Source organism: Panicum virgatum, chromosome 5K (genome assembly GCF_016808335.1).
Source record: "Panicum virgatum strain AP13 chromosome 5K, P.virgatum_v5, whole genome shotgun sequence".
NCBI classification, from domain to species: Eukaryota; Viridiplantae; Streptophyta; class Magnoliopsida; order Poales; family Poaceae; genus Panicum; species Panicum virgatum.
In genome coordinates, this window is record NC_053140.1 from 16,576,631 (window position 1) to 16,716,809 (window position 140,179).

At 46.2% G+C, this 140,179-nt stretch overlaps 10 protein-coding genes and 1 non-coding gene across 20 annotated transcripts; 5 read left to right on the forward strand and 6 right to left on the reverse strand.

Annotated features, from left to right (window-relative positions):
* Positions 1-4,960: 4,960 nt before the first annotated feature.
* Positions 4,961-7,861, reverse strand: LOC120706672 (pentatricopeptide repeat-containing protein At4g01990, mitochondrial-like). The gene is made up of 2 exons (XM_039991363.1): positions 7,538-7,861; positions 4,961-6,547 (listed from the first exon to the last, which is right to left on the reverse strand). The coding sequence occupies exons 1-2, from the start codon at positions 7,844-7,846 to the stop codon at positions 5,306-5,308; spliced, it is 1,551 nt and encodes a 516-aa protein (XP_039847297.1). The 5' UTR covers positions 7,847-7,861; the 3' UTR covers positions 4,961-5,305.
* A 12,692-nt stretch (positions 7,862-20,553) lies between these two features.
* On the forward strand, positions 20,554-28,174 carry LOC120706673 (homeobox protein knotted-1-like 1). Of its 2 annotated transcripts, none has more exons than XM_039991364.1 (5): positions 20,554-20,988; positions 21,081-21,224; positions 21,382-21,532; positions 27,316-27,566; positions 27,649-28,174. In XM_039991364.1, the coding sequence occupies exons 1-5, from the start codon at positions 20,806-20,808 to the stop codon at positions 27,835-27,837; spliced, it is 918 nt and encodes a 305-aa protein (XP_039847298.1). In that variant the 5' UTR covers positions 20,554-20,805; the 3' UTR covers positions 27,838-28,174. The 2 variants fall into 2 exon arrangements, with proteins under 2 accessions (XP_039847298.1, XP_039847299.1); XM_039991365.1 differs by having other exon boundaries at positions 20,555-20,988; positions 21,120-21,224.
* A 7,964-nt stretch (positions 28,175-36,138) lies between these two features.
* Positions 36,139-47,547, forward strand: LOC120706674. 2 transcript variants are annotated; one of them, XM_039991366.1, is made up of 8 exons: positions 36,139-36,271; positions 36,374-36,445; positions 37,009-37,158; positions 37,261-37,334; positions 37,420-37,538; positions 45,947-46,030; positions 46,601-46,709; positions 46,800-47,547. In XM_039991366.1, the coding sequence occupies exons 2-7, from the start codon at positions 36,439-36,441 to the stop codon at positions 46,707-46,709; spliced, it is 543 nt and encodes a 180-aa protein (XP_039847300.1). In that variant the 5' UTR covers positions 36,139-36,271; positions 36,374-36,438; the 3' UTR covers positions 46,800-47,547. The 2 variants fall into 2 exon arrangements, with proteins under 2 accessions (XP_039847300.1, XP_039847301.1); XM_039991367.1 differs by having other exon boundaries at positions 46,816-47,547.
* Positions 47,548-48,318: 771 nt separating this feature from the next.
* Positions 48,319-62,575, forward strand: LOC120706675 (protein FAM91A1-like). Of its 5 annotated transcripts, none has more exons than XR_005688396.1 (11): positions 48,319-48,831; positions 50,294-50,411; positions 50,722-50,818; positions 51,155-51,261; positions 57,416-57,538; positions 57,748-57,901; positions 58,647-58,707; positions 58,840-59,204; positions 59,530-61,042; positions 61,136-61,548; positions 62,091-62,552. XR_005688396.1 is itself a non-coding variant. In XM_039991368.1 (10 exons), exons 1-10 carry the CDS (start codon positions 48,710-48,712, stop codon positions 61,380-61,382), a joined length of 2,907 nt encoding a protein of 968 aa, XP_039847302.1. In that variant the 5' UTR covers positions 48,319-48,709; the 3' UTR covers positions 61,383-61,756. The 5 variants fall into 5 exon arrangements, 1 of the variants encoding a protein (XP_039847302.1); XR_005688395.1 differs by having other exon boundaries at positions 48,320-48,831; positions 61,136-61,552; positions 62,091-62,575; XM_039991368.1 differs by lacking the exon at positions 62,091-62,552 and having other exon boundaries at positions 61,136-61,756.
* Positions 62,576-63,200: 625 nt separating this feature from the next.
* LOC120710568 (outer envelope pore protein 16-2, chloroplastic-like) lies at positions 63,201-64,581 on the reverse strand. Its single transcript, XM_039996216.1, has 5 exons — positions 64,309-64,581; positions 64,078-64,178; positions 63,913-63,946; positions 63,721-63,788; positions 63,201-63,581 (listed from the first exon to the last, which is right to left on the reverse strand). The coding sequence occupies exons 1-5, from the start codon at positions 64,442-64,444 to the stop codon at positions 63,435-63,437; spliced, it is 486 nt and encodes a 161-aa protein (XP_039852150.1). The 5' UTR covers positions 64,445-64,581; the 3' UTR covers positions 63,201-63,434.
* Positions 64,582-73,758: 9,177 nt separating this feature from the next.
* On the reverse strand, positions 73,759-77,085 carry LOC120706677. Of its 2 annotated transcripts, XM_039991369.1 has the most exons (7): positions 76,830-77,085; positions 76,604-76,675; positions 76,073-76,140; positions 74,863-75,016; positions 74,670-74,753; positions 74,423-74,530; positions 73,759-74,311 (listed from the first exon to the last, which is right to left on the reverse strand). In XM_039991369.1, the coding sequence occupies exons 1-7, from the start codon at positions 76,962-76,964 to the stop codon at positions 74,234-74,236; spliced, it is 699 nt and encodes a 232-aa protein (XP_039847303.1). In that variant the 5' UTR covers positions 76,965-77,085; the 3' UTR covers positions 73,759-74,233. The 2 variants fall into 2 exon arrangements, with proteins under 2 accessions (XP_039847303.1, XP_039847304.1); XM_039991370.1 differs by lacking the exon at positions 76,604-76,675 and having other exon boundaries at positions 76,830-77,079.
* An 18,116-nt stretch (positions 77,086-95,201) lies between these two features.
* Positions 95,202-96,408, forward strand: LOC120706678 (universal stress protein PHOS34-like). The gene is made up of 3 exons (XM_039991371.1): positions 95,202-95,602; positions 95,700-95,925; positions 96,063-96,408. Exons 1-3 carry the CDS (start codon positions 95,416-95,418, stop codon positions 96,142-96,144), a joined length of 495 nt encoding a protein of 164 aa, XP_039847305.1. The 5' UTR covers positions 95,202-95,415; the 3' UTR covers positions 96,145-96,408.
* Positions 96,409-108,195: 11,787 nt separating this feature from the next.
* LOC120706680 (serine hydroxymethyltransferase 4) lies at positions 108,196-111,721 on the forward strand. Its single transcript, XM_039991372.1, has 4 exons — positions 108,196-108,950; positions 109,838-110,228; positions 110,311-110,412; positions 111,190-111,721. Exons 1-4 carry the CDS (start codon positions 108,273-108,275, stop codon positions 111,432-111,434), a joined length of 1,416 nt encoding a protein of 471 aa, XP_039847306.1. The 5' UTR covers positions 108,196-108,272; the 3' UTR covers positions 111,435-111,721.
* Positions 111,722-114,782: 3,061 nt separating this feature from the next.
* On the reverse strand, positions 114,783-118,198 carry LOC120706681 (60S ribosomal protein L29-1-like). 3 transcript variants are annotated; one of them, XM_039991373.1, is made up of 3 exons: positions 118,071-118,198; positions 117,830-117,948; positions 114,783-115,101 (listed from the first exon to the last, which is right to left on the reverse strand). In XM_039991373.1, the coding sequence occupies exons 2-3, from the start codon at positions 117,929-117,931 to the stop codon at positions 115,021-115,023; spliced, it is 183 nt and encodes a 60-aa protein (XP_039847307.1). In that variant the 5' UTR covers positions 117,932-117,948; positions 118,071-118,198; the 3' UTR covers positions 114,783-115,020. The 3 variants fall into 3 exon arrangements, with proteins under 3 accessions (XP_039847307.1, XP_039847309.1, XP_039847308.1); XM_039991375.1 differs by having other exon boundaries at positions 117,830-117,963; positions 118,071-118,194; XM_039991374.1 differs by having other exon boundaries at positions 117,830-117,944; positions 118,071-118,187.
* LOC120710925 lies at positions 115,779-115,878 on the reverse strand. Its single transcript, XR_005690093.1, has one exon. It is a non-coding gene; the product is annotated as a small nucleolar RNA snoR128 (small nucleolar RNA).
* Positions 118,199-120,143: 1,945 nt separating the features above from the next.
* Positions 120,144-129,812, reverse strand: LOC120709746 (cation-chloride cotransporter 2-like). The gene is made up of 14 exons (XM_039995404.1): positions 129,618-129,812; positions 129,025-129,146; positions 127,503-127,652; positions 127,240-127,318; positions 127,049-127,140; positions 126,496-126,612; positions 126,034-126,159; positions 125,335-125,396; positions 123,772-123,987; positions 123,579-123,693; positions 123,263-123,457; positions 121,870-122,270; positions 121,320-121,481; positions 120,144-121,237 (listed from the first exon to the last, which is right to left on the reverse strand). The coding sequence occupies exons 1-14, from the start codon at positions 129,810-129,812 to the stop codon at positions 120,144-120,146; spliced, it is 3,126 nt and encodes a 1,041-aa protein (XP_039851338.1).
* Between the last annotated feature and the right edge of the window lie 10,367 nt (positions 129,813-140,179).

A 140,179-nucleotide genomic window follows, 5' to 3' on the forward strand; every position in this document is an offset into this window, starting at 1 on the left:
CACATTCATGCATCTATTCCTAACAATTGAGCCAATCGCCCTCCAGTTCCTCCCCTTCTTCCTCTTCCCCTTCCTCCTCCAGCATCTTAGGTTTCAGTTTTCTTTTCACTTGGATTTCTTCCTCTTTCCCTCCCTTCAGCAGTTTCTGTTCCAATTTGATTTTCACTTCGATTTCTCCTTCGTCTTTCCCTCCCTCTCTATTTTTCTGTTGCACTTGCACTTTATACAAACATAGAAAGAGGTTCAGTTAACATTTTGACAACATAAAGTAGGAATAAAATAGAAATATCTAGAAATCCACTGCTCACACTGAGGTTTGTGAAGATGATCCATTTTGTGAAGCCAACTATCCTTAGATGTCATAGGATTGAAAGTACCTGCATATGCCTTTCTAAACTTATCAACAGAGAAGTAGTCATCAACAAAATCATCCATCTTTGCATGCTTACTAAGCCTAGCAATAAAAGCTAGAGCATGAGTGCAGGGCTTTCCAATCACTTGTCGAGCCCTACAAGTATATGTCCTTTGTTCCGAACTCACTGTATGTCTGAATCTGTTCACTGTTACTTCTGCTATTCCATCCCCACATATCAACACCTCATGGTTCTTAATAGTCTTGGTTTTAGCATTCAGAGCATTGGTGACAGCTGGGATGATGTTTCCTGACATTTTCCTACCAATTTTGGCCCTCAAAACTATTTTCTTGATGTTCATCTGTCTTATCTTGTCATGCATCTCAACAATATGAAAATCCTTAGTTTTTGACATCTAACTATTGAAACTTTCAGAAAGGTTGTTGTTGATGTAATCTACCTTGCAATCTTCAGAGAATTTGCTTGGATGATTCTCATCTAACCACTCAAGTGCACTAGGATCTTCTCCTCTATCTTGCCCATGAAGTAGTTGAACTTATCAATTGTGAAGCTCTTGGCAGCACACCACATATTCTTACCATAAAACTCACTACCAAACCCATTCTTCTTCATATTCTTCCACAAGTGTCTCATACATTCTCTATGCTCAACTCCAGTGTATACATCATGTACAGCTACCTCTATACCTTTATCCACATCTGTACTAATGACAAGAGTAGGAGGAGTACCAATAGCCTTCTTCAAGTTATTAACAAACCAAGTCCAGGTTTCTGTAGACTCAGTTTCGATCATACCATAAGTCAATGGAAATAGCCAATTGTGACCATCCAGCACTCTGTCAGACAGCTATTTGTTTGAGGCCATTGTTTCACCACAATTGTTGAAAGAACCACAAGTATACTTTGATCCACTTATCTTAACCTACAACAAATGACAGGAAAATGTTCAAATTACTTGCTGAAAATGACAAAAAAATATTCTAATTACTTGCTGAAAATGAGAGAAAATATGCTAATTACTTGCTGAAAATGAGAGAAAAGGTGCTAATTGCTTGCTGAAAATGACAGAAAAATGGTGCTAATTACTTGCTAATTACCTTGCAACCAATGTATTTCATACTAGTTGATGCAAAAAAAAAAACGTCCACTTGCAGCCTGGTTGGCTATCTTGCATTTAGCTCTAAATCTGCTCTTGTACTTTTCATAATCTCAAAGGGATGATTATCCAAGATTGCATGATGGGTAACTGCAGATTTGCACTGATCCACATCTGGGAACACCATATTTACATCGATAATTGGATCAAAAACATCATATGAAAAGGGGAAAGAGTCATATTCATCATCATTGTCAACAACTTCACCATTAGGATCAAACTCGGGGTGAGGGCAATCATCATTAGAGACAGACGATGAAGCCAAATCACTATCATAGCTGCTATCACTTGATGCTACAAGTGAATTAGTGTCAGAATACATGCCCTTACACTTGGTGCCTCTCTTTTTCTTACTTGTGGATGTGACTCTCTTATTGGTGCAGCTCTCATTTTGATAGGTGGCTCAGTGGCTCGGTGGCTCTTTCATTGGTGGTAGTGGATGCTTTATTTCTTACAGATGGGTGACACCTACGTTTCGTTGGCGAACACTGCAATGGGCCCTCAAAATCATTGATCTGAGCATTAATCTCAACTACTCCCTTATCTAGATTAAGTTGAACCCACTCAAACAACTACTCATCAGACTTTATCTCTATAGTATATTCAGACTCACGCGACAAAGTAATGTGCTGTTTGGAATCCCATAAATAGTGTTTAGCTATGAAATCAACCAACTGCAGCAAGCTATAGTTATGGACATTAATCCTTTGAGTAGGCAAAGTTTTACCCTTCACATATGTTTTTGGTCCCCCGTCAGGCAAACTGAAGAATGATCGAACCCTAACAACAAGATTCAAACTTATCTAATTTAGCCTACAAATTAGAGCAATTGAAAGCAAGTTAGTGCAAGCATCTAAATCCCGAGATTAATTAGTCCCACATTTGTCCAATAGACAGTGAGAAATCGAAATTCGTACCTGAGCACCACCTCCACACTTGACTCCGGATCCATGGCGAGCAGCACCCCGCCAGTTGAGCCGCGTCGCGCGTGGCTCCCGCGGCCCTCGCCTGCAGCCGCCTGGCGATGCCCGCTTCGCTGCGCGTATCTCCCGCAGCCCCCGCGCGCCTCGCCCAGGTGAGCCCGCTTCGTCCCGCCTAGCAACGCCCCCCTGCGCGCGCCACTGGCCCCACTGTAAGCATCTAGGCCCTCAAGGTATGTTTCGGTGATTAATGACAACCATTTATGTGACTAATGAGTTTGTGCAGCTTAATAGATCATTATCGCTCATTTGGTCATATATCAAAAGAGGCCCCTAAATTTCGTTATTCAAAAAGGCGATCTCGGTATTCAACTCAATTATATGTCAAGACTAAGGATCTTTCTAGTCCTAAGTGTCATAAGGAGGAGAATGACACTTAGGTTAGTATAGTTTTTATAGTTTTGTAGTGATCGCACTATTAAGAGGGGTTAAGGCCAAGTAACTTGAGCATGGACATGGTCAATCAAAAATGGATGCACACTATGGTCACTCAGGTTCCTAGAAGTTCAAATAAGTGATTTTCAACTTATATCTCAAGAATATTTGGATTTCATTCAAGACTCAAATCAGAAAAGGCAAAATCAGAAAAAGTCTTTAACACCGGTTTAACCGACGCTTTCCCTTTTCTATACGTCGGTTAAACGAAGTCAGCAGAGTATGGACAAGTCAACACACCGGTTAAACCGCCGTGTTTGAATTTAACGTCGGTGCATTAGTCCAAAATTATTTTTTCCAGGGTGATTCAAGTTCTATACACCGGTTAAACCGACGCTGTTTGAAATGAGACGTCGGTGCAATTGACCAGTGAGATGGTTTTTCCAGGGATTTCTGAAGTTGTACTCACCGGTTAAACTGACGATGGTTGTGAGTTAACGTCGGTGCAGTTGTCCAGAGACTTGGTTTTTCAGTTGATCAGTGGACAACTACACTCACCGGTTAAACCGATGATACGTCGGTTAATCTGCCCAAGTTGTAACGGCTAGTTTTCAGAATGGGCAGTTTACATTCATCGGTTAAACCGACGCTGACTATTGGAGGTACGTCGGATTAACCGGCGCTACGCAGTTTTCTGACAGCTTTTCTCCAACGGCTCTATTCGTGTGAGCTGCCTATATATACCCCTCCAATGGGTCTTTTTGCACTCTCTTAACACCTGGACACATTCATACACTCATACATTGTTGAGAGCCACCTTGAGCTTCATCTTTCACATACTTGTTCATTCAATCAATCAAGAAGCAAGATTAAGGACTTGAGTAGAGAGAAGCTTGTGTGCATCCGTTCTTACTCAAGTGAAGGCCTTAGCTTGTTACTCTTGGTGATTGGCAGCACCTAGGCGATCTTGGTGATTGAAGGTGTTTCTTCCGGAGCTTGTCAACGATTGTGGGAGCCCGAAGAAGTTTGTACGTGGCTTGAGCTCCACCACGCCGGGATGGTGAACGGAGACTCTTAGTGAGCGCCCTCGTCTCGGTGACTTGGGAGGTGACAAGACTCTTAGTGAGTGTCACAACGTGGATTAGGGGTGTGTGCCAACACATCGACACCACGGGAAAAAATCCGGTAGTCTCTTGCCCACTCTTTACTTTCAAGCACTTACTTTCATGCAATTATTCATGTGTTTGACCTTAGAGATCATAGCTTAGCTCTACCTTGCTTAGTTTCGTATCTAGTTGTTTCTTTGTAAGCTTGTGTAGTTTGTTTAGCTAGCCGGTTGGTGAATTGAGCCTTACTAGTTTTGCATAAGTTAAGGTTGCTTTGCCTTGTTTTAGAAATTTGAAAAAGGCCCAATTCACCCCCCTCTTGGTCCATCGATCCTTACACCCGCCGCTGGCCCTTTCACTTGCGCCGCTCGTCCCTGCCCGCGCCCCGCCGCTCGCCTGAGCCTGATTTGGGTTAGGGTTCACCCCGAGCCCCGCGAGTCTGGATAGAAACTGCACGGTTGGGGATAAGGGGTTGATAAGGGGTATTTTCATCTTTTCACTATATTACGAAGGTTTTTTTTTAAAAAAAATTCTTAGATTCTCGATGCAGCTGATGGAGTGAATACAGAGGTAAACAGAGGCTTCATAATTGAACAGCAGGGGGAATGCAAAGTCAAAAAAATGAGGATAAAATCACAATTGGGATTCAAAATAGGAGTAAAAATGCAATACCCCAATTTTTTTTTGAAAAAAGGATTCTTATTGGAATGTAATCATAGTTTGTCTAATAGTTTATTACCTTATGAACTAAAATGTTTGAGCTAGGTTGCTGTGTGGTGGTGGCGGTTTGGAGTGAATTTTCCTCATGAAAATGGATTAGTGTGGGTATAATCTGGTTCCCCGCCCATTTGCAAGGCTAAGCACGAATGGCTGGCCTATTCACAGAGACCTATCCACACCACACTTCTCGCGAGCATGCACATATCATTGTCAGGACATCAACCTGATGGCACACTGCCCACAAGACATGGAAAGGGAAACGGCTCTGTAGTAGGATTCTCTCTCCAGTACATCGAGTCTGTAACAGCAGTTTAAATTCAGAAAAAAAAGTAAGAAAAAAGGTATCGCAAAAAAGCCTAGCTAGACAAGACCTCACGTTGCACTTGGAACAATCTCGTTGCTCCCTAGTGCTTCTTGCAAGAGCAGCAAAAGCTGGAACACCACCAGGCCAGCCATGAGCTAGCCCTTTACATGAACAGCCAAAGAACACCCAAACTGTTGGATCTACTATCACATTTGCTTTATGATGCTAATGGAAGAGGTTATTTATGATTCAGTCACTACAATAAATTAGAGGTCAAGATAAATATGCATCTCATCGTCCCTTGTCGTCCATCCTCTTCAGTAACTTCCCGATGTCGTAGCAGATCTCGATCTTATCATCTTTGATCTGTTGACGGAGAGAACGGCTTTTCTTACCGGCAGCCAAGTAAGTGCGCAGGAGGGACTCGTACGCTTTCCCGTCAATGCACCCTAGCATTCTCAGGCAGTTGCAGAACCTCTCAGCACCGTCTGCGTTCTTGTGTTCTTCGAAATACTTCTGGAACTTGAGGATCTTATCCTGATCGAGCTTCCCTGCTTTGTTGGGGAGTTTGATCATATTCTCCACCCAGTTCAGTGCCAAGTTCATGTCCCCCTTACCCATGTAGTGATCAAGAAATAGCTCGCATGTTTTGGAGTCCAACTCTGCGCCTTTTTCCTTGGCCTTCTCCCACAGTGCCTCTGCTTCTTCAGTCAAGTCAAGCTTCAGATGCCCACGAATCATCATATTTGTCAGCCTCACATCATAGATTTCATAATTGGATTCCCAATCCACATAAATCTGCTTCATGCGGTCAATATCATTAAGCTTATAAACAGCATGAAGCATGCCGAAGTAGCTTGTGTTGGTCACCTTTGAGAACTTGGCCTTTATCAAATCCCATACCCTATTGACCTCGCTCAAATTACCTAATGAAGCGTAAAGGCTCATAAGGAAATCAAAAGGTTGCCTGCCATCATCAGCACCAACAAGCTCCTCGAGTTTCTTCAGGGCAGACTCTGCTTTTTCAACCAGGCCAGCATTTACATAGATAGAAGCGAGTGTGCTATATGCAGACCATCCAAGAGCCACATCCTTTTCTGCAATTTCTTTTAGAAGTTCTTCAATAGCATCTATCTTGTTTGATTGTGCATAGCTGGTCATCAGAATGCAGCATGTGATGTTACTCGGTTTAACATTCTTCACCTTCATTTCCTCAAAGAGACTATCGACCTTCCCATGCCGGCCTAACTTCATGTAAAGGGACATCAGATTACAGAAGACTAGCTCACTGGAACAGATGCCAAGCTCATCCATCTTGTTGTAGAGATCTGTTGCTTTCTCTTCCTTTTTTGCTGAGCAATAACAATTGAGAAGTGCACCATAAGTTCGATGGTTCTTGGCTGGATCAGGGAGATCAGCAAAATAAGCCTCAGCTGCCTCAATGCCACGCACTTTATAGATAAGATCTAGACGTATTGCATGGTTAGTGTGTGACATGGTCATGCCCCTTGCATTGACCATCCAGTCCATCAGCTGCATGAAAATGACACCACATTATAATTTAAGTACAACCAACATAAGTAGACCATCAACAGCAGATGTACAAAGAACTCTGAATCAAGACTTGTTGATAACTTAAGAAATATTAATATTTTGCGACTCACGATTGCAACTGAGGGTATAGTTGAGCTGACATTGATTTGGATAGCAAACACACTGATTATCCTCCTACCGTGCTTGTGTCATTCCAATTAAGTGCATTTTACAAAATAGCGAGAAGAAATACAGGGTAAAATGGGTGGCACTGCTTTGATGTGCCGTGAGCAAGTGGCACACTAGGAATCCAATCAGGAGGATATTAACCAACTGCAGTGAAATACATTATTATTTTCTTATTTGTTAAAATTTGTTATAAAGTTCAATTACTATATCCAACATTAGTAAAAATATGTGTGGTATCAAATGAATATAAACCACCACCATTCACAAGGAAAGCTTGTGAGCCCAAATAGAGAATAAAAGCACATCCTAAAGCTGCAAGTTGAAACTAAGAAGCAAAATGAAAGCAGCACAATGACACCAGCGCAGCATACCCAAAGAACATGAACATGATTTGCGTACGAATGAAGAAATGTAGCACATGAAAAACTAAAGTAAAACGTTTTTAATTGAATAGCCTAAATAAACCAAAGTACCAGTCCAACAAGAGTATCAACGCCTACTGAAAATAAGTGGACTCGGCAACATTGCTATTCAAAGTGAAACAGCATACAACTAAATTAGGCATGGACACTACCAAGGGCCGAACAGAGCATCCTGAGCAGGCCCAGCTCAAACTGTACTAGGGTTCTACCATCACCATCATTGATCTGTGCCATGACCAGAGAGGAAATGGTCCGCTACTAAATGCAAATCTTCGCAAGCTAAAATAATCAGTAAATCCAGGAAAGCACCGGACGATTCATCTCCATGTCGGGTGCAAGCATCAATCGAATGGGCGGTCGACCCACCGGTTGTATGTACCTCGAGGGCGTGGGCGTGGCGCTTGTACTTGCGGAGCTCCTTGACGTGCTTGACGAGATCTTCGACCCGCACCGCGCCACCCTCCCGCACCCACTTGTTGAGCACCCACGACACGCTCCCCCCCTCCCCGGAACGGCCCAGCGCCGACAGACGGCGGTAGAGCGCCAGCGAGGCCCCCTTCTTCCCCGCCTTCGCGGCGGCGGCGGCGGCGGGCGTAGCAACAGCCTCCGCCGCCGGTTCGGTAGCCGTGGAGAGGAGGCGGCGGAGGAGGAGCAGGCGGACGCCGGCGGAGTGGGCCGGCGGCGCCATGGGTTTAGAGTTTTTTTTTTCTTTTTAGAACTCGGGGTTTAGGGTTTGAGAGAAGCAGAGGAGAAATGAGGCGGAACACGTAGCATTTTTCTCGCCCGCGCGGCGCTCATGGGCAGCAACCGGCCCAACTGGCGTGGTAGTCAGTCAGGCGGCACAAAGGGCCCATAAGACGGCCTTGTCGAGGCGGAACCAGCCAATCATGGCCCAATATGGTTTGTTCTCTGCTCTTTCCTTTTTCCCTTTGGGAGTGACTACTACACACATAAAATTGGAGTGAATTTTCGTTGTTGTCTCACTCGATTTTTCAAACGATACAAACATACCGCTCAGCAGTTTCCCGGTGATGAAAATTTGAGTGGATAGGAGAATAAAGTCAATTGATGCCTAACCCAATATAAAACATAAAAAGAGTGAAAATCAAACCTCAATCAACACGCTGAAAATTGGACGCCACAAACAAGCTGAAACAACACAGAGAAAGATGATGAGGAAGGCTCATGTATGGAACCCGCGCACTCCTCACGCAAAAAAGAAAAATTAAAAACTGCTTTAGTACTGGTTAAAGAAATTGAAATTGAAATTAATAGTACTGGTTAAATTTTAAAATAAATTAAAAAAAATATGAGCATCCATTGTTATCATACTCAATATGAATAAAGATGTTTGTTTTCCAGTCGACTGTTTCTTAAGTACACATAATTTACTGAGATCATGATCATGTTGTGTCTTGTTACTTGTACGATAAAGCTGTTCGTGCTAGATCTTGTCATGTTCATAATTTATTTATTTTAAAATTCAATCATACAATTGCCTAATTATTCAACACTTGCATTGTCACATTAATAAAATTGAAATTTATAGTACTGACTAAATTCCGAAATAAATCAAAAAAAATGAGCATCCACTGTTATTATACTCGATATGAATAAAGATGGTCATTTCATTTACTTTTCTTAAGACTACTAGTATTTTATTGGTTCACGTGTATGGTGTGCCACGAGCAAATACTATGGCCCTGTTTGGATGGAGGGGTAAATGGGGTAAAAGAGGTAAAAGGAGATACATTTTATTTTCAACATCCAAACATGAGGATAAAAGGAGTTGAGGTAAATGTTTTACCCCTCAAATTTCCTTTACCCCTCTTTGAGTGTCAAATAGAGGTAAAACTTGCCTAGATCCAACTAAAAGTAAGATAATTATTGCCTAGCTCTCTCTCATGGCTATCCTATCAAGTCTAGTTACCTACTGAACATTAAATGTTATTCTCAACCACAATTACTCCTAATCCAGACACCTTTATGGGCTAAAACTATTAGGAATAAATGGTAGGAGTAAAACATTTTCCTTGAGATAAATTTATCTCAAATCATCCAAACAGGGCCTATAACACTCAGTAGTCAGTAGAACGAAGGATGGAGTAGTACACCAGTACTGTCAGAATAATGAGGAGCAGAAAACAACAAACCTACGCCGTACAATCTGTCTTGCTCGGGTGTCGCCCTCTGGATCGTTGGCGCGCGCAACCGCCTTTGCGTGATGCCATCGCCGCCCACTTGGCCAACTTGCCAATTTTTAATCTCTCTCTTCCAAACCCCCGCTCGTGCCTTTCGGATGCTCATCGACAAGTATTATATTCCCCCCTTTCTACTTCAGGCTAGAAAGATCTGGAGCGATTGCGCCAGGGCTCCCACTAATGATTGCGTCTGCTGGGCTAAACCACGCCGCGCTCACTTCGTCACTGATCACCCTCTTTTGGCGCCATGAACAGACCTCGCCCCCCCCCCCCCCCCACACACACACACTAACAATTTGGATTTTGAGGCAGATATCTCAACGGCCGGTGGCGGAAACGAATATTCCAAAGACACGTACATCCTGACCTGATTCTAGGTCGTGTTTAGTTCACGATAAAATTTGAGTTTTGATATTATAGCACATTTCGTTGTTATTTGACAATTAATGTCAAATTATAGATTAATTAGACTTAAAAATTCATCTCATATGAAACAGTTATAATATGTAATTAGTTATTTTTTAACTATATTTAATACTCTATGTATGTGTACAAATATTTGATATGACAAGTACTGTAGAATTTTTTTTAGAACTAAACATGACCTAAACTCTGCTATGAAAGCTCAAGTAGCCGAGAGTCAGTTTGACTTGCAGCATAGAGCAGCTATGCTGCTATGGCTATGTCCCCCATTATTAGTTCCTTATTAAGAAGCATAGCCGCAACTGCTAAGTAGTTATATAACCTTTGCCATATATGAATATAGTGATACGGCTTTTGCAATGCTAAGTTAATGTGTAGTTAGGCTCTGTTTGGATCGTCCCCAACTAAAGGTTAATTCTTTTATAGCTAGCTAAAGATAAAGATTTAGCTAATTAGTCAATAGCTAGGTCTGTTTGGATCCACCGACTAATTGTCTAAAGGTTCGCGTGAATAGACCATGCATATTACCCCCTGTATTTTTGAGCCAGGACTTCTACAGTTCTCTGCTGCGGGTAATAAGAACTTTTGACCGTTTAGCTGGGATTAGCTGGGTTTAACCAGCTAATGGAATTATACTCACTCTGTTCTGCCAGCCGCTTCTCCAGCCAGCCAATAGTAATTTTCTCTCACATCAAACCAGCACCAGCCACCAGCCGCAGCCAGCAGAACAGAGTGACTGCTTCAATTAGCTGGGGATCTTTAGTTGCCTAATTAGCTATCCTGTTTGGACCTACAACTGCTAAATTTAGCTAGCTAAGAGCAATTCCAGTAGGACTGTTAAATTTGGGTGAGCAAATGCCCATTTAGAAGCCCACTTCTAAATTTTACTCACTCAAATATGGGTCTCCACTCCAACAGGATGAGTAAACTGAGCTTCCATTTTTCCAATTGATAACTGGGCCCGACCAGGAATTGGAGGGGTGGGGGGAGAAATTTGGAAGGCCACAATTGACAGCCCAAATAGAGGGCCACCAAATTTTGAGGGGGGAGGGGGAGAAATTTGGAAGGCCTACTAAAATGACAGCTCATTTGCTTCCCCTGCTGGAGATTGATTTTTGATGTCCACCGACTAAATCTTCATATGGAAGCTCATTTGCTCTTTCTACTGGAGTTGCTCTGATAATTAGCTATAGGATCCAAATAGAGCCAAGCCTTATTGCCGTTAGGAAAAAAAATAGAGCATTCTTGCTCTCTATATGTGGAGTAAGTAGGAAACAAAAGTTGTAATCAACTACTGTGTCCGTTGTATAACGTGAAGCATCCAACCTCGAGCTTCTCTCGGGACTTTGAGATGACAGTCGGCACGCAGGCTCTGGGAAACAGGTTATGAGTAGTACTCTAGTACTTAATCTGCTCTGCTTTATAGGAAGCGGAGACGGCCTCAGGCCTCAGCTGGTCACCAAGTTCCGGAAGCGCGTCTGCTTCTGCTCTCGATCACCTTTGCTGCCGTCAAAGGGAGACAAGTGCAAAGCTACATAGCAGTCTTTTTGGTAGGGCTCCAGCAGGAGACCCGCCAAATGGGGTGCTCCTTTAGCAGCTCCATCAGCACCAATTTGAGAGAATTGAAGCTCTTTTTGGGTGCTTCGGTGGAGCCGGCGGAGCCACAAAACGTGGCTCAATTAGCTCCGGCTCCGGCCTTTGGAGGAGCCCTTTCAAATGGGGCTACAACACCAAATTAAGAGAACTGAAACTCTTTTTGGGTGTTTCGGTGGAGCTGGGCGGAGCCACAAAACACGGCTCCACTAGCTCCAGCTCCGGTCTTTGGAGGAGCCCTCCAAACGGGGCTATAGTCTAGTATAGTATATGCTAGTAGCATTTATTTTTTCTTAATTTCAGTTTATGGGGACTGAGCTAACACGCTAATTGAAATTTTGGCATACGCGGAGCTAACACGTACACATCTTGACCAACTGTTGCTCTGTGCTCATCAGTTGCTCACTTTCGCTGTTTCGTTCCCTCACTTCTCTGCTTGTGGTTGTGGAAGAGGCAGCGCACTAGCAGTGGTCCTGGATGGCCCGCCTGCATCGCCTTCTGCAAAATATATACTCTTCCGAGGAAGCAGAGGCTGCTGAAGAAGAGGCGGCTTCGTCGTCCGAGGAAGCGGTTTGTGGTCCAGTTCCAGCTCCAGCCGCTGCCGATTGCATTTGCAACGGTAGCGCTGACACCGGCCGTTGTGGTCCTCCACCTCTCGGCCGAAGCCGGGACCCCAGCCCCAGCACCTACTGTTCTGAATCTTCAGCTACGTGCAGAACTCTGCTCCAAACAGCCTCGCGTTTGCGACTATATATGCGTGGTGCGAACGTGTGCACACACTCGCGTGGCGGCGTCCACATCCTGCAGTGCAGTGGCCTCAGGTTCTAACCTGAGCATAGATGCATGTGGGCATGCAGTTTTCTAATCCCGTTTGGATGAACCCATCTAACTGGTTTGGGCCAGCTAATTAGATACACTTAGGTGCGGAGCCAGGATCAAGCGTGGACCTAGGTTGAGGCCATAAGCAAAAACACAAAAGTGCTAAAACTAGAGCTTACTCCATCAACTTTTAAGTAAACCATTCCTTTGTTTGGCCAAGGACTCGGGTTGAGCACGCCCAGCTCGGGCCTGGCACCACCCCTGGATACACTGCATATATATTTGTTTATCTTATTTTATTATGATATGCTGGATAATTTGTGCTCAAATTTGACACCTGTTATAACTTAGATTTGGTCCGTGCTCCACTAGTGAGGCCATTAGAAGAACTTTAGCTGCATATTAGTTGATTCTATTTGGATCCATCTTATTATTTACTCCCTCCATATTGTAAAGGAAGTAGTTTCGGATATCGACATGGTCTCCAAAAACAACTTTGACCATCAACTTTTTACTTAAAAAAATAATAAAATGTAGTCAACATATACTTTTAAAAAACTACATTTCAAGATTAATTTACTTATATCGCTTTTATATTTTCAAACTCAACCCAAAAGAATTTATTTATAGTCAAACTTTAAAATATCTAACTTAAGACAAACTCAAAATGACTTTTTTACATGACGGAGGGAGTACTTGATAGATCCAAATAGATCTTAGTTGGTGCAAATGACATGACAAAGAAACATAAACCCTGCCCTGCTATTTTAAAAAATATGGCAACTCCTTTTTCAACACCTGTATTTGGACTGACGATGGCACGCTCTTCGGCTTATTCCAGCTTATTCTCACGGAATACTATTGAATCAGCTGAAATCAGCCCGCTTTTGCACCAGCCGAATAGATTAAACCAACGGAAACGGATCCGATAGACACTGCACAGTAACAGTCTAATCTTTGCCCAACCAAAATGAAGAAGATGAGTAAGTAACTGTCTAATCTTTGCCTAACCTAAATGAAGAAGATGGGGACTTGGCGAGCGACGTAAACGCTATCTACCATTCTACCTTGTTGACTAACCCAAACAGAAATAGGTTTTATTTTTACTCGCTACGGTACTCTGGAGTGGGATGAGAATTGAGAAACATGAGAAAAGCAGGAAGAGGGCAGACATGCTGGCTCTAATCTTCTCCGTACCAAAGCAAAGATACCAAAGCTGCAAGTGGATGGAAGAGAAGAGAAGAGGCTCGGAGAAAAATCAGAGGCGCCGCCTGCGGACGGCAACCACGCAATTTCCGGTCGGGTTAAAAGGCGGAGCTGTCCTTATTCCAAAAAGAAAAAATAAAATAAAATGCGGAGCTGTAGCAGGCCAAGCAGCCAACAGGCGGCGGCCATGTGGCCGTCACGTCGGCCTCACTGGCGACGGGACGGCTGTAAACGCGGGCGCCCACCTGCCTGCCTTGCTGGCCCCACCAACCTCCTTCCTTCATCCTTCCTTCCTACCGCGCATGACCCCACCCATCATTCAGGCGGGCGTGCTCCCACGTGCGAGCGGAGCCCCACGGGGCCCCCGGCCGGCGCGGTCTGGTCGGCCGCTCGACAAGGGTCGCACTGTTCGCCGTCGCCCCCATTTGGGAAAGCACGGCACGGGCCTGTACCGTGTGGCCGACTGGCCGTGCGCGTCTAAGGCCTCGTCTAATTCCTCGAACGGCCGCGTGCGGCGAGTCGCGCACGGCAGGAATAACCATGCATGTGATCCCGTAAGGCTACGTTGATACGACGTGTTGGGAGTAGCCTGATTATTGGCGTAAGCATGCATGCACCGATCGATCGGCTTGCCCACCACTACTGTCATGTGTGCGTCTGGTGCGCGGCCCTGTGGGTTTGGGTGCGCACGTACTACAGTACAGCAGTAGCCTACAACCTAGCTACCATTGGCAATCTGATCAGGCTCGTTCTATGCGTCCGGAGAAGCTCGAGTAAATACCTCAAGCCCCCGATTCATCTCAACTTTTACCACAAGTTGCCACCTCTTTGGCTGCACAAAAAGGAAATTAGTCGATGGTACGGTAAGAGTAAGATTAATAATTTAGCTGGTTGCTGGCTGTGTAAGAATCTTTGCGGCCTATCTCTCAACTCACTTATACAGTATAGTTAGTTCTTCACAATTGATACACGGTCTACTTCTCTCTCACAAAGTTTTTTAATTCTTGTGTCGAAGCCAACTATAAGCTGACAACTCGCTTATCCTCTTTCTCCCCCACCTCAACATCCAGCCTGCTATAATACTTACTACTTATCTAAAATCTACAATAGTCTTATTTTTTTATCCATCCAAGGCAACTAACCATTATGGTTAGCTAGACGGAATTAGCTAGGTTGGACCTGCTAGCTTGAAGGTTGGATCTAAAAAATAAGTCACTTTAAGGTTCAACTTTTGTCCAAAAAATAAGTCATCTTGCCGTAATTAGGAAGTGCATGTGCATGCAAGAATCAATTAGTGTCAAATATGGACAATAAATAGAGACAAATATGATTATTTTATCTTCTTGTTAATTTGTTTTAAAATTCCTAGGATGACCATTTTTTTGGAACGGAGGGAGTACCTATCAATTAGCAAGCCCTATATGTTACACGAAAAGTTAAACAAATAAGTTATTGAGCTCACATATAATCTCATTTCACATCCTAATAATTTAATCTTGCCAGCTAAAAGGTAATAAGGAGAACTTTCATGTTGCACTTCCTAGATTTTTTCTATAAAAAAAATTAAAAAGTGATGTTAGTTCAAACTCATTATTAGCTTTTACAGCAAAGAAGTAGTAACAAAAATCTTATAGGATCATCATATCACTTGTTTTTCAATTATTTGTAGAAGGAATAGATCCAATCGTACAGGAAGACATTTAGGATGGATTAATACACCAGCACAAATAAGTTTTGTTAATGACTTTTATTGAGGACAAGGTAAAACGTCAATCTGCTGCTAACGTTAAGGATGTTCCGTGCTCCCTCTAAATGCAAATATAAATCAGCTACAATATAATGCAATTATAGTCTTCAATTTGGTATTTTAATGTGAAAGGCTGTACTGATGAATCTAGTATTATCATTCCTTTTTTATTTTAATCTAATTATATATTCATGCTGATGAATAGGTTTAAAAGTTTGACCTGAACGTGTCTTAAAACATCTTATTTGCATGAAGAACATTATCTTTTATATATGTTTAAGACACGTACAGAAAAGGTCAAAACTGCAACTCAAACTACAAGACCCTACCTCTCTCAAAATTGATCCAAAAACTTGAGGACTAGAATTGAAGGTACACAAGACGTGGTTGGAAAACCCATTTTGTCTCATTCTTGCAAAAGTACTTCATTTCTAATCTGAAATGAAGATAAGAATTAGAATGATGAATTTCATTTGGGGCTCCCCCCCCTCGCTCCCCAGGGCGGCTCGAGGGCGACTTCCCCTGTCCACCGCAGGACCCTGGCGGCGGCGGCCAACGGCGGTGCCGAAGCCGGCCTCCGTGTCGCGGCCTCTCCCTCCCCTTCCCTCCTCTCTCCCATCCCGCTCTTCTCCCAACCCTAGGTCGTCGTCTTCCTCTGGTATCCGGCTGGCATCCGGTCACCGTTCGTCGAATCCACCTCCCCATGCCACGGATATGAGTCTCCCTGGCCGGGGGAGGGGGGAGGGGGAATTGTTGTCGGGGGCGGCGCTCGCCGGCCGGTGGTGGGCTCGCCGGGGCCGCGGCTGGGGCTGCGCTGCCCCTGCTACCTGTCTCCTGCATGCCCGCTGCCGGGCGGGCTGGCCGTCGGGTCCGTGTCTGCTGCTCCGCCTCCGGCTTGGGGCATCGCCCCGTGCCTCCCGACATCCTCGGTGCCCGCCGGCCGCCTTGGCCCTTCGACGCGGATGGGTGCTAGGGGCTCGGATCCGCCGCCTTGTGGTTCGGATCTGGGCTTCCCCAGCCTCGGGCCTCCCCCCGCTGGTGTGGGCCCCTCCCCGCCGGCTGCTGGTGCTCGTGGCGGCTGGGCTGCCTCCCGTTCGTGCCCTGTCTTCGGGTACTGGGGGCTGGCCTCTGCTCCGCCACGGCTTGGCGTCGTTCGCCCGTTCTCCGGATGGGGTCGGCGTCCCGCTGCCGATGCCCTCGTCGCCGGGGTGGGTCGCGGGTTTGGCCCCACTGTAGCTCTGGCTGCTTCCTCCGTCGGCTCCTCATCGGGAGCTGCCGGATCTGTGTGGGGTTGCCGCGTCGTGGCACCTTGGCTGGTGTTGCGGTGCTCTGGGGATGGGGCCGTGGCGAAAGCCATTGCTCGCTTGCGGGCCGATGATGGCGACGCTTTAGGGCGCCATTTTCCTTTTTGGAGGCATCATTTGCGTGCCCCTTTCCCTCCGTGCTTCCCAGGTGAAAATCTGGACCTTGTAGGTCGGACGTCGATGGCGCATGTGGTGTCATTTCCTTGCTGAAGGTGTTGTCTTGGAAGCTACTAGGGTTGGTTCAATTTGTGAGCCTACTTCGCTTTGTTGTTGCACACCGCCACCTTTGTTGCCTAGATTGTGGCGGATGCTTTGCCGCCCTATTGTGTCATTGCTGCCGATGTTGGTTCTGGGCGAATGCTTTGTCGTCCCATTATGGTCTGGGCGGATGCTTTGCCGCCGTGGTTCTTCATCTGGCGGATACTTTGCCGCCGTTCTCCTTCTGGCGGATGCTTTGCCGCCGTGGTCGTGTTGCTTATTGGATGGTTTTCTTTAGGCTTCTTTGGCGGCATTGTATCTCTTTCGCAGGTCCAGTTGTTTGGTTGGCGTTAGGTTGGCCTTGGTTTGGCTTGTAGGGTTGGAGGTGTTCACTCCGTCTTGTTCCCGCTGGTGGTGTCTGTTGTGGTCGTTAGGTGTTTGATTATGTTTCTTCAGTTTTTTCTCAGTTTTTAGTTCTTTGTGATCTTGTGTTGGTCAAGCTCTGTTTGGCCGCATTAAGAATTGTCTGTAAACTGCTTTCTTTTTAATAAAATACGTGCTTAGGCACGGTCGCGAAAAAAATTAAAATAATATATTTTTATAAAAAATAAATAGAGATGAAGTACATGAAGTTGAACGCTCCACCCAATTCAACTAAAGAGCATTTTCTTAAAGAAACTTTCCAAGTGAAATAGAAGCTATCATAGCTTCATTCACTTCTGCTGGCTGCTGCTGCTGCAACAACCATCAAACAACATCTACAGTAGCTGTTTCTTGCTAATCAGGAGAAGCAAACCCGCCGATTGTCATATTTGAATTTGAATTTTGCTTACCAGGACCACACTTAAGAATTTTTCATTTTATTAGAATGTAAATATAGAGTTACATGTAGCATCGGAAGGATCCAGATGAAGGGAAAATTAAGGCTGCGTTTGGGGGCGCTACCACCACTTCGCTCTGCGCGAGACACGACGGAGCGTTGTTCAAATGGGAAAAACCGCACAAGCTTCTTCCTTGAATCCGTCTGAATTGCTTCAACCAATTATACATCAAACAGGAAGCAAAGAAAATCCTATTCCCCACTGATTCCCTTCTCCTTCCACCTGGCGCCTCGTCACCTTCGCCCGCAGTACCGTTGCTTGTTACCTCCACCTGCAGTACTGCCGCTTGTCCCTCGGCAGGACCCCGTGCATAGGCTCCCTGCACGCCCGACGGCCGCTTGTCCTCAACCACACACTCGCGATACCTCATCTCTCTCCGTCGTCATTAGTGCTGCTCGGGTGGACGATTCGAAGTGCTCGAGGTCGATCCGCGGCTGGTACAGCTCGATTCGCGGCGGTGGAGGTGAAAGTGATCTAGGCTTGAGTTTTGGTGGTTAATGACAAAATATATATGTATTTAATTATGTATTCAAGCATGTGTTCAGGTTATGATTATAAACAGGTGAATCAAGTAATGATAGATGACCCATCAAAAAAAGAAATGAAAAAAACGGTGTTCAAGCATACTCAAAAAATTAGATTTTATATTTAAAATTTGAGTATAGGAATGCCGTACTATTAAGAGAGATTTGATTTAAGAGTTTTGATTTGAAACTAGTGCTAATAGAACCTAGACGAAGCTCAGTGAGCCATGAAAACAACTCCAAGACATTACCTATGTAAAAAAAAACTGTCAAACCCGGATTCTCCGGGTGAGAGGCAGAGTCTCCGGATGCTCCTGGCCCGGAGTTTCCGGGCTTATACCCGGAGTCTCCGAGTAACCCTGTCCCAACGGCTATATTCTATGTGAAGGGGTATTTATACCCCTCCACACCCCTTCAGCCCCTCTCTCTTGCCACTTTGACGAGCTGAACTCAACCCTAAGCCAAGAAAAGCTCTCTCACTCCCCTTTCTTCATTCTTGAGTGATTCCTTTGAGGGATTTGAGTGAGAGCGAAGCAAGAGCAAAGGTTCGTGCTAGTGAGCCTCATTCCCACCTCTTGAGCACTTGGTTTTGGTCAAGCCCGCGGATTCAAGTTTGTTACTCTTGGAGCCTTGTGCTCATAGACGGCTAGGTGTGCTTGTGATTGCTCGGCCTCGATTGTGAGCAGTACAAGAAGTTTGTAAGCTTCATTCCTCTCCGAGAAATCCATAGTACGTGACTTTGGGCTTGAAGGTGATTTCGCCCTTGGGAGAGGAGTATAGGGGTTCTTGAGCACCGTCTCTTGAATCCTTCCTCAATGGAGACGTAGCATCTTCGGGTGTGAACTTCGGGAAACAAATTATTATCTCTCTTGTGTTGTTTTACTTGATTTCGTCACTATTTGCTTGTGAGACCTTCTTCCTAGGCTTTGAGCTCGATCTACTCGTATACAAGTTTCTAGTGTAAACCAACCTTTGGAACTTCATCTCTAGGAACATCTGGTACTTGTATTTTTACTCGATCTACTTTTCTTGCATAGATTCTTGCAGTTTACTTACCGCAATTTCATACCAGGGGTCTCTGGAAAAGAGCTCCGGATACTTCGGATCCAAAACCCGGTGTTTCCGAGCTTATACCCGGAGTTTTCGGACTGCGTCTGTAATTAACAGCCTTTTAAGTGTTTTTAAGTTGCAGATTGCCTATTCATCTCCCCTCTAGGCATCTCAAAAGTCCAGAGGTCGCTTTGCGGTGCCGGATGTCGATTCGCTGGATGTAACTCGAATCGTAGTGCTGCACGGGCGTTGGCGTTCTGGTATCATCATCACCTGGAGCTGGAGCGTGTGGAGTGTCACTAAATGAGTTTTTCTTAGAGTTGGAGCGTCGTGAGTGAGAGCAAGTAGAAGTGAGAAGTCGAGCAAAGCGAATTGAGTTGGGAGCGCTGCCAAACACAGCCTAAGTTTGGATGGCAACTTCACAGTCTTTCTTTCTCCTTACATACTACTCCTTTTGTCCCAAATAAAAGTTATTCTTTGAATTCTAGAACAAAATTAATAAAAATTAAAATAACCAAGTTTGTTCTTTTTTATTTGACACTAATGGATTTTGCATGCACATAAACTTTATAAATATGGTAAGATGATTTGTTTTTGATAAACTTTTAATGCTAGAGTGATTTGTCTTTTTTGGACGTAGGTAGTATGCTATTCTTGAACAAAAGGAAGCATGGTGAGCTCCTTTCTCAATTATTCTTCCAAAATAATATATCTATGTCTATCCAGATACGGGATAAAACAAGTTTGCAATATCTTAACAAAAAAATGATTAAACAACCGTTAATGATTGGTGGGTTGTAAAGAAACGCCTGCTGTGTGTGTGTGCGTGGTGGGGGGATCCCATGGGAGGAAATCATATTTAACTGGAGAGGTGATCACCTCCATCCTCCTTAAGGGCATCCTCCAAATCCCAGCGCACACACAGGGGTCCAACCATACAAATTAACAAATCAATAAGACGAGAACAACCTTCCCAATCTGTCTCCAAGAAAAATACAGTCAAATACCCCACCCCTCCCAAGTCCCAACCTTCCCTTTTTAATTTCCACATAAAGGCTCTGTTTAGATCACACCCCATAAGTCCTGTAAACGCAAAAAAATATCACATCAAATGTTTCGACACATGCATAGAGTAATAAATAAAGTCTATTTACAAAACTTTTTGCATGAATGTGCTGTAAATCGCGAGGCGAATCTAATGAGCCTACTTAATCCATGATTTGCAACAATAGTGTTACAGTAACCATTCGCTAATTATTAATTAATCATAGATTAATTAGCATCATTAGATTCGTCTTGCGATTTACAACCCATATGTGCAAAAAAATTTATAAATAAACTTCATTTAGTACTTCAAATTAACCAAATTCGAACAAAAAAATTTTGCCCGTGGAACTAAACACGTCCAGAATACTCCACTGCACCCTCCCTTTCCCTCTCCTCGCTCTACTGCCTCCCCTGCTGCAGATATCACAAGCTTTTCCTGCTGCACCTGCAGCTTCTCCATCTGCAGTGCGAGCAGCTGCTAAATTCCCCATAAGCGCCTGCCCTCCTGCCCCCAGCACAGCACGAGGATCGATCATTCACTCACTACAGTGGCGTACTAGATTTCCACTTGTGCGCACACAGCGGCAGCAGGAGGCGTGCATAGTGGTGATGCACAGGTGAGCTGCTGCGGGCGGCCGCCGCTAGGCTAGCTCCATGGAGGATCTGTACAGCATCCACCCGGGGATCTCGCGGGCCGGCGGCGCGGCGAGCGAGGTGTCCGTCGCCGGCGCCGGCGGTGCGGCGGCGCCGTCGGATCTGACGGAGCTCATGAAGGCGCAGATCGCCAGCCACCCGCGCTACCCCTCCCTCCTCTCCGCCTACATCGAGTGCCGCAAGGTGCGTGCGCGTCTGCTGCGTGCAGAGAGATCGATCTTGCGGGGGGGCTCGCTAGCTGTGCATGCCAAGAATTGATCGATGATGCTTTTCAGCCCGCGTCGTCTACGTGCGCGCGGTTTCTTGATTTCCAGGTGGGAGCGCCTCCGCAGGTGGCGTCGCTGCTGGAGGAGGTCAGCCGGGAGAGGCGCGGCGGCGCCGGCGAGATCGGCGTCGATCCCGAGCTCGACGAGTTCATGGTCTGCTCCTGCGCAAGCCTCGTGTATATGTCTGTCGAACTAGAGGGAGAATTAGCCGAGTAATTGCTGCGGCGAGCGCCGGGATTAATAATTTGCCGCGCGATTTGCTCCTAATCGCCTGTTATTACATGTGCGCGCGCTTGGGATTTGTTTCCAGGACTCGTACTGCCGGGTGCTGGTGCGGTACAAGGAGGAGCTGTCGCGGCCGTTCGACGAGGCCGCGTCGTTCCTGAGCAGCATCCAGGCGCAGCTCAGCAACCTCTGCAGCGGCGGCAGCTCGCCGGCGGCGACGACCGCCACGCACTCCGGTAAGGAAACGCACGCGTCCATCCACATACGGCCTAGCTAAAAAGAATTCACGCGCACGCATCCATACACATCCATGGTGTTGGTGGCACAAGTTACAATTGCAAACGCACATGGTAGTATGGTACTAGTATTCCAGAGGTTACACCGCGTTGCACGCTGGTTTTGTGAGTGAGCGTGCGTTTTGTTGCCGTGTGTGTGTCAAATTAAAAGAAAAGATGCAGGACTCTGAAAGCGTTCATGTGCATGCGTGTGCGTGTGTTCTTGCTGAAGGGTCAAATCGTGTCCATGCAAACGGGTGCAGGGTGTCAGAGCTGGAGTAAAGCATTGGGAGGGTGCTTGTGTAGGGTTTTGTCCAAGGTTGGAGCCTTCCTCCTCTCTTTCTCTCTATCTAGCCACCTTATCTCTCTACCGTACGTCCTCTCTCTCTAGGCTTTAGTAGCTATAGGCTCTGATGGAACTTGAGAGAAGCGTGGGATGTGTTTAGTTTTAAAATTTTTCTTTCCAAACTTCACTATTCATCTATCATATCAAATATTTTTGGCTCATGTATGGAGCATTAAATATGTGTAAATAAAAAAACTAATTACATAGTTTTAATATACACGATGATACGAATTTTTTGAGCCTAGTTAGATCATGGTAGGACAACAATTACCACAAACAAATGAAAAGTGCTACAATATACTACAATGTTCGATGTGACTTTTTTTACCACCACATCTAAACACAGCCGTGGTGGGGAGTGACCGAGTGAGCTTGCTTGGATAGACTGGCCTTGCTGTTCGGTTGATTTAAAAGCCGGCTGATTTCGGCTGATTTAATAGTACCATGTAAGAAGAAATAAGTCAAAACAAGTCGAAGTAAGCCGGGAAAAAAGAAGCGAACAGGGCCTGGCTTGCAGCTTGTTGCTGTGCTCGCTGGATCTGGAATTCTGGATGACGGTGGATGCTGGTTTTAACCATTGGACGGAGAGGAGTACGTACTGCACTGAAGTGGAGAAATTTTTTGATAGAAAAAAGGTTTATATTAGAGGCTAGTTTTTTGGGAGGAAAAAAGGTTTATATTAGAGGCTAGTAGAGCTAGCTCGTGCTTAGGAGATCTCTTGCCGGATTCGGTGGTTGTACTTTGACAAGACATATCATATCATCACGGTAGTGGTAATTTCTGGTGGTGCGGGTTCTTTTTTACATAATTATGATTCTATATGGCTTGCATTTTATAATATTATTACAGTGTCCGTATTCCCCCCTCTTTTTGGACCCCGGGGAAGGGAGAAATGGAGGCCTTTAATAGCTAGGTTTGGTTTTTGTGCCCATACAATTTGCAGTATACGACAGTGAAAGGATGTTGGTGTTACCCTTCGAACAAGTATTATTATAATATGATATTCGATGCGTTCGGCAGGCTGGAGCTGGAGGCTGTAGCTGGAATGGTGTGAGAGAAAAATACTGTTGGGCTGGCTGCAGCTGGAGCTGGTGGATGGAGTGGTGTGAGAGGAAAATACTGTTGGGCTGGAGTTGGAGCTGGTTGCCGAACGGAGTGATTATAACAAGCTGTAAGCATGCTAAACGCTAGGTCGAGGAGAGAGGAGAAGCAGGCTATAAGATTACAGCCGGTTTTGATAGAAAAACAAAAAAACTTTATGAGAGAGATAAATAGGTCATGTATTAATGGTAAAGAGTTAACTATTGTACGAGTGGGGTGGGCTGAGAGGTAGGCTGCAAAGATTCTTAAGGCCAGCAGCCGGCTATATTATTAACCTTGCTATTTTATGACTAGGACACTTGTTATATATGGAGATCCACTATTTTATGGAGATAACCATGAGTTTTCCTTTCCACAATAAAAGCGTGAGTTTTCCTACCTTAATTTCCAAACCGGCCATTTGGAACCTAAATAAAACACCGATGAAATTAATCCAACTTGAAACCTTACTGGACATGTTCCTGATGATGTATGGCCGGGACACAATAGATGCTAATAAAAAACAGTATTATTTACCAGGATTAGAAGAAAACCAATAATGCAGGTGTATTACATTATATAGTAAAATTATTCTTCCCAAAAAAAGTGAAAACGTACATTGGACTAATAAGATTTTAACAAAGGTCCTGTCTAATCCTTGCTCAGATCGTCATAAGAGCTGCAGGTGATATAATAAATGAAATGTTAGTTATTATGTGCATGCTAGTCTATTGGTTGCAATAGTTTGGGTATCCCAATATTTTTTACTAGGAAACAAGCAATGCTATGTTTTGACTTGACAAGACCTTGTGGTCGCACTAACTGATGCAGCATTGACGTTTTGATCCAATTTTCTGCAGGTTGTAAGGCTTATCTTCTGGTATATTGATTTTTTTCATAATGATATACGTACACGTACTTGGCTGTCACCCATATGAAACCTCACTTTTGAGCATGCATTTGTTTGTTTGATTGTCATTAGAATCCAAATATGACACTTCTTGCTTGGGCTGATCCTGCAACTTACTAATGTGTTTTTTCCAACATGATTATTCTCAATAGTGATGAAACTATACAATATGGTTTGGGGTTTGTGAAACACTAATCACATATTTATATTAGTTATTGATGCAGCAAAGAATCAATCCAAAAGAATGTCTTAGTTTGTTTGAAACAATCTTGGATCAAACGAATTAGTGCACAAAGCATGTTATCAATCCAATATTGTCAAAAAAGTGCACATAAGAAGAATCTATTATCCATATATACTTATAATTAAGCTCGTATAGTAACTGGTTTTGTTTTATGTACATTCTAAGGTTAGGAAGAAAATGTTCTTTTAATGTTAGAAAGATATAATACTGATGCACTGTGAATCTAGTTGTCCGTCACATCGAATATTTGGACACATGCATGGAGCATTAAATATAGTTGAAAAAATAACTAATTACAAAGTCTAACTGATTAGCACAAGACGAATCTTTTAAGCTTAATTAGTCCATAATTGGACATTAATTGGCAAATAACAATGAAAGTGCTACAGTGTCAAAACCAAAAAACATTCACTAACTAAACAACGCCTTACATTCAAAGTTCATGTTGGGTGTAGAAATAAAATAGATGCAGGTGTAAATTTTATCACTCCAGAAAACTCATTTTCTTTGTGAATTTTCAGTTATATTAAGTACATGTGAGCAACCAAACCCTTGCCTGTCTGTGACTTCATCATGCGTGTTCATGCATCCTCGTCTGGTTGACATGTTTATGGAATTTGATGCTGGGTGAAAATGCAAATACATCTGAACTTATTTGTTTAAAAATTTAAGAAATATAAAGTTCCTTGGTAAACAATTAGAGATCCTTACGAACGTAAGACTTGTGGAGAGAATTTTGTAGGATCTGGAGAAATTTTGGAGGAAATAAAATTGTTAGAGTATAATAGTCAAGGGTAGTATAGTCTTTTCCTCTATTCTAGGGTTTGGGGTGTCCCATGTACTTATATATTGCCCTTTTGGGCCTCTATCAATACATCGATACATTTCAGTCTCCATCCATTCGTGACATGTTACGATATAGAAGAGGAAGGAGAGAGTGAACTGACAGTGTATTGGAGAGAGGCCCTTTGGGCTACATATACATGAGACACCCCAAACCCTAGAATAGAGGAAAAGACTATCTACCCTTGACTATTATACTCTAACAAAAACATTGGTTTTATAGGATCTCTCTTTTTGTGCACTTATCTAACCTATAGGATTTCAGAATGCAGGAAAGTTTCCAGTGAAGCTTCTGGATACAACAAATGAAAGGAATTCGTAGGAGGGGGAGGAAAGTTTTATGAGGTTTAATTAGCCTGGATTTAGATTTCCTCAACTATTCGTATGGATCCATGCATCTCATCATAGAAATCCATATAGTAATAAGGTGCAATCCTTTGTTCTAAAGGGTGCTAAACTATTGACCTTTTTGTAGGAAAACAGAAATTGGCTATAGTTCTCAACAATATAGATAGCTACCCTAATCAATGTAGGCACCGCAAGAAGACAGGGATGATGTACGGCAGGTTTACCCCTACAATTTTTTATAGGGATCGGAAGAAAGGCTTGCAATAAGATGATTAATACATTAAAAGGTGAAGGTAGATGTATTCTAAATGGAAAGCTTATCCTGGGTTCTTGGCTCCTACAAAATTGTGGAAAATATGGGCAGAAGTTTGTGCCATATGAACTCAGATAGTGGTTGCTAGGTGTGTGGATAGTAAATAGGCTATCTTGGACTGTACCCCTGGAAAATCAAATTTGAAAAATGCAAGCAGCCTATGCATTATTGGTCATGTCACTATAATAATAATAACTTCTGTTAGTGACAAAAAAGGTAGGACCGTACATAGGGGCCATTCCTCTTTTCTTGAAAAATTAAGTCAATGATTGTTTTTAAGTAATATATGTATTCTAGTTGAGTGTGATGCAAGGAAAATAAACAATTGCACAGTTCAAAATGTACTTTTTGGGTGACACAGACAGGGCAAAAACCTTTATTTTTTTTGTGCTCGACAAGATATGGTTGTTGCACTATCAAATTTGTAAGATTACACTTAATTCTCCGAAATAAATAACCTGTTCTTATAACTTAGGAAAAGAAGGTCTTCTCACATTTTTTCTGTTAAACCAAACTTAAGTCTGAGATATTGGGAACTTCATGGGTGGATAATTGGTTGTCCCAAACCAGTAATAGCGTGTGCCAGTTTGAGATTAGGTTGACAAACAATGTATTTCGTGATCCCTACCATAACATGCGTACAACTATAGTTTCTTCCACAAATTCCCATTTCAGGCATATCCAGACTCTAGTAACTTTTGAAGACAGTAGGAATATTCTATAATCATTTGGATTGGCTCTTACTAAAGCAAGATATTTGTCAAAAAACTGCTTTGCTATCCAGTTTAGCAGCGACTTTGATGAAAACATGTTTCTGTGATCTGTGTTGAAGGTACGTACAATCGCAATTATTTTCAACTTTACAATTTAACAAGGCTTCTGTTCTGTGGTTCTATAGTGGTGCCATATGAAGACTGAACACCAAATAAGGCCCTGTTTAGTTCGCAAAAAAATTCCTACAGTATCCGTCACATCGAATCTTCGGACACAAGCATAGAGCATTAAATGCAGTTGAAAAAAAACTAATTACACAATATAACTGTTTCATACGAGATGAATCTTTTAAGTCTAATTAGTCAATGATTAGATATTAATTGTCAAATAACAACGAAATGTATTACAGTACCAAAACCCAAACTTTTTCGCAAACTAAACACAGCCTAATATTGTTCTGGTTTTATGGGGTAAAAGTACAACACTTTATGATGAAGCACCTGGAAGATGACTTAATATTGATATTGGTTTAGAAAGAAAATCATTTCTGAAAGTACTCATTGTTGATCAGTGCAATAACATGTCATCAAGGGCCATGCTGGTTTCTTCTTTGGTCTCCAAGTGTGTTTTGGAGACGAGGAAACTACATTGACTCATGCTAAGCGCTGCAGATCTAGCACAACCGATGGGTATAAATGCACATTCATGTTTCCATGTAACGACTATGTGAAAACGGACCAATATTTTTCCACTGTGACTTGCAAGATAATGAAATGCATGACCAAAGGATTTATATATTGTGAAATGTACTGCATGATTCTCATTAACTTGTGTTTGTTTCATTCTTTTTACTCAGCATGTTTGCAAAACATACTTTCAGGTGACATGTGGATGCCTAGATGCCTTGTAATTAATTTTTTTTTCTGACTTCATCCTTCCATTCCAGATAACATGATGGGGTCCTCGGAGGATGAGCAATGCTCAGGGGACACGGATGTGCCAGACATAGGGCAAGAACACAGCTCCCGCTTAGCTGACCATGAGCTCAAGGACATGCTGCTCAAGAAGTACAGTGGATGCCTCAGTCGTCTTCGGTCAGAGTTCCTGAAGAAGCGGAAGAAAGGGAAGCTACCAAAAGATGCAAGGACGGTGTTGCTGGAGTGGTGGAACACGCACTACCGCTGGCCTTATCCTACGGTAGAGGCCGAATATTTTCCCTCTTCAACCAAAACCTGATGCACTATAGCTGTTGCCTTGCCTGATGTTGTGCTGCTGACAGGAAGAAGATAAGGTGAGGCTCGCAGCGATGACTGGCCTCGACCCTAAGCAGATCAACAATTGGTTCATCAACCAGAGGAAGAGGCATTGGAAGCCGTCGGAGGACATGCGATTCGCGCTCATGGAGGGCGTTGCTGGGGGATCTTCTGGGACAACACTCTACTTCGACACTGGCACAATCGGACCCTGAACCGGCCTCCACTTCTTGGGCAGAAAACTGGCCAGCTCAATCAGTAGCCTGACCTGGATTGTGAAGATCATCAATCTGCCGGGTCAAAATTGACAATAAATATCTGCCATCCTGAAATTGTCAAATTAGCCCACTGCCTCATTATTTTGCAAGATCATGTGTATATGGTGTCGTCGTAATGAAACAAAATGTATGTACGAGCAAATTTGGAAGAACTGCAAACGCATTTTATTAGTAGTTTCGTGTATCGGCTGTAATACTGGCTATCCAATTTAATTGTTAGATAGGCTGAAGGGCTTATAAAGGTAATTAAAGTTACTTGTGCTGTTCCGTTGTTCTTTTTTTCTCGAATACTGTTCCGTTGTTCTGTTTGTCTATATTTGGTACTTATTTCATTTGCAGCATTCGCATGTTTAGCAATTACTGTATAAGTTAAATGGTTCAAAGAAATTGTGGTCAGTATCAAATCCAACCATGAAAAGTAGGAAAATCCATGAACCAGTCCATGATGTCATATTTATGTTGGAAGCACCTTAATGTTAGGGCATTTAATCTGCTAAGTAATGCTGACTTTGCAGAAAAAAAAGAATATATAATTTTGATCTGGTGCTAAAAACAGTAGAAAGCAGCAATCTTCAACGCATGCGTGCCCATCAACTCCCATGGTGGATAATGCAACTGGCATTTCAGAGAGGCAGATTCGGTGAGCTTCCGCTGGATGGAGTAGCCGAAAGTAGACAGATGCAGGGTCAAGCCGGGTTCAGACCGTCTTAAAAAAACTCATTCATTTCTGGTTTAGTTAGCATCCACGTCCGAGCCATGTTCAGACCGGCTCGGACTTCTCATTATTTTCTAGTTGAAAAATACTGAAAATATGCCATCGGTCCGACCCGAAATTTTCTCAATCTTTGCTTCATTTGCTCAAGTCCGGTCATATAAGGGCCAAGCCTAAATGTTCAGGTCTACTGCCGAAATAACTGTTTTGATGATTGAACCACTGTTAAAGCTGTTTTTTTAGATTACACAGTACAATTCAAACATTCATGACGCACGCATAATCACACCCCTATGAACACATGTACGCAAACCCTACCCCTATGAGCATCTCGACGGAAACGTCGCCTACTATGCACAATGCTGTTAAATCTCAGAATACTCACACCCATGGGGAGTTGAACTCAAGACCTCAGGTACTACCGAAACTCTTGTAACCACTAGGCTACATGCCCATTCGCCTTTTTTAGGGGGACTGTTAAAAGCTGTTCTGCATTGTATTGTAGACCTCAGGCACTACCGAGACTCTTGTAACCACTAGGCTACATGCCAATTCGTCTTTTTTAGGGGGACTGTTAAAAGCTGTTCTGCATTGTATTGTATTGGTCCGTTCATTTCGGCCCAACTATTTGGGCTTTTGGGCTGACTGGTCTCGTCGTTAGAAATTGGATACCTCTAGGAGCCCACCATAAACCTTCGCCGCCGGCCTCGTCTCGCCCTCGCCGTCGGCCGTTTTTTCTTTTTTATATTTTTTAAAAATTAAAATTTCAAAAATATATGTCCGTTTTCAAATATTTCAAAAATATACCCCGGCCGCCCTCCCATAGGGCGACAGGCCCAATGTGTAATTTTTTTTTTCAAATTTGCAACGAAGTCCCTGGAGAGAAAAAAAAAAGGCGGGGGACCTGTCGCCCCCCCAACGGGCGACAGGGGCCTGTCGCCCTCCCCTCGGGCGACAGGCCCCTGTCGCCCATTGGGGGGGCGACACGCCCCCCTTTTTTTCTCGGACTTTTATTTTTGCAGGGACCTATTTTGAGCTATTCGAGCGTGTATTCGTCATCATCGTCGGCAAGATCTCGGCCGCTAAATCCTACCGCACGTTACTTGTCCTTCATTAAATCACGGAAAAAAATCGCAAGAACTTCCCTTATTTCACGAGCATTATGGAACCCACAAACATAATAAGTTCACATAAATAATATCTATAAAAACAAATGACAAGTAACCTACCACAATCATAAACATCGGATACAAATAAGCGGTCCACAGCTATCTCATTACAAATAAACAACATATACATCTAACCACCCCTAGGGCGTCGGACCCTCTTAGCCCTCTGCTGGGCACGGACATGTCCCTCGGAGTAGGTGAGAACATCCGGAGACCTCACCTGTCGCTCAGGACGCGCAAGGGGCTGCGGTGTCTGCTGCTGAGAGATCCCAAGTGGTGCTCCTCCTAGCTGTGAATACCCCAAGACATCGGGGTCACCTTGCGCGGCAGGCTCTTCTGGACTCAAGCTGTCGAAGTCGTCTAAGGTGAATGTCTCGTTATCTGGTCGAAAGGAGGAAGAAGAAGGTCCGGCGCCCGCATCGGGGTAGAATCCTACGCAAAAAATATGGATGTTAGCGTACGCTCGTATATTTCGTAATGACATGTAGAAACCGAAATACGAAACATAAATTAACCTGTGCACGCCGGTATCTGTGGCCCCGGTACCATCCCTGGATACGGTCCGCCAACTGGTGTTGTCCCTCTAAACATTCCAGTATGGCCGAACGCAGTAGCTGGATCGTATCCTGTATGTGATATTAGTAAATATGTAGGAACACTTGATGTAATTTTAAAGAGATATGTACGTTACCTGTACTTGGGAAGAACTGCGACGTCGGCCCGTGTATGGTCGACGGACACGGGAACGACGACGACGCCTGAGACGACCCGTGGCTGTCTTCGTACTGCACACGGCTTCCGAAGTTGTGCGTTACCTGACGCAACTGATCACGCTGCCTCGACCATGCCTCTATCTGCTCAAACTGGGTCATTGGGGATCCGGCACGTACCCTCGTCAGGTAAGTCGAGCAGTCCGTCTCCATCATGTTGCAAAGGCGAAACTGCATCAATTCAGTAAAGTTACAAACACATGAATTATCTTATGAATATGATTATATATATATATGCAAATATGATCAAGAGACTCACCGCGCCAGCTAGTGCCTCCACGTGGTGCCGGGCATAGCCATCCTGAGGCCTCGCCTGGTGTGGCTGCGGGTGAGTGTCAACAAAAACCAGACGAGCCCGAGTCCGGGGTAAGTACCAGGTGAGGTAAGCCCTAAAGGAGCTATCTGTGTGTGGTCCTGTTGGATGGACCAAGTGCTCGTCTGCCTGTTCCCATTGGTCCACCCACGGCTGGATCTTGGTGAGCCAATCATCAGAGCACGGCAAGCCACTCCTTGACAACCTACAAAGTGGACCACGAAGAATCGTTAGAATCGACACGAATATATGAACCAAGTTCATTCATAATTACCTGTGGTCCTGGCGACTGACACGCTCCAGCGCGATGGGCACCGGAAACTCCTGGCGCTGCCCAAACTGTCTCTTGACTCTCCAGGGGCAATATGCCTCAACCGCGATGTCATAAACCAGGACGGCGGAAGTAAGCCACAGGCTCGCATTCGCGGAGCAGTGCGAAGACAGGCCTGCTGGTGCACGGGTAGCCACAGCCTCTGGGCTGTAAGGCTCCCAGACAACGTCCTCGGGCGTCAGCATGTCGAGCTCCGAAACAAATTCAGGATATGCGCGTTTAACCCGCGCATGTGCCCAGGACCTCTGCATTCCGAATAAGTAAAATTAAAAGTGCGCTAATACATCATGTAACAATGAATAACAAAATTAGGTTTGTTGCGAACATACCTGACGCCAGATCCAGATAGTTCCCATAGTGGGCCTCTCGTCCTCCTCGTCGCCGTACATGCCCCCGTGGTAAGGCTCGTGGCTGACCAAGGGGCGACCAACGGCTAGCCTCTCGTACGACCAAAGCTGTAGCAGTAGTGGGCACCCTGACAGGATAGCGTTCCCATGTGTCTTCATACACCCATCGCAGAGTCCACGGTAAGTGGCTGCAAGTACCGCCTCACCCCAGCTGTAGGGCGGTACGTCCTCGTCCCCATCCGCAATCTCCCGTGCATACGGAAGGAGAATCCTATCGACCGAGTTGCCATGAGTGTTGTTGAATATGATGTAACCAAACAACCAAAGTAGGTACGCCTCCAGCGATCTGGTCACACTGTACTCGTCGGCATCCGCAGCCAAAAGGGCAGGCTGCATAAACAATTAAGATAAATAGTTTCAACTATCAATGGAACATGTGAATTGTAACAATTAAATTTATATTTGGAATGAATACGTACTGTAAACTGTAGGAACCAGGTCTTCGAAGGACCTGCTGCTCGCGGGTGCGGGTTGATCAGACCTGCTTCATCCACGCGGTCAACCAGGGCAAAACGGGCCTCCAGCTCATCCTTCCATGAGGCCGCCACCACACGCGGACCTACAGCCTCCCCGACGATAGGGAGGCCGAGGAGGTAGGCCACGTCCTGCAGCGTAGGAGTCATCTCCCCACACGGGAGGTGGAACGTGTGTGTCTCCGGCCTCCATCTGTCAACGAGCGCCGTCAGGAGGGATCGGTCGAGCTGAATAGGCCCAACCTCGACAAGACGGCTCAGAGTCAGTAGGCCGGCCTCACGTAACCTGGAAAAAAACAAAAAATGTCGAAACAAAGGAATACCGGCGAATACATAAGTCATAAACAATAATATTTCATTACATACCGGTCACACCAATCGTTGTGTATAGAGATCGCCTCGCCGGGTGGACGAGGACGTAGCACCTCTAGGGCTCGGTGCTCAACAGCTGCAAAGTAAGACCTGTGGCTCGAGTCGATCACTGGGTCTAGCAAGGAGTCCATCTCCATACCTGCATTCAAAAATATATGAGAACACATAGCTAAATATATATTTCATACAAACTAGACACATAAATACAATAATACTTCATTACATACCTGCCATATTTCATTACTACATATTACAAATAATGAAATACAATTGTGGATCATGACACCGAATGCCTTCCACGAGCAATTCTCGCCGATGCTCGTCTGAACGTAGGAGGTGCTCCATCTCTGGGATTTCCGGAAGGACCGACGTCAGCAGCATCGTGAAGTGCATTCTGAGGACACTTCTTGTAGTTGTGACTCAATGATCCACATTGGCTGCAACGTTTTTGTGCCTTGCTTGCTTCCGACTCGTCCATACCATTCCGAATACGACGTGTCTGACGGCGGCCTTTGCCTTTCTTAGTGGCTGGATCAGGAATAAACATCTTATTCTCATTATCCTGAGTGAAAGGCCCCACAATTCCAATCCCGTATACCTCATGTCCCCATGTGGATACAGCTGCTTCCTTGCTGAAGTACGGTGAAACAAATAGTCCTGGCTGTAACGCAGACTCTGCACATGCCGCAATGAGATGGGAGCATGGCATATGCAATAACTTAGGCTTCATGCAGGAGCAGAATGCTTTGCCATCAACTGTAATCAAACTCTCCTGTACCACTCTATCTCTACGGATACCACGACCACTTCTATCCTTACATAGAACCTCAAATCTATGCTCCATTGTACCTGTGGATATGACGCGGTGCAGTTTTGCCTTTTCAATCTTCTCTTGCATATATTGTGTCACTCTTTTGCAAAACTGAATTTGGGGGTTGCTGATGTTTATGCTTGCAGCCGTGTAACGCTCTCTGAAATACTTCATGCACCCATACATGATGAACTCAACAATTCCCACAAGTGGAAAGGCACGACAAGAACGCATAACCATATTGAAACACTCTGCATGGTTCGTTGTCTGAATACCATACCGTATTCCGTTGGTATCATAAAGGAATGACCATTTCTCCTTAGGTGCACCTCGAATCCAGTGTGAAAATGGCTTCTCAATTGAATCCCTAGCCTCTGCAGCCTGACTCGTGGCTCCTCCTGATGCCCTTACCGTCACTAGCTCTGTAGTCAACTAATCAAGCATCTGCCATAATGCATTGAATTTTCTCTGTTGATTTTGGGTGCACAACCTCTTAAACAGGTTCTTAAGATCCTTGTTCTTGAAGTGTTCATAGAAGTTTGCACCCATATGCCTAATGCACCACCTGTTTTGGACATCAGGCTATAATGGAGGCGTTGTCGCAGTTCCACATTGCAATTTCAGTATTGATTGCAGGATACCTGCATGCCTATCACTAATAAGGCACACATCTGGACGTGCAGCAACAACATGATTCTTCACTCGTTCAAGGAACCAATACCAACTGTCTATGTTCTCATTCTCAACAAATGCAAATGCGAGCGGAACAATTTGGTTGTTACAATCTACACCGATTGCGGTGAGTATCTGACCTTTATACCTTCCAGTCAAAATGTGCCATCAATGCAGATCACCGGAAGACAAAACTGAAATGCTCTAACAGAAGCACCTATGCAAAAGAAGGCTCGTTGCATAATTCTTTGTCCCCTAGTCACGGCTGGTAAAAGATATGTGTCATAAAAGCTTCCAGGATTTCTAGTAGCAACCTGGGATAACATACGAGGTAGGTTATCATATGATGCCTCGTATGTGCCGAACCGCATCTCGAACACCTTTTGTTTAGCCCGCCATGCCTTCAAATAACTGATGGTGTACTGGTAAGTCTGCTCAATGTGTCGAATAATCATTTTTGGCTCATAATTTAGGTTGTCCATAATAAACCCATACATTTGCTTTGCAACAAAGTCGCATGATATATTGCGATGCGAGGGAATAACTTCTGACAGCAAACAAGTGTGCTCTGTGACAATGGAACATTTCCAGTTTGACTTCCATTTTCCCTTGAATGCATGTACTCGCCATGGACATCCAGCATTCACACACTTCACCTCATATTCTTTACTGCCAGACTTCACGACTCTGAATTCTCGTTTCAATGAGATTGCCCATAGTCTCACAGCATCTTTTACGGCTTCAATGTTTGGATATGTTGCACCTTACACTACCTCATTCCCTCTGTACTCACACTCCTGATTTCGTACATCTTCTGCGATATGACTGCCAAAACCATGCTCTTTCCAGTCTTTTGGCAATGAGTACTGCTCGTCATCAGATGAGTCCTCATATTCTTCCATCTCTATTGCGGTTTGGTCTTCTGCCTCCATCTCGTCTACAATGCTATGTATCCTCTCTCCCTCATCAGCAAGGCCCTGTGGTCCCATGTTTTGGTTCTCTGTCTCTTCTGACTCATCTTGCTCAACATAATTGGTCTCTCTTCTAATACTCGGAGTTCCTTGATCTGCACAATGTTGGATTTCATTTTGTGTCTTATCCCGGATTTGAACAAGAATGGCCAGAGGCCACCCACGCTCTAGAGCTGCTTGCATGTACTTCTGCCAGTCATCAGTGCTGTGTATCATCATTAATTCCCATAATTCACTTTCTACCTCCCAATTAACAAGAGACTGGACAGTGATCACATGTGTCAACGGATCAACATGGAACCCACGCTGCAGCCACTTACATATGGAACCAAAACTCCTTTCCAGAGGTTTATCTATGCCGCTAGATGTGCGCTTAAAGGCAGAAAGATCTACTCCATTTGACCCATACATAACATTGTATTCACCATAAAATACTTGAAACTGCATTTTGCTCGACATATCTGTATATCACATAATACTTATCGAGTTATACTCTTTACTTCACTACCTTATTTAATAATCCGTAAAAACTAAGTATGGAATTCAACTATAACGTATAAGTATTCATAACTACGTGATGACTCTCGAATTCTATACTGCATATGCCAAATTCTATTCTAAATCATAATTAATTTATAAACATGTCTCTAATAGCACTGCAATTGTAATAATAAATGCGTAGAACTAATTTTCTAAACTAATTTACTACTACGTAACTACAAACTAAAGTATCATTGAACTCCTACTTAAATGGATCTACTATAGCACTAATTAAATTAAATTACTCATATTTAAATACGCAGTACTTAAATATAACAATATTTAAACTAAATGTGCTAACCTGCAGATCACAAGTGCTGAATCCGGCAGGGCTTCGCCGCTTTCCTTCTCCTCACTCCTCTTTTTTTTTTCTGGATTTTTGGTGGAATTTTCGGGCTCAAATGAGGAGGGAAGGGGAGGGCTGGGGCTTTTATAAGGGGGAGACCCCGGTCGCCCGGGGGGGGGGGCGACAGGCCCCCCGGTCGCCCGCCGGGGGGGGGGGGGGCGACAGGCCCCTTGCCGCGACTGTGGGCCGGGCCCAGCGGCGGTCGCCCGTGGGCCGGGCGACAGGCCCCTGTCGCCCCCCAACGGGCGACAGGGCTTGTTTTTTTTTTCTCCAAGGACTTCATTGCAAATTTGAAAAAAAAAATTACACATTGGGCCTGTCGCCCTATGGGAGGGCGACCGGGGTATATTTTTGAAATTTTTGAAAACGGACATATATTTTTGAAATTTTAATTTTTTTTAAATATAAAAAAGAAAAAAGTTCTCGCCGTCGGCCATCCCCGATCCCTTCCACAAAGCCGGCGGCGGCGCGTTCGCCGAAGCTGGTACCTCCGCGTGCTCCCTCCCTCGCTTCTCCCTCCTTGACTATCCTAGGATTGTAGCGAGCCTAATTTTTCTATATTACCATTTCAATTGATTGGCTGCAGGGTTGGCCGGCGTTAACTGAGTCAGGCTGCTTGTTCGCTGGTGAGCCCGAGCTTAATCGGCCACCATGGATGGTAAGCCGTAAGCGCACTTTGTCTCTTTCATTTCCCCAACCCTCCTGGTTACATGCGCTGTGATTTGTCAGTATTGGGGTTGGGGAGTCGGTTGTGTTTCACATAAAATGGATTTTCGGTCGATTTGGAGTAAGATTATCTTAAATGCTCAGCAAGCTAGGGCGTCGAACCCTTGTGCTAACATGGCCACCAGCCAAGTTAGATTTGGGTCAGAAATTACAGCTCTAGCATATAATCTGGAATTATGGTTGCACTTGCACAGTGGTGAAGTTTCATTACAGGAGTACGGAAGGTGAACGATTTGCAGCATTGCTGCAGCAAATTGAACAAAATAGCTTTCCTATTTACAAATGGATTGAGGCGTACATGGTTAAATGCTGCCCTTTTCGCTGATTATGCAATAAGTAGATCAATGCTATCAAAAGAAGCAGGGAAACAATTGGAATAATCATACTACCACGCAGCTTTGCTGAATTGTATCACAGTTCACAGCTTTCAATTGTGTGCCCTGAGTATTGCTTCTGCTTCATGTTTCAATTTCTCATGACTATTTTTTCAAACAGTCCAAAAGCAAGAAACAATGGAGGAGACCATCCTTGTTGGCGATGATCTCATGCGAGGGCTACCATCACCTGTCATACCGAAAGAGATTGCATCACATGTCCTTGAAGGCGTTGAGCTTTGTGATGGTATACTAAGGAATCTTTTCTTATGTGAGTAATTGCTTTTTTCTTACATTGATATCATGCTTCTCTTATTCCTTGTGCATTTATGTGGAAAAATGTTCTGAGAAAAACATCATTTCTGTTTTCCAGGCCTACAAATAAATGATATTGAGCCATTCTGCCAAGATGAAATTGTGCTATACCGACAATGCGCTGAGAAAAGGGTTAGTTATATTAAAACCATTTGCCTGCTCTCTGATTTTTTTTGGTGTTTATTCAACCATATAGCATTGTATCTTATTATAACAGGACAAGGAAATAAGAGAACAGATGCAAGCTAGTGAATATAAACTGGGTTTTTCAATGCCTCTGGAAGAAGCAATGGAGAGAGCTACCCAACTCCAATCAGAAGTCACGCTGCTAGAAAGGTAGTGTAGTTACTGATGATTTTGCCTGTTATACTACCACATCATTATCATGGCACGAGTCCTGTCTCCTAGATGAACATTCAGGTTTTTTCTTGCTCATAAGAGATTTAGGAGCTGTAGTAGAGTGATCCACTTAACAACAAATGTCTTTATGCTGAATGCTTTATTCCAATGTTATTTCCAATTTGAACTAGTAAACCAGACAGGGAGCAGGAGAAAAGTGGCAGGAGCATGGGAGCGTAGTCTCTGACTTCATCCCTTGATCCGTTAATCCATTTGATGATTACACAGAAGACAGCTCTTTGCTTTATCATGCTTTGATGGTTATCATGCCTATTAGACTTAACTGGCATTGTGATATTATTAGCAAGGTTTATGTAGGAAATGAGCCCTGCATGAGTAAAAGCTTATACAACTCCACTGGGGGTGAATTGGGTAGTTTGTGGAGAGATAGAGATAGTAACCATGCTGAGAATGCAGACAAAAAGTAATATTCAGTAACTCTCCAATGTAGTAGGAGGCTAGTGTGCTTTTCCCACCCTAAACATTCAAGCTCTTAATGAGTAATAATGGATCATAACACAATGCATGTTAGTTTTATTCTGCCAAATTCATAGTTGCTTATTTTCTTATACTTCATACTTTCAGACCAAATTGCTACCCTACCTCATTGAGCTTGGTGGCTGATGCCAACAGAATCATTAAAAAAACTAATATAAAATGTCGTGGGATTTCTAGGATACCCACAGCCGGGTGGCGGAACGCACCCGTCTATTCCCAGAGAGGGAGTGCTCAGGAAGGTACTTGGTGATTGGGCTGATCTAGCTCTGAGATAAGCACACAAGAACACACGATCTAGAGTGGTTCGGGCCGCCGGAGCGTAATACCCTACGTCCACTGGGATAAGTTTTGATATCTGTTGAATCTATTCTCTGCCGGGCCTTGGCTCTTACCCAGCCTGAGTTTCCTTCTAGCGGGCGCCCCCTTTTATAGACCAAGGGGGCGGATACATAAGACGTTGGGGCCCCGACAAGTGGGCCCAACGTGACTGCGTAGCATACTACGCAGAGTATTTAGATGGGTACAGTGGTTACGAATCTTTCCTCCGATACGCTCGCACGCCCTGCTAGCACTACAGTGGTCTTCTCTTGTCCCGTCACCAAGGTGTCCGTTGGGAGAGCGTAGCTTGCGGCGTAGCCTGTGGAGGCTATTATGTAGGCCTCATAATGGGTGAAGCCGAGCCGTCGTATCCATCTGTTATGGCAGACTTGGCAGGCGCGGCGTGGGCGGCGACAGCAGCTCCACTATCTTGGTAATACGCGATCAATAGTCCCCTGGTCAAAGTATCGCCTCGGCTTCTGCTACATCAATGCGGACGTTCCCCTATCGTAATGAATGCAGTGGTGGGTGAGGCTTAGTATGGAGACCAAGCAGCCCTGTACATGTGTCCGTGCTTGTAGACACGTGTCGGCTCCGGACCACCCCGAGGCATGGCGTCGACTTCTTCCCTTAGCGAGGGGTCCGGTTACCATACTGGGGGTCCGGGACCCCATGAGGGGTCCGGGACTTCCGCGGGGTCCGGACCCTTCGGGAGGTCCGGAGCCCCGGCTGTTCGGGCTGCCCGCCTCTTCCGGGACACGCGTCGTTCCTGGATCTTTCCCAGTCGTGAGGCAGGTCCGGAACCGTTGCCGAGAGATCAGGACTCCGGACCACAGGGGTCCGGCTGTTTGGTCGTAGTCATGGATAACTACAAGGCCCTTGCCTAGATACAGCAAGAAGGGGTACCCCAGTCCTGGGGTACCGACAGTGGCCCCCGGGCCCACCTCGGGAGAGGTACGAACCCGCGGGTGGGGCCACTATCGTGGTGTGTTTCTACGCAACTTGATTACGTTGGTGTGCTCATACAAAGAGCGGGTGCTCCGGACCCCTGAGGCCGGTACACCGGTTGCCAGGTTCAGGCTCTAGAGTGCTCTCCACAGGGCGACGAAGGTGTAGGCTTAGGGTACGGAACCAAGCTAAGCGGCTACACTGACCTCGGATCGCTCAGGGAGCAAGCACCACTTCCCGGACCTGGCTCTAGGCGACCGTGGCGAGCGGTCTCCGCCGGAGTGGACTTGAGGCGACCGTGGCGAGCGGTCTCCGCCGGAGCGGGCCACCGGAGTGGACTTGAGGCGACCGTGGCGAGCGGTCTCCGCCGGAGCGGGCCACCGGAGTGGACTTGAGGCGACCGTGGCGAGCGGTCTCCGCCGGAGCGGGCCACCGGAGTGGACTTGAGTCGTTGCTGACGATCCGATGAAATATACCACCGGATCTGAGTAGTAAGGTGCGAGAAACCAAGCCTTATACTAGAAGGGAGCTCGGGACCTTTAAAGACAGCAGTTCTCGGATACTACAGTACTTGTAACAGGGTAGTGAAGTACGTAAACTTAGGGTACATTACCAGGCTAAGCTACGCGGAGCTTCTCTACCCCAGGATACGGGTACTACTTCTCCGGACCAGGTCCTTAGGGGTCCGAGCTGCCTTCCAGCTTGAAGGGGTGTCCCCACCTGGCCACAAGCCAGCAACTTATCTTGAATTGTTAGCAATAATAGGAAGATTCTGTTTCAGTGGAAAGAATAGCTAAACCAAGGCGAATAAATGTAATTAATGGTGGTGCCTAGATAAAACTGAGAAAGAAAATCTCCTTTATTATTGTGGTTGTCACGGTATACATCAGAGGTCGGGATTACGAGGTCGGACCTCTACCGCTCCGGACCGTAGCTTGCCTGTTTGTGCGATAGGGCCAGAGGTCGGGTTTACAAGGTCGGACCTTGATCGCTCTGGACTCACACATAGGCGCCACGCTATTACAAAGGAGGAATTTTCTTTCCCTTAGGAGCAACCTACGGCTGCATGCTATACAACGTGTTCTTCTCCGGTTGGAAGTGGCACGGCCACTCCTAAATTCTTCATAGTCGTCGGAGGCGAAGGCGTTCTAGATGTGCCTGAACTGCATCATCCAGCATCACCTCGGGAGCCCAGGGGGCCACTCCTTGCCTAAGAGCTGTCATATGCTTAGGTAGCATGAGACAAATTCTTTGGCTTTGAATGGGAGAGGCCCCGTGCCGCCGCCGTCGTCTGCCGATGGAAGCCAGACGCCCTTGCGCAGCAGAAGGACCGGTGCGAAGCGCGGTGAGGTGCGGTCGTTCGCCGGCTTGTCCTTGGTGCTAGCGCCAGGGGCCCCCGCGCCTGGCGGCGGGGCCTTGTCTGCAGCAGCACCAAGCTACGCTGAGGCGGATCTCCGGTGCTGGCGACGGCAGGACGACACGGCCAACTTCCTTCGGGATGGCCGTCGGCTCTAGGCTCTATGTTGAGAGAAAGCCTTGAGCCGACGTCATGCCGCCGAAGAGGAAGCATGGCCGTTGCTTGAGAGAAAACCTTGAGCCGACACTGGGATGGCGCGGGGCGGCACGCAACAGGCGTCGCCCCCGCGCACCACCGTGCCGGCTCTGAGGCGTTGCAGTGGCGACGCACAGCAGGCGCCGCTGCCGTGCACCGTCGCACCGAGGGCGCTGGTGCCACAACGTAGTAACATGCGGCGTAGGTGCCACCATGCCTCTCTTCATCTTCTTGTTCGTCGTTGCAAAGGATGAACAGGGCCCCAGAAGCCTGAAGATCCAGCCAGCGCCTGATCCTCCTCACGGACGGCGCCAAATGTCGTGGGATTTCTAGGATACCCACGGCCGGGTGGCGGGACGCACCCGCCTATTCCCAGAGAGGGAGTGCTCAGGAAGGTACTTGGCGATTGGGCTGATCTAGCTCTGAGATAAGCACACAAGAACACACGATCTAGAGTGGTTCGGGCCGCCGGAGCGTAATACCCTACGTCCACTGGGAGAAGTTTTGATATCTGTTGAATCTATCCTCTGCCGGGCCTTGGCTCTTACCCAGCCTGAGTTTCCTTCTAGCGGGCGCCCCCTTTTATAGACCAAGGGGGCGGATACATAAGACGTTGGGGCCCCGACAAGTGGGCCCAACGTGACTGCGCAGCATACTACGCAGAGTATTTAGATGGGTACAGTGGTTACGAATCTTTCCTCCGATACGCTCGCACGCCCTGCTAGCACTACAGTGGTCTTCTCTTGTCCCGTCACCAAGGTGTCCGTTGGGGGAGCGTAGCTTGCAGCGTAGCCTGTGGAGGCTATTATGTAGGCGTCATAATGGGTGAAGCCGAGCCGTCGTATCCATCTGTTATGGCAGACTTGGCAGGCGCGGCGTGGGCGGCGCCAGCAGCTCCACTATCTTGGTAATACGCGATCAATAGTGTCCCCTGGTCAAAGTATCGCCTCGGCTTCTGCTACATCAATGCGGACGTTCCCCTGTCGTAATGAATGCAGTGGTGGGTGAGGCTTAGTATGGAGACCAAGCGGCCCTGTACATGTGTCCGTGCTTTTAGACACGTGTCGGCTCCGGACCACCCCGAGGCATGGCGTCGACTTCTTCCCTTAGCGAGGGGTCCGGTTACCATACTGGGGGTCCGGGACCCCATGAGGGGTCCGGGACTTCCGCGGGGTCCGGACCCTTCGGGAGGTCCGGAGCCCCGGCTGTTCGGGCTGCCCGCCTCTTCCGGGACACGCGTCGTTCCTGGATCTTTCCCAGTCGTGAGGCAGGTCCGGAACCGTTGCCGAGAGATCAGGACTCCGGACCACAGGGGTCCGGCTGTTTGGTCGTAGTCATGGATAACTACAAGGCCCTTGCCTAGATACAGCAAGAAGGGGTACCCCAGTCCTGGGGTACCGACAGTGGCCCCCGGGCCCACCTCGGGAGAGGTACGAACCCGCGGGTGGGGCCACTATCGTGGTGTGTTTCTACGCAACTTGATTACGTTGGTGTGCTCATACAAAGAGCGGGTGCTCCGGACCCCTGAGGCCGGTACACCGGTTGCCAGGTTCAGGCTCTAGAGTGCTCTCCACAGGGCGACGAAGGTGTAGGCTTAGGGTACGGAACCAAGCTAAGCGGCTACACTGACCTCGGATCGCTCAGGGAGCAAGCACCACTTCCCGGACCTGGCTCTAGGCGACCGTGGCGAGCGGTCTCCGCCGGAGTGGACTTGAGGCGACCGTGGCGAGCGGTCTCCGCCGGAGCGGGCCACCGGAGTGGACTTGAGGCGACCGTGGCGAGCGGTCTCCGCCGGAGCGGGCCACCGGAGTGGACTTGAGGCGACCGTGGCGAGCGGTCTCCGCCGGAGCGGGCCACCGGAGTGGACTTGAGTCGTTGCTGACGATCCGATGAAATATACCACCGGATCTGAGTAGTAAGGTGCGAGAAACCAAGCCTTATACTAGAAGGGAGCTCGGGACCTTTAAAGACAGCAGTTCTCGGATACTACAGTACTTGTAACAGGGTAGTGAAGTACGTAAACTTAGGGTACATTACCAGGCTAAGCTACGCGGAGCTTCTCTACCCCAGGATACGGGTACTACTTCTCCGGACCAGGTCCTTAGGGGTCCGAGCTGCCTTCCAGCTTGAAGGGGTGTCCCCACCTGGCCACAAGCCAGCAACTTATCTTGAATTGTTAGCAATAATAGGAAGATTCTGTTTCAGTGGAAAGAATAGCTAAACCAAGGCGAATAAATGTAATTAATGGTGGTGCCTAGATAAAACTGAGAAAGAAAATCTCCTTTATTATTGTGGTTGTCACGGTATACATCAGAGGTCGGGATTACGAGGTCGGACCTCTACCGCTCCGGACCGTAGCTTGCCTGTTTGTGCGATAGGGCCAGAGGTCGGGTTTACAAGGTCGGACCTTGATCGCTCTGGACTCACACATAGGCGCCACGCTATTACAAAGGAGGAATTTTCTTTCCCTTAGGAGCAACCTACGGCTGCATGCTATACAACGTGTTCTTCTCCGGTTGGAAGTGGCACGGCCACTCCTAAATTCTTCATAGTCGTCGGAGGCGAAGGCGTTCTAGATGTGCCTGAACTGCATCATCCAGCATCACCTCGGGAGCCCAGGGGGCCACTCCTTGCCTAAGAGCTGTCATATGCTTAGGTAGCATGAGACAAATTCTTTGGCTTTGAATGGGAGAGGCCCCGTGCCGCCGCCGTCGTCTGCCGATGGAAGCCAGACGCCCTTGCGCAGCAGAAGGACCGGTGCGAAGCGCGGTGAGGTGCGGTCGTTCGCCGGCTTGTCCTTGGTGCTAGCGCCAGGGGCCCCCGCGCCTGGCGGCGGGGCCTTGTCTGCAGCAGCACCAAGCTACGCTGAGGCGGATCTCCGGTGCTGGCGACGGCAGGACGACACGGCCAACTTCCTCCGGGATGGCCGTCGGCTCTAGGCTCTATGTTGAGAGAAAGCCTTGAGCCGACGTCATGCCGCCGAAGAGGAAGCATGGCCGTTGCTTGAGAGAAAACCTTGAGCCGACACTGGGATGGCGCGGGGCGGCACGCAACAGGCGTCGCCCCCGCGCACCACCGTGCCGGCTCTGAGGCGTTGCAGTGGCGACGCACAGCAGGCGCCGCTGCCGTGCACCGTCGCACCGAGGGCGCTGGTGCCACAACGTAGTAACATGCGGCGTAGGTGCCACCATGCCTCTCTTCATCTTCTTGTTCGTCGTTGCAAAGGATGAACAGGGCCCCAGAAGCCTGAAGATCCAGCCAGCGCCTGATCCTCCTCACGGACGGCGCCAAATGTCGTGGGATTTCTAGGATACCCACGGCCGGGTGGCGGGACGCACCCGCCTATTCCCAGAGAGGGAGTGCTCAGGAAGGTACTTGGCGATTGGGCTGATCTAGCTCTGAGATAAGCACACAAGAACACACGATCTAGAGTGGTTCGGGCCGCCGGAGCGTAATACCCTACGTCCACTGGGAGAAGTTTTGATATCTGTTGAATCTATCCTCTGCCGGGCCTTGGCTCTTACCCAGCCTGAGTTTCCTTCTAGCGGGCGCCCCCTTTTATAGACCAAGGGGGCGGATACATAAGACGTTGGGGCCCCGACAAGTGGGCCCAACGTGACTGCGCAGCATACTACGCAGAGTATTTAGATGGGTACAGTGGTTACGAATCTTTCCTCCGATACGCTCGCACGCCCTGCTAGCACTACAGTGGTCTTCTCTTGTCCCGTCACCAAGGTGTCCGTTGGGGGAGCGTAGCTTGCAGCGTAGCCTGTGGAGGCTATTATGTAGGCGTCATAATGGGTGAAGCCGAGCCGTCGTATCCATCTGTTATGGCAGACTTGGCAGGCGCGGCGTGGGCGGCGCCAGCAGCTCCACTATCTTGGTAATACGCGATCAATAGTGTCCCCTGGTCAAAGTATCGCCTCGGCTTCTGCTACATCAATGCGGACGTTCCCCTGTCGTAATGAATGCAGTGGTGGGTGAGGCTTAGTATGGAGACCAAGCGGCCCTGTACATGTGTCCGTGCTTTTAGACACGTGTCGGCTCCGGACCACCCCGAGGCATGGCGTCGACTTCTTCCCTTAGCGAGGGGTCCGGTTACCATACTGGGGGTCCGGGACCCCATGAGGGGTCCGGGACTTCCGCGGGGTCCGGACCCCTCGGGAGGTCCGGAGCCCCGGCTGTTCGGGCTGCCCGCCTCTTCCGGGACACGCGTCGTTCCTGGATCTTTCCCAGTCGTGAGGCAGGTCCGGAACCGTTGCCGAGAGATCAGGACTCCGGACCACAGGGGTCCGGTTGTTTGGTCGTAGTCATGGATAACTATAAGGCCCTTGCCTAGATACAGCAAGAAGGGGTACCCCAGTCCTGGGGTACCGACATAAAAGATTCTGTTTCAGTACACTGAAGTACTTTTAGATTGATTAGGTGCACAGTTCCTGCTTGGTGTACAATAGGAGGGAGCTTTTTTGACCTTCATATGCACACCACTTATTCATTCGGATTTGTTTTTATTCTGGTGTTTCACAGGCTTATGAGTAAGACCTGACCTTCCAAAAGAGTCACCAGTTAAACTACCTGCTGATGATGTTTTAGTGCAGTACCTGCCATTTCATTTTTATAAGTCATATTTTGCTAAGCACAGGAATTAGGAAGTCACTAACAAAAAGAATGTAGATTGACATGGCCAGGGTATCCTTGTTTTTAAATCTCTTGGGCCTAAGAGAGAACAGTTTAGTGTGGATGTTACTCATGAATGCTGAGAGGTCAAAGTAAAGCTCTAAACAAAAGAGGGCAAAAGAGAGAAAAAGTTACTAAATCTGCATTTGAATCTGGTATTTTAAAATAACATTAGGAAACTTACAGGTATTACATTTAAAAATAGAGGCCTTGTGTTGGTAAGATACATTTTTAATTTACTGTTAGTTACAGTAGAGTAAACAGCAGGAATCATGAATCGTAGTGAATTTCCTATTAATTCATTCACAAATCTTTAAATTCTGCTTGTGTGGGGTCTTATACTTCTCTGCAGGCGCATGATTCTTGCAAGTGGACTTGAGGGTATGGAAGGATTTCGGCAGAGATGGAGCTTGCACGGACAGCTTGAAGATACAAGGTAGTTATTTTGATTTGTGCTCATTTTGGCCTTTATAATGGAAAATTTTGCCTTGTAAAAATAAACCATGAGAATGTAGTGGACTTCAAAAATTCAGATTCATGGAATGGTAATAACTCAAAGTCGTCAGCTTCTTAATTTATAAGCAAATAATGGGTCTAAGTTACCAAATCACTTATCTGAAAAAGATCTTATCAAATTATTCTGTTGGGTCTGGTTAGCCTCTTAGTTAAGTAGTATGAGCAGAATTGCTCTGTGATCATTTAACAGGAAAACTTAATTGAGCATATTTGTAGCAAGACACGATTGAGCAGCTTGCCTTGTGTTTTACCTTCAACCTCCTTAATCAATACTTATTATTTCAGTTCCACTGTAATTTTTGTCATCGTGCCATTTTCTCTGGTGCAGCATACTCTAGAGTGTAGACTACTGTGGTTATTTAAAGCAGGTTACTGAACTTGTGTTACTGAAGTGCTTCAGTGCTTGCTTCAAATGAAATTTTCCATTGTTTATTTCTTAGACATGACCAGCTTGTGTTTTCTGTTCTACTTTACAATCTCGTCCTTGCAGGAAAAGACTTGAGGCACTGAACCATGGCATTGGAAAAAGAGTGAATCAACGTTCTATGGGGGAAGGGACAAAATCAGCTCCAGCTGGGAGGAAGTGGTTCTTTTGGTAGGTTAGTATCGTGTTCCCCAACGTATTGAAACTATATTAATTGCAGCATCACTCACTTATTAATTTCTGCAATACTGTATCCCCAAACCAGCCATTGTATTTGCTAGTGAGAGGCTCTACCTCTACTTCGATGCTGCTGTCTCTTGTGGAAACGAGGGAAACGAGAGCTGATCGAGGACTTCAATTTCAACTACCTGCTGTATCAAGGAAGGCTGGAAGGGGATCGATATTGTCTTGAGCTCTCTAAATAGAGCATGCACGGAAATGACCAACTGCACGTACAAGCTGAAACTGACGTGTGGACATTTTATATCGCACCCCGCGCGATCGGATCGGATCAGAGCAGCTCCAGCATTTTGTTTCCTAATCCAGTTCAATTGCACGTGATATATCATTTGCAGCACTAACAATTTTACAGTACCGGCGGCTGCTGCAGCGAGCTCCAGGAGCAAATGCAGCGGTTTTTGTGGCTTGCAGCCGAGCTGCGCTGCTGGCTGTGCAGCTTCAGCTGCAGCCAGTGAAAAAAATTACAAGCGAACAATGCTCATGTGTAGATGCTCAAAAGCACAAGTAAACCTAGCTATTCATACTAATAGGGATTGTAATTCAACCCATGGGTGCAGTGCATATGCCACACCTGACGATTGTGGTGTAAAATTCAACTAGCTGGTGAAGGCACAGCTGGTAAATTTCACCCGTGGAGCGACGCGCGATATGTCGGGTTTTGCTTCACCTATAAAAAGAATCCGTCCACCACTTTCGCCATCAAAATACCTGTGGTACATGGTCATGTATCTGAAGCCCATGTGTAATGTGTTGTCCTCTCGACTTTCCTTTTTTGGTACCTTTTCTCCTTCACAAATTTTAAATTTTGAACACTTACCAAGAACTTTTTGTAGTAACTTTTTTATTGGACTATTCATGACTACTTCATGCGACTTTTAATAAGTTTAAAAAGCATACAAAAACCTTTATAGGATAAGTTTTTAGGAGTTTCTTAGATTTTTTTTGACGAAATCATCTCAAATAATTTGGGCGTGGAAGCGTCAATAACATTCTCATCCCTTAATTTGATAGCGGCACTATCAAATCCTTGGGTGTGGAAGACATCCCACAAAATTCAAAAAATTCGACAATATGAATTCTAAAAAAAAAAGTGAACTTTGATAAATTTGTGATATTGCACCGCAAAAGGATTGACAAGCCTCTCGCTCAGCATGTCATGGTGTCCTAAAGAGTCTACATTGAAACTTGTGCCATAAAAGATTGCATGGCAAGCAACCTCAGGGCCATACAGATGAAGTTAGCGCCATGCCTCAAAACGATAAGCTCGGCGAAGAGGATAAGAGCAACGAAGATCTCAGCACTTTTCACAATAGTATGTAAGGAGGATATGCTTCACACAACGAAGGCATCAGAAGGAGAAGCCAGAGCCTCCAAAAGTGAAGTTCCTGTGAGAGTTTCTGAAACCAATAAAATTCCTAATACCATTCCTCTAATATAGCTGCCAAATTTGTTCCGGGCATCGATTCATGGGGGCCGCAGGGCGTGCTGATCGCTAACCGGCTCGTGCTCGGCAAGCCGTGCGACTCGTGCACGACGACTGCACGGCCCGCGGAGGCTACCCGAGCCGTCATCGCGGAAATCGGACTGACCGCGGTGCCGCTCCCACTTTCGAAGTCTTTGTCTGCTGCGGCTTGCCGGACTCGAAGGAGGGGGACCAGGCCGCCACTTCCCATCCGGGCTCCCGCCGCGCTCCCGTTTCTCTCCAGCCCCCAGCGACGCGCCACCGCCGTGGGGCACGGGCCGCGCCGCCGCTCTTGTCTCGATCCGGGGACAGCAACGTCCTCCGCGCTCCCGAACCTCGCCTCGCCTGCCCCTCCTCCCCGCGAGATCGCGATCTGATCCCGCCGCAGCGCAGCGGTAGCAGCAGCAGCAGCCAGATCCGCCCGCCCCACCCAACCACCAGTCCCGCGGGCGGGAGGGTAGACGAGGTGTAGGATGTCGTCCGCCGCGGTGGAGGAGCAGATGGTGGTGAAGGCGATCCGGGAGGAGTGCCCCTGGGAGTCGCTCCCCAAGCGCCTTCAGGCCACGCTCCAGACCAAGGAGGAGTGGCACCGCAGGTAACCACTGTTCCGCGTCTACTCTCTGCTACTGATTGCCTCTGCTGCTGCAACCAGTTACGCTTAGTTGTGAGCTCTGTGGGTTGCCGTAGTTAGTAGACGCCAGCGCTGTTTGAAGTAGCTGTTTCGGTGCCGCTTGAGCAGCAACTGGGGGTTTGGGTTTGCTCAACTGCCTTGCGCGTGTTTAGATCTCGTCCTCAGCTAGCTACATTGACGTGCAAGGCCTCCGAGCCGTAGATGCTGGCCTCAATTCTGCTAGGGACGGTTGCAGGGTTCATCTAGCATGGCAGGTAGGCGAATCATGACTTGTATAGTTACATCGTGGCTGTTTGAATCAGGTCATGTTGGGAGTAGTTGAAATTTGAACCATGGCTCTTCACAGCGCATTGACTGATTTCTAGTAAAACTGTAGAAATCTTGAGTCCTGGCAATGACATGATGTTTCATTCTCGAAGAAGAGCACAATTCGGTCAATTATTCAACCTTCGTTCTTACTGTTTTGTTACATTACATGCAGAGTTTTCTGGCCTTCTGGCTACTAGAAATGCTTTTACTGCTTGGATCATTTGCATTGCAGCACCACATTTCTTAACATTGCTTGACAGTTTATGTTCCCTCATGGCCTCATGGTAAAAAAGTAACCAAATATGCAAACATGCAATTTGTTTTTTGTGAGGAACATCTGTGTGACTTTACCATGAAGTCAAAGCTCTATATGAAATGAGTAAACAATGTTTAATTCATACTGTAGTCAATGTTTAATTCATACTGTAGTCTGTACATGTGCCATTATGTTGCTGGTAATATACTTCCACGTGAAACGATACAAGTTAGGATTTCCTATCGGCACAGGAAAGCATAGACTTCTGTGGCAAGTTCAATAAGGGCCACATAAAGTTACATGATGCCAGATTGGAGAATCGTGTTAATGTGCCTACTTCCTCCATCCATTTTTATAATGCGTATTTTGATTTGAAAAAGTCAAACTTCATAAGTTTTGACAAACAATAGTCAAATTGTATGCATGTTTGGTGCGCAAAAGTTGTACCTACAGATCTGTATATCATTTGATATAACGTTGATTTTGTATCATCGATAATATTTTGTAAGAATGTTAAAGGGGATCTTGCAAACACACCACGGGTTCAAACCCTAGTTTTCTATTTTGTCATTGGATGTCTCAGTGACAGGTGGGGCTGGGACCCACCTGTACAATGGCAAAGTGGGGTCTGACCCAGTGGTGTGTTTGTAATTTTTCCAATACGTAAGGTCGAAATTATTTTAGAAGACTTCTATGTACCGAAATATGAGCTGAATAATGGGCGGTAGTAGTACCCTGAAGGACTTCATGGATAGCCCTTCTCATGTACTTAAGTTGTCTGCATTGCGCGCCCTAGTTCCTGTCATTAATATAGTGTGAAGCTGTAGGCATAACATCCGGTTCTGCTTATTTTGGTGTCAGGATTGTGGATTTTTGTATCCGAAAACGCTTGCAGTGGAATACCTGCTTTGCCCGTAGAGTATGCAGAGAAGGGGAATACTATGAAGAAATGATGCGCTACCTCCGGAGAAATCTTGCAGTATGGTCCTCAATGTCCCCTTTCTGTGTAATCAATAGGCTGGCAAATGCGAGATAGCTTGGTTTTCTCAGGTTGGGGGTTATTTCAATTTTCTGTTGATAACATCTGCCAGCATTGGTAAATTTTTAATGCACACTGTTTGGTATACTGGATCTACCCAGTTAACGTCTCTATTATTATTTTTGGTTAAGGTTCATGTAGTTCCCTATGCAATGGGTTGAAATATGTGTATAGTAACTCTTTTTTCGTATGTTTGAACTGTTTACCTGAAAGCTTTCAAGATTTCAACATCATGCACATTGGTTTGCAGCTATACCCGTACCACCTTGCAGACTATATATGCCGGGTATCGAGGATCTCACCATTCAGATATTATTGCGACATCCTTTTTGAAGCAATGAAGAATGGTAACCCCTTTCTTAAAAGATTTTTTTTGTAAATTTATGTCCCTTCAGCATCCTGTAGCCTATAAATTGCTCAAATTCCCTATCATTTTTTCTGGTGGTAAAATCACATATATAATCAGAGTACAACTCAATGGTGGTATCCTGCTGTTAAAATTTAATACTGCAATTTTAGGCAGTGCCTGCCCTAGACTGCTCGCCCATGTTGGTAAACTGTGTTATATTCTTTTTTTTTTTGGTAGAACAGTGTAACCTGCGGATGTGTGACTGTAAAACTGAAGCACTGTTCCACTTTTCTTAATACATGCTTATATTCTGACACGCTTGATTTTATGGCAGAACAACCATATGATAGTATTCCAAACTTCACTGCTGCTGATGCACTAAGGCTTACGGGTGTTGGGAGAAATGAGTTTATTGATATCATGAACAAATGCAGATCAAAGGTATTCCTGGACATGATCTTTGGTTCTTACACTGTCAGATGATGGATAAGCTTTTGTGCTGGATGGATAAGGCATAGGGTCCTTGCAAGGACTAGAGCATCTATTCCTTTAGCATATTTTCAATTTGCTAGGACAGTTAGTTTGCTAGGACAGCATCTAGCTTTAGTTCTTTTGACTAGCATCTTAGACTAGCACTCAGCATCTTTTGCTTGATTGCTGCCTCGCTGCAGCAATCTTTGGCTGCCTGCCCTGGCTGCCTATAAGTATGTATCCCCAGCCCCTTGGGTTGGTATGGCTGTGTGTTTGTGAATGAGAAAAAACCCCAGAAAATTGCCCCATTCTCCACTGTTACCCTCTCAGCTCAATGAGAGTAAAAATTGAGCTTCTAACAATACTTTCTTGTAGGTTGGATATCTCTTGCTCCTCCCCTTCCCAAGCGCTTGTAGTAGCCCAGCCACCACCAGCAGTAGCTAGCATAGCAGCAACAGTTAGCGCAGCAGCACCTGCTGCACCCTCTGTTCCTCCTTCCTCACCCGAGTAGACGAGCAGCAGCTCGTCTGAGGTTGCGTCTTCACCATGCAGCAGCCCCTTGGAGGCGCGCCATGTCCGACGTACCGTCTCAACGCTCGGTCGCCTCGAGCGCACGGCGTCAGCGAGACGCCAAGCTCGCCGCGGCAGAGGAGCGCAGGTGAGCGACGGCACAAGCTGCTGCAGCAGCGGCGAGGGCGGCCAGGCTGGCTGCACAGAGGCGGTGGAAGATGCGGCGCGTGCGGCGGAGGTCGAGGTTGAGACCCTGCGTGGCAGCCTCAGCGGCTCCATCGCCGGCGACACCACCGCCGACAGGGACCTTGAGGAGTTGGCGAGGGAGAGGGCGCGGGAGCGGACCGCGCGGTGGGCAGCAGCCCACCCCCACGGCGGCGGCCCGGAGGTCGACGCGCCCGGCGGCGGTAGCCTGGACGCTGGCGCGCAGGGCAACGGCGGCGCGCAGGCCGGCGGCCATGCCCCTGGCGGCGGTGCGCAGGGCGGCGGTCGTGCCGCCAGGAGCGGCGGCGCTCCTGGCTGGGGCGCTCGCGGCGGCGCCCCCGGCTACCACGGCCTCCAGGCGGTGGTCAGGGACGTCGGTTCAAGCGGTGGGTGGCCCACCCTCACCAAGACCAACTACGTCGAGTGGGCCGCGGTCATGGAGGTGAAGCTCCAGGTGCGGTATATGTGGGAGGCAGTCCGGTACGGCGACATCGACTATGATGAGGATCGACGGGCGCTGGATGCTCTCATCGCAGCAGCCCCGCCCGAGATGCAGTTCACGCTTTCCAAGAAGCGAATTGCCAAGGAGGCCTGGGACTCCATCGCTGCGGCACGCATCGGCAGCGACCGAGCCCGCAAGACCACTCTGCAGGCACTTCGCAAGGAGTGGGAGCACCTGGCCTTCAAGCCAGGTGAGGATGTTGATGACTTCGCCCTCCGTCTCAACACTGCTGCAGAAGATGGTGCAGTTCGGCGACGACACCTATGACGAGGAGAGAGCTGTCGAGAAGCTCTTCCGCTGCGTCCCCGAGAGGTACAGACAGACCGCTCGCTCGATCGAGTCTCTGCTGGACCTCTCCACCATGACGATCGAGGAGGCGATAGGTCGCCTCAAGGTCGTCGACAGCGACGAGCCACAGCCTCCATCGGGAGGCATCTCCATCGGTGGGAAGCTCCACCTCACTCAGGAGTAGTGGGAGGCCCGGCGCGGTGACAGGAAGAGGGGGGAGCCCTCTTCCTCGACTGGTGGCCGCAAGCGCGGCAAACCGCGAAAGGGGCGCGGAGGTGCCCAAGCCGGGGCACGAGGGCGCACCGAGGGTGGCGCCCGCCGAGATGCTCAGGTCGGCGCCGCCGATAGGCCCAAGGCGGCACGAGACGACGCCTGCCACAACTGTGGCAGACCCGGCCACTGGGCCAGGGACTGCTCGCAGCGGAGGCGTGGGGGCCAAGCCCACGTCGCGGAGGCCCAGCCGGATGACGAGCTGGCTCTGTTCCTACTCCACGGGGACACGGAGCTGCATCCGGCGGCACCGCCTGCCACCGCTCTACTCCACCTCGACGAGCCGCGCGCCCGAGTCCTCCTCGGCAACGGCTCCGACGACGACAGGGTCGACGGTTGGTACCTCGACTCCGGCGCCACGCACCATATGACCGGGCGGCGGGAGTTCTTCTCCGACCTGGACGCCGACGTAGGTGGCTCCGTCAGGTTCGGGGACTCCTCCGCCGTGGAGATCAAGGGCGTGGGCTCCGTGATCTTCACCGCCAAGTCCGGAGAGCACCGGATGCTCACCGGAGTCTACTACATCCCGGCGCTGCGGAACTCCATCATCAGCCTTGGGCAGCTCGATGAGAGCGGCTCCCGCATGGTGATCGACAGCGGGGTCCTCCGCATCTGGGACCACCGTCGCCAGCTTCTCGCCAGGGTGGTTCGAGGGAAGAACCGCCTCTATATCCTCCACGTCGGGGTGGCCCAGCCTCTTTGTCTTGTAGCTCGCAGGGACGACGAGGCATGGTAGTGGCACGAGCGCTTTGGGCACCTCCACTTTGAGGCCCTGAAGCGGCTCAGTGCCAAGGAGATGGTGCGAGGCCTCCCGAGCCTCGACCACGTGGAGCAGCTCTGCGACGTCTGCGTGCTGACAAAGCAGTGGCGGCACTCTTACCCCCAGCAGGCGAGCTTTCGAGCCAGGGAGCGGCTCGAGCTCGTACACGGGGACTTGTGTGGCCCAGTGACACCGATCACACCAGGAGGATGGCGCTACTTCCTGCTGCTCGTCGATGATCTCTCCCGCTACATGTGGGTGATGATCCTTGGCAGCAAGGGAGAGGCTGCAGACGCCATCAGGCGTGCTCAGGCTGCTGCGGAGGCGGAGAGCGGCCGCAAGTTGCGCGTGCTGCGCACCGACAATGGCGGCGAGTTCACGGCGGTTGAGTTCGCGGCGTACTGCGCGGATGAGGGCATCCAGCGCCACTACTCTGCACCGTACAACCCGCAGCAGAACAGCGTCGTCGAGCGGCGCAACCAGACGGTTGTGGGGATGGCTCGGGCCCTCCTCAAGCGGAGGGGGGGTGCTGGCTTTGTACTGGGGAGAGGCGGTGGTGACGGGTGTCTACATCCTCAACCGCTCGCCCACCAAGGCGCTCGACGGCATGACGCCGTATGAGGCTTGGCACGGGCGCAAGCCGGCTGTCTCCCACCTGAGGGTCTTCGGCTGCCTCTCGTTCGCCAAGGAGCTTGGCCACATCGGCAAGCTCGACGACAGGAGCACTCCGGGAGTGTTCATCGGCTACGCGGAGGGCTCGAAGGCCCTACCGCATCCTCGACCCGGAGACACAGCGTGTGCGCACGGCGCGCGACGTTGTGTTCGACGAAGGGCGAGGATGGGCGTGGAACAAGGCGGTGGACGACGGCTCGGCTCCGACGTACGACGACTTCACCGTCGAGTACGTCCACTTTGAGGGAGCTGGGGGAGTAGGCAGCTCCTTTTCGCCGAGCGTGCCTAACCCAGTCCCCGAGCCTCCACCGACTCCGGCGCCCGCTACACCGGCAGCACCACGCTCTCCAGCCGCGATTCCGGCTGCGACGAGTTCCTCGCCTGCACCACCACAGCCGGCAACGCCGCGCACTCCAGTACCTACAGCCACTCCTCCGGGCACGTCTACTCCGACACCTGCTCATGCTGAGCACAGCCTGGTGGAGTTCGCTACTCCGCTCTCTCACGACGAGGAGCGCGTCGACGTGTACCACGATGGCGAGCCGTTGCGGTACCGTACGATGGAGGACCTTCTCGGCGATCAGCCGGTGCCGGGACTGGTGCCTCACGACCTGGAGGCGCAGTTGCACCTCGCGTGCGACGACGGCGAGCCTCGGTCTTTCGCAGAGGCCGAGGGACACGTGGCATGGCGTGCCGCGATGCAGTCGGAGATGGACGCGGTTGAGAAGAACCGCACTTGGGAGCTTGCTGACCTCCCTCGTGGTCACCACGCGATCACCCTTAAGTGGGTGTTCAAGCTGAAGAGGGATGAAGCCGGCACCGTCCTCAAGCACAAGGCTCACCTGGTAGCACGAGGTTTCGTGCAGCAGGACGGGGTCGACTTCGACGATGCCTTCGCCCCCGTGGCACGGATGGAGTCCGTGCGACTTCTCCTTGCGCTGGCTGCCCAGGAGGGCTGGCGCGTCCATCACATGGACGTCAAGTCGGCGTTCCTCAACGGCGACTTGAGGGAGGAGGTCTACGTGCACCAGCCGTCGGGGTTTGCGATCCCCGGCAAGGAGGGCAAGGTGCTACGCCTCCGCAAGGCCCTCTATGGCTTGCGGCAGGCTCCGAGGGCGTGGAACGCCAAACTGGACTCCACGCTCAAGGGGATGGGCTTCGAGCAAAGTCCGCACGAGGCGGCCATCTACCGGCGGGGCAATGGCAGAAATGCCCTGCTGGTGGATGTCTACGTCGACGACTTGGTGATCACCGGCGTCAAGGATGCGGAGGTGGCGGCGTTCAAGGAAGAGATGAAGGCCACCTTCTAGATGAGCGACTTGGGGCCTCTCTCCTTCTACTTGGGGATCGAGGTGCACCAAGATGACTCCGGGATCACGCTTTGACAAACCGCCTATGCCAAGCGCGTCGTTGAGCTAGCTGGGCTCACCGACTGCAACCCAGCTCTCACTCCGATGGAGGAGAGGCTGAAGCTGAGCCGTGACAGCACGGCGGAGGTGGACGCCACCCAGTGCCGGCGCCTTGTGGGGAGCCTTCGCTACCTCACCCACACACGGCCGGACTTGGCGTTCTCCGTCGGCTACGTTAGTCGGTTCATGCAGCGACCGACGACGGAGCACCAGCTGGCCGTGAAGAGGATCATCCGCTACGTTGCGGGGACTCTCGATCACGGTCTCCTCTACCCGAGGTGCCCTGCGGCGGCACACTTCGTTGGGTACAGCGACAGCGACCACGCCGGCGACATCGACACCAGCAAGAGCACGAGCGGGATCCTCTTCTTCCTCGGCAAGTGCCTCGTCAGCTGGCAGTCGGTCAAGCAGCAGGTGGTGGTTCTGTCCAGCTGCGAGGCTGAGTACATAGCGGCCTCCACCACCTCGACTCAGGCGCTCTAGCTCGCTCGACTGCTTGGTGATCTCCTCGGCAGAGACACTGAAGCGGTGGAGCTCAGGGTGGACATCAAGTCCGCTCTGGCCCTGGCAAAGAACCCTGTTTTCCATGAACGGAGCAAGCACATCCGGGTGAGGTACCACTTCATCCGAGGCTGCTTGGAGGACGGGAGCATCAAGGCAAGCTACATCAACACCAAGGACCAGCTTGCGGACCAGCTCACCAAGCCTCTTGGGAGGATCAAGTTCCTTGAGCTCTGCTCCAGGACCGGGATGGTCCAATCTTCCCACAAGACGACGCACAAGACTTAGGGGGAGAATGATGGATAAGCCTTTGTGCTGGATGGATAAGGCATAGGGTCCTTGCAAGGACCAGAGCATCTATTCCTTTAGCATATTTTCAGTTTGCTAGGACAGTCAGTTTGCTAGGACAGCATCTAGCTTTAGTTCTTTTGACTAGCATCTTAGACTAGCACTCAACATCTTTTGCTTGACTGCTGCCTCGCTGCAGCAATCTTTGGCTGCCTATAAGTATGTATCCCCAGCCCCTTGGGTTGGTATGGCTGTGTGTTTGTGAATGAGAAAAAACCCCAGAAAATTGCCCCATTCTCCACTGTCATCCTCTCGGCTCAATGAGTAAAAATTGAGCTTCTAACATCAGATGCTCATGCAATCTTGTTAACATACATATGTTTCAAATAGTTGATCATGTGAATTAAAAATAATTTATTTCATACTAAAATGTGCTGCAGATAGATGACACATCATTTTCAAATCTCAAATGAATTGATAACAACAGAAGTTTTCACAAAAAAGAATACTAGAGTATGCTAAACAATTGCGTGGGGCATGAGTCTATTTGATGTGAAAAGTGATGAATAATAATTAATAAATGTATGGGCATGCTATACATGTTCTTGGGAAACATTTTTGTGTGTGATTTTTCGAGTTCTATTTGATATTTAGATAGTATATTTCAGCAAGATTGTCCATCTTACAGATACAGATAATTTTCTGTATTGAATTCCTCAGAAATTAATGTGGAAGCTGAACAAATCAATTGCAAAAGAAATGCTGCCTACACAGCCTGTTGACTTCCCAGTCGAGCCTTGGTGGGGGGTTTGTCTTGTTAACTTTACACTGGAAGAGTTTAAGGTCAGGTTCGCTATATCTCTTGTTATTGCTACGCATCAATGCAATGTTGATACAAAATGTGATGAAATTTACTTGTAACGTGAAAGCTACAATATACAATGCCTGACTTTCTTTTTCACTATGTAAAGCTATTATCTTTTTGTGAAGTCTTCAATGATCTTTCCTTATGAAGTCTTTTGATAAGAGTTGATGTTATTGGTTTTCTGTAGAAACTTTCAGAAGAAGAGACGGCAACAATAGACAAAATATGTAAAGAGGAGGCCAATTCATATGTTCTTTTTGATCCGAAGGTTATTGATGGCCTTTATAAAAGAGGGCTAGTGTACTTTGATGTCCCTGTTTTCCCAGATGACCGTTTCAAAGGTATTAGTGGAGTATTTTTTAGGATATAATTAGTCAAGCAGAATTAACCTGATTGACTGGCATCGTTGCTTATGATGTTTTGTGTCTGTTCTATACTTCTATGCCCTCTTGATTTCATGCGATGTGGGGCGCCAAGGAATGATGTAGACATCCATTTCTTCTATCAATTTTGTCATAGCCCAAATTACATCTTTCAATTTCCCTTTGATGCCAGAACAAAATTGTTTTTATTGCATAAATTGATAAATACATGTCATACTGAATGTTTATACTTTATACCCTTTTGACACTTCAGCATTCATCATTTATGACGCATCATCAGTAGATAAACATCCTTTGGATTATCTGTTTTGTCGTATGATCTTGTTTGTAATTATGCAAAAATATAATATAAAGATTGGATAAGAACATCAGAGCCTTCTATGTGCATTTGCAGATTCATATTTGATAGATCAATATTGCATATAAATGTGCTAAATAAAGAGGTTTCCTGAAGAATATAATGGTATTCTATTTCCATTGCATGCGTAGCTCAATATCTTTTTATTTTCTGTAATGATGTTGTTTTATTCGAACAACATACAAAATCCCCTGATCTTGAGCTTCCTTCATCAGAATAAATGGTAAAATGCGCATTGAAGTTATGTTAGACTGCTATGTGTCATTCAGATTTGTGTTTATAGATCTTATATTAAGTTTAGCAATATAGTATCTGAAAGAGTTTACAATGTTACTATTTGTTCAGTTTCCAGGCTTGAAAATTTTGTTTCTAACAAGGATCAATCATATGAAGACCCAATTGAAGAGTAAGTGCTTTCATTTTTCTGTATAATGGCCTTCCATTTGCTATTCATATCTAATTTAAATGACAGTCTAATTTTCTTTCACCTGTAACTTTCCATAGCCAACATAGCAATGACTAGAATTTTTTGTTGCAGGCTGTTGTATGCTGTATTTGTTGTATCAAGTGCTAATGCTACTGTTGCTGAACTGGCTGCAACCTTACAAGCTGACCTTCATCAGTTGCAGGCAGCTGCATCATTTGCTTGTCGATTGGGGTGGGCTGTAAAACTAGTGGAGGCAGATTCTGTTCTTAATGATGAAGGTGCGCCTGCATTTCCTGGTATTATTCTTAGTGATGACGAAGAAGGTTCAAATACAAGTATCAACTCAGAAAAGTCTGGTCAACAGCTTACTAGCATGGATTCTGATGGGCCCAGGAAAATATATGGAACTGCTCATGTGGGCTTTGTTGTTGATGCGAATGTTACTTCATACTTGATGATGGGCTCACTGTCCCCAGGTTAGATAGTCTTCAACTCGTATTCCTAATGCAGAGTACTAGGATTTTAAGCTGAAATCTCTTGGAAATCATCCAGCACCCATATCCAAATAACGTTCACCATTGATTTTGCGATTCAAATTTGACTATCTATTTTTTGAGAGATATGCATATAAATGATTATTTTTTCTCGAACAGCATATAAATGATTATAAATGCACAACATTTGTGGCACTTTTCGTTGCAAGTTTCACTATCCTATTTTTCATTTTACCTTAATATTTTGAAAAATACTGTTTGTGAACTACTGTAGTGACTAGTGAGTACCTTCACCAACATTCTGCAGGTTTAAAATCTCATGCTGTCACACTCTATGAGGCTGGAAAACTAGGTGATTCTTGCATTGCAGAACTTTGTAGTGATCTTGCTAGTTTAGAGGGAAAGAAGTTTGAAGGTGTCTTAGAGGAGTTTGCAAATCATGCATTCAGTCTGCGATACTTCTTGGAGTGTCTACAATCTGGTGGAGTTTCTTCAAATGAAATTAGCAATGATGCTGGTGAAGCAAACACTCCAAGAAGCTCTTTGCATGACATTGAAAATGCTACTAGCCAATTGGCCAAAGTAAACATGAAGGGTGTTGCTGATGATAACCATGATGAATTACTGCAGCATAACCAGGTGACATGTAATTTAGGTGATAGTGATGGGAATATAATGTCACCAAGTGTGGCTACATCAGAACTAGATGTTTCAAGCGACACACGAGTGTTAAAGAACAAAAGGAAGTACAAAGTTGATATTCTTCGATGTGAGAGCTTAGCCTCACTTGCCCCAGCTACATTGGAACGGCTGTTTCTCCGGGACTATGACATTATTGTTTCAATGGTTCCTCTTCCTTCTTCGTCAGTTCTTCCAGGTCCTTCAGGCCCAATTCATTTTGGTCCACCTTCTTATTCCTCCATGACACCCTGGATGAAGCTTGTATTGTATACAGCAGGGAATTGTGGACCGGTATCTGCTGTTTTCATGAAAGGACTACGTTTTAGACTGCTACCTGAACCATTAGCTGGTTGTGAAAAGGCAATAATATGGTCTTGGGATGGTTCTGTGGTGGGTGGACTAGGAGGGAAGTTTGAGGGGAACTTGGTGAAGGGCAACCTATTGTTACACTGCTTGAACTCAATGCTTAAACAATCTGCTGTACTGGTACAACCACTTAGTCTTAATGATCTTGACACATCAGGAAACCTTGTCACTGTAGAGATCCCTTTACCTCTAAAGAATGATGACCAATCAATTGCATGTGTGATAGCTCAAACTAATTTGCCAAAGGATCAGATCTTAAACTTGACATCTGTATTGAAAGGCCTATCCAGTAAATTTGATCTGGGCACACTTGGCTACCTTCGTTTAGTAAGACTTCACAGGATTGATGAATCAGACAAAATTGACCCAGAAAATGTAAGTTATCAGTGGGTGCCTTTGAGCTTAGAGTTCGGAATTCCCTTATTCAATCCAAAGTTGTGCCAGAGGATTTGTGAAAAGGTGGTTTCATCCCATATGCTTCAGAAGGACGACCTCAATGAGCATTGTGACGTGATGCAAAATGTTAGAAGGCGTCTGCAAGAACTTTGTAGTGAATATCAAGCAACTGGGCCATTAGCAAAATTATTTAACAAGCGCGGAAGCTCAAGGGACTTACCACGCATCTTAATCAACAGTATTAGTGGTAGATGGAATCCCAATAATGACCCTTCAACACCATCCGGAGGAGCCCCAAGTGAAAATGAGAGGCTGAAATTTTCTGGACGGCAGAGATGTCGCACAGAAGTTGTGAGCTTTGATGGGAGCACTGTCAGGTATTTCTGAATACATTACATTAAGCTTTCATGCAATAAGTTTACTTGATTATTGTTCATTGTAACTTAATGCTGTGTTCCAAATTTGTAAAGGTCATATGCACTTGCTCCTGAGCTCAATGAGGCTGCCAGCAGACCTACCTCTGAAGAACAACCATCCTTACATGATGCAAAATCAGATACAGAGGACACAGGCAGCAAGGATGTAGTCTTACCAGGATTGAATCTTATATTTGATGGAGCTGAATTACATCCCTTTGATGTTGCTGCTTGCCTTCAAGCACGCCAGCCTCTCCAGCTTATAGCTGAGGCATCAGCGGCCTCATCAGCAATGCTATGATGTCCATAGCTCCACTGTAGACATTGTGATTCCAATATCTTCAAGTTGATCCATAAGAATATGTAGAGGGCGGCTGCTTTATGCACTATGACCAAGCGCTTTTATGGGAATTGTCAATGGTGCTCATCAACTGGGGATGCAATTTTTGAAGCTATCAACTCACATCGTATGTAAGTTCACATCTTCAAGCTGATGCTCAATGTAGGATCAGCCCAAGATGCCATGCTTAAATGGACCCTTGAGATTGTTTCATGCTAGTAGGGTGCAAACTGGTAGTTTTCTTGCTTTGAAATTCGTCTACATTTAGATGAGTTTTAAGTCAATACATGTTAGACTGTCATAGTGAGAAGTTTTTTTTTCCCGGAGACCGCATCTATCTATATTATATAAAGCTTCAAATTATTGGATGGGTTAACAGGTGCCGGTCGGCTGGGTAAAAAGGCTAGGAACTCATAATAGTATTTGTGGAACTATAGGTCCAACGTAAAATTGAATTTAACATTTTACCTTTGACATTGTTACACATAGTCACATGAACATATAAGAAACAAAGACCCTCATCCTTCATGTTATTCAATTGGAATGTCGGCACAAATACCTTTCGAACTGTACCTTGTGCGTTGGACGACCTCAGTATTGTTCCATATCTCGATTTTGCGTTGGGCTTTTGGGCCTCGAGTCTTGACGTGAAGTTCTCTCTACTTGCAGGTTTCTTGGCCACTATACTAGTCTACTTTTCACTTGTGTGTGAAATTTCTTCGCGCGTGGTGCTACTCCAAGATTCTTTGCTGTTTACTTGAGGCGTGTTTATATATAGTTAGGAGAGGCCGCAGATTTTTGCAGTGTGAAAAATAAGTTATGATGTAGTTTGTTGTATGCTAGCACAGCTTCATTGTAGTTAAATACGGCCGTTGGGTCCCAGGTTTTTTGTGGTCATGTCCATTTCGTCGTGGACGTGTTAGCTCGGCCTTCCTGGGGTTCCTTCGAAAGGTAAATGCTCGCTAAGAGGCATGCACCTGCTGTAGTGGCGTTGCGAATAGGCGTGTATGCGTCCAATCCCCCGAAGCAGCGTAACAGAAATGACAAGCAATCAGCTGTATAATCCTGTTGCCGGTCATTCCTCTGTTTAGGCCTAAATACATGGGCTAATGACTTGGCTCTCTTTTTTTTATACCTAAAATTTACTTCGGCTCCTTGAGGTCGTTACTGTGCATCACCGTACCCATGGCATTAGCTCACTCTTCGCAAAGCAAATTGCGGAGGGACACACCGCTTTGACATTTGTTCTCGTTTTCACAGGGATTGTGAAGAAGTTGATACCATTGCCAGTAAGCCACCGTATCCTCGAACTTGAAGAATTGGAGGACAACATTTCAAACTTCATACTGAAAATTTTTCACACGTCGGCACGCAAGGATGAAGACCACAAGTTCACACGGGCGACATTCCTGAGTCATAAACATGGAGGATTATTGGAACTGGGGAAAAACCTACAGGTAATGTAGAATGCCTTGGAAACAAACGAGCAACGATTAGTTAGTGAAAATTTTTGGATCAAAATGTCACATTGATTGTTTGACCAGATGTCGGAAGGGCTTTTCGGACACTAATTAAAAAACTAATTTCAAAACTCACTTGGAAACCACGAGACGAGACGAATCTTTTGAGGTCTTTGACCGCGTCATTAGCACATGTGGGTTACTGTAGTATTTATGGCTAATCATATACTAATTAGGCTTAAAAGATTCATCTCGTCATGTACATTCAAACTGTGTAATTAGTTTTGTTATTTAATTACATTTAGTGCTTCATACATGTGTTTAAAGATGTGTTTAAAGAGGAGGTGAAAATTTTTGGGTGAAAATTTTTGAGAACTAAACGGCCCCTAGAACCCCATGGCACCAGATTTCGCTGCAGCAAGCTGACACGCGGATCTAGGAATACATTTTTCATGGTCGGTGAGCTGCAATGCAACTTCTTTATGCTAAACACACCCCCCTCGAGAACCTGGCCGGACAACCGCCCCGTGTCCGGCGCCCGCCGTCCCTGGGCTCAGAATACGCCGGAGAGCAGGCTCGCGGCGCTGGACAGCGCCGCGCCGGTGATGGCGAAATGGACGAGCTTGTCGGAGTGGCCGCCGGCGTCCCCCGTCAACGCCACTGCCGCGCCGGCGATGGCACCTGCGATCGCGCTGTTCTTCTGCAGGAGGAAGGTGGAACAAATTAAACGAGCAGGAATCAGCAGCCGGTTACGGTGTTCTTTGGAGGTTGGTGAAAGTTTTCATGTTCGCTTGACGATTGGAGCATTATATCGGTTCGATTAGGAAAGTGGCACTAACCCAGTCATGGCAACCCCTGGCCTCCCTGAGGCCGTACGTCAGCCCGGAGTACACCCCAGCTGCCAGGCCTGCATGGCAAATAACAAAGACAGGGTTATTAAGCGGTGAGTCGTGTACGTCCTGTTCCTCTGAGGAGGATGGCAGTTACAACCTCCGTTGGAAATTTTGCTTGCGCTGAGCAGTAGCACTCACCCCACTGGAAGGCCTCCTTGCCGGCCGTTTTGACCTGCACAAATTGAACAAGTGACAGTGAGAACTGAGAAGTCAAGCAAGCAAGCGTTAGTTAGGAATAAACTAATAAGCAGGCCTCCTTGTGTCATCTATCAACAGCTGCTATTTTCCTTTTGTCTCACTCACCGCGGCGTCGAGCGACTTCTGGCCATCGTCGCCCCTGATGCTGGAGAAATGGCTCCTCTTGCCGCCGTTGGGGTCGAGCCCGGCCGAGTCCCCGGAAAGGCCTGCACAGCAACAACGTTGTTGGTTGCCTCCTCACTCCCCAATGCAAGCTGGAGCCTAAAGGCCTAGAGCCCACGAAGAAACGGGAGCTACCCAACCCAAGCAGCAGGGGAGCCTAGAGCTAGTTGTTACCTTCGACGGTGACGAAGTAGGCCTCCCTGGAGACGGCCCTGGCGGCGCCGACGCCGGCGGCGCGGATGAAACCGTCGGCGACGCGGTTGAGGAGCGGGTGCGGGTGGCCCAGGTCCAGGAGCGGGCGCCGGTCCATGCTCGTCAGCTCGTCCTAGAGCGTCCGGGTGTCCAGCCGGCTCATCTCCGCTGCTCGGCGGCGGCGCTCTACTACTCGATCGGCGGCCGGCCGGGAAGCACCACGCGCACGAAGAAACTGAGGGAGAGGGAAGGGAAGTGCCGGGCGTCCTGGGGGAAGCGAGCGAGAGCGCCCGGGGTTTAATGCCCGCGAGGCGGGCGGCGGTTTTTTTTTTCCAACCGGACATCCCAAACCGGAGCACTCCGGTTCCGGTAAACGATACCGGTTTGACCGATTACCGGTAGAAACTGGTCAAATTCAAATTTAAATTAAAAAAACTCAGTTCAACCGGTTCGTACCGGTGTACCAACCGGTTAGACCGGTTTATCGGTCGGTTTGACCGGTTTACCAGCCGGTTTGACCGGTTTACCGGCCGGTTTGAATTCAAATCCAAATTTAAAATCGCATGTGTAATCGGTTTGGACCGGTATACCGGCCGGTTTGATAGGTTTACCGGCCGGTTTAACCGGTTTATCAAGTGGGTCTTAATGGGCCGTCTCATTTTTTTTTTTAATTTTAAATGTCCGAAAAATATGTTAAACGAACGAATTTTTGAGAAAATTTGACGCCATTAAATTCGTCGCACCTTGAAGTATTTTTAGAAATTTTTTATTTTTTAAATTCAAATTTGAATTTTGAATTTGGGCCGGTTTAGTACCGGCCCAAACCGGACCGGTGGTGGTAAGGGGAACCCCGCGGGCGTGGGGGGACGCGTGGACGGGGCCCGGCACGTGTCCGCGGTCGTGGCGGCCGCACCGGCCGGGCGGGGGGGCGGCGCGTGCGTGGACACGGCGGCGGGCGCTTCCAGGGCTTTGCGACCTCGGCCGCGTGGCGAGCCTTCCAGCGGGCCGAGGTGCCGCGCGCGCGAGAGGGCCGCACGCATATTGGGCTGACACGCGGTTGGGTTTTCCAGGCCATTCAGGGGGGGGAAATATTCTTATTCCAACCCTCACGCAGATCTCCTCCAATGTTTTTTTAAAGGATAAAAGGAAAGGCAGCTTCATTAATCAACGAAGGTTATTACAATCCTGCTCAAGCAGCTCTTGTACGCGGGTTGGAGCTTCGCGATGCCACACCCTAAACCGTATCGTACTAGAGACCTGCCAACCAACTTCATGTGCTACCCTATTACATTCTCTGATAGGAGAAACAGAAAAACCCTCAAAGAAGCCGAACAAACTCCAAACAATCGGTTTCAAAGTGAACTCTTTGCACCCCGCATTGCCTGGCAAACTGGCGTCCTTCCTTGCACACAAATGCTTCCATCATGAGGGCATCAGCACAATGTACATGGGTTCTCCGCAAATGGTCAGAGTCAACCATTTGCTCGCGGTGACGGTACTATTTCTGTGCACTCTGTTCTGCTGGCTGCGGCTGGTGGTTAGTGTTGGTTTGTTGTGAGAGAAAATTACTACTGGCTGGTGCTGGTTTGATATGAGAGAAAAATACTATTGGTTGGCAAGCAGTTGCGGCAGAACCGCCCGAATTAATCCGGCTCAAGTGCGCTAGCCATCACCATAAAAGTAATCCCGACTAACACGCACCTCAAACGGAATAATCCGACAGTCCAGTCGGGTAAAGTCCCGATGAAACCACCTGAGCTACGATTAAACCCAAAACTTACATGCAACTCACATGAAGGTGAGTCCAGAGAATATAGCATTTCACAAATTCTTACATCACAGTGTCTTAACTTAATTATTACATACCAAGTTCGAAATCTCAGAAAGGTACTTGAAGTTCAAACTGAAAGTAGTTCATCAGAGTTTAACTGCAGCGGAAAAATAAACGAACATCCAATCAACGATACAAGATGTCATGATGAAGCCCGTACATAACATCACTCGTTATTGCCATTATTGGCCGGGATTGTATCCCATTCCAGCGACCAACCAGGAGGTAAAGTACACGGTCAAGTTAAGCTAGCAACCATGTCCTCAAACGTCTCACCTGAAAACAAGTAGAGCCACAAGCAAGACTGAGTATACTAATACTCAGCAAGACTTACCCGACTATGCGTATACCTAGCCCATTATCTAGACATGCAAGACTTTTGGCTTGAGAAATTTGTTTTACCGAAAAACAACTAAGAGTAAGTCCTTACTTTCGGATTTTATCCTTCAAATTCTAGTTCAATTATCCATTCTAAATGACCAACTATCCAACACACACATGGTGGAAGAATTAATTTTGAGCATCCAACAATATTAATCCATCATCAATATTCCTCTTCTTACTCTATGTGGCAGAAGTATTAAGCAGTCTCAATAACCGCGAGAAACAGACGATTCGAATCGAATTTTTTAACCTTGCAAGGCAGACCTAACACACACGCATGGAAATCGAGTCACCCACGCGACTTTTCCCCTTTTTTCCGGGTTGTGGATCAGGGCCACCCCCCCCTCGACTACAAGAGCCCCACGCCACGGTTCGGCGCCGGGTCGTGACCACTCTTGCACGTGCATGTGGCCGTATGTGAACAAGTTCAATGAGGGTGGGAGGTATGTCCACTCGCCTGGCCAATCAGGCACTTAAGCTTACCGATTACTATATTTCTCGGCATGTGGTTAGTACGTTCAAACGCTTAACCACCACTACCACACACTGCGACCTTAGCCATTTTTGCTACACAGACGGGGCATCAAACCATCAAAATGAACATCGTACCAAGCCCCGTCTGTCGATCTTATGATTGCAGTATGTAGTAGACATTCAACTCCTATTTTCTCGCGAGTGACAGACAATCACTCGACTTCTACCGGAGTCCTACAAGCATAGCATTTCTAACGAAACCTGCAACTAATATTTCAACCATGGGTATCTAAAATCATGCAACTAAAGTTTCAGTGAACTCCTATAAACTTAAATGCACAATACTATAGATATATATAGAAGTAAAGTTGCATAAATTGAAAATAGGGGATTATGCTCCGGGGCTTGCCTTTCTAAGCAAAGTTAGCCTTGGGCTCTTACGAACTTTGGTTCGGATCTTCGGCGGCTTCAGTTAGATTAGCTTGAGCTTCACGCTGCTTACTCTCGGACTCCAGCACTAGCTCGTACGACTCCAGCACTAGCTCGTACGTACCGTCGGTGAGAGTAGTCGAATCTATATAAAATGCACATACATGAGTTGTTGTGATGATATTAATTCATGATTTAAATCACTATAAAGTTGTAAACACACCAAACTCAAGTTTGAAACCAAAACACTATAAATTTTTTTACTGGGAAATTATTTATAGAGTATTAACAAACATAATTTAGTTCATAAAGTCACTGTGGGGTTTTCATCATTTACCAAAACATACCAAAAGTTTTTTTCTTTAACAAACACTAGAGATACAAGTTCTGTCAATAACTATAGTTACACAGTGCTTCTGGGGTTGAAATGTTTATACAGTGTTCTTGATTCAGTGTAGATATTACTGTAAAAAATTCAGAAATTTTGATGCAGCAGATAAATTATGAAAAACAATATACACAGCCACTACTAGGATATTAATCTATTTATATAGAACAAACCATGCAAGTAAAGATGCTAGAAATTTTACTGAATCTTCCCAAACTTATTTGGAGTCTACTGTTAATTTTTCAGATTTTATGGAGCAGTATACAGTGCATGAAAAATAAGACAAATTATATCAGTAATTATGCAAACGCATTTCTACAGGGAGTTGTAATTCTTTTATGAGCCTCAAATTTTACCAGCGGGGTCATATACTCAATTAAAGCCTCTATTAAAAATATTGGAGTTTTATATGCAGAGGAACTATTTTTTTGCTTTAGTACACTTATCCATGACATAAATTACTTGAGCATGTTCTACTGAAGTAAAAAGTTTCAAACTTTTTCTACAATATTTAGGAAGCATTATAACATCACTGTAAAAGTTTTAGCTTATGAATAAAATCATAACATCCATAAGAAATTAGATGCATTTATCCATGGCATAAATCAAGGTCTATTAAAACTATAGCTAGAGTTGTCATATGGTCATGAAATGGTTATATAGAGCTACACTATTTGCTACTACACCACTGTCCAAAAATCAGAACCAACACATGTATACAACTTGAGATACACTAGAAGCTACTTATTCTTTGTATTTTAAATAGAGCAAAAACTATTGTGAAAAAGAAAGAAATGCATGTAACAAAAGCTGTAGACCTAGCTAAGAGGGACCCAGAACAGTTTAGTTTGTATTTTTTTTCTATTTTTCTAAGATTTATTATCGATTTTACAAGTTCGCTATTTTTTAAAACAAAAGAAAAAGGAAAGGAAACTTTGTAGTTAGACCCCTGGAACTTTTGCAAACAAAGCAATCGGGTCCTTCGCCGGAATGGAACAGGGGAGGCACGGCGGCTTCGATTCCCGGCGAGGGAAGGCTCGCCGGTGGCGAGGGAGGGGTAGAGAGGCTTCAGGAGCTCACCACGGGCCGGTGTGATGACAACGTCGAGATTGGAGGAGGGTGGGAGATGGCCGGCGGCGGAGCAGAGCTGCGGGCGGCGGTGGCAGCGGCTTGCTCCAGCGGTGGTCCGACGGGCTAGGGTGGTGGAGGTGGTGCTGGTGAGGATCAGGGAGAGTTTTTGGGGAAGCAGGTGGTGCGCTCGGTTTGGGGATGAGGGGGCGGAAAGGGGAGCTCCACGGTGAGCACCTCACGATGGCGGCAATGGCTGGTGGCAGCGGCGGTTTTCTGGGTGGAGCGAGTGGGCACGCACGTGCAGGTGCTGCGGCCTTTAATAGAGGCAAAGGGGAGGGACGAGAGGGTGGGGCGCGGCTGGGAAGGGGCGCGGAGGTGGCCGACAGGGGGATAGGCGGCCATTGGGTGCTGGGGCGGCGCCTGGCTCGTCGGCGTGGCGTACGGACGGCGCGTGCGGGATTGGCGAGCTGAGCGGCAAGGCGTGGGTGGCAGGTGCTCGGCCGGCCACTAGCTTGGTGCCTTGCGCCGGTCAGGCATCGCCGGCCAGGTGGCCGGCGGCATCTGCCGCGCGTGCGAGGAAAACAAGGGAAGGGTGAGGGAGAGAGAGAAAAAGAGTAGAGAGAAAGGGAGAGAGGTCTTGACCCTGGTCAAATTAGAATTTTTCATTGAAACTCAAAAATCTTCAAAAACAAAAGTTGTTCAAAATTTTATTTCCTACAACTTTCATTTTAGGCAAAACTTCATTTGAGCTTTAGTTTGGAAGTTAAAATTTGAAACTTGAGTGCATTTGAAATTTGTCCTATACGCTCTGGAATTCAAGTTTTTCTTCCATTTTTGTGTGACAACTCGAAAAAAAATGTGAACATACAAGTTGTTCAACATTTGAAAACCTATAACTTTGATTTTGGACAAAAGTTAATCTGAGCTACCATTTAAAAGTTGTTTTCAGCACATATTTTTCTTTGACTTAAAACTGTTCATCATTTCTTGTGTTCTCATTTAATTTTGAATTCAATTATTCTTCGTCATTATGCATGACAATTGGTTTATGATTTCTTGATTAGCATTTAAAACACTTGGGTGTCACACCCACCCCCCGCCTCGCCGGCGTCCCGGCGAGCACTGCCCTGCTCCAACCCCTTCCCTCCCCCTCCTCTAAGCTATTCGATCTCACCTGCCCCGCCACCTACCTCGGCCCCCTGTTCTGCCACCGTCACACCCAACCGCCATCCTCCTCCACCCGCCATGCGGCGCCATCGCCGCCACCGCCGCCACCCACAACCCGTGACCACCGCCGCTCCAGCGGCCTCCCTGGCCATCCCTCTAAACCCATCGGTCATAAAAAACTCCCAATCCAACCCCGAACCCCCAAATCCCTAACCCGAATCCTTCTTCGCTCGTGGCCCCGCCAACCCTCCGGCCCCCAGTTGCCGGAGAAGAAGTGCAGCAAGTTACTTTCTTCTCATCTTTTGTTACTTCTTTGTGTGTATTTCATGAAACAAGAGGACTCTCTAGTTAGTGCTAAATGGAGAGGGCTTTATGTGTAGCATGTAGGTTAGAACTGAGGGAGTACTAGTTTGAATCCCTACCTTAACTGCTACACGTTAACACCACGATATATCATTATCGAAATAGAAGAATCACCCTTTTCTGCGAGTCTCGTGGGCCATACATTTGCATGTCGCACGCCTTTTGATCTCAGATATGTGGCTCCATACTTCATAGTGGAGATTAGTGGTGGTCCTCTGCATCGCCTGCTCGAGTGTTGGGGGCCTCTCAGCACTGCCATGCCCTGGATCCGACTCGCTACGGGCCAACTGAGTCCTCCTCAAATCCTCATAGTACGTGGAACAGCAGAAATTCATTGCACTTTCTGCTCCGATCCGTCCCCAGGAGCCGCCCTCTCTTCACTTCACTCAAGGCCCTGTTTAGATCCGATCTTGTAAACCTATAAATAAAAAAAAACATCATATTAAATGTTTCGACACATACATGGAGTACTAAATGAAGTTTATTTACAAAACTTTTTGCATGGATGTGCTGTAAATCGCGAGACGAATCTAATGAGTCTATTTAAACATAATTTGCAACAGTGATGCTACAGTAACCTTCCGCTAATTATTGATTAATCATGAATTAATTAGCATCATTAGATTCGTCTCGCGATTTATAAATTATCTGTGTAAAAAGTTTTATAAATAGACTTCATTTAGTACTTCAAATTAATAAAATTATTTTGAAATTTTTTTTGCAACGAAACTAACCATGGCCTCATGCTGCTATGCTACAGAGTGAGTGGTGCCTGCTAGTCTAGTCAGGCGATACGCGCTCGCTTTGTCATTCATGCCTTGTACAAACTGCTCCTTGTACGATCCTCTTTCTGTTTAGTTCCCACCCCGTAAACGCAAAAAAATCGTAAACACATTAAAGTGAAAAAGAATTTTGCTAATTTGAAGTACTAAATGAAGTCTATTTACAAAAATTTTTGTATGGTTGGGCTGTAAATCGCGAGACGAATCTAATGAGTCTACTTAATCCATGATTTGCAACAGTGATGCTACAGTACCATTCATTAATTATTGCTTAATCATGGATTAATTAGCATCATTAGATTCGTCTCGCGATTTACAACCCATCTGTGCAAAAAGTTTTGTAAATAGACTTCATTTAATACTTTAAATTGGTAAGATTCCCACACAAAATTTTTTTACGTTCACAGGTAAAACGAACTAAACAGGCCCTTGGTCAGGGCGGCAGGGATTTGATCTCCACGCGTGAGATCACGTGCTGAAAATCCCCTTTCTCGCCCTGCCTGCCACCGTCACGTGCTCATAATTCCCAACTTGGTACGAGCGTACGCGCGCCTGCGTGTGTGGTCGGCATCATCAGTGTACTAGTATGTCCATAGCATGGTACGCTTTTCTGTAGCAAGGTAGTAGATCGGCTGCGGGTCTACGCGCGCAATGCGCCATTGCTAAAGGTTCCGTTTGAATTCAGGTGCTAGCAGATGAAAGTATATTAGTTTATTCAAATATAAGAGCTAATAAATAGATCAAATTCTAATCAAAATTTAAAAGTGAACATATTAGGTGCAAATCAATCTCTTCGTGTAAATTATGAAAACTTCAATCTGGGTCATCGGATCAACATCTAAGGGCAGGAGTGAGAGGGTGGGAGAGGGGATTTGTAAAAGTGTGATCACCCAATCCAAGAGCAGGTCCAGATTGTAAAATTACCCAATCCCCCATGCCCCTTGAATATTGATCCGATGATTCAGATTGAAATTTTCATAATTTGCACGGAGAGATTGGTTTGCTCCTAATACGTTGCCAACTTAAAAATGTGTAGAAGAAGAGAGCTAATGGGTGCTCTAGCTAAATTATAACTATGGATCCAAGCAAGTATATGACTAGTAAATGCTAAATTTTTAGCTCTAGAGGAATCAAAAGGGACTTGAATTGTTTTTTTTACCCAACTCTGTTTCGGTCTGATTCTAGTTGTCTCTTAATGCACGTTACTGCCTTCGCATGTTGTTGCTGCACAGTTTTTTTTTTTGCGAAAGGAAGAAATGGTATTAAACTTGAAGCACCGTACATCCCCATAAAGCAAAGAAGACCCTCATAAAAACGAAAATTACAACAAAGGCCCTCAAGAGCTTCTCCGCCGTCTTCCACAACGATCGCTGACGACTGCCGACGCCGCCAAGCTTGGGAAGGTCCATCTCGCCGTCAAGGAGCTCCAACACATGGAAACGCTGCATAATCCAACGCCACGAACCACAGTCCGCGACGAATCTAGCACCACTGTGGCACATCAGCCGCATCCTTGCCAGAGAAAATGGAAGCACACCAAGAACACCATCTTCCTCGGAACCGATCGCCCACGAACCCAGAGCCGGCGCCACCGGCGCCGATGGCCCGGAGGGAACATCCCAAGGGGACGCCCAGATCATCCCTCCTTTCGCAAAAAGAGAGACCACAAACCTCACACGGTGGCCGCAGACAGAACCGCTGCGGAGGAGCAAAATTTCCTCACCGTCGACGACGCCCGGAGAGCCATCAACAGGAAGGAAAACCGGAATCCCCCCTTGGCCATCGCCGCCGCCACCGAAGACACCCAGGGGAAGACGTCCAGGACGCCTCACCCCTACATCCCCGGCGAGGTCGATGAAGCTCCGCCTCCGACCGCCGGCGAAACGCCTCAGCCCGCAGCCGCCGAAGGCGAAACCACCCGTGCCGTCGCCGGACACGACTCCAAGGAGACAAAGGACCTCATCCAGCGCCGACGCTGAAGAGGAGATGGATCCACCACTTCCTAACCCTAACCTAGACCTAGAAAGCTGAAAAATTGTACACCGGCCGCCGGATCCGCAGCTCTCCACCACCTCCGACGCTCGCCGGGCAGCCGGACGCGGTGGAGAGCCAGCGAGATCGGCGGCGGAGAAGGAGTCGCCTCGGATTCGCCCTTCTACACTATAGCGGGGGGAAAGATCGAGAGACAGAGTTCACAAATCCTACCAACAAGTTGGGAGCCACTTGTTGCTGCACAGTTACTCCTTATAAAGATGTCTAACCAACCATATATGTTGACAACATTGTATCATTGGAGTTACTCCTTACAAAGATGTCTGACCAACCAATATAAATTGACAAAACATGATCGGAATTGCTAGATTCGCTCTGTTCAGCTGGTTGTGGCTGGCGATTGGTGGTGCTAATTTACTTTGAGAGAAAAGTACTACTGGCTGGCTGGTGCTGATTTGATGTGAAAGAAAAACATTGCTGCTGGTCGCCAGCAGAACAGAGCGAAATATCTTCAGGTGGTCGGAACCGGTCGCAAGAGTCACTCATACATATGAGTTTAGCAGGAAGCATTGTTGCTGTGTTTATGTTTGTGCTAAACAACATTCGTGGTCCTCACTAGGACAGAGGGATTGCCGTGGGCCCACCATCAAATGAAGCGAAAACTGAAAAGGGAATGATGTTGGTGGGTGGATCCATGCAGGATCACTGTCGTGCTCTTATTTACATTGCGGTGGTAGTACCACATCAGTACATCATAGTAATTCATGAACGAGAGGGTGGATGGACTCAACAGTAATCCAATGCTTCTTTTGTCGACCACTTGAGCAGGATTTTTTATTTCCAGGTTTTAGGCATGCGACGACGTCAAGTACTCAGGTTGATGCAGCTTTCATTGCAAGTGATGTACGCACATAAACGGAAGCTTGTAAACAATGCTCGCTTTCCCCGGTGCCCCCTGAACAATGTAGTGGTACATTTTACAGCCTTGTACAAGACATGTACACTTGATGAATGCCGTCTTCTTCCTCAGCGAACCAGGATGACATGCTGCTGCTGTTCCTGACCCTGCAGCCGGGCCATTCTCAACGCGTGTCTCCTCTGCTCCTGCAGCAGCAGCGCCAACATTCAGGCAGGATGAGAAGCAAGAAAAGGTCCAGGAAACCAACACTCGTTCAGGCAACCCGATTCGATGTTCAGAAGTGGCAACCAACCAACCTGGAGGACCTGCAGGCGGTACTGCCGCTGACCCTGCTGGATCACGGAGATGAGCCTCATGACGACGTAGAACGGCAGCAGGATCCCACTCGCCCGCAGCAAGTACACCTTCAAAGCGAAGCAAGTGACAATTTGTTAAGAGTCGATGGCAGAAGCCACACTGCATTTTCAGTTTTTCTCTCTCCCATTTTCGACAACGCGAAAAATCGAAGAAGCATTCATCCAGGTCGAGTAGGAGTATACTCACCGTGAGGAGGCTGAAGGCGAACTGGTTCGCCGCTCCGACCGTCGCCACGGTGACCAGGTGCCTCAGCAGCAGCACGACCGTGAACTGCACCCACGGACAAGGCAGAGTTCAGAGTTCAGGCCGTGCACTGTGTGCTTAGCTCAATCAAATTGAAACCTGACAATGTGATTCGATTTCTTGTCAGTCACCGTACCGTCACGGCCACCGAGCGGCACCAGGACGCGCTCCTGTCGGCGGCGCGGGCGCACTCGGCGTACTCCGGGTCGCCGGCGCCGGCCACCGCCGCGTCGACGTCCTCCTCCTCCGCTGCCGGCTCGTAGTCCATCCTGGGCACCTCCAGGCTCTCTCTGCACACCACGCAAGCACAGGTCAGCAGCCGTCAGCGGTGGTTGTGGCTGGTGAGTACCATCAGTAATTTTACTGAATCGGTCGTTGCTGACCAGCTGAGCTCAACATGTTCGACTGAATTTTCTTCTTTTTTGACCCTGATGATGATGCCACCTCGATCATATTGCGGTTGCATGTGCATGATTGGCCGTGCAGTGCTGCAACTACTGATGATGAACGAGCGGTTTGACTCCAATGGCAGCGGTGCAAGACAGCCGAGAGGAGTGCAGGACACGGTTGGAGCTGTACAACAGATGTGCAGCAACAGTGCAGGGGCATTTGCATCTTATCTGCCATCTCATGCTGGGAGGAATGATTGGGACCCGGTGGTTGGCTCGCCTAACGGAACAGCTGGGCCGGACCGACCTGGCAGCCACCCAGCCCCTTCTCTGTCTCTACGAACCCATGTTCTCAAGAAGACAAGAACAGAGAAGATGCTGCGACAGCTGCTAGAATGTGGAATGCGCCGGATCACGGCGACCCGTTTGATTGGAATTCTTGTTCTCTTGTTTGGATAATGAATAATGATGATCAGGGTCGGACGCTGAGTATACTGCTGTTGTTTATCAGGATGCATTCAGGTTCAGATCAGATCAGTGTTAGGGCTGGCATGTGTGCAGTGTCTGGCATGAGGTGCATGCCGTGGGCAGAAGGCCATCTTGGAGCTTGCTGGTGGTGGTATGCGATCAAGTATCAATGGCTGGTGGTTGGTCGTCTAAGTGGCTGTCTGGCTGGAAGATTCCAATTAATCAATCAGTTGAAGATAAAGATAGGTTGGTCAGCAACCGAGCCAGATAACACCCCCTCAAGCCTGAACGCTCCGTTCAGATGAGGACGCCAACAGCGAAATGGTAGGACTGGATGCCCAGCAATGGACAGTTTCATGGAACCACTAGACCTGACCAACAATTAAACCCAACATTCACCTGGTTCTATAGCCTTAATGCGCGTATCAATACCAACGCCCAGTTACCAATGCGGTGTGTTTGTGCGTGAGAGAAGGGGAGTTCAGTTACCTGATGGTGACCGCGACATCAGCAGGTTGGTTTTTCTTGGGAGGAGCGGTGTAGCCAGGCTCGAAATTCTGACAGACAGTAGAACACCGAGATGTTAAACAAAGGCAAAGACAGGTTTGATTACTTGGACTAGGAGAAAAGTACGATACTTTGCGCTGCAAACCGAGAGAAAAAAAGAGGCACTTGCATGATGTGATCAACAAGTCAGAATCGCTGGGTTTAGCCTCAAAGAAATCTCTTCTGGGCACGTAGCCTTTACGAAAGCATCGCTCATGTCATTCAGGCGAAAGCTCTTCACGGGGAAGGAGGAAAGGCGCTGAGCAGTAGCTTAAGCTTAACCTCTGCTATTTGAATTGAATTGAATTGTTGTTTAGGGAACAAATTGCAGCACGCTCGAGGCAGCAAGGGGGAAACTCTCGTGGATAAAACAGTGGGGAACAGTGAAAACTGGAGTAGAATCACAGAAGCTAGGATCGGGGATGAAAGATGATGGAGCAAGGCCGGGTGGCGATCGATCAGAGGTGTGCGAACCTGAAGGCAAATCTCGCAGAGGGTGCTCCCCTTCTCGTCGCACCAGCGCTGCACGCATCCCCTGTGCGCGTACTGCGGCCACAGGAAAGCACACGTCAATTCAGACAGGCCATCATCAGGCATGATGAAGCCTCGTCGTCAGGCCAAGATAGCTTAGAGCATCAGCCACGAAACAGAACAGCGGAGCATCAAGAAGCTCACGGCCAAGGGATGCTGGAATCCATACCTTGAGGGAGCCGGAGCACCCGCACGGCGACTCCATGGTGGTCGCGCCGCCCTCGTCCTCCTCGTCATGGCAAATCCTGCACTGCCTCATCAGGGTCGTGGAGGAAGAAGACGAGCACGCCTCCACCTGTTCCATCGTCCTCCTCCCTCCCTCTCTCTCCCTCTCCCAATTCTCTCAAGAGCTTCGTCTCTCTCGGCCGCCTCCGGTTGTTGGCTGCTTCGCCTTTGCTCCCTCTCTCTCTCTCTCTCTCAGAACGCAACGGAGATGGCTTTAAATAATAATCCGGAGGAAGGAAAAGCGAAACCGAAAGGAGGCGTCAGAGGGCTCCAATCCGAAATGGTGCGCGGGGCGTCGTGGGCCCCGCCGCGACAGTTCGTGTCACGACTCGAAAAATTTTAAACATAATCATGAGCATCATTAAGGCATAAGGGAGCATCATGTGAATGTGTGTTTTGTTTTGAATTTAATTTGGTGTGTATTTGAATTTGTGCTTGTTAAGAAAGTTCAAATTTTGTTATGCAACTTGGCCCCAAAAATTTTATTTAAATACTAGATTTCAAATGTTGATTTAAAAATATTTTTGCAGGATTTTATGACTTTTGAGCAGAGCCATAAAATTCTCGAAAATTTCAAAAATAGTCTCTTTGTTTTTTTGTTGCGACCAAATTACAAAAGCTTTTCGAGTGATTCTTGTTGCATTGTGTTCTTGGTGATTTTATCTATCTCCAGTAAACATTTGGTGAATTTTTGAGCCCGGGAACACCTTCGTATCGAATTTCAAACTTGTTTTCTTCTTTTTCCTCGCTCGGGCCCACCTGTCAGCCTCCTCCTCTCTTACTCCCTGCTCTGCTTCGGCGCCACACGTCGCAACGCCGCCGGCCATTCTCGCGACACGCGCCGGCCATCCTCGTGCGCTGTGCCGCGCGCGTCCTGCCGTACGCGTCCTTATCCACCCGCTTGCCCTCTCCTCCTCCATTTAAGCAAGCCGGCCCCTTCTTCCCCTCCAAACCCTAGCTCTGCTCCACCACGGCCGCCCCCCCGAGCTTTGTTGCCGCCGTCAATTCGCCGCCGCCGGTAAGGTCCTCACTAATCCAGCACACGAGTCACCGAGCCCTCACCCTCCTCCATCGATTTGGGCCCTCACCCGGCCTCCTTCCCCCTCCTGCAGGGCCGCCGCCGCTCTCCTCCGCTCGCCGCCGCTGGGTCACGCCGCGCCGCCGCTGGGTCACGCCGCGCCGCCCCTCCGCCGCCGTTCCCCACCATCCAAGTAGCCGGTGAGGCTCGCCGCCATCCCCTCCACCCCGTGCGTGCCTCTCCTGCCCCACTCCGGCTCCGCTTCGCCGCGCCGCCGCCGCCCGCCGTCGCCGTGCGACGCCGTGGCCGCACCCACACCGCGGTCAAGGCCGGCTTTGCCTTGACCCGGCCTGGTGGGCCGCTGGCCATGGGCCCCGCCTGTCAGCCTCTGGGCTGGCCGGCTGTGGGTGCATCTAGCGTTTTCAAGCGTGTTTATTTGTGCTGCAATTTTGCAAAATCCATAGAAATTCGTGTATAGCTTAGAAAAATGTGAAACTTGTTTTGTTGGATTCCTATAGTTTAGTTCTACTTAGGAAAAATGTTGTTTTGCTTGTTACTTTGCTGTAAAGTTATCTATAGTTTTATCTTGACAAAATGAGTTTAATGCTTAGTTATTTGTATTTTTGCTCAAAAAATGACAAACCAAATTTTGTTAGGATCCTTGTGAAGATTAGTTTCTAGTGATGCAACTTGCTCATATGTTTTCTAGCTGTTTGTTAGGGTTTTATCTCGATTTCGTGCTTGCTGTCCAAAATGTAGTTTATTGCATAACTTTTTGCAGGAATGTGACAAAATGGTGAAACTAGTTTTGTTAGCTTTGTTTTTATGCCTACTATATATGATAATTTTCTTGGATTTGTTTAGCTAAGTTTGCATGCCTTTTCTGATTTATCTTTTTTAGAGTAGCTGAAAATTGCTATATTTATGATTAATTCTAGGAAAATGTTTTTGCTGCAAAACCAATTTTTGTGAGCTCTTTGTGATGTCCTCTACCTTCTCAATTTATTCCATGCTTTATGCTTGCTGTATAAGTTTATTTCTTAATTATTGCATCACATTCATGCATTTTAGTGACCGAACCGTCGGAGGTCGAATCCGTGGAGCCCACCGAGACCGTTGAGCCTGAACCCGGAGTCCAGTTCGTGGTTGAGCCTGAAGCTAACCAAGGCAAGCAGCTAAGCATATTTCTTGCACCTATCTAATCTGATTTAGTTTAGCTATCTCACTTGGGTATTGTTGGGCTGTATGTATGTATTGCAATTTGGTACCTACTCTCGTGCATTACCCTTCCTTGAATTGCTATCCATGTCCTTGCCACGTGTTAGTCGGTTAATTACTTAACTTGACTAGATGCTTAGCCCTGCATAGATTTCTTATCGCTTGCTAGGAAGGAATATTTGGAGTATCACACTTGCCGGTTATCCTTGTTGCGCTGGTTCGTCTTGGTTGTAAGGGTTTGGTAGTACCGAGATTCGAGCGGAATGGTAGGGCCTAGAGAATGTTGTCACATGGGCATAGTCTGCTTGGATCGTTTAAGGACCGTTCGTGGATGCCATCGACTTTGAGCAACTTTTCGTGCTACCACATATCCAATATAATGGTACGGATGAGCCAATTACCTCCTTTGACTTGATCATTGATGTGCAGTCCTAGATACGTGGCCAAGGGCTATGCAGGGAGGCTTAGGGGTGTCCCCGGGTGGACTTGTGAGTAGGAAAGTTTAGAGGCGTCCCCGGTGGAACTAAGTTCTCCACGCGTAAGCTAGGTGTGAAGTTCAATGATCGAGCCTTGTTGGGAACGGTTGACGTGGGTACCCCCTTGCTCGGTGTGATCGGCTGGGTGAGTCTCATGGACCTCGCGTCGTGTGGGTAAAGTAGTACACCCTTGCAAGGTTTTTAATCAATTCGAATTGCCGCGCTCCCGGATATGAGCAAGCTCTTGGTTCGTCGAATTCCTCGTAGAGAGTTTCGGTTATGTTGGAGTGGTTCTTGCCACCTTTATGATCATTCACATATTATGCTCTTAATCAACTAAAACATTTGGGGTTTGGGCAAGAATAATTAATCTTGATAGGTGATAGTTTAGAGCACCCTGGCTGTGCAATATCTACTTAACCCTAACGCTTTTACTTGAGCCATTGCATGATCCTTGTTTATTTAATCGGGTAAGTCTTGCGAGTACCTTTTGTACTCAGGTTGCTTTCTAAACCTAGTTGCAGGTGAGCCGAAAGTGGTGTTCGGCCACTTCTACCCTGCTGATCCAAATGCGGGGGAGGAGTAGGTCGTTGTGGCTGTGATGATGTCCTTGAGCAAGGCATCATCATCTTAGTATGCCTTTATCGTAATCGAGCTCCGTGAGAGCATGTAAATATAATAAATTCAAAGTTCTGTTTAATATGGCTTTCATGAGCCCAAGGCTTATAATGGAAGATAGTTTGAACCCTCCTATATCGAACCTATAATGAACTTTGGTAATGTTATACTGCTCTTTGTGGTTCCGTGGCGATGTATCTGATTGTAAACGGTATGTGCATATGCTGGACCCTGGGTGTATGTTGGAGCACATACCGGGACTACCAGATTTGCAGTTGTTTTAGATGAATTGTGTTGATTAAGTGCCTCTAAGATGTGGATTAACACGTGGTGTGTCGAGAGAAGGGCACGTGCTAACTCTCATCTTAATGGATTAATCAATAATTTTCACCTAAACCGAGTGTAAATTGGGCGGTTCTCACAACGGGTATCGGAGCCGAGATTCCATAAAGTGAACCTAAAACTTGCTTAGTGGGTTGAGAGTAAAATAAAATTTAATCACTTGCACTAAGATTTATTATTGTTAAAAAGTTGAACTTAAGGTAAGATGTTACCTTTCTTCCTTGGTCTTAGAGCTAATTCTTTCTTACTGCTTCACTTGTTTAATTAAGATGTGCTTAACCCCTCTTGTCTTCATAAGTAGTGGGAGCGCAGGAAAAACCCTTTCGCCTGCTGGAAGCTTTTTGAGCCATCTACCGAGGTTGAGAAGGCGGGAATCACCCATTGTCCTGAGCGCTAGTAGGAGGGTTGTAGCGCTGCTGGACAATGTGGTTGTTTTGGGTCGTAAATGAGTGTTAGAACGTTAAGGCGTGCTCACGATGTGAGGAGGCGACATGTGCATTCATACTTTGCATGCATGCATACTCTCTCTCTCTTCTGGTCTGTAAATCTGTACTCAATCAATCTAATGTGCTGCGGTCAAAATCTAGCCTAGTTGGTTCTTATTAAACTTAGTGAACCAAATCTGTTCTATCTCTTAGAGTTACTACTCCTGTGTTGATCGTGTGTTAGATTTTTATCTACACAATGTCTTTCCACCCTTCCTATGAGTATTCTCTATCTTTCATTCTGGATCGCTAACCGTTTTGTTTATTAATAGGACGGTGTTGCATTCGGGAACTGAGAGGGATGGTGCTAATAGTTCGGATGGCAATAACAACCACAACAACGAGGACCCCCTTCCTGAAGCTCCCGTTCACCCAACCCTCGCAGACGTCCTGGCTCGACAAACTGAACTTATGGCACACCTAGTCAATCAGATGGGCAATGCCGGCAATTATGGTCCTAGGGCTGAGCCTCAAGTGAACAAGTTCTGAGAATTCTTCCGTACCAACCCTCCCATCTTTCGTGGCTCCAAGGATCCTCTTGATGCGGATTTCTGGCTCAATATCATTGAAGAGAAGCTTGGACTTATTGAGTGTGAGCCATATGAGAAGGTTCTTTTTGCTTCTCATCAACTCCATGACGCCCCTGGGGCTTGGTGGCGGAATTTTATGGCATCTCTTTGGTGGCGGAATTTTATGGCATCTCACCCTGCTAACCACCGCTTTACATGGGAGGAGTTCCGCACAGCTTTTCGCTCCTTCCATATTACCAAGGGTATCATGGACATTAAGAAGTAGGAATTTCTGAATCTTACTCAAGGAAATCGGGATGTGATGACCTATGTCAATGCCTTTAACACCCACTCCCAATATGCACCTGAAGAAGTGGCCACTGATGCCAAGAATCAAGAACGCCTGTATGATGGGCTTTCTGAAGAATTGCAAGACAAGCTCTCCACCACCAAGTTTGAAGATTTCAATGACTTGGTGAATATTGCCATCAGAGCCGAGCAGAAGATGAAGAATCTGGAAGCAAAGCACAAGCGTCCCGCAACTACCTCGGCAGGCGGTAGCTCCTCACGTCCACGTTTGGGGCCTCATCCTCTTCCACCTCGGGCGCCGGGTGCTCAACCTCCACATCCTATGTGGATTGTGTGCCACCCTCAACCTCCCCAAGGACAAGCTCCTAAGCTGGCCAATGCCTATTGGAACAACCCAGGTGTTGCCGCAAAGGGTCCGTGCTTCAATTGTGGTGGCATAAGCCACATCTCCAAGAATTACCCCTCTCCGAGGCGTGGCGGTGCCTTCAATGCACCTAGGCCCAATAATCCTCTGCCTCAAGCACCACGTCAAGAAGCTAAGCCACAACAAGCTCCTAAGCATGTCCATCTTAACTACACCACTGCCGAAGAAGTTCCGGAGGATGCCGAAGTACTCATGGGTACACTCCTAATCAATTCCCACCCTGCAACTATTTTTTTATTCTGGGGCAACTCTTTCATTCATCAACAAGAAATTTGGGCTGCATAGTAAACTTGAGATGCAAAATCTACAAGTGCCATACCATATAGAATCACCGGGTGGGGAAATCATTGCTAGACACTTTGTTAATGAGGTTCCAATTCTCATTGAGGGAGCTACTTTTCATGCTAATCTTCTCATCCTTGATAAGATGGGCCTAGATGTGATTTTGGGGATGATTTGGTTGGGTAAGCACGATGGAGTTATCAAATGTGGGCCCCGCACCATCGATCTTTTGCACCCCTCTGGGAGTAGAGGTCTCCTCTCTCTTTCCAAGATGGAATCTCATCTGTATGCTTTGACAAGTACCAAAGCCACTGCGTTGGAAGATATTCCCGTGGTGTGTGAGTATCCAGATGTCTTTCCAGAAGAATTATCAGGTATGCCCCCTGATCGTGAGGTTGAATTCGTCATAGAGCTCAAACCTGAAACAGCTCCTATCTCTAAACGGCCCTATCGAATGCCTCCTAATGAGCTAAGAGAGTTGAAGGAACAACTCAAGGTCTTGTTGGACAAAGGTTTTATTCATCCGAGCTCCTCTCCTTGGGGATGCTCGGCTCTTTTTGTGAAAAAGAAAGATGATAGTTTACGGATGTGTGTTGATTACCGTCCGTTAAACGAAGTCACCATCAAGAACAAATATCCTCTTCCTCAGATTGATATCTTATTTGATCAACTCTCGGGAGCTCGTTATTTCTCCAAGATTGATTTAAGGTTAGGTTATCATCAAATCAATATCCGAAAAGAAGATATTCCAAAAACGGCTTTCTCTACTAGATATGGTCTCTATGAATTCACTGTTATGTCCTTCGGCCTCACCAATGCGCCGGCCTATTTCATGTATTTGATGAATAGCATCTTCATGGAGGAACTTGATGTCTTTTTTATCATTTTTATTGATGAAATTCTCATTTATTCCAAGACCCAAGAAGATCATGCTCGTCACATTCATATTGTCCTCCAAAAACTTAGAGAACATCATCTTTATGCCAAATTTAGCAAATGTGAGTTTTTGCTTCAAGAAGTATCTTTTCTTGGTCATATTCTCTCTAAGGATGGAATTGCTATAGATCCTAGTAAGGTGCAAGATATTCTTGATTGGAAGCAACCTCAGAATGTCCATGTGATTCAGAGTTTTCTTGGACTTGCGGGATATTATCGCCGGTTCATAGAGAACTTTTCTAAAATTGCGAAGCCTATGACCAAGTTACTGAAGAATGAGGTCAAGTTTGAGTTGTCCCTGTAGGAATATGGGGTAGCAAAAACAAAAATTTTCTACCGCATAAACCAGGATTACTGCAGTTATATATCATGGGATTACCACTAGACGCGCGGTTGCGGAACTTCTATAGCGCGTCGGTGTAGTGCAGATGGAAGCCGGCAGTGCAGTTGCTTGAACCACCTCACGAACGGCTCGTCTTTATACAGCAAGCGCAGCACCTCTACGAAGTCCACACATATGGGAAGAAGCACCGCAATCCGGACTGCTAGGTCCGCGAGGGCGACCTAGGGCTTGGCGCACAGGAGGGGCGGCCAGAAAAGGGGCGGCTACTGTAGCAGGTATTGTTCACGCGCGTGAACAATAGCTAGGGTTAGTGTTTTTAGGCACCCCCTCTGTTTATATAGCCCCTTAGGTGGGCTGCCTTGGGCCCCACCTTGGGCGCCCCCTTTTGGGCCTAAAAGGCCCATTAGTGCACTCAAGCCCAGTCTAATTCAGATCTCATTCTTATCAGGCTTCTTTCCCTTAAGTGTGTGACCCTATGGGCTCACATGCGAATAGACATGGCCCGAGTACTCTTACTCGGCCCAATAGTAGACAGTGGCCTCTAGCAAGACATATCAACTCCTATACGTACACAAAGATCATATCAGACGAGCCGCCACAATATCATATATATGCGGTTCCCTTTGCCTCACGATATTTGGTCTAGTTTAAAGCCGACCACTCTTTCTCGATCCTATGATTCGGAATCCTTGGTTAACTCTTAACCCCAGCATGGCCATGCATTTCCTGATCCGAATCACTCGAGGGGCCCAGAGATATCTCTCTCTTGTTGAGAGGGGCAAATCCCATCTTGACCGACTATATCTCACAGAATGCTTCTTGACAGACCCGAAAGCCACCTTTATGACTACCCTGTTACGGTGCAGCGTTTGATGGCTCCTAAGTAAGTTGGTTCACATCTTGAGTACATACGACGATCTCAGGTCTTAGGACACAGCGTATATATTGTGTAATGAGAAGTCATCATCTCGTGTTGGGTCAGTTCAGTCTCATGTCTCACATGAGCCCACATTATTAGTTTGACATCCCCATGTCCATGACTTGTGAAACGTAGTCAATCAACTAATACATGTGCTAGTCTAATATTCATGTGTGTCCTCACATGAAATCCGACTAGGAACATTTTAGAATATTCATACAAGTATAGAGTTTCACAAATACTTCACATAATCATTAATCAATACAAGTTGTCATCCATGAATATTCAAGGTACACTTTATTAACCATGAATACAAGGAAATATGATTGCCACTACGGCATATTTTCAACAGTCCCCAGCCTGTGAAGAAGCCTTTCAAACCCTTAAGGATCGTCTCACTACCGCTCCAGTTCTTGCTCAGCCAAATATTTCCAAGAGCTTCGATGTCTATTGCGATGCTTCTCGCATTGGTCTTGGCTGTGTTTTTATGCAAGAAGGTCGAATAGTAGCCTATGCATCTCGTCAACTCAAGCGGCATGAAGAAAATTATCCTATCCATAATTTAGAGCTTGCGGCTATTGTCCATGCTCTAAAGATATGGCGTCACTATCTGCTTAGCAATCATTGCAACATCTATACTGATCACAAGAGCCTCAAGTAAATTTTCACTCAATCTGATCTCAACATGAGGCAACGTCGATGGCTTGAATTAATTAAGGATTATGATATTGAAGTGAACTATCATCCCGGTAAGGCAAACGTCGTCGCTGATGCACTAAGCCGGAAGGCTCAATGCAATTGCTTGACCATAGCTCCTCCTGTGCATACTCTTTGTGATGATCTCCGGAAACTTGGAATCTCTATAGTCAAAGAAGGATATCTTGCTACTCTCATGGTCAAATCTGACCTTTATGATCAAATTAAAGACGCCCAAAAGAAGAATAAAGGTATGGCTCGAATTCGGGAATTAATGAAGGAGGGCAAAGCTTGATGTTTCTCTACTGATAATGAAGGAGTTCTATTCTTTGGGAAGCGTATTGGGGTGCCTAAGGATCATACCCTCAGGCGAATTATCCTTGATGAAGCCCATAGTTCTCAATTCTCCATTCATCCGGGCAGTACCAAAATGTATCAAGATCTCAAGCAAAGGTTTTGGTGGACTCGCATGAAGCGAGAAATCGCTCGATATGTCGCCGAGTGCGATGTTTGCCAAAAGGTTAAAGCCGAGCATCTTAAATCAGCTAGTACCCTTCAGCCCTTATCTATTCCATCATGGAAGTGGGAAAAAATTGGAATGGATTTTATCACTGGGTTACCCAGGTCTTCTCAAGGGTATGATTCTATATGGGTAATCGTAGATCATTTGACGAAATCGGCTCATTTTCTTCCAGTCAAGACTACTTATCATGCCAAGCAATATGCAGAGTTATACCTTACCCGCATTGTATGTCTTTATGGCGTTCCTAAGAAAATTGTCTCGGATCGTGGTCCTCAATTTGTCTCTCACTTTTGGAGAAGTCTTCATGAAGCCATGGGACTGATCTCACCTATAGCACTGCTTATCATCCTCAAACTGACGGTCAAGCTGAGAGAGTCAATCAAATCTTAGAAGACATGCTACGAGCCTATGCTCTTATATATGAGAAGAAATGAGTTACTTGCTTGCCATTCGCAGAGTTTTCCTACAATAATAGTTATCAAGCAAGTATCAAAATATCTCCTTTTGAAGCTCTCTATGGAAGACGGTGCAGAACTCCGATCAATTGGTCCGAATATGGAGAAAGGCATTTCTTTGGCCCGGATTTGGTAAAAGATGATGAGGATCAAGTCAGAATTATCCGCGAGAATATTCGTATTGCTCAATCTCGCCAGAAGACTTATGCTGATCGCCGTTGCCGAGAACTCCACCTCAAAGTTGGCGACTATGTCTATCTCAAGATTTCTCCATTTAAGGGGACTCGCCGTTTCCAAGTAAGAGGAAAGCTAGCGCCATGCTATGTGGGACCTTTTCGGATCACTAATAGAGTTGGAGGAGTGGCCTATCAACTGGAACTTCCTCAATCACTCTCCGCAGTGCACAATGTATTTCATATTTCTCAGTTAAAGAAATGTCTTCGTGTTCCAACCAACACTGTTGACCTTGAATCACTTGATCTTCAACCGGGTTTTACCTACGAAGAACACCCAATTGCCCTTCTTGATTGTGATGAAAGAAAAGTGAAGTGTAGCATGGTGAAGTTTGTCAAGATTCAGTGGAGCAATCACTCCGAAGATGAAGCCACTTGGGAGCGTGAGGATCGATTACGTCAAGAATACTCCGATTTCTTTTCCGAGGAGTAAGTTTCCTTTCTACCACACCCCACTTTCTTAATGAAGTTATCATTCTAGATATTGTTATATGTGGACACAGTCACCATCAAGAAAACTCTAAGAATGTCTCATCACACCACATCGTCTCTGCCTTTGTGCATCATCTCTTAGATGTTTACCCTGTCTAGGTGAATATGGTCTCAATCCACCCGGAGTTTTGTCCCTTCCATCCTATCTATCTAAATCTCGGGAAAAGATTTTCTTAAGGGGGAGAGTTGTCACGAATCGAAAAATTTTAAACATAATCAACATGTTAACAACATCTTCATGAGCATCATTAAGGCATAAGGGAGCATCATGGGAATGTGTGTTTTGTTTTGAATTTAATTTGGTGTGTATTTGAATTTGTGCTTGTCAAGAAAGTTCAAATTTTGTTATGCAACTTGGCCCCCAAAAATTTTATTTAAATACTAGATTTCAAATGTTGATTTAAAAATATTTTTGCAGGATTTTATGACTTTTGAGTAGAGCCACAAAATTCTTGTAAATTTCAAAATAGTCTCTTTGTTCTTTTTGTTGCGACCAAATTACCAAAGCTTTTCGAGTGATTATTATTGCATTGTGTTCTTGGTGATTTTATCTATCTCCAGTAAACAATTGGTGAATTTTTAAGCCTGGGAACACCTTCGTTTCGAATTTCAAACATGTTTTCTTCTTTTTCCTCGCCCGGGCCCACCCGTCAGCTTCCTACTCTCCTCCTCCCTGCTCTGCTTCGGCGCCACACGTCGCCACGCCACCGGCCATTCTCGCGACATGCACCGGCCATCCTCGTGCGCTGTGTCGTGCGCGTCCTGCCGTGCGCGTCCTTATCCACCCGCTCGCCCTCTCCTCCTCCATCTAAGCAAGCAGTCCCCTTCTTCCCCTCCAAACCCTAGCTCTGCTCCACCACGGCCGCCGCCCCTGAGGTTCGTCGCCGCCGTCGATTCGCTGCCGCTGGTAAGGTCCTCCCTAATCCAGAAAGTGCGTCACCGAGCCCTCACCCTCCTCTATCGATTTGGGCCCTCACCCGGCCTCCTTCCCCCTCCTATAGGGCCGCCGCCGCTCACCTCCGCTCGCCACCGCTGGGTCACGCCGCGCCGGCCCTCCGCCGCCATTCTCCGCCATCCAAATAGCCGGTGAGGCTCGCCGCCATCCCCTCCACCCCGTGCGTGCCGCTCCTTCCCCACTCCGGCTCCGCTTCGCCGCGCCGCCTCGCGCCGCCGTCGCCGCGCTCACGCCGCGGTCAAAGGCCGGCTTTGCCTTGACCCGGCCTGGTGGGCCGCTGGCCGTGGCTTTGCCTTGACCCGGCCTGGTGGGCCGCTGGCCGTGGGCCCTGCCTGTCAGCCTCTGGGCTGGCCGGCTGTGGGTGCATCTAGCATTTTCAAGCGTGTTTCTTTGAGCTGCAATTTTGAAAAATCCATAGAAATTCGTGTATAGCTCAGAAAAATGTGAAACTTATTTTGTTGGATTCCTCTAGTTTAGATCTAAGTTCTGTTTAATATGGCTTTCGTGAGCCCAAAGCTTGTAATGGAAGATAGTTTGAACCCTCATATATCGAACCTGTAATGTACTTTGATAATGTAAAACTGCTCTTTGTGGTTCCGTGGCGATGTATCTGATTGTAAACGGTATGTGCATATGCTGGATTCTGGGTGTCTGTTGGAGCACATACCGGGACTACCGGATTTGCGGTTGTTTTAGATGAATTGTGTTGATTAAGTGTCTCTAAGATGTAGATTAACACGTGGTGTGTCGAGAGACGGACATGTGTTAACTCTCATCTTGGCTCCAGCTGGCTCCTCCGGGCAGGGCTCGATGCACGCGGACGCGCCTGCCGTTGCCTTTGTGCCGTGCCGAGTAAATTTGTTGCCATACCGGCGGCATACGTGCGGCGTAGTATAGTTGGCGGTCAGTACGAGTAGCACTCAAGTGCTACTTTTCGCAGTGTCAGGCTTCGTCCTTGCCTCTCTCTGAGGGGAGTGGCAGCGTACTGTGCAGCGTATTTTTTTTAATTAAAAGAGACTTTTGTGAAACGTATCTCACGATAAGAAATTGTTTTAGGCGTGGCAGATCGGGTGCCATCAGTTTTGTTTGTTTGTTTGGATTCTACACATTTTTTTAGTTTAAACTGTGGCTAGAGTTAAGCAATTAATGAAGGAGGAAGCAAACTAGAAAAATCAATTGGTGAGCCGGGTTTAGGTTTTTGGTGAGCGGCTCTTTTTTCGCCCCCGGGAACAGCCAAGCAGGAGAGGAGATATGATTGTTCTTGGTGGCCAACCAAGTGGCTCCAGCCACGTTTTAGAGATGAGATCAGGCAAACACGGCCAGAGGTAGGTGCCAAAGCAATGGATCGAATGAGGTGACCCCTTCGGCCAACGAACCTCTTGTTTTCGCGCGTCTCGTCTCGTCTCGTCTCGTCTCGCGGCTCACATAATTCGGCGGCAATAATCCTACCGTTACAAAAGTAAAAGTATTCCCCTTATTTTACCATCTCGGGTTCCATCGGAAAACGCCACTCCGGCTCCGACACAGGGCTCCATAATTTAGCTACGAGGCATGTGCGGTTTTAGTTAGTGCCTTAATAGAATGTTAACCGTACATCCGGACAGTAGGCGCTAGGAGTAAGAGCTTGGGCGAAGCTGCATATTGATTAGGGGTGCTAATGCATCCTCAAAACATGAAAAAACAGTGCTCATGTTTAAATTTTCATCATATTTGCACCTTCTATAACTTGACTTTATGCACTCACAAGTCAAGTGCACCTCGTCCAATTCGCCACTGAGTAAGAGTAATCCGTTTACAAACGTGGTGTGGTGGTGTTATTAGTATGGAGTCATCTGCACGGTAGGGCCCACCGACCAGAGGCCGATCGAGAATGAGATGTTTTTGTAGCTAGGTTGGTGGTAGGAGTTAAGCTAGGGAGAGTATGAATGTCCCCAGGAGCCGAGCTGGCGACCAACTAATCTGGTCGGCCACGCACCGGCTAGTGGCATTATCTATCGTCACACCGATGTGGAGGAGGATCATCTCAACAGACACCACCACAGCTAAGTGTGTGTAGTATAACCAGCCGCCAGCCGGCCTGAACAGGGAGAGGGATCAACGCGGGGCATCAGGCTGGCCAGGCCGGGCCATGCATGACACCGGCCGTAGGAGAGTGTCATCCAGCTCTTATTAGCTCTAACCCTTTGACTTGGCTACTACTATCATCCCCTACCTGCTAGTGGTTGGTTTAATTAGGCCTCTACATTAGCAGCCGAACCTACCTACTAGTATCATTGAGTAAAGGAGACCATGCACAATCTGGGGAAAATTATTCCACAAAAAGATTGAGCCGATGTGAGCGATTGGCTTGGCACTGATGAGGATCGGTTAGTTGCAAACAGCTGTATTGCTCATGATTCCGTTGTCCTATGCGCTTTTCGCTTGAGAACGTGCTGACGTGCATGTTGCATTGTGGCAATGTTGGCTTGTCGCCCCCCCCCCCCCCCCCCCCTTTTTTTTTTGTTTGCCTCAATTAAGGTGCAAATCATACCTAGGCATGTAAAACCAAGTGAACCACCTTGGAGCGGAAGGGGTATGCTTCTATCCATTACGGGTTATCATCTTGTCCTTACGACTTGCACGGAAAAAGCATGAGTGTTGTCATCAATTTACTTGTAGACATATACGTGCTCGTGACTAAGCGCGGACTTCATCGATTCTGAGTTATATTTTTATTTTTACGAAATACAGCATAGACGTCGAAGCTAAAACAAGCACATACACTCATCCTTATGAATGTATATGTGCAACTTTATCCCTATCAGCAACTCTGAGAGATTGAACCGTCAGATAGATCTTGAGATTAATAAAGTTACCACAGAAGCCTTGCTATGAGTCACTTTTATTTTGTTCTAAGTTAAACTTCTCTAAGTTTAACTATAAGCATTTAAAATACATCAATATATACAATATTAAATAAGATATGATATCAAAATAATTGATGTGGATTTAATAAAAAAATCATAAGTATCCTTAAATCTTAAATCAATCTTGCAACTTAAAATAGAGAATTATTATATTATTAGTATTCGTTACGATAATTTAGTAGTATATCAGTCATATATTGTTGATCTATACAATCCTTGAAGTCTAAGTTATAAAGTACTCGCTTCGTTCTAAATTATAAGTTGTTTAATATTTTTTACCCTAAATTTGAACACTCATCTTATTTTAAAAATTTATGCAAATATAGTTAAATTTAGGTTATTCTTGAAGAATTTTGTATTGATAAAGCAAGTGACAACAAAAAAAATGATGTTTTGCATAATTTTTTTGAATAAGACGAGCAGTCAGTTAAAAGAGTCAAATGACATATAATTTAGAACAGACAGAGGACGATCAATTTAAATGTTGAAATCAATTTGTATTCGGAACCGGTGGGAGTGAGGGAGCGCATCGTATTGGATGGTCGTGCGTATCCCACGAGTCTCCTAATAGGCTATTAGCAGGAGGACGTCCCGTACATGCCTTTTCATTTTTTTTCTTCCCTTCTCGTTTAGTTAACGACTCCGCGAGGGCACGAGGTGAAGACGGAATTGGCCTTTGGACGGTGAGGAGCGATTGGGTGGCAGTGGCGAGGCGAACGGATAAATTATGTCAGTGGTCAGTGGACGAGGACGACCCGGCGGGCCGCCGCCGACACGTAGGGCACGCGGGCCGCCGCCGCACCACCCGGCGCCCGCCGTCCAAGGATAATCCACCGCGAGCGGTCACCAGAGGCCCCGACGTAGCAGCGCGTCAGCAAGCCAGCCCGCCGCAGGCCGCAGACCAGGCCATGGAATGTTCGTCAGAGGAGTGACGTGACGCGCGGGGCTTCCAGAGGCAAAGCGTACGTGGCGCTAACCTGTGTGTGGAGCGGCCCTCGGCGTGGCGCCACGTGCCCACGCGACCGTTGGAGGCGGCTTCGTCGGCTCATCGGATCACATAGGCTGACAATTTTGTTGTTACTTGATAAATAATATTTAATTATAGATTAATTAGATTTAAAAGATTTATTTCGTGCTAATTAGTTAGACTACATAATTAGTTATTTTTTCAACTATATTTAATATTTTATATATGTGTCCGAATATTTGATGTGACGATTACTGTAAAATTTTTTTTGAGAACTAAACAGGAGTCTCTCGGTTTTGGATAGTAGAGTACTCTAGTCACCATCAGCAAGGCCGCTGCAGGGACTTCGTCTCCTGAAGGATTTGGGCTTTGTTTAGTTTCCTTCAAAATTTCAAAATTTTATAAGATTCTCCGTCACATCGAATATTTTAACACTCGTATGAAGTATTAAATGTAGCTAAATAAAATGACTAATTACACAGTTTGTCTATAGTTTGTAAGACAAATTTTTTGAGTCTAGTTAACCCATAACAGGATAATAATTATCAAATACAAATGAAAATGTTACAGTGCTTTACATCCAAAATTTTACCCATCTAAACAAGGCCTTGGTTTGCAAATGTTAAGGTTATGTGCGCGGTGCGAGCGGATCCGTTGCAGAAGCTACGCATGCAAGTGGGCCTGATGTTATTGTCCTTCCTCCTCACGAGAAGCCGTCGGAGTCGGATTCAAAGAGGGAGGCTACCGGGGGCGGGGAATCTGTCACTAACGGAAATAGGAGGAGGTTGGGATAGCAGGCAGATCTAGCGGCAGTGGCAGGCCGAGGGGACGGCGCGGTGAGGCGGCAGGAGCCGCCTGCGGTCGGGTTAGCGTATGCGATTGGCAGCGGCGGATCCGACGGTGGGAGCTTTGGGAGACTGGGAGGTGACTGTGGTATGTAGGAACAAGCTGTAAGTGGGCTGCATATTAGTATTTTTCTACAATGCTTTTGCTCGCAGTCACACCTGCGACCCCGTTTAGTCGGCCATCGAAATTCAGCCTGCACACAGTGATCGTGTTCAAAAATGGAATCGAGTACGAGTACTTGCTATACTATGGCACCTTCTTAGATACCAAAGTACTCTGTTAGTACTAACAGCGCACGCGATGCGTTGTTGACTTTGACTACACAAAGAATGAGAGTCCGATTCCGTAGGTCCACGGAAACCATGGCGTACGCGTACCTCGCTTCAATTCTGAATCTATGGACTTTTTTTATAACATGAATCTTTGGAATTGGATTTCATTATGGAAGACCGTCGGCGTCCCAATACGGCAATATTACGAGTCCATCCTCGAGTAGACCCGTGAGATTAGTTTTTTTTAAGACTCGACACTTATATTAAGTCACCGAATAAGAGTTACAAATACCATCTGGCGGATAAAAAAAAAACCAAACTTGCCGACCGGTAGAGCTAGATAGCGAGCTTCTTGCCAGCACATGGACATCATGGTTTGCTTCTCTTCTTTCATGAGCGAATTCCATCTCTTGGAAAGCCGCTGCATCTTCTCTGATCTCCTTGATGGTCTGTTCATACGCTCCCCGAGTGGTTTGAGAGAACGGCGAGAAATCACTGATCGGCGACAATATAAGATGTAAAATTCAGATGACCTTGCACCGGCCCATGCCCGGGATTGGGAGTCGACATTTCGTCAAGGTGTCAATGCCTGAAGTTGAAGATTGGGTGGGTAAAAGGGGAAAAAAAAAAGAAGCTCAGACGTCGTGTGAGAGGTTCCCGAGTGGCCCAGTAGCCGTACCTACCAGGGCCTGATGCGAATCTGACTGGGCCACTGGAAAAGCCCAAGAGACATCGGCGTCGTGGGCTGATGGTTCATCTCTCCTGTTGTGATAGACTGATGAGTGGTGGTACGGCGGGCGGAATGAGGGGTTGTTTGGTTGCATGAGTTAAATTTTAAATTTTAGTCCGTGTCATATAAAAAAGAATTTTAATATTTAGAAGTATTAAATAAAAATTAATTATAAAACTAACTATAGAACTCTAGGGTTAAACTGAGAGACGAATTTAATGAGGTATATTAATTTATGATTAGCGAAGGGTTACTGTAGTATCACTGTATCAAATTATGGATTAATTATACTCATTAGATTCGTCTCACGAATTAGCACTCAGCTGTCAAAAAACATTTATAAATAGAATTTATTTGATACTCTAAAATTATAAAATTTCTTTTGATGTGACAGAGACTAAAAAAATCTTGGAAACCAAACAAGCCCGGAGAGCAAAGCTAATAAGGACGCCAGCAAGCGGGCGTCTCGGCTCCGGCTCGTGGGGGATCCATGTCTGACGCAAAGATTGCAGCTAATAGCAGGTGCAGATTCTTCTCTTCGGCTGTGTTTAGGGGGTGTTTAGGAACAGTGATTTCAAAAAAAGTCCCAGGGACTTTTTAGTATTTAGAAGTATTAAATAAATATTAATTATAAAACTAACTGCAGAACCCTGGGGCTAAACTGAGAGACGAATCTAATGATGTATCTTAATCTATGATTAGCGAATGGTTACTGTAGCATCACTGTAGCAAATTATGAATTAATTAGGCTCATTAGATTCGTCTCGCGAAAAAGCACTCAGCTGTCAAAAAACATTTATAAACAGATTTTATTTAATAATATAAAATAGTAAGATTCTTTTTGATGTGATAGGGACTTTTGGAAAAAATCCTGGAGCCAAACAGGCCCTTAGTTTCAAAAATTTTCTTTCTAAATTTCACTATTCATCTATCACATCAATTTTTTTGTCTCATATATAGAGTATTAAATGTAGGTAAATAAAAAAATTAATTCCATAGTTTTAATGTACACGACGAGACAAATCTTTTAAGTCTAGTTAGATTATGGTAGAACAACAATTATCACAAACAAACGAAAAATGTTACAGTGTGTTACAGTGTCCGATATAATATTTTTTACCACTGTTTTACGGATCTAAACACACCCTTCTTCCCCGGTTGAAGCGGGCGAGTGAGGAATCGCTCGTTTCTCTCTCCTCATTTTTTCCTCGCCACGTTGGATTGCGCCAGCATCTCGCCGATCACTATACTTGCTCTGATGGAACCCGCGCTTCGACTCTGTGGGCCACCGGTTGCGTGCGTTTTGGGGAGCGAGAAAACCGGGGCGGTGAGGACAAACCCAGCGGCGGGGGCGCCCAAACCGCAGCGGGCACGGGGACGGCGCGGCCGCCGCAGCCCGCGCACAACAGCTCACCGCAGGCCTCTCCCTCGACCCTGTGTTTTAAAGCAGGCTGCGCTCCTCTCTGTTCCTCATCGATAGTAGAGCAGAGCAGAGCAGAGTCTTCCTCAACCCATCCTCGCTCCCCTACACCAATTCGTTCAGCGATCTTTCGTGCTTGGCCCTCCTGCGCTGCACATGGCATCCCCCGCCGCCGCCGGAGCCGCCGGGCGCCGCATCGTGGTGGCCGTGGACGAGGGCGAGGAGAGCGCGCACGCGCTCGCCTGGTGCCTCGCCAACGTCGTCTCCCCGGCGGGCGGCGACACGCTCGTGCTCGTGCACGCGCGCCGCCCGCGCCCCGTCTACGCCGCCATGGACAGCGCAGGTACGGCTGCCGCCGCATCGGTCGGTTAGGTTCGTTCAGATCGACAATCCGTGACGCTCCGGCGGTTTCAAACGGGCTGCTCGATCTCGATCTGCAGGGTACATCATGACCTCGGACGTGCTGGCGAGCGTGGAGCGGCACGCCAGCGCCGTCTCGGCGGCGGCCGTCGACAAGGCCAGGCGCCTCTGCGCCGAGCACCCGCACGTGGCGGTGGAGACGCTGGTGGAGAGCGGGGACCCGCGGGACGTGATCTGCGACGCCGCCGACAAGGTGGGCGCCGACCTGCTCGTCATGGGCAGCCATGGATACGGCTTCATCCAGAGGTATCAGTCGTCTAAATTACAGTACATTACTAGGAGTACAAGCATCGGCGAAAGCGATGCCATGGCCACTGGCTGGATAAGGATCGGAGGAGGAAAAATCTTTTGCTTACCGTCCCATCCAATTTTGACATTTACAGGGCGTTCCTGGGCAGTGTCAGCAACCACTGCGCGCAGAACTGCAAATGCCCGGTCCTCATCGTCAAGAGGCCCAAGGAGTAGACCGGTCCTTGCAAATGCTGCATCTTGCCAGCCTGTAGCATCATATATGTAAATATTTTTTTTAATCCTCCCATGGCAACTGGTTTCTTGTTCGAGAACATGATCAGAGCACTACAGGTTTTTTTTTTTTGCTGGAATAAGAGATTCAGACAGAGTATTTCGTCAACTATTGTACAGCATATTCTGTTCTCTGAATCTGAGAGCAAAGTGGTTGGTCGTCTTTGCCAAACCATGTAGTACTAATTTAGCCACATTGCTGTTGGAGATGCAGGATCTCCATTCTCCAATTCTCCACCACATATTGTTTCTGCTAACAAGATAACTTCAAAACGCTGCTCGACACACACGACAGTCGATAGCCACCGTGTTCGGCAGGCTGGAGCTGGAGGCTGGAGCTGGAGTGGTGTGAGAAAAAAATACTGTTATCTGGCTGGTGGCTGGAGGCTGGAGCTGGAGTGGTGTGAGAGAGAAATACTATAGGGCTGGAGGGCTGGAGACCAGCCGAACACGGTGAGCAATTACAGTTGCAGTCAACCCCACTTCTCTGAACTCTAAAGTGTGTTCCATCTCACAACTTTTAGCTAATGCCTGACAGTGGCGTCAAAGTAGTCACTCGGTAACTATCAGGTAATCGTACGGACCATGAAGAAAATTCAGCCAAGGTCTGGGCTCTTCTTCCCTCTTTCTACAGTAAAAAGGGTGATTCAGAGGGCGACCGCGTCCTCCCTCCGTCGATCCGCCGGCCCCTCCCCTCCGGCGTCCCAGCGGGCGACGGCGACGGGAGGGGAACCCGGCTCCATGGCGGATGGGCTTTGTATAGCTATAGATGTAGGTTTGCTAGCTTCTATCTACCGGCGACGGCGGTAGGGTCGTCGTCTAGGGTTCGGTCTCTCCTGCGCTTCTCCGGCGGCGGCGGCGGTTTCGACGCCATCTCCGGCGAGGGCCGTAGGAGCCTTTTGCTCCTCCTCGTGCTCTCCATTGAAGACGTCGTCGATGGCGCCATCCCCGGAGAGCAGGATGTGAGGTTAGGTTTCCTTTTTCCCCAAATCATTTCCGGCGTTTGTGCTTTCGTCGGAGATGGCTCTGTGGGGTCTGTCTGCTTCATCTCTGCGAAGGGATGTGAGCTTCCAGTCATCTCCGATGGTGGGATGTGGATTCCGGCCAGCGGGGCTCGTCCCGGCGGTGGCAGGTGCTCTTGGCGATTCCTTGGCGATGAAGATGCCGATGTCCTTTCAGTGAAATTCATACGGCTCGACGGTGGGTCGTTGTCTCTTGCGATTTTACATTTGTTGGTCTTCATCATCGAGTCCTGCTAGGGAGCACGGCGGCGGGTGGCGAGCGACAGCTGCGGCACGACGCCGGGAAGATGGAAGATGAACCTGGATGAAGAACTTTTTACAAACAAGTCCTTCGGACACTTCTTTGTAATTTTCTTTTATTGCCAGGTTCTGGCTGCAATTTGGGGATGTACTATCACTCTTTAGTGAAATCCATATCCCTTCGAAAAAAAGGTAACCGTACGAACCGATGCCAATAAAAATTTGTGGCACACTGCACAAGCCTACGGCACGGAGCCCGGTTTAACACCGAATCCCATCAAATAAAACCTGGAGACACATTTTGAGACAAGTGAGCCTACCAGCGAATGCAAAAGATCCCGGACATGATCCCCAAATCTAATTTCCGTTCCGAGGAAAACAAGAAAAGTTAACAATATTTATTTATAATAACCTTTTTAATTAATATTTCAAAAATGTTCCACCGGAGTATTTATAAATTTATGGTCGCGCCGTTCACATGGCATAACAAAAAAAAAACACTAATGTGACGTGCACTAATGTGACAAGGTGCTTCATGCCAGAGCATGTTAGAGGGATCGATCCAATAGCTCATACTCTTAATCCTATCCACCCTGGGAAGGAGCGCTTAGGGCACTCGGACGCTCTGCGAGCGACACGCGACGGAGGGGAGACGCCTGAAGTGAGCCGTGGGCTGCCTACTCGGTCGTTTCCCCGCAGCACACTCGCTGCGAGTGGGGCTGCGGCACTCTGCCGCATCGCTCCCCCGCACCGCCTCGCCTGCACCTAGATCCCGTCGGGGTCCCCTCGGCCCTCGCCCAGTCTCCACGGGAGGCCGCCCGCTCCCACCCCGCCCTGGCCACCCGCGCAGGAAACCTCCACCGGAGCAGCGTGGCCATGGCGGGCCGGAGCAGGGACGGCGCGAGCTCCTCCCTCCTCCGGTGTGGCTCCTCCTCCAGCGCGGCAGGTGGAGCTCGGCCGTGGCAGCCGCCCCTAGCTTCGCCCTCGCGCGGCTCTCCTCCCTGCGGCTCAAGGCGTCATCCCCCATGGGCGAGGAGGCCGCCGACCACGGCGGCGCCCAGAAGCAGCGGCGGTAGCGGGCCCAATCTGGCGGCACCACCTCCCGCCACGGGCGCGAGCACCTCCACCAACGGCGGCAAGCAGGTTGGAGGCGTGGGCGACTGCAGCACCGTGGGTGGCGGAGGTGCTGGCGGTGTGGGTGCAGAGGCGCTACCGGCGGTGGCGGCGTGGGGGGCAGAGGGGCAGTGAGGGGTGGAGGGGAGGGGAGTTAGGGTTTCATGGGCCGGGCTATGATTTGGGCTTGGCCATTTTTCATTTAGTTTTTCTCCATTTTCTCTTATTTTTTGCTATTTTTTCCAAACAGGTATAGTTTTCCTTCGAAAATATTTTGTGACCAACAAACAAAGGCACAATATTCTATCCATCTAATTCTCAACAAAAAAAACATATTCACAACTTATTGATGTGAACATATTTTATGTCCAACAAACAGAGAAATAATTAAAATTTATTTCTTCATTTTCTTTCTTCACTTTCTGCCTTTCCAGTTGCAATATTTTTGCACCAGTCTACTTCGCGCGGCATGGCGTGCAATTGACCTAGTATTTCATTAGGCAATTTTACAACACTCCCGCTATATGCATTTTCTCAACCCATGCAATCACTTCCCTCTCTATTAAGACCCTCTTTGGGAGGGCTCCAGCTCGGGCTCCAAAGTCGACTCCTGCCGAGCCCTCCCAAACGGGAGTTTTGGGGGCGGCTTCAAGGTTGGAGCCTCTGAAATCACTCTCACTGGAGCGGATTGAGGGAGGCGGAGCCAGGAAATGGTACCTCCCATCTGGCCCCACGCTGCTCTCCACGTCCTTTCCCAGTCTTGCCCTCGGGCGCGGACTGCAGGCGAGCACAGTGGCCGCCGGCCGCCGCAGGGGCAAGGCCCAGCGAAGGCAGACGGAGCGACCTTGCAGCGGGAGGCCGGGTGGTGGCGGGCCTCGAGGCGGCGGCGAGCGGGAGGCCGGCGGCGGTGGGAGCGGACTCGAAGCGCGGTGGGTGGGAGGCTGACGGCGGTGGGAGCGGCCCCGGCGCGGCGGGCGGGAGAAGGGAGAAAGAATAAGGGGAGAGAAGGAAAAAAATAAATAAGAAGAATGAAAAGTAAAAAAGAAGGGCATGGTGCTCATTTCATATTTTCTCGGTATTTGAACAGCTAGATGAAGTCATTTTGCCAAATATTTTTTCAAGACGGCTCCAGCTTCATTAGAGAAGCCGCTCCACCAGAGAAGTTAGAGCTAGAGCTGTTTTTAAAGGAGCCGGAGGTCTGCCAAACAGACCCTAATGCTTTCGTCGAGACCACCCCCACACCACCTCTTCCCTCAGCGTCGCTGAAGGGGTCCACCGGAAGCCTGACCCTTTCGAAGATATAGGGCCGTAGGGCTTTCATTCCCCTCCTCTATCTTTGGCCGTGTTTAGATGAAACGCAAAAATTTTTTGCGATGGAATCTTACTAATTTGAAGTAATAAATGAAGTCTATTTACAAAACTTTTTGTACAGATGGGTTGTAAATCGCGAGACGAATCTAATGATGCTAATTAATCCATGATTAATCCATAATTAGCGAATGGTTACTGTAGCATCACTGTTGCAAATCATGGATTAAGTAGGCTCATTAGATTCGTTTCGCGATTTACAGCCCATCCATGCAAAAAGTTTTGTAAATAGACTTCATTTAGTACTCCATGCATGTGTCTAAACATTCGACGTGATGTTTTTTTTTGCGTTTACGGGGTTTACGGATTGTGATGTAAACATGGCCTTTGTATCCTTGTGCACCTCCCCTTCTCCTAATTGAGCACGGTAGCAATGTGCAGAAGTGGCTGATCCAATACGGCAACTCATATCTTTTCAAAAAAGAAAAAAAACGCTAACCCTGATCGCCACATGCTAACACACAGGGGGTGGGCGGTGGATCTCACATCAGACCAGGTATCTACGAATGCTTAGGATGATATTGGCATATATAGGCAATCTAGCACAAGTACCGTGGCCTTAGCACTCGTCGTCTACTCCCTCTGTCCCTTTTCATGTGTCGTTTGGGAAGCATGCTGCCTCACAAGCATACTTTTTATATTTGTATGATATTTTTAAAAAAATATTTTTAATAATAAATAATTAGTTTCGGCTACTGAGAACATATATTTGAACAATAGGAACAAATAATTATTTTTATAAAAAATAAATATAACGAACAAATAATAATATACAATGAACAAAACATTAAAGGTTATGAATATTTAATTGTATAGACAAAATAAAAGAAAATAAATATCGTGAACAAATGAGTCAAGCCAAATAATTTAATCTACAAAGCAAACAAATAAATTATACACCTCACCTTGAACAATTATTTTATGAACATAGAACTAAATATTACAATCTATAAGAAAATTAATGGATAAATTGAATAACATGGAGCAACAGAAGAATATAAAAATAATATAAAAAAGAGGAAATGTATATAAAGATTAGGTAAAATGAGTGGAATAAGAAATTAAAGAATAAAGAAAATATTAGATTAAGAAATAATGGGAAAATTATGTTTGAAAAATACATCGGTTATTAAAATAAAGAGAAAATAAGGTACAACCCTTGCGGGCATGTGAAAGGAAATGAAATAAATAGTAAAAAAAGAAGATATGACATTTTCATATGGACCGAGCAACAGTCTACCGATGTACTCCAAATATTATTGGGAATGTATCAAGTGCAAACCAATCTCTCCATGCAAACTATAGAAACTCCAATCTAAGTCATTGGATCAACATCCAAGGGGTATGGGAGATTGAGTAATTTTACAATCTGGACCTTCTCTTAGAATGGGTAATCACACTTTTGCAAATCCCCCCTCCCACCTCTCTGCGCCCCTCCCCTTGGATGTTAATATGATGGCCCAAATTGAAGTTTCCATAGTTTTCACGGAGAAGTTGGATTGCACCTAATATGTTCCAAATTATTCGGCCCAACCCAATCAGCAGTTGTAAAAAGAACAGGACAAAACATACTAAATAGACTATGATGCGCAACAGTGGGCCGGCCCATATGTGGTCGTGCTTCCTGGGCAACAAAACTTATTTTGTCGCGTGCACGAGCGGATATATAGTCCCTGCCCAAATAATTAAACATCATGAACAAATTAGTGTACAAAATAAATAAAATTCTATATGAAGACTAAACATATCCACAATATAAACAAATCATTTTTCCAAGCAACACGTGTCGAACATACTAGTAGTCTAGTACACAAACACACAAAGAAAAAAGTGAAAGAAAAGAAAAAAGAAAAGGAAAAAATATAAGGAAACTAAAAATATGTCAAAATGGAAATATAATAAAAGTAGTAAAGAGATGGAAAATAAGAGTTGGAAAACATAAAAAAAGAAGGAAAGGAAAGACAATGGAATAGAAAATTAAAGACAAGGAAAGAGAAGGAAAGGAGAAAGCAAAAGAAAAGATGGGTGACCGAGTGCACTGCATGCGCCTACCTGGGGAAATCACGTGAAAACACACAGTGCTTGGCCCAGCCATGATGAACCGTGGATTTATTTTATTTTAAGCTATTTTTAAATTTTATTTTAGAAGTAATCTATTTGAATAAATATTTTTAGATCTAATTTTTTGATCACGCTGGTAAGCGTGGCGTGACAAAACAACATATTGATGAACCGGCGTAGCAAGTGCAAGCTTATTGGACCGACTGACTCTTGACCTCCTCATGCGCTCGGGGCGACAACTCATCCTTTTATCGGCCGGGTCATGTATAGCTGGGTTGGACATGTGAGGCCGATGAAGTTGGTTGTGTGCTTAGTTTGGTGGTAAGATTTAAGTTAAGGACATGGCTAACGGCAGGCCGTACGGCCGCCCAAATTAGGAAAGCCAATCAATTCTCCGTAGCATGCGCTTTCCTATTTTGGTAAATTTGCTTTTTTATATTTTTTTTCTTCCTTACGGTGGCACGTTAAATATCACTCAATTCACAATCCAACAAATTTGTTTTTTTTCCTCCAAGCAGTTCAGAACATCATCAGGTATGTAGTTTAGGCAAATAATAAGCATCACAGAACAAAAACTGCCATGCAAGAGACAAATTGTCAAGCACTTCATAAGGCACAGCATCAGCCTATGACGGAAATAAAAGATCGTATAAATGTCATGCAACATCATGTTTCACAATTTCAGACCTACAAAAGTTACCTATTGATTTGCCTATAATTTTCATTGCTGCACAATATGCATCAAAATTTGCAAAATATACTAAATATGTGCTCCCGACTTCTAAATATATATATGCTTCTAATTACTCAAAATGCCTTACAATTTGCATTCACGTTCAATACTCCAGTGACCTGCAAATATAATGAAACAAAACACAAAAATCAGAGGACATGCAACTATGTAAATAATGGAGGTCCAAAAAACAATACCCTAATTAGTAGGGTGAAGAATTATTGCTTGTATTAACATTGCTGGCAACCAATAAAAAAATTAATTGTGAGATACTGAAACAAAATTGCTTAATGAAGTATATTGTTATGCCTAGATAATTGCTTATTTGGAACCAATAATGACTAATTCCTTTTATATTATTACCTAATTTAGAGCCAAGTGTAATGAAAAATGGAAAAGAAATGATATATTCATTAATATTCTATTACTCTAAACAATGTCAAGCTGCAGCTGGCAGAACCCGCTGAAAATACCAGCAAAGCTATTAGACAGGTCCAATGACAGGAAGAAAAGCACATTGACCTAAAATTCAATTTACTGGCCAAGAAAGCAAGTCATGACTAAAAAATGGAACCAACGTTTGCAATAACATAGCATGAAAAAAAACCTTCAATGTACCTGACATATGAAACCTTGCTGGATTGTAATACATATTATTGCCTATCTGAAATAATATTATTGCCTAATTCCTATATATATTATTGCCTAATAAAGAATTAGTGATGTTTGTATCATAAAATAAGTAGGATCTAGCACAAATACCGCCAAAACAAGGAGGAAAGAAAAGCCTATAATTGAGGGTGAAAATATGATGTATCATTCTACTTAAATATATATGCTTGTAGATCAGAATCATATAATGGTGCAGATATCAGTTTATTATATCCAGCTGTGCCAGTGATTCAGAATAGCACAAAACACTAGAAACACATTTGCAAAATCAGAAAATATAATTTGCATATCAAAAGCTATAGAAATGCTATGAGGAATAAGTATAATTTTCAGTGAAAATAGTATAATATTGACTAACACAAAAACAATGTTTTTGCCTAATGAAAGCCATATTATTGTCTAGTGAAAACCATGTTATTGCCTAATGAAAACCATATATTTTTGTCTAGTGAGAAACATGTTGCGACATTTATTAAACAGGGGCAATCATCATTCAACATGTAGGTATATCTCTAACGATCACAACTACAATAGCAGAGCCACTCATGAAGCACCAACAATGTTTTAGAAAAAAGCAATCATGTAAAGAGAAATTTGAACTACCTTAAGTTTTTTGTATGCTCTTCCAATCTATCTGCTGATGGCCTGTTGGTCCCAGCTCTTGTGAGGTTGACAGGTAATCTCAACTTAGCCATTGTATAGTATAGTAATATAATTTAGAAAATATGCTACTACACATGAATTGTATGAATTGAATGTTACAACAAAAAATAGCAGATGGTCACAATACGTGAAAAATGCTAAAAATCAGAACCCAAAAGTGCTTAGCTGATATGATTAATTTGCATGCTGGTTTAGCATAAGATGCATACATAAAATCCACAAAATTATCAGTAGGAACACATGAAAGTGCTAGAATCAGAATGCAAAAATGCTACAATAAAATGAATAAATTGCTTGATGATTCAGTGGAAGTTGCCAACAAAATGAATCCGAGAGGGTATATGGTATTGCCTACCAGTCTATTTTTCTTCCATAGACATATATTGGTGGAGACATGTATCTATTGCTCCCATACAAGATCCAAGCTCCCTACAATCACAGCTCAGTTAATGGTGAGAAAGGAAGTGCAAACAGGTTCCAGCTCTAACCCCTCAATCATAAACATGAAATATTTTTTTGGATGATGTAATAAGCTCGAGGCTTCTATACAGATATGAACAGCAAAAAAATCACTTAGCGTGTTACAAAACAATGGAAAGCCTTTGATAAACTGATTTTACCCTATTACCAACCATGCACAAACCAGTCCCATTTCATTACCAGTATTTTCCCATTTAATCCATTTACAATACAAAGGTAATTCATTCACTTCAATACAACTGTAGGATTTTGTTTTGTCAAATTTCATGATTACTGAATCGTAAGTGCCTTGCACAAACTCACACGATCACAGCCTGCTTTTGTCTAGTATAATTACAGAAACAAATTGTAGTTCTGTCCTATCTTTACACAAGTCCCCAAACCAAAGCTACATCCTATAGAAATAGGATTGCTTGTTCACTTGCTCTTAATCTCCTTTGTCACATAGAAGTATTGAACAAACCAGTAGTGTTTCACCAACTCCCTGCAGGATACCGCATCTAACACATATTCAGCAATCAGCACTATCTACAACATACTATATATATTCACTATTTCTTGAATCATGAGAAGTGGCAAACAAATAATCAAGGGGTCTAAAATGTCAGTATTGCAACCAATTTATCTAATATGTCATATCTTCACCCACCAAACTTCAGAACCATTGACAGCGCAGGAGCTAACATTTGTCCACATCCCAACCACCTATTAGCAATAGCACTATCAGAATGCACTCGACCTTATAAGCAAATTTAAGACTGGAAAATGGACGAATCCAACTGCAAGTGCAAATCAGGCTAAAGGCAGATCCCCAATTCCATTTCATAAACGGAATTACAGAGTTTGTAGAACAGCAGAAGGCTAGAAGAGCCGAGGGGAAGAGAGTGCTAGAAGGCCCCCGCCTGACTTTCACACTAGGGGAATCCAGCAAAAGGAGTTTTAACGCTAGGATTACTAAGTAGCCGACAGAAGCAAGGAAGTAAGCAGAATTATTACAGACTAGCCAAAATATCGTTCGACAGAAGTCCTGAATCCTAAAGCCTAGATCAGAAGACGACAACAGTTGAATATATCTTTATTAGTAGAGAAACACATTCAGTTCCAATGCAGAATAAAACCTTTTTGAGATAGTACTTTGCCTAATTAATAGCAAATTATTGCCTATCCAAAATCAGATTAATGCCTGTTTGTAATAAAAAGGTTGCATAGCGCAATGATGTAGTTGGGGTATCAATGTATTTAACTACGCTAAGCAAAATCTGTAGGCTATGTGCCATATGCATTGTTCAGGGATGTTCATTGGGTTATTCCCCACTACTAAAAAACCATCCAAACCTACAACAGTCTTGTTTGGTTGGCATGCTTGGGGCCAAACCGGGCACCTACAGCAACAAATTTCCCTCCCTCCCTCCTTAAGATAATGCACATATACACTCAAAATCTATTCTCTATATATTCTAAAAAAGTAGAAAATAAAAATTCAAGGGTATAATTTGAAGTGTGAAGGGCAGTACGTTTAATATGATGCACTCTGAAATTAATGAAATGCAAAGAAAAGGCAATAGGACAGCGGCTATGGCAGGATCCAACACTATCAAACTTCAATCTGCCTACCGATACCAATGCTACAGTTCCATCTATTCTTAGTGTTACTGTTTCTGTTGCTACAGATACATCAACAACTAACTCTACTATAGTATTATTGCTTATCTAAAAAAGTGTCTATTGCTAACCATATTATTGCCTATTTAGAACAATATTATTGCCTGATCCCTACCTATATTATTGTGTAAATCAAGTCCATGTTATTTGCCTAATGACATGATCATTTAAGGTGATCACATAAAAAAGTTAGCAAAACTGAAAGTTACAAAAGATACAGTAAGTTGATCACGCATATTGTTAAAAAGATTGCCAAGATACAACTGCAAAATTGCTAATGCATCATAAATAAAAGCTTAACCATTCCTTGAAAATGCTCATAGATAATAGAAAAAAAATTGCTTAACTGAAAATGAAAGGGTAATACTCCTAGAACATGGCCAAACCAGATCATCACACGTCCAGGGTAAAAATCAGAGAAGCTCAGCAAAAAAATCAGTGTTCTAGGACTGATATGAATGATGATTAAGCATGATGGATAACAAAATGAAGTAAAGAGGGCACTGATGAATCATAAACACAGAGCAATGAGTCAAAAAGTTTTCCAGTTGCAGGGACAGGTATCTATTCTACATAAAAGGATAAGGTAGAATGATCTCTACTATGTGGTACTGACCGTCAAAGACAGGCAATGCATATTCAATCACGATACTGGATTTGCACGGTAAACTACATTAGATTAAAATGCTTATGAGTTTTACCAAAATGCTAGTTCATTTAGCATGAGTTCCCTAAAAAAACCCCAACGATTCAGCATAAGGTAGACTGATCTCTACTACGTGGTACTGACAGTCAATAATTCCCAAAAAACCAATTCACTTCGCAACAAAAAAGGCAGAGCATCGATGAAAATTCATGGAAATAATGGGGACATACGACGTCTGTGCACATCCCTTGCCTCTCCACCTCCGATCTACACTTCCAACCACGCAAAATCGCTGGATTCGAGGGAACGCAAGTGAGGGAGTAGAGAGAGACTAACTCTAGAAGAGAAATGTGAGGATGCAAAATGAAAGCACGCACCTCAGGAGTTTGGATGATGCGCGCTCCGCGCTGCTCGATCTGCTCCCTCCGCTTGATGCGGCCGCGCTGCCATGCTGCGCCGCGCCGAACCCCTCCGTGCCACCCGCCATGCGCAGACCCGCTCGTGCCCCTCCAACGCTGACCCCTTCTCGCATTCGCTCCGTTTGCCGTGCCAACACCGCCCCTCTCGCACCCCTCCACGCTGCCCCCTCCGCGCCGCGCAGTCTCGTGGCGCGCCGGCCTGCACCGCGCCGCCTAGGAGATGGGGAAGGGGCGGTCACGGAGGAGGTCGGAGGAACTGTGGAGGGCCGCGCCGCACTGGAGATGGGGAAGGGGCGGTCGCAGAGGAGCAAGGTCGAGGGAGGCTGGGACCCAGTTGGTGGAGCGGTGGAGGGGATAAGGGGAGGTTTGTCTCTAAGAAATAGACGGGGAGTGGAAAATCATTTATCTATGTGGCCGCTTAATGGTTGAATGGATTTCGGATAAGTGTGCCCTCGGATAAGTGTGCCATGCGGAAGAGTCAAATTACGGCCGGCCGAGAAAAAGTCATTACCGTCATTACCTTAAGTTAATGGACTAATAAAATTTCTTTTAATGTGGCTACTTCCTGCATCTAAAATCACTCAGCCCGGTCCATCTCCGGTAATTCGGAGTAGCCGCCCGTCCATCTCCATCAGTACTGGACTTACTCGCCCAGTCGCCCACACCAACCCCCGCCGAACCCCACGGGCCCACAGCCCCCCGCTCCGGCACCCGGCGCCACCAGCACGGCAACCACATCCCTCGCCCCGCGCACTCGGTCGAACACCTCGCCCGCACTCGCACCCACTCCCCCCACCCCACCTCACCCACCCCCACCAACCCCTCCTCCCTCCCACATGTGCGCCCGCGCCCACCTCCCGTGCACCGCCGCTATATATCCCCTCGCCCCCTCCCGCCACCACCGCTGCTCCCCACGCCGTCATCACCTCCCCTTCCGCCCTCGCCCCCTCCTCGCCGCCGCCGCCGCTCCCGCCTCGGCCCCCGCAGCCGCCATGGACCCCGTGGCCACATGGGGTCTGACCCCGCTCGCCGGCGCCGACCCGGAGGTCTACGACCTCCTGGAGCGCGAGAAGCGGCGCCAGCGGCGCGGCATCGAGCTCATCGCCTCCGAGAACTTCACCTCCTTCGCCGTCATGGAGGCGCTCGGCTCCCCGCTCACCAACAAGTACTCCGAGGGCATGCCCGGCGCCCGCTACTACGGCGGCAACGACGTCATCGACGAGATCGAGAACCTCTGCCGCTCCCGCGCCCTCGCCGCCTTCCGCCTCGACCCGGCCGCCTGGGGCGTCAACGTGCAGCCCTACTCGGGCTCCCCCGCCAACTTCGCCGCCTACACCGCGCTGCTCAACCCGCACGATCGGATCATGGGCCTCGACCTCCCCTCCGGCGGCCACCTCACCCACGGGTACTACACCGCCGGCGGGAAGAAGATCTCCGCCACCTCGATCTACTTCGAGAGCCTGCCGTACAAGGTGAGCGCCACCACAGGCTACATCGACTACGAGAAGCTCGAGGAGAAGGCCCTCGACTTCCGCCCCAAGCTCATCATCTGCGGTGGCAGCGCCTACCCCAGGGACTGGGACTACGCCAGGCTCAGGGCCGTCGCCGACAAGGTCGGGGCGCTGCTCCTCTGCGACATGGCGCACATCAGCGGGCTCGTCGCCGCGCAGGTACTCATAAATTGTTCTCGATTGGCTAGTTGTTTCCACCAAATCTCACCTTGCATTCACGTTGAGATGGCGATTAGTTGGTTCTGAGAGATGTGGCAGTCTGGATTCTACTTGGGATCTAATTGAGGCTATCAATTCTAGCGGTTGTTGGATCTGAGTGTTTTGCACGTTTACTGATTTTAAGAATTTTTTATGTGGACGCTATCTGTCTGTTGTTCTGCGCCTTGTTTTGTTTTACAATAGTACGAAAACGATATTTTGCCTGATTTGGTTTGTCTGGGGATCTTCCTTTCATGGTGATATGTATCTGATATTCTATCTATTTTCATGTTTTGGAGTATTCTCGATGGGTATGCTCCTGCTCTTGTGGAATTGCACTCAGATACTCATTGAACCAGTTGAAACCATTGCAGGAGTCTTCAATAGTTTCTCTCTTATATATATATATTAGAGAACCAGTACATAGTTTTTCTTGTTCAAGTTACATAGCACATCCATGTGCAAATTACTGGTAATCAAAATTGGGCTCATGCATGTCCACATTTGAAGTTGTCTTCATGCGTTTTTGGTCTACATTTACCATGCCGTGATCATGCATATATAGGCAACACACAGTGGAATCTCACAAACAATCTACCGCAGTAAGGGGCACACAGTTTTCTAACTCATTGTACCCTAGGGCTCCTTGCTTTAATGTATAGATTAATGTATAGACTTAGCTAATGCACTATTTGAGGCATAGTACTGAAGGTGATACCTTTTGGCAAATCCTTGCATATCATCCTTCTTTGAGTACTGGAGGAGACCTGAAGAGATTATTCACTACAAATGCTTAGTTGAAAAATTTGTGTTCTAAAAAATCTCTTCATTTGCCTCCTCCATTTCAGGAAGCTGCAAATCCTTTTGAGTATTGTGATGTGGTTACCACTACCACGCACAAGTCTCTTCGCGGGCCAAGGGCTGGCATGATTTTCTACAGGAAAGGACCTAAGCCCCCAAAGAAGGGCCAGCCTGAGGGTGCTGTGTATGACTACGAAGACAAGATCAACTTTGCGGTGTTCCCATCTCTGCAAGGTGGGCCTCACAACCACCAGATTGCGGCACTTGCTGTTGCTCTGCAGCAGACTATGACACCTGGCTTCAAAGCCTATGCAAAGCAAGTGAAGGCGAATGCTGTTGCCATTGGAAACTATCTCATGAGCAAGGGCTACAAGATGGTGACTGATGGAACTGAGAACCACCTTGTTCTCTGGGATCTGCGCCCTCTTGGCTTGACTGGTATACAAATTAGGAATCCAATCAGGCTTCATTTTCTTGGGAACATATTATAACTTGTTCTAATTTTGGTTCATGTCTGCAGGAAACAAGGTTGAAAAGCTCTGTGACCTTTGTCACATCACATTGAACAAGAATGCTGTCTTCGGTGACAGCAGTGCATTGGCTCCGGGTGGTGTCCGCATTGGTTAGTTCTATCTTATTTGTTCATTACTTCTGTTATGGTGCAACTCTCCATAAAATTGTCACAACATTGCTGTTCACATGGCAGTTTGAAAAATTGGCTCGTGTTTTTGTAGTCTCTCTTCTTAATGAAGAGGTGATATGTCTAGAAATATTTTAGATGTGTTTGACCTTAATGCCCATGGTGGGCAAGCCAAAATTTAGCTACTTGGGCATTGCCAACCATGCCCATGTTTTAGATATGTTTGGCCCTAATGCCCATGTTTCAGCATGCCCACATTTTGGTAGCCTTTATCTGGTCCTTATTGCATTGAAGGGTGATTATAATCACTTGTTCTTATTGCATCGAAGGGTGATTAATCTCTGTAACTATTGCAGGTAGATTAATAGTTTTGGTTCCACTTCTATCACACTTGTTCTTCACATTTTCATACACAAAAGCGTGTAGCTCTTGCAAATGTTGATGACTTGGTTGTCAAGGTCTGATCATATGAACCTTTCTTTGTTGGTGTTATAAACTCCTTCACCTACATATGTTTTCCAAAACTTTGCTTGGACCTTGAAGTCCAGTATCATCCTTGAGCTAATGCATTACCCTGAATGTCCATGTAACACTTAACACAGCTAAGAACTCAACTGGAATCCAACATCATACAATAAAATACTGCACCCCTTTCTTCAGTGTTGAACATTTTTTTTTCATATGTACCTGATGCTACAAGTCTACAACTTTACAGGAATGTTAGACAATATTTTTGATGTATCGCTGTTATGGTTTCAGGTGCCCCCGCGATGACCTCGAGGGGTCTGGTGGAGAAAGACTTTGAACAGATTGGTGAGTTCCTTCACCGGGCGGTGACCATCTGCCTGAACATCCAGAAGGAGTATGGCAAGCTCCTCAAGGACTTCAACAAGGGCCTTGTGAACAACAAGGACATTGAGAACCTCAAGGCTGAGGTGGAGAAGTTCGCTGACTCCTTCGACATGCCTGGGTTCACGCTCGAGAGCATGAAGTACAAGGAGTAGATGCCTCCTCTCTGCGCCTAGGCAAGGCTCTCCTGTACTGATGTCTTTCTTCGCCGCTGTGTGAGTGCTATGATGCCGCACTGCCATGCTCGTGATAATGATGATGCCTTATGGATTTTGTCTACCCCGTCAGCAGGATAGGCTCATAAGCGCCCCCTGCGCCTCTGGTTTGGTTGCCTTCCAGTGTTTCAGTTTTTTCTTCTAGGAGTTGTTTCACTCAGAATCATATGGGAATGTCAATCAGGTGTTTTCCAATTGCCAATAATAATTCAGTGGTTTTTGCTCCCCTTGCTCTCATCATTTCCATTCGTTCTATCCTCAAATTCTTGCCATAGCTAGCGATGGTCGATTGATTATCTAAGGTGTTGGGTTGCTGAAAATTTTACTAGTTCATGGGTTGAATTGAGTTTTGGGTAGTCCTTGCACTGGAGGTGTGCACAGAACTTACCATAAAGAGAATAATTTTGTGGATGAAGCGAGGTGTCACAAAGTGGAGATCTTTGGCCCACTTCTGTTGCTGAGCTTAATGCTGCATGTTAAAGTGTACAGCCTGACTCTGCTGCTCTGGGTGTGTTTGTTTGTGCATGGCATGTTTGGCTTCGGTGCTCGGCAGCTTAATTGTACGACGATTGGTCTTGTTACTTGCTATGCTGTCCCTTCAGCTGCTTGATTTCCCTGTCCCTGTTGCTACCAAGTTTGCAGTCCCCACTGCTGTACCCTTCGTCCACGCTGCGCAGCTTGTCACTGGTGAGAATGCCTCCCCCACATTCTTCTCCTATCTGTATAATTATGGAACCAATTTATGTCAATCACCTACTTCTCATGACATTTGAGCATGGGAAACCTATGAAAGAAGCCCTTGGCGATGTACTTAATTTAAATCAGCCCCTGATGTTTGTTGGTGCTTGTCATTTTAAAGGTTCTATTGGGGCCTGATTGGTTGATGCTCCCATGTTCAGGTCAATTATGGTGCAGTTTTGATATAAATGGTTCTGTGATCCCCCAACTCGTAACAGATTGCAGAATGGTAGTTCTGAAGCAGGCACTATGTTTTGTTACTTTGTTGCCAATGACTTTAACTCCTGTCCATTGTTAGGTTCATTTATATTTTCTTTGCGTTGGGTTGTTATCGTTTGCCTTGAGCCCTTCTTTATTGCACAGTTTAACTTGTGTATTTTACTAGCTTGGCTCAGGTGATACATTTGTTTGGTATGTGACACTGTCATAACCAGCACAAGGTGGAAAAATCAAGTACAAACAAAAGTTAATATAGACTGCTTTCTGATAATTGACTATTCAGTTATGTGCCTATTGTTGGTGACGTTTTTTTTATAACATATTGTTGGTGATGTTAAGTTAATACTAGGCATATTCAGTATGACTATTGTTTTCTCAGAGTTTAACGGAACATGCAATTATGTTTTACGCATTGGTGTGCAAGTATAACCTCGTTTGCATCCCATCAGTTATGTGCTCTGGTTTCCTGACGAGCCAAGCTGGGTTTTCGTTCAGCTTCTGCTTGTTTGTGTTTCAGCTATCTGCAAGTTCTGAAATGAGCGGAGGTCAGTGTTCCAGCAATGCTTAGATCTGCTTTGATATATAGCCATATCGGTCTCTGCTTGTGCCGACTTAACTCATCCTTCTATGAATCAGCAAGCTACTTGATGCATCTTTTATACATATCTTATGAGACTCTTTAATTGTACTTTATGTCGTTAAAAATCAGTATTAATTTGGATATACTGAAACCAAAAGGTTGACCACCAATCTCTAGTACTAGATTCAGGCAACCTGACAAAGTCAATTTTGTTTTTGATCAAGCCATACTGACATTACTTTTCATGTGGCTGATACAATCATACAAATATTGATGGTGGTATAATTTGCCAAGAGAGTAATAGTCTGACTGCACACATTTTAGGACCACACTACATATTAGTTGGAGGGTAGTACATGAAACTGCTTGGTGCTTGTTACTGCATGATCCGTATGCTTTCTCTTCCTTTTGGCTTTTTTTTGCTGTCTACTTCTGTAATGGTTGGGAGTTATGTGGGTTCTCTTAGCCTTACATCATTGCTTGTATGCTGATCTAGACACAAGGTTTGCCTCCTTGCAAGCTGCAATTACTTTAGCACGCTCTTATCTCCCTCCTTTGCTTCTTTGTCTGAATGCATGGTGATCCCTGGCTTGAAAAAAAGAAACCGCTTGTTATATTGTGATGAGTAACTATGTTGTCAAAGAGCTTCTTCTTAATCATAGATGTATAGCAGTAATTCACCGGGAGGAAAAAAAACTTGTATCGCACTAAATAATGTGGGAAAGTTCTACTTCAGAGCAGGGGTTATGTTCTGCATGCGCACCTGTACAACTTGTTTAGTTAGCCATAGTTCGATTTGATTTTCATGCTTAGATCGTATAACATCACTGCTTTCTTGCGCAATGTAATGCATAAATGAATGAAGAGATGAAAGTGGGCTAGCTCCCGAACAAACATATAGGCTTAACCAAGGTTTTTCGTGCGCTAAAACATGAATTGTTGTCTTCATTGTTCGGATCCAGAGTCTCCCAAGTCGGCTGCTTGCTCAATTACGAGCTAAATAGTCAGCACAGGATTGCGAGTAGAATGGCATCATATACGTAAATATTCTCTTCCCACTGCATTGGTTTCTTGTTAAGAACCTAATCCGAGCACTACAGTTTCTGCTGGAATAAGAGATTTCACCGGTGCATGTCGCAAATTGTTGTACTCTTTGCTGGCAATGGTTTCTTCAAGAACATGATCCGAGCAGAGATTCAGAGTGCACGTAGCCAATTGTTGTACTGTATGGGTTACTCTCTGCCAATCCAAGTAATTTAGCCGATCTGCAGCAGGAAGATGCAGGATCTCCACTGCTAGCACGATATCTTCGAAATGCTGCCCAACACACAAAACAGCATTTTTGTAACATTACTGTTCCTGGCTTCCAGCCTACCCCACTCAATAAAACGTGTTCCATTTCTGGTTGGTTGATGGCCACAGCTTGTCCCAACTCGCCACGCCTAAGGTTATCTCCTCTTTGGTTGCAGACTTATGTGATTTGCATGGACACAGCTCGCCAAATGTGCGACGCTGTAAACATCCGCCGCATCCTAGACGAGCCGCAGTTTAGCAGTGGCCGGGTTGCGATCAGCAACCAAACAAGGCCTCGTTCACAACCATCAGGTAATTGTGCGGACCATTGCCAACAGCTGTCAAACTGTACGAGCCTTCATTCAATGGCCGAGAGCTCAGTTTAACACTGAATCGCATCAGATTAAACTTAGCCTCAAACCACATAACCTTAAACACCAGACATGATCCAGAAATCCTATTTCAGTTCCCAGGGGGGGAAAACTAATTAACTCAGAAGGAACTATTCAAAGGGTAGCATGAACTTAACACATAATATCATAGTAACACTTCAGCAGCAAAAGAGGGTCCTTCCCATCATACATAACACCATTCAAATTCCATCCTTAGAGTAAAGAAAATCCAGATCCTAAAGGTAAAAACTGAGCTAGGAAGGGTAAACACAGCTTTGCTTTTCTAAGAGCATAAACTTCCATCTTACTCCTCCGCTTCAGCCTCACCACTCTTCTTGTTGTTCTTCCTTGAGTACCTCAGGTTCCTCAGGAATTTGGGGTCCATCTGCAAACACAAACACAGGCCGAAGGAAATGGTTAACGGGGGTGCTAAAAAACTTGTTAGAATAACAAAGAGCACTGTTAACAGGAAGCACAGTAAAATTGTCAAAAATAATAGTTGTGCATCTCATAACAAATAACAGAAGCACAACAAGAAGCAAGGTTGTGTAGTTGCTCAGGTAACCGCTCAGAAGGAAACAATGAAGATTATTTCCCAGGTTCATCAAGCGGCGGTCTGCTCTCAAAAGGTAAGGTCTCATCATTACAACAACCTCAACCTCATCTGGACAATGTTATACAGTTGCGATTAGTCGGCCTGGTCGGTACTGAGGCGACTAGGTAAAACCCCAATTAGTCGGATTTATCACTTGATTAATTGCGACTAAACGTCCGATCAGGACCTTATCAGTGCCATGGCGACTAGGTTCGGTTAGACAATCATATACAAGTAGTGTATACAATTAAAATACAAGTAGTGTAAAAACATCCTAATAGCATTAACCAGTGCGGCGCCCAGCATGTGTGCCATAGCAGCTTCTAGCACAACACGAACCAGCGGCACAACCACTGGAGAGTAAACCTAGATGGCGCCTACCAAATAGTAAACTCGGCAAAAACAATAGTTGTGCAGTTCATCTCAGAATAAATAACAGAAGTGCAACATGAATCAAGGTTGTATAGTTGCTCAGGTAACCGCTCAGGAGGAAATAATGAAGATTATTTCCCAGGTTCATCAAGCAGTGGCCTGCTCTAAAAAAAAAGAAAGGTCTCATCATTGCAACAAGGAAGAAGTCCACGTTACCCCCCTAAACTCTCTGCGAAGTCTAAATTTCAACCCTCATCTACGACACCGTCTACTTGACATCCCCCATCTCCTAAAACCGGACATCCAACCCCCTCATCCCATACCAGACTGGTTTCGGGCGCGTGCACGGGGCCGAGCTCACCGGCGGCAGGCTTGCCGGCAGCGCGAGCACGGGGCCGAGCTCAGAGGCTCGCCGTGCGCCCAGCACCAGTTGCCGTCGGCAAGCGCGGCGAACTTGAGCAGGTGGTTGTGCGGCGCGGTCCCCTGCTCGTCGGGCGGCGGAGCGGCGCGGGCGTGGGCGCGGACCTGATGGAGCAGCGCGCGGTGGCCGGAACAGAGGAGGCCGGCGCAGCTTGCGCTCGGTGTCGCTTGGGGTGACTGCTCCGGCGGGGTCGCGCGCGGGGCTGGCTTGGACAGGCACGTGCGCTAGTGCGGCGGCCTCTCCCTCCAGTCCTGGTACTACTGCTGCGGGCGGAGCTCCCGAGCTCTAGAGCGGTGAGGGGCCTCCTCCCTCCCCCCCCGGCGAGGTGTGCGAAGCGAGGCGAGGGGCCGCCCCGCCTCCAGCACGCCGCGCCGCCCCGCCTCCAGCGTGCCGCACCGCTGGCGGGCCACCATGGCGAGGCGGACCACCACGGCTGCCTCGAGGTCGGCCGTTCTCGGCCCGGACGGCGGCGCCCTCCCCTGCTCCCTCCGACGGATGCGGCGGCGTAGGGCCTCGACGACGCACGTGATGAGACGGCGCCCGCGGACGCAGCGGCGCAGGGCCTCGATGACGCGCGCACGAGGCGGCGTCGGTAGACGCGGCGGCGCAGAGACTCGACGACGCGCGTGCGAGGCTGGAGCCTTCGTCGCGCTCGTGCTCGTCGCGTCCAACCAGCACAGCGATTGGATGCAGTTCGACCGACCGAGCTCATCCCTTTCTTCCTCCTCTCCTCCATGCACAAAGAACAACAGTCTGTTCTTGCACGTTCTTCACCGGCGGGCATGGGGCAAGAAATTCGTCCTCCCTAGGCCACTCCGGTCCGATTCCTTCGACGTGGAGCACCTCACCAACCTCCTCCACCTCCGCCCCCACTCTTCTTCCAATCCCGTCGCTCCAATCGAGCTCGCCACGGAGCTCCATGGCTGCCTTCCATGGCGCCCGTGGGGTGGCACCTCTCCACTCTCCAGATTACGCCCGAAAGCCTCGGGATAGATTCTCCTCGCCGTCCTCTTCTGCCCGGTGCCCTCTGTTCACGAAACCGTGGCCGGGAGCTCCGTCCCCATGGACGCCGGCAAGCCCCGGGGAGCGGCGCCAGGCGCTCGGCCCCCGGACGCCAAACCCCGGCCTTCTGTCCGGCTCCCTCTCCCTATCTCTTATATGACAGGCGGGCCCCAGTCTTCTCTAGGCCCACCACTCAGCCACCAAAACCAAAAAACCGGATTGGAAGGGGGGGTCATTTGCACGGTTTTATAAGTTTGGGGGTGTCGGTTGAACGGTTTTAAACTTTGGGGTTGAAACTTGGACTCTCGAAGGAGTTCAGGGGTGTAATATGAACTTCTTCCTTGCAACAACCTCAACAGGATAAACTCTAGTGACAGATACAAGTACATATTTTACAGTAGGCACCAAGTTATAGTCATGTAAAAATTCTAAATTGAGCAATTGGACCATCACAAACACAAATATTATGAGAATATTTTGAGCCAGAGGTAAGCAATGCTAGCTACAGGATTTTGTACACGAAGTTAAAAAAGGCACAAATTATGGCTTCACATCACTGAGTAGTAGAAACAAATCCTAGAAGAGTAATTACAAGTTACAACACATGGCTACTGGAACAAAGCAGATGCTCGTCTTAAGAGCAGTGCTAATTGACTATTGACACAGATTCACAGCGCCCATTATTAAGGTAAATAGATTCACAGCAGGATCAGATTATCTTACCCCCTTGGTGGAGGTCTGGCGGTGGCGCTTGGGCTTCTTGATGCCGTTCTTGTGCGCCTTGTACGACTGGTTGTGCGCCGTGTGGTTCTTCGACTTGGCCATCTCGAATCCCTTGCTTCCTTCGACCAGCACAAACAAACAGACGGCGAATCAGCGGGAGGGGAGGGTCGGATTGGCCGACAAGAGGAACATCATCATCACGACGTACGAAAAGATCGAGCAAGGGGAGGTGGAGAGTTACCGAAGCGAGCGCTCGCGGAGGAGAGGAGGGCGACGAGTGGTCCGGCGGCGGCTAGGGTTTCCGCGAGTGGCCAGGGGAGGGAGGTTATGTAAGGGAGGCAGGGCGTGTGGTAAATGACCTTGCTGACCTCGGTGCCTTCCCGCTGTTCGATCGTGAGCTGGTGGGCTTACACGAATCGCAAAGCAGGCCCCGTTGCGGAGTTCTGGGCTTTACGATTATGGGCCTGAATGTTTTTTTTGAAGAAACTATGGGCCTTAGTGCAAACGGGACTGTTGTTGGCGTTTTTTTATTTTTCTATTTTTCAAAATCGTTTTTTTACATAAATATATTTTCAGTTTCATAATTTACAGATTTATACTCCTACCGCCCGGCTGCGGGGCGGCCAGCCCCCTGCCGCCCTCCTGCCGGGCGGTAGGGACCTTAATATAAATAAAATTTATTTTTAATCGCATTTTAACCCCTGGGGGGAGGTACTCGCTGCTCGGTAGCCGGGCGGCAGGTACTCGCCGCCCGGTGGCGGGGCGGTAGGCCAGGCAGCTGCCCGGCAGGGCGGCGGCAGGCCCCTCCTGCAGGTTAAACCTTGACCTTGATTAATATATCTTAATTGCTACTGCATAGGGGCCATACAGGATACTTTTGAGGCGAGCTTCGAAAGCTGGAGTCGGTTATTTTCTACACCTAACTAGCAGGCCGATCCTACCTTCCAGACACCTGTGGCCACCGGACGTCTAGGTAGAGACGTATTGCCTCCAGACCGACACACCTACCCTACAGACCACGTCCACGCACAGCGTAAAAGAGGTCGACATGGCCGGGGTAGTTAGGAGGTGCTTCTAGTTGTTTCTGTATTTTTGTTATGGACATGTCGTCATGTTATATTTATTTCGTTCTCATGCATCACCTATTTCGTTCTCAGTTGCGTATGTGTATGAATTACTAAGTTATACTTTTCATATTCATCTACTTTACTAACGGTTTTTATTTCTATCCAAAATATTTAAAACCACATCTAATGCCGCACTGCCGCACTGACGGGCAAGGTTTAACCTGCGGGAGGGGCCTGCCGCCCCTCCTGCCGGGCGGCGAGTAGGCTTACCGCCCCACCACCGGGCGGCGGGTACCTGCCGCCCGACTGCCGGACAGCAACCTCCCCCCAGGGGCCAAAATGCGATTAAAAATAAATTTTATTTACCTATTAAAAATAAATTTTATTTACATTAAGGTCCCTACCGCCCGGCTGGAGGGCGGTAGGGGTATAAATCTGTAAATTATGAAACCGAAAATATATTTTTGTAAAAAACGATTTTAAAAAATATAAAAATAAAAAAACGCCTGTTGTTGCGGCGTGCTGATCAAGGTCGGGCCTGAGACAGTGAGACTAGAATCTGTTTTGAATCGGCTGAAGTAAAAGAAAAAAAGAAAAACCTATCCAAAAAAGAGAAAGAGTATGCAAAACTCATATTTTTTTTCTTCATATCCAGTCCTACATCCTACAAATCTATGCCCCATTCGTTCCAAACAACGCTATTCCACGAGGTTTCAAACAGCGCTGTTCCACAAGGTTGATAATTTCTTCAACAATTATATTATTTCACATAGTTTGGTTATCATCGTGAAATAATAAGCCGGTCAATATTCGTAGATTTTATTTTTCACAAAAAATCATAGACTTTGTCTACCAAGAGTTTTTTTGGGCTTCAGTATGCACAGCGAACTAGCTAGCCAAGCCAATTACAACTATGGTAAAACAAGGAAGATGGAAATAGCTACATGCATTCTTTCTCTCCACAATACAAGAAAATAAAAGCTACAATATTTTACAGAAGGTGGGAAAATAAAACAATAGACACATGCATTGGAGCTTTTTATCTATGGAGAAACTAACGCTTCTATGTAACAGAAAAGGAGAAAATCTATAGAAGTCAGGTATTTCCTATGCGTGTGAATTTCTTCATCATCAATCTAGAAACAATGAAACTAATAATGCTACGCATGTAAATTGGCTTCCAAGTTCCAACTACTGAAAGGACGAATCAGCTTAGATCCTCCAAGTTAAATGTTTATCCAATCCAATCAAGTGAAAAGTGTGACGACGTCCCTCCTGTATCCCCTAACTATCAGCATTCTAGGGATGTTCACGACAAGCAGATCCATGTATTCCATGTAGCAGTAGGCCGGGTGGTTCAGAGGCGGCGGTGGGAGGCTCACCAGCACCACCACTGCCATCCTGGAGTACTTGAGGATAGTGGTATTCAGCTTCAGCATCGTGTAGAGGAACTTTTCGACCTTCTCTTCATTAACCACAACTTGTCTGCCACCCTCCATCAGTGGCCGCCCTTCTCTTTGTGCGGCCTCCTTCATCTCAGAAAGGTATGCTTTGATTCTATGTTGAGCGCTTGCATGTTCTTCTTCGGGATCCTTCTTAGCACTAGCATTGAGCTCGGTGCGCGCTTCCATTGACTTCATTGTCACAACGATAACCTCAGCTTGCATCCGAAGATCATACAGAAACTTTTTCACATCAGCTTTTAGCTCCTCAGCTTCTGTGTCCTCTTCAGCTATGCAGAAGACCTGAATCTTACAGCTTTCAAAGCTCTCTTTGGTTAGTAGCAGCTGAGATAACAAGAGCATTAGCCCTCCATCCCTCACAATCCAGTATAAGTCAATGGTTCCATACTGTCTCTGGTACTCATTAGGCCACTCATCTAATCCTTTCACAATGACAACTGCCTTGTTAGCAATAATACAGTCATTTATGATGCTGATAAATGTCGACGGTATTTGTGTCAGATTTTCACGACGCCAAATCTCAGGGTAACGCATCACAACAATATTTGGCTTCAGGTTGCCTAGGCCCATTATCTGAACAATGCTGCGAAAACCATCAGACATTGAGCGTGCTACGATGATCTCCGCGACACCCTCACAACGCTTATAGTCAATATAGGCGCTAAGTTGATGGCAGGCTGTCTTTGCATCCTCGGCTGATTCATGGTAGTCACCATCAATGATTGAGAAGAAAATTGACATACCACGACCCTTTTTCTTCATACAATTGGCAAAATCTGCAAGTTTTGGATGGCATGGGACATTTTCAGGAAGTTTACCCCAAGGCCGGCAAAATATGAGAGGAATGGGGTACCAGTTTTTGGGATGTACTTGATTTGCTGCAAGAAAATGGTCAAAATTACAAGACAGTTTGCAGTTTAGTTGAAGAATATTTATTTTACATGCAAAAAATATTCTAACCTCCCATTGATCGGAGGCTTCGCAGAGCCAATTGGAAGTATGCACTTTTAAATCCATCTCCCCAGTCACCAGCCTTTCCTTTTAAGCTGACATAGTAGTAGATGAGGCTTGCGAGGGCAAGCGAGACCACGGTAAATGTCCATGAGATCATAAACATGATGACTGTACATTTGAGAGAAATCATCTGATATTAGACAAACATACTATTCAAAATATTCAACAACTCAAGGATATAATTCTTTTATTTGTACTATAAAAATACTCTTCATGCAATCCAAGTAAATAGTTTCATAAGCATACATTTCGGATTTTGTATGTAAATTTTGGGACTTCAAATTCCTATGAACTTTTGCAGATGTTATTCACAAAATTATTTTCTGATTATAACACATAGACATATACTTTTCTTTTATTTTTGTATGTAATTGTGTAACCTAGGTATGTGTATGTGGTGCGAGATCTTCTTCTTTAGTGAAATGAAACATATCTCTCGTGCGTGTTCGAGTGAAAATAGTTGACCATAAAAATGTATAGGAATGAGGAAGCATACCAATACATTGGGATGCACCTATCAGAGAGAGGCTCCAGTGATGTAACTTCCATCGAGGGCGCCAACTAGGAGCATCAAGGAGATCCAAAAGAAAGCATGACAAGTTCACACCAGCATAGCACATGAGGAAAAACATAGTGATAGTAGGTGTGATTAGATCCAAGTTCCCAATCACAACACAAGCAATACAAATGAAGCTTGTAAATAGAGTTGCCACGTGAGGCTCCGATCCTTCATAAGCCTTAAAACAATTAAGAACAGGAAGGATGTCATCATTTGCTATTGCTGCAAGCAATCTTGGAGCCCCGGTCATACTCTGTAGTGCTGCACCCAAAGTGGACAGAATAATACCAATGTAAATTACTGCCGGACCAGGCCAAGCAACTGTTGCAGCAAGAAGCCTGCATATATTAGGCACGTTTAGGAGCTGGCGACACAAGGTAGAAAGTAGTTCATATGAGAAAAAAGTACCTTATGGACTTATAGAACTCAACCTTTCAAATATATTTCAAAATGTGTGATCATACTATAGATCACTAATCCTAGAAAATATCATTTACTACAAATGCAGTGGACATTGTTGCTTTTTTGAAGTATTTTTCTAAAATTTCACAGAAAAATAGAAATATCACTCATTGAAGCTATAATCATGTCCATTTCTCAATATACAACACTTCCTATTACAGTAACAAAACAAGTTTAGGAGCAATAAAGTTGTCAGCTAAATTATAATAACAAGTATGATGGCAACAGCGGTCCAGCAAGCTTAAGAAAAATGAAAATTTCTTGGTTATTTTATAATATTCTAACAAGACCATTTATGCAAGCAGAAAAGTTTATCTTCCTCGCAGACAAACTGCAACAAGATAGCAAGACAAACTACATTTAGAGCAACACTAGTCACGTGTTGACTTGTGGGACAAAAGGATAGCCATATAACAATTTGTTTTGAAACGAATCCTGATGGATCCAGCAATCTAATTAACAAATCACCATATGCCTACTGAGTGAGTCGTGGTTCCCATATGGAATTAAAAGGCCTTCCACCCAATTGACACTTGTCGCCGGAATTTCTATAGCCTCTGCTCGCGGAGATTTAATAACAATGGTTTTTCTCCCCTCCCCTCCCCTCCCCTCGCTCCCTCCCTCCTTTTCACGGTGTGTGTTTTCCAGTAGTTCATTTGACTCTTGAAATTGCCACGTCGGATGAGAACTTAGCCACTAGAGATGGGCTTACAAGTTGTAGGTTCCACATCAGATGTAAACATCCACCATTCCCACTTTATGTCAAACCTCAATAAGCTAAAGGCACCTACAACTAGGGTCTAGGGAGCATACTATCAATGGTTAGAGTGCAAAACAACTGATGCCATATTTCCAGGAAATATCAAACCTGTTAGTTAGAAGCTCATCCCTTGTAGCCAAGGCTCCAAATAGGAAGACAGAAATGAAATACATCCCAGTAGTTGAAAGGGTAGCATTTAATGTCCCAACTGGTATGGAACGTTGCGTATCTTTTAGTGAAGCAGAACGGTTTGAACCAGCCATGATTCCAGTAACAGCTGGGAAAAAGAGTCCTAACAAGGCACTAAAACAAAAATAGAAAAACATTAGTCGGCCTGCATTGATTAAATAGAACGAAAAGGGATGAATAAATCACACTTTTATTCTAATAATTAGAAGGTTTAAAAAGAGAGCATAGGACGTACTTAAAATCCCAGTATATAGACCCTTTTGGATCAGGGACTCCAGCATTATTTGTAGGTTGGTAGTCTGAACTCCAGTTGTCAGAAAGTGTAGTCATATTTAACCCCGTGACCCCCTCTAGTTAGGAAAACCACAAGTACATTTTAGGGGGAAAAAAGAATATTCAACTTCAGTGGTAGTCAAAGGACAACTTACTTGGAGCATCTGACCCTGGTGCACTAAAGACACCTATAAAAATGCAGAGTATTGAGAAGAGGACTGGTACTAAGAAAGCAGGTGCAACCTTGTTGATAATTTTGACACCACCAAATACAATAAAACAGAGCAATATGGTAATGACAACACCATAGATCTGGAGGTCATGCAAGCTAGGTGTTGATACAGTTGTTCCACCAACTACTGTTGTAGCATCTGCATTTTAGAATGTGTCAAGTTAATTCAAATGAACAAACATGAACATAACTTAGATAAATGAAAAAGCAAAAAAATCTAATTACTCCCCTCAAGTATGGATAAAATATGTACCCTAAACTATAAGAAACTAATCCTTGGAAGTAAAAGCATGGATAAATAGAAAATGCAAATACTATTAAGGGGTATAAATTGGACCGATTGACAAAACTGTAGGTGTAAATTGAACCAAAACATAGTTTCGAGGGTTATTCGGACTTTGTTTATACTTGTGGGGAGTAATTTGACCTTTTTCCAATGCCACTGCAAAAAACAACCATTAACAAATCCACTTTCAAAGAAAGAACCTTTCCACTACCCCAAAATTTGATAAACTTTATTTTCCCTTTAGACCACCGCAACAAATTATTTGCCAATTATTTCTTTAAGAAAATAAAATTTGTTATAATTCTTAATTATATCCTGCATTCCAACCCCATACATGTTCAGAGTATCTGAAATTGACCATCAAAACTGTAGTTGCAACCAGTCAACAAATGGTGCTAAAGACATCCAATTTCCATAGGTTCCGCATAGTATCATAACAAACTTGCAGTCACTTCCTCAATAGCTTGCATCAATCCCCAATTTTAATGATTAACCTTAACACAATGGGTAAACTAGACCCCTCAAATTCCTTCTCTCTTATTTGCCGAGATAATAGTATGATGAACAACTGTACTCTGGCTAAAGAATAACATTTTACAGTATCCACTAGCTAAGTACTGATTTTAGGGTGTTCCATGGTGAAAGCCACACATGTATGGTGCCATGTAGGTAGTTTTGCCACTGGAATCATATTTCATAAAACCTAGACATGCTAGGAATTTACAAGTAATAAGTCAACAACAAGGAAAAAATAGCGTCAGCCAGGATATTTTTCTCTAGTTCTTTTGTATTAATATGGAAACAAAGCAAAAAGAGTCACTCAATAACTTTCAAGTTTCAATTTTCAATGTTGGTGCTTGCGTGTATGTAGAAGTAACATACTGTGCGAAATTTTTTATTCTCCTATTAAGATAACATTTTTGTAAGTTTTATTCTAGTTTATAATCATCCATAACTACTAATTTACCACTTTTATTTGATTTTATTACCATCCCTTTTCCATTTCTTCTCTTTGGTTAATGTGACTCTTCTTGGGTTTCTTTTCCTACCCCAACTTGCTTACAACTAAAGGCTTTGCTGTTGGTTCAAGACATCATTCACATCAATTGACACAAGAATATACAAATTAATCAATACTTGAAATATCTTTATAATCAAATCAAGAGTAAATATGTTGATTAAAATTCTGAATCATAATACCTTGAAAAAACCCAGCTGCTGGAACAGCATCTAGAAATGTTTCTACAGCTCCCAGCACGTACCTAAAAAGGATAATACCAAATATGAATAAAGTAGATCGTAATATGCCTCAGGTAGAGGGACGGGCTACATAGAAATGAATTTTAAAGTGTGCAAGATCTTTTTTCATGGAAGAATGGAATAATGCTCATAAACTTGCTATATCCAAAATTCCTTTAAGCATGCTTGGCAAGAAACAAGATCTATTCTTTTCCACATAATATTCTAATATTATTTTTTAGTCCTACAAATTGACATTTCTTAACAAGCATGTTCCAAAATACTCGCAGTGGATTGATTAGAGCGTTAAACTCCAAGAGTCATTGGATATCCCACCCTGAGTTAGGTCGAAGAACGACACCTTAGAACCTTAGAATAAACTCTAGGTGGATCCCCCCCCCCCCCCCCCCCCCCCCGTGATCGAGTTATATTCTTAACAAGCGTGCTTTCTTTTCTCTGGAACAAAAACTAATGTTTTTGCCTCAATCTGCAATATTGCCGAAAATAATTCATTCATGATATACAACTAAGTAACATGACAAGATTCAAGGTGTTGTTTGGGTCCTTGTGGCATATTTTATTTCTACACAATTTGCATGGAGGGAAAATAAGTACATGGGAAGGAATGACAAATGGTAGCATGTTGTAGTGCAGACTTACATAGCTCCAGCAACTGCATTCCCAAGGAAGAAACACAATCCAATACTGATTCCAACTTCTGGACCAAGTGCACGACCAATTAGATAGTAAGGGCCACCACCCTTACGATCAAAATAGAAATATGATGTGCGCATTAGTGTTCAAATTTCTGGACCAGCCAGGTGAATGCAAATACAACTAATTATGGAATGACTTATTGTTTTTTTAACAAGTAAATGACCATGGAAATATAGAGGCAATATGGAATGCAAACTTTTATTCTAGTTACATTCTTGATTTTTCAATTTTGAGATACTCAGCAACAATCTTTATTGTCGGTTATATTTTAGGTGTTAGGTTCATTGTCAATTATCTTGCACGAACATAGAAAAAAAGTGAAACAAACTAATGCAGCTAAAAAATAAGAAATATAGAGGCTGATTCAATGAACTTTCACCTACTACATCTTCTCATATTATACATACCTTCATTGCTCCATTTGTCGCAATTGCACTTAATGATAGTCCAGTTAAAAATGTGCATGCACCGCAGAATGCAACTAAAACAAGTGACTGCCATATGCCTCCCATACCCACGATCCTATGGTAAATAGAAACCAAACTGTCAATTCTTGAACACTACAATAGGCTAGTAACTCTGCATAAGAGAACAGGAAATGTCATGAAAGCAGAATTTCGAAATGCTAACCCTTTCTAGGAGCTTGAAAGGAGAATACTTTGAGGTACCAATTTTAAATTACTTACTATATTTAGACTAAACATGGTTATTACATTGTTGAGACTTACCAGATGTAGGCTTGGTCATACTATGAAACAGGGTATTGCTAGTGAGTAAAGTAATGGCAAATGTTACATGAAGGTTGTTTTTTAAAAGAGGATACTTTGAGTTACATGATGCTTGATGACATGAAAAGAAATATGAATATAAAAATCATAACTTAAATATCTAAGCTGAGTGCTTAACTAGAATTTAATGCAAGATACACCATAAACAAGAAGCGGGAATGAAAGTCTACCAAGTAAAACGAATATAATATATTATTCCCAAGATGTTCTGTAGGCATGGAACAAATACACCCATCATGGTACCAAGTTTTGGCTCAGTTTCCTGCAAACCAAACAAATAAATGTAATATACAACACATTTTTTACTGCTGTTTAGGAAGAGTGAAAATTTTCTTTTCTGCGCACATGGCGAAAAACCAACCTTAGGGCATCCAATAGTAATCCCCACATCCTCACCATCCCTAGGGCTAGTTGTTGCCTGCGGTTGTTCTCCTGCCATACTGTTCATAATCAATCAGATGTATGGCATATTTCATTTCATTTGCATCGTAAAAATCAATGGCTTTAGGTTTCTAGTAAATTTTCATTAAACAATAAGTAGTTACAGAAGGCAAACATAAATATTGGTAAAAGCTTCTAAAGTCTAGGTTACATAAATAAAATCTACAGAATGAATGATCATACCTCTTGAGTCCCAAAATATTGACCAGAGAGTCAAAACCAAAGAGCTCGAGCTTTGAATCACTTTGAGATACATTAGGTACAGCATGACCATTTGATGAAGTCATTTTCATTCTTGGGTCAATACTTAGATTAGTACCAGGCTTCGTGGGCCTATCATGGAACAATAGCTGCGTTAGTTCTTACACATTTCCCACCAAAACCAAGCAACTTACTTTTTATTTTCATAGCGGATAATTAGTTGAATAGGAAACCACCAGCTAGAATAATTTGGAGAAGCTTAGGGTGATGCTACATTGTCAAACTACTGCTAGAATAATTGAGAATAATTTTTGACAGTGAGAATTAGAAGGTCAACCGCACTCCTAGGCTCTAAGCTATAGCAAAGCAGAAAAAAATAGATTTCTTTAAAAATCCAAGAGATCAAACGGATATCTCCAAACTTTACAACCACATATCCAAATTGAGATATTCAAACAACTTCAATGAAACAACCAGGATTTGTTTGTATTCCTGCAATAATTCAATTCGTATACTCTATATGGCCAATGAGCTCAATACAAGAAGGTAAAACAAAAGGCTCAGATTTCAATGGCAGCACGGAGGGGCCTCTATAGTTTTTTCGATACAGTGCGAGCCAGAAATTTCATTACAAAAGGCAATGAAACTATAAAGCTATATGTTAGCCAGTTGATGTTTGTGTGTGTGGTTAGGGCTATGCGCCTGGCTTGTTAGCCGGCCAGCCCATGTAATTGGGCCTGAGCGTGGCTTGTTTGCCAGCCGGCCCCTAGATGATATTGTAGATATATGGTAGGCTAGAGTTCTAGGAGATCTTGATTATGGGTTTCCTTTAGCCTCAAGATCTCCTCTCCCTATATATGTAACCTCCATATTTCTCTCAATAATCAATCTGGTATTCCACACAAATCCAATCTCTTTCACTATATACTTAAATGATCGGGCTCCCTAGTAACAGAGGGCCAGAACCACCTGATTGGGACCAAAAGTACAAAGGCTTTATACTACTAGAGCACCCGCCTCAGGCAAGTGCTATGCCAAACACTCCCTTCCATAACTACGTTTCTTGAGAAAGAGCGAGAAAAATGATCTACTAGAAGTTTTGCATCTACAAATGATTTCTCAAAATCTTATGGGCCTCCAGAAACCTTAAATTGCCCTGCAATGTACTCCAGCAACGTGCAGCACAAGAATGTATTGAAGAAAGCAAACACCATATCTCAACCATGTTATGCAAGTGGCTTAAAATAACTAGCTAGTATCACAGATATACATCACAACCCCTCTAAGACCTGAATGGCGTGAGTCATTGATGCATGCCATTCAGGCTCCATGGTCATCCGGAATAGCAGAGAGTTATCTCCAAAATCTACTGCATGAACATGGATAAAAACATCCCTGAAATGATGACCGCACTCATCACCGAAATCGTCATCTCAATTTCGCAGAATCCTATGCCCAATGTAATGCCAAAGAAATGCGTAGGAAATCAGCATCACGTCGTCACCTGGGCGCGGCGGCGGACGACCCAGGCTCCATGGTCGTCATCTGCACGACAGCGTGGTCTTGCGACTCCACAGCATGGTACCTCAGCTGCGGACGCTTCGGAGCTACGGCGGCCTCCTCATCGTCGCCCCCGATCCCATTCCCACCACGCTCCATTCCCAATGGAGGGAGCGATCAACAGCCACCGTAGCCACGGGGGCGACAGGGAAGAGGTCCAGAGTCGGTCAGGCGAGGCAAGGAACCACGGGCACGGCGCCATGCACCGCCATTGCCGTGGGTCACGACCCAGATCCAGGGGAGGAGGAGGACGAGGAGGTGGTGGTGGATGTGGCGGCAGGCCTGTACAGGGGGCGGTGCAAACGGAGTGACCGCACAGGCCTCTCCAAAAGTTAGGGGCTCCAAAATTTTGTGCATGCAAAATTAGTTGCTGCATGCATGCATGTGATCGAATTTTTTCTCTTTATTAATAATAATCTCCACCCTGGCCCCTCCTTAATGCTGTGATGAATACATGTAAGCATACATGCAGCCTTTCCTTTCTTTTCACGCATGCTTGCTTGATTTCCTGCTCCTTTTTTTCCTTCACCCATAAATTCCATCAGGTCTGCTATCATCATCATCATCATCATCATCATCATCATCATCATCATCATCATCATCATCATCATCATCATCATCATCATCATCATCATCATCATCATCATCATCATCATCATCATCATCATCATCATCATCATCATCATCATCATCATCATCATCATCATCATCATCATCATCATCATCATCCATTTTGATTTTGATCTAGCAAGTTTTTAACTGTAAAGCCGAACTAAACTAAAAATCCAGCCAAAACATTACTTGATATGTTATTAGTCAGATTTAAAGCATTGATGGTATGTCCATATAATATTTTGTTGTCAAACATTTTTTATGAACTCGGAACATATTTTTAAGCTAGATTTTTTAGCGGAACCTTTTGGGTTAAACAATATTCTGGACTCACCAGAAAAATTCTTCCGGACTTACACAAAATTATTCTAGATTTACACAAAAACTGTTCTAAATTAAAGAAGAATAGTGTTACATCTTAAAAATATTTCAGGTCCAGTAGAAAATTGCTCCAACATAGTAAGAAATTTTTTCATGTTCACAAGAAAAATATTCTGGTGGGAAGATAAATATTTTTCATTATGAACAATACAATGGTTCAGATAGGTTAAAAATGGATATAGTATTTAAGGGAAACCAAACATGATATTTTGATGCATAGTACCATCCATGTGGGCCTAGCAACTTGTGGAAGATGGATCCGATTCTGCTTTACTTCAGGAAATAGCGACCACGCTAATCATGCATGCGATGTACTAACATATCTGCTTTTTTCCGTAGTGGCCTCTCTTTGCAATTCACAACATGAAGCAACACGTAGAGGGAAGTACGTGGTGGGGGTTGTGAAGCGGCTGGGCACATGTGTCAAGATGCAAACATTTATGAGCGGTGTTAAGGTGTGGGTGACAATCACTTCGCGGCAGTAGACAACGACGTAGAGAGAGGCACTGGTGAGCGAACGTGATGTTCATGAGTTCATGACAGAAGGTTGAAGAAGATATTTATGTTGTTGGACCTCCATCTAATTATACCTGATCATGAGCCGCCCAACACAATGAACCCGAACCGACCCGTCCGAAAAAAATCCAACCCGAAAAGTGCACGGCCCTATTTTTTGACCCGCGGTCAAGCCCAATGACTCAACATCAGCTTGATTAAAAGACCCTCCCCTTTGCAAGACCCTCCAAAAAGCCGCCGCCAGAGCTCTCTCGAATCCTCTCGTCTAGCTACAGTTGAGGGAGGGAAAAAAGGGCGTCGCGGTCGTCGCCGGCAGGGCCGGCAGTCCCCTCTGCCTCCGATGGTCTCAGTGCCGTCGGGAGGTGGCGAGGACCGCTGTGCTTGCACCAGCCGGTGATGGGTGTAGAGCTGTAGGTCCTAGTAGATCTAGGGGTGCATTTCCAGGCGTCGGCGACGAGACGGAGGCGGCGATGGCGCCATGGTGGAATAAGTCCTCTCGGGCTTGTCCTCGTCCTGGTGGCGTTTCTCTCCTGCGTCGCCAGTGAGTCCGTGGAGGAGGTGCTCCCGGTGTGGAGCTCCTGTACAGGAGTTTGGCTCTCGTTCTTCTTCGTCTCCAGTGGGCGGTGAAGGTACGAGGCTTTTGCCTTGAGGCTGCAGAGCAGGATGCAGGTTTCGTGGAAGGTCGGTGGATGGGCCATGCTCGTGCTTCCCTTGACGGCGGAGGTCGTCGACGGCGAGTAGCGGTTCAAGATCGGAGGAGCTCGGGGTGCGACCCCGGTCGATGGGCTATTGGCGAAGCCTTAATCTCATCCGTGTGGGTGAGTGCCTACTGCGACTCTTTAAAGCCATGGGGCGATTTGGTTTCTCCTGATCTGGCGAGCAATCCGGCGACTCCGGCGGCGGCCAGAGGGAGTAGGTTCGGAAAGATTGGAGGTGTGGAAGGTCCTAGGTCTTCAATGTTTTTTTGTTGTTTGTTAGGGGCCTATCTGCAAAAGTCCTACTGTCTGTATCCTTTTTGGATGTACCTGTACTTGTACGCATATTTGTACGGTTTCCTTAACATTAATACAGGTATGTTCTGATAAAAAAAAGGGGGGAAAGCCTAAATTACTCCACTCAACTATAGCCAAAGTCTGGATAACCCCCTAAACTATTTTTTTGTTCATTTTACCCCTCAAACTATCCCATTTGGTTCAAATTACCCCTACTGTAATTTGTCTTTTTCATTTCTCTATGCATAGGTGGAGTTTTAAGTTGAAATTTTACAACATGATAGTACACAGCATAATACATGTTAGAAAAATAAATCATAATTTTTATCATTATTTTGATAGGTTAGGATATTTAATAATAAATTAGTCATTGGAGTTCAAAATTATATAAAAACTAATGGATAAATTTATAAAACTTTTTCTAAATATGCATTGTGATGTCCACTACTACTCTACAAAATTGAAATTAAAATTCAACTTGTGTAAGGAGAAACAAAAAAGATAAATTGTGTTATGGGGTAAAGTAAACTAAATGACATAGTTTAGGGGGTAAATTGAAGCAAGTTATAGTTTAGGGGGTTATCCAGACTTTGGTTATAGTTGAGGGGAGTAAATTGAACTTTTTACAAAAAAAAAGACCCTCCCCTTTGCCTTTCCTCCGTGCTTCACATGAAAAAGAAGATGCGTGTCGTTCAGCTTGAGCTTTGGCTATTTTGTAAAAAATTCCTCTGATTTCCTAAAAATCACAGCTAAACCCAGCCCACCCAGACCGTGAAACCACATTCATAAACTTTTCATACATAACCTAAAACTAGTATTTATTTCCACACAAAGAAGGAGAAACTCAATAATAGTGTCGTGTTTTCAAAACCCATGCGAGGAAAATTTTCATTTACCCCCTCCTGCAGTCTCAAACCTTAACCCCCCTCTCCCTCCTCCCCGTCTCTACACCGTCCTCTCCCTTTCTCTCCTGCTCTTCGCCGCCGCCTCCCCTCCCCTTATCTCTATCCGCCTACCTCTGTCGCCCCTCAGCACCGCCTGCATTGGCCAACAGTCACCGCTACCACACCCGAAGAAATGATGCCGCTATCAGCACCGAGGAAGCGGAATCGCAGTGTAGAGCAGAGCTTGGCCACAAGGTCGCAGTGCCGCCGCCGCGGGCGGGGCAGGGCGACAGCCGATGTGGGTGGCACGGTGCAGACTGCGAAGGGCGGGGTGGGGTGCAGGGCTCTACTGCTGGTGAGACCAGGTGCGCCAGCAAGCGTGCCGCAGACGGAGGCCAGCCATAGGGCCACTGCCACGACGTAGAGGATGAGCCGGGGCACCGAGCTTGGCTGCTGACGAGGCCAGGTGCATGGCTCGGCGATGCACGAGCAAGTATGGCTGCAGGACTGTCCGCGTGTGAGCAGTCATGGCAGCAGGCGGCGGAGGAGCGGGAGGCAGCTCGTCCCTTGTCCGTGGTGCTTGAGGAGATGGTGGTGGAAGATAGGAGGTTGGGACCTTCGAGGATGCATTCACCGACGAGCAGCCGTGGAAGGTAGCGCCCCGCATGGTTGGATCCTTATCACCCCTCACCTCTCTGGTTGCTGATTGCGAAGCTCAAGCCTGGGTTCCAATTGCTTGGTGCGTGAACTCGATTATTGAAATGATGTACTCTCGTCGGTTACTCTCTTGAGTAAGGGTTCCTATATTGTTCGAGGGCTAGAATCTCAACTCCAACTGTAGCCTCTAATCTTCACCCTCTTCTTTTAATCTAAAGGGTGCAACCCATTTGTCACTGGTTAGGAGGTTCCCTAGATACCCTCCAAAAATAGAGGGTGGGAAAAGAGATTTGGAGGCCTCCTCACAACGGGGGCTTTTTATTCTAGCCTCCAAATTTAAGATGTGGACTTATTCAAGGGTCCGTTGGGTATGATCCTGGGGAAAGAGATTTGGTGGCCTCCTCAAAATGGGGGCTTTATTATAGGGTCTACTGGAGTATGATTTTTTTATTCCAACCTCCAAATTTAAGATATGGGCTTATTTACAGGGTCTGTTGGGTATTATCCTCATAGCTTTGGCTTCTATTGATAAGAATTCTCTAATTTGGTGGGTCCTTTAGTTATCCTTGGGAAGAAATATTTCTGCCTTCCTTCATATATGATATTATACAATATTTGAACTTGCTACCATATTCATTTATAGTGCAACTGGTTGATAGGTTTGTTTTGACATTTGGTTAACCATGTTCCTATAGGAGCGTACCGATCAGTTGTTCGGTTTGGTTATAAATGAGTACTAACTGAATGCAATAGAGGCAAACTATCCGCAAGAAAATTATTCATATGCATGTGAGATATACAAAGTGATGTGGTCATGTGGATATAGGATATCACTACATTTATAAGACCCATTCTTGAAATTTCACTTGCTGTGTTGCATTTTACACAACCTTTATTTTTTTTCAAGATAGTGATCAACCAGATCTTATCTGTCACGTGCGCACCTTGTTTCGCCAGGCGGCGCCTAGACGGCGACTAGGCGCGCTTTAGTGCTCGGCGGAGGGGTACCGCCTCGCCTATGGGGGTAGGCGGACCCCTAGGCGGCGCGGACGCCTCTGTCACCGCCGGTCGTGCTCCTGCCACCCGCCGCCTCGACCCCGAGATGCTCCCGCCGCCCTCCGTGAGCCCCGGCGAGTCCGGATCTGCTCCCTCACCGCTGTCCGGTGCCTCGACCCTGAGCCGCCGCCCGCCGCCGACGGTCGTGCTCCCGCCTCCCGCTGCCTTGACCCCGTGCTGCTCCCGCCCCCCGCCATGAGCCCCGGATCTGTTCCCTCACCACTGTCCGCTGCTCCCCCTTCTGTTCTGCTCCTCTGCTCCCCACCTCCTCCCTCCTCTGCTCCTCCCTCTACCCCTCCCTCGTCTGCTCGCCTAGAGAACGCCTAGGAAGCGCCTAGGCACGCCTAGGCTCGCCTAAGCTTTAGGCGGTGGGTCACCGCCTAGAATCCGCCTAGCGCCTAGCCTAACATGGCGTGCGCATAAGTTTTGCAGCAAAATTAGGTGGGAATGACCAAACATCCAGATGCAGTGTTTTGCCGATATTGGGCTAATGGACTGGCAGTAGCTGCCACTACATGATATAGATAAAAATTCGATTCGCTATCATACTGCAACCTTTTCTTTCGAAGTAATATACTGCAACCTTTCGAAGGCTTCCTTGGAGCTCATTATATTGGTTAACATATTTTCTAGGCTGGCGTCAAAATTCTCTCTAGCATCCTTTTGCTACATCTGCCTTCCTCCGTCGCCACCTCCCCTCCTCTTCTCCCTCTCCACCTGCCTCTGTCACCCCTCCCCTCCACCGCTGTAGGGCGCCCGAAGAGCGCCAAATGTTCTAGTTATATTGAAAACCCCTCTTTCCAAAGCAGCCCATACAATTTTGGTGCCTAGCCCAACAGACACATAAATAGTTGATTCTAACAATAATTTCCAATCCTCTCTTCCCTCCCCACCCTCCAATCCCGGAGCCGTCGCCATCTCTTCATACTCCCCTCCCCAAGGCCTCCACTCCCATCTCCTGATCTGCGCGGAGTGCCGGTGGCAATGGCGCGGCCAGACGTGCGGCGCACGGGCAAGCACAGCTAGACGTGCAGCGGGCGCGCGGCGGATGGCCAGGTGTGTGCAGCGGACGGCAAGGCGTGGTGACGGGCGGGCAAGCGTGGCTAGATACGGGCGGCAGACAGCCAGATGCAGCGATAGGTGCAACAGGCCAGCGGCAGCCTGCAGTCAAGGTCTATTGGGCCGCCGGGTCAGCCCATGGGCCAAATTTTTTGGCCTAATGCTCCAGTCGGGTCGAGCATGGGCTAACAGAAAAAATTGGCTCGGACCAAACTCATCCCGACCCGACTCGGCCTATGATCTGGTCTACATCCAAAGGACCGGTAACTAGAATGCCAAGGACAGAGAAAATACCTAGATATGATATAGATGAGGGGATAACGCACACTTATTTTAGATTAGTTCCCAGGCCAACATTGTACGTACTCCATATACTAGATGCTTTATACATCTGAACCAAGTGATCTAGTTTTGTGAGACTACTAAGAGTTAATAAGAGTTGTATGTTGAAACAAGATTTGTAAAAGCTTCGATTCCTATTGGCGTAAGACCTCCTCAGAATATGAAGGGCTACTTGCAATTGATACCCACTGAATCGAACCTACTTAAATCCCCCGGGGTGTCTTACTACTTAAGGGCTAGTTTGGCAGCCCGATTTCCCGCCGGGTTCCCGGCCTTTTCCCGGGGATGGGAGCCCACGCGGAAATCAGGACCGGGTCATATTCTCGTGTGGTTTGGAAGCCCACGCTATGGGGTTGGCCTGCCAGAGCCTCGCGATTTCCCCGGGGCACACCCTCCCCACCTCCCGATTCTGGGCGCCGCTTCCCCGGGCGGGCGATTCGCGAGCGAGCGAAGCTGCATGCCCTCCACCTCCGCATCCTGCGCCGGCGCCCCTCCACCTCTACGTCCCGCTCCGCCGCCCCTCCACCTCCGCGTCCAGGAGCGGCCACCCCTCTTTGAAAGGATCTTAAGATGCCTAGAGGGGGGGTGAATAGGCAATCTGCAATTTAAAACACTTAACAAAAATGTCAGACACAGACCAGCCCGGATACTCCGGGTATAAGCCCGGATACTCCGGGTTTGGTGGTCCGGAGTATCCGGAGTTATATCCGGAGTCTCCGGGTATGAACAACCTGAAAGGAAACTGCAGAAATCTGAGTATGAAAAGTAGATCGAGCTAAAGTAAGAGTACCAGAGGTTCCTTAAGGTTGATCTCCAACAAATAGAATTCACTAGAAACTCGTAAGTGAGTAGATCGAGTTCAAACCCTAGAAATGAAGTCTCACAAGCAAATAGCAATGAAATCAAGTAAACTAACACGAAGGAGACAAGGATTTGTTTCTCGAAGTTCACACCCGAAGGTGCTACGTCTCCATTGAGGAAGGATTCGAGAGACAGTGCTCAAGAACCCCTATGCACCTCTTCCAAGGGCGAGATCACCTCTCAAGCCCAAGGTTACTTACTATGGATTCCTCGGCGAGGAATGGAGCTTACAAACTTCTTGTGCAGCTCACAATCTTGATTGAGCAATCACAAGCACGCCTATCCATCTAGGAGCACAAGACTCCAAGAGTAACAAACTTGAATCCACGGGCTTGACCAAAACCAAGTGCTCAAGAGATGGAAATGAGGCTCACTAGCACTAATCCTTGCTCTTGCTTGCTTCTCACTCAAATCCCTCAAGGGAATCACTCAAGAATGGAGAAAGGGGAGTGAGAGAGCTCTTTCTTGGCTTAGGTTTGAGTTCAGCTCGTCAAAGTGGCAAGAGAGAGGGCTGAAGGGGTATGGAGGGGGTATTTATAGTCTTCAGCCCAAAAATAGCCGTTGGGCGAAAAGGTACCCAGAGACTCCGGGTATATGCCCGGAGACTCCGGGCAACCCTTGGTTTTCAGACCGAGAGCAGCTCCCGGACACTCCGGGCAATGGGGTCCGGAGTATCCGGCCCTGTACCCGGAGTATCCGGGTAAGGCAGGAAAAAACTTCGGTTTTTACTCTTTTGAGTTGTTTTGTGGCTCACAAGTGTTTGCATAGGTTCTCTTGAGCACAAGATTTAAATCGAAACCCTTGAACCAAGTACCTCTTGATAGTACGGTGTTCCTATACTCAAATTTCAAATTTAAAAACTAATTTCTTGAGTAAACTTGAACTCCGCTTTTTCATTTCCTTTTTGAGGGTCGTATATCGTCACTTGATCAATTTATACAAATTCTCCACCTGCACACGTGCTCAATTACACGATTAAATGCACATGTGTTTTGTCATTAACCACCAAAACCCACTTAGGGGCCTAGATCACTTTCAAGCTCCCCTTTTTTGGGGATTGATGACAACCCACATGTAACTCATTTGATAATCATAAAGCGATAAACATCTAGCATATAAGAGTTCCCCCTAAAAGTATGCCATGAACTTTGAATTTCAATTTTGACTTGACATGTCAACAATTGGCATATATATCAAGAGAAATGCAAAAGCTCTTATATGTTTTACAGTGGGGTGAACAGGTGAGTGCAAAGAAAATGTGTGCTGCAAGTGACATATTATTCACTCAAGAAAAGAGGTGTTCGACAGCAGAACCCGAAGACTCCGGGTATAAGTCCGGAGACTCCGGTCAGGATCTCTAGAGAATCCGGCCTGTAGCCCGGAGTATCCGGCCCTTCTGAACCAGAACACAGAAAAACAGAAAACAGATAGTTCACAACTCAAATATGTCACATACTAGCAGAAATTCCTTAGAATAAACTCAAGTTCGACAGCTAAGCACAGAGTAGCACACATTACAAAGGTTCTCACACCACATAGTCCTTACAAACGATCAAGAGAGTTTGAGACGGAATGGAAATGACATAAGTTCGATACAAAAGAGTGCCCAAATGAGTACACAAATAGCCTTTTCACTCCCCCTTTGTCATCAAGTGCCAAAAAGGGAATGAAAATAAGAATGAAGTCCATCTACTCATCATCTTCATCATGGGCGACATCCTCGGAGGTGTCCTCATCTTCGGTGGAGTCGGGGTGCTCGCGGTAGTCTATGGGCTCATCTTCTTCGTTCTCCTCTTCCTCATCAAAGATCTCTTGGCCACTCGGAGGAGCCCGGCGTGAGGAAGAAGAAGCGCGGCGACGAGGAGAGCGGGCTTGGCATTGAGCACGAGGAAGTGGAGCATGAGCAGCAGCAATAGCAGCCTCATCGGCGGCATCCCACTCAGCAAAAGGATCATCGAAGTCCGGGAGCTCGCGGTGCGCATCCAAAGGAAGGTTCAAATGACCCCGAATCTCATTAATCGACCTTGTGTTCTCATGAACATCTTGTGCAATGTTCCTGCACATGCTAAACAAGCTGCGGAGGGCCCTCTTCACAAAAGAGTCATGGTGATGGTGACGAGATGATGAAGAGGCACCCACAGAAGATGGAGCAGGATCATGTCTTGGGTTTCTTGTTGCACCGGCATGAGATGGAGGAGGTGGTGCATCACCAGAGCGGGCACGCAGGTGAAGAGGCTCATGCTTGACTGTCTTTGGAAATGTGACCTTCGTCACCCTCTCTATCATGTACATGATGTATGGTGCAGCAGGAAGAGACTTTTTGGCCTCAATCATAGTCCTTCTTAGCTCATTCCAAATAAAGTCCATGATGCAAAAAGGTCTTCCACTTGGCAAAGTATGGGCTAGAAGGTTCACTGCATAGTATCTAAGTGCCACGGAATCACCATCCTTTGCATCAATAGTGGCTCTAAAGAATTGATTCATTGCATAGTATACCGGTAGGAGATGGTTTGCCTTTCCTTCTTGAGCACAAATAGGATTGTAGAACAACGTAGGTACTTGATATGGCTTGAGTTGTTCCTCAACATGAATGAGATTTCTTTTCTCATCCTCAGTGCCAAGTCCAAGTAACCTAGAGAATGTCATGTAATCTACTCCATACTTGGCTCCCTCGGTGGTCCAATAGAATGCAATCTCCCTTTCATCATAGTACAAAGAAGAGTGAAATTGAGCTAGGATTTCCTCATTCGAATCATAGCGAAAGCCCATGATATCATAAAGACCCATCTCCTTGCACTTTTCCATAGCCTCATTAAAGAATGGATCCTTCATATTTTCATAGTATTTCCAATCCACGTACTTGCATGGGACAATGGGAGCTCGAGACTTATGCATCACCACTGAAGAATAGAAGTCTTCATGAAGCTTGCACCAAAAGCGCCTCTCAAGACCTTTACACTTGTCATATTTGTAGACTTCCTCCTTGCGTGCCTCCCTAAGTGCCACATCTTGCTTGTAGTAATTTCTTTCCATTTCAATCGCAAAGCCAGGAACAATTTCAGGTCGATGAAGCCTTGGAACGCTTGGATAGTTGCGTTGCTCAGATGTGTATTCAACTCTCAAGCGAGGAGGGGTTTTAGGACAAATGTCATGAGCAATACCCTTGCTTGTTGGAGTTGGACGAGATGGAGGAGCTGCGGGTCGGCTTTGCATAATGTAAGGAGCTTTCCTTGGCTCCTTTCCTGAACTGCTCCCAACGGGTTCCTTGCCCGCACTATGACGTGGACGTAACTCCCTTGGAGGATTTCGAGAGGCATCTTCCCTTTGAGTGCGAGGATCATGATGGTGCTTTTGCCTCCTTTGTTCCGCATCCTCCAAGGACTCACCAGCACGTGGCCTCACCATGCCTAAGGATAGATAGGAAAGATCAAGACCAAGCTGGATAGAATTGGGAAGAAAAAGATGTGCTGGTGGTGATCAAGTCCGGAGACTCCGGGTATATCCCCGGAGACTCCGGCCCATAGGGTCCGGAGTATCTGGGTATATATCCGGAGTATCCGGATTCGAGCACCTGGAACCCTAGTTTTCAAAAATCTAAGGTTTTGACCATGGGATTTGAATGAAACTTGAGTCAAAGGTTCCTACACATGCTAGGAAGAGATGCCCTAAAGATCTTTCAAAGAAACCTACGACATTGGGAGATCGGGCGATCCGAAGTTCAAAGTACCTTTGAGACCGT

Bases quoted from the DNA above. Each gene is read 5' to 3' on its own strand.
- LOC120706681 (XM_039991373.1), bottom strand. From the start codon at position 117,931: ATGGCCAAGTCGAAGAACCACACGGCGCACAACCAGTCGTACAAGGCG. The intron at 115,102-117,829 runs GTAAGATAATCT...TTGTGTTTGCAG, and splicing joins GCCAGACCTCCACCAAGGGG to ATGGACCCCAAATTCCTGAG.
- LOC120706677 (XM_039991369.1), bottom strand. From the start codon at position 76,964: ATGGAACAGGTGGAGGCGTGCTCGTCTTCTTCCTCCACGACCCTGATG. The intron at 75,017-76,072 runs GTAACTGAACTC...CGTGGTGTGCAG, and splicing joins GATGTCGCGGTCACCATCAG to AGAGAGCCTGGAGGTGCCCA. The intron at 74,312-74,422 runs GTTGGTTGGTTG...CTGCTGCTGCAG, and splicing joins ACCGCCTGCAGGTCCTCCAG to GAGCAGAGGAGACACGCGTT.
- LOC120710568 (XM_039996216.1), bottom strand. From the start codon at position 64,444: ATGGACCGGCGCCCGCTCCTGGACCTGGGCCACCCGCACCCGCTCCTC. The intron at 63,789-63,912 runs GTGAGTGCTACT...TTTGCCATGCAG, and splicing joins CAAGGAGGCCTTCCAGTGGG to GCCTGGCAGCTGGGGTGTAC. The intron at 63,582-63,720 runs GTTAGTGCCACT...TTCCTCCTGCAG, and splicing joins CCAGGGGTTGCCATGACTGG to AAGAACAGCGCGATCGCAGG.
- LOC120706678 (XM_039991371.1), top strand. From the start codon at position 95,416: ATGGCATCCCCCGCCGCCGCCGGAGCCGCCGGGCGCCGCATCGTGGTG. The intron at 95,603-95,699 runs GTACGGCTGCCG...CTCGATCTGCAG, and splicing joins CGCCGCCATGGACAGCGCAG to GGTACATCATGACCTCGGAC. The intron at 95,926-96,062 runs GTATCAGTCGTC...TGACATTTACAG, and splicing joins GGATACGGCTTCATCCAGAG to GGCGTTCCTGGGCAGTGTCA.
- LOC120709746 (XM_039995404.1), bottom strand. From the start codon at position 129,812: ATGGATGATGATGATGATGATGATGATGATGATGATGATGATGATGAT. The intron at 127,653-129,024 runs GTGACGACGTGA...GTTCCATGATAG, and splicing joins TCGTCCGCCGCCGCGCCCAG to GCCCACGAAGCCTGGTACTA. The intron at 127,319-127,502 runs GTATGATCATTC...GATTATGAACAG, and splicing joins AATATTTTGGGACTCAAGAG to TATGGCAGGAGAACAACCGC.
- LOC120706674 (XM_039991366.1), top strand. The intron at 37,159-37,260 runs GTGAGTAATTGC...TCTGTTTTCCAG, and splicing joins ACTAAGGAATCTTTTCTTAT to GCCTACAAATAAATGATATT. The intron at 46,031-46,600 runs GTAGTTATTTTG...TCGTCCTTGCAG, and splicing joins GGACAGCTTGAAGATACAAG to GAAAAGACTTGAGGCACTGA.
- LOC120706680 (XM_039991372.1), top strand. From the start codon at position 108,273: ATGGACCCCGTGGCCACATGGGGTCTGACCCCGCTCGCCGGCGCCGAC. The intron at 108,951-109,837 runs GTACTCATAAAT...CCTCCATTTCAG, and splicing joins GCGGGCTCGTCGCCGCGCAG to GAAGCTGCAAATCCTTTTGA. The intron at 110,229-110,310 runs GTATACAAATTA...TCATGTCTGCAG, and splicing joins GCGCCCTCTTGGCTTGACTG to GAAACAAGGTTGAAAAGCTC.
- LOC120706675 (XM_039991368.1), top strand. From the start codon at position 48,710: ATGTCGTCCGCCGCGGTGGAGGAGCAGATGGTGGTGAAGGCGATCCGG. The intron at 48,832-50,293 runs GTAACCACTGTT...TTTTGGTGTCAG, and splicing joins AAGGAGGAGTGGCACCGCAG to GATTGTGGATTTTTGTATCC. The intron at 61,043-61,135 runs GTATTTCTGAAT...AAATTTGTAAAG, and splicing joins TTTGATGGGAGCACTGTCAG to GTCATATGCACTTGCTCCTG.
- LOC120706672 (XM_039991363.1), bottom strand. From the start codon at position 7,846: ATGGCGCCGCCGGCCCACTCCGCCGGCGTCCGCCTGCTCCTCCTCCGC. The intron at 6,548-7,537 runs GTACATACAACC...ATTTTCATGCAG, and splicing joins GCCACGCCCACGCCCTCGAG to CTGATGGACTGGATGGTCAA.
- LOC120706673 (XM_039991364.1), top strand. From the start codon at position 20,806: ATGGAGGATCTGTACAGCATCCACCCGGGGATCTCGCGGGCCGGCGGC. The intron at 21,225-21,381 runs GTCTGCTCCTGC...ATTTGTTTCCAG, and splicing joins CCGAGCTCGACGAGTTCATG to GACTCGTACTGCCGGGTGCT. The intron at 21,533-27,315 runs GTAAGGAAACGC...CTTCCATTCCAG, and splicing joins GACGACCGCCACGCACTCCG to ATAACATGATGGGGTCCTCG.